The sequence below is a fragment of the Sabethes cyaneus genome, chromosome 1, assembly GCF_943734655.1.
Source record: "Sabethes cyaneus chromosome 1, idSabCyanKW18_F2, whole genome shotgun sequence".
NCBI lineage: Eukaryota > Metazoa > Arthropoda > Insecta > Diptera > Culicidae > Sabethes > Sabethes cyaneus.
Window position 1 is genome coordinate 167,325,945 of NC_071353.1, and position 127,894 is coordinate 167,453,838.

At 41.2% G+C, this 127,894-nt stretch overlaps 3 protein-coding genes across 4 annotated transcripts; 2 read left to right on the forward strand and 1 right to left on the reverse strand.

Moving 5' to 3' along the window:
• Positions 1–690: 690 nt before the first annotated feature.
• Positions 691–2,429, forward strand: LOC128744495 (probable E3 ubiquitin-protein ligase HERC3). The gene is made up of 3 exons (XM_053841547.1): positions 691–813; positions 868–1,336; positions 1,397–2,429. Exons 1-3 carry the CDS (start codon positions 717–719, stop codon positions 2,109–2,111), a joined length of 1,281 nt encoding a protein of 426 aa, XP_053697522.1. The 5' UTR covers positions 691–716; the 3' UTR covers positions 2,112–2,429.
• Positions 2,430–13,317: 10,888 nt separating this feature from the next.
• Positions 13,318–26,970, reverse strand: LOC128737624 (uncharacterized). The gene is made up of 5 exons (XM_053832303.1): positions 26,384–26,970; positions 15,791–16,266; positions 15,315–15,728; positions 14,036–14,981; positions 13,318–13,973 (listed from the first exon to the last, which is right to left on the reverse strand). Exons 1-5 carry the CDS (start codon positions 26,522–26,524, stop codon positions 13,647–13,649), a joined length of 2,304 nt encoding a protein of 767 aa, XP_053688278.1. The 5' UTR covers positions 26,525–26,970; the 3' UTR covers positions 13,318–13,646.
• A 6,481-nt stretch (positions 26,971–33,451) lies between these two features.
• LOC128732566 (protein-tyrosine sulfotransferase) lies at positions 33,452–121,253 on the forward strand. Of its 2 annotated transcripts, none has more exons than XM_053825841.1 (6): positions 33,452–34,376; positions 91,522–92,576; positions 107,138–107,378; positions 107,439–107,755; positions 107,837–108,035; positions 120,266–121,253. In XM_053825841.1, exons 2-6 carry the CDS (start codon positions 92,257–92,259, stop codon positions 120,407–120,409), a joined length of 1,221 nt encoding a protein of 406 aa, XP_053681816.1. In that variant the 5' UTR covers positions 33,452–34,376; positions 91,522–92,256; the 3' UTR covers positions 120,410–121,253. The 2 variants fall into 2 exon arrangements, with proteins under 2 accessions (XP_053681816.1, XP_053681815.1); XM_053825840.1 differs by having other exon boundaries at positions 33,452–34,010.
• Positions 121,254–127,894: the final 6,641 nt, after the last annotated feature.

Consider the following 127,894-nt stretch of genomic DNA (forward strand, 5'->3'; position numbering starts at 1 on the left):
AGCGTTCAAAATCTTTCATAATGTTCGTGACGGTAACTAATAGCAAATTCATAAATTAACCTGGCTCAGGTCGATTAGCACTCAGTTTTAATCGAAGTGCTGTCAAAGCGTTCATAAATTAACCGAGATTGCATTTCGGTTAAACTGACAGCATACGGTTTGAAGCGCAGGTTAAAACTGTCCGGCATTACGGTTTACGGGTCGATCTGTCAAACTGCCCGTATCGTTCGTAAATTTCGGATTAGAGTTAGCACGAACCCAGGTTAATTTATGAATTCGCTATAAGTAGAATTTAAAATATGGAATAACATCCTGCGGTAAGACGTAGTCCTACGTTCAAAACGGACACAAACAGATAGCGCTTTCTGTTTTCTTCCACGCACGGGAGTTGGATTCTGCAGCACACGCTAGCTGGAGCTGCCCGCGGCACCAAGCGCACCACCCACGCTGCCGCACCGATATCGCACGCTTTGGCATATCGCATATGAGAGGCATATTTTTAACAAAATTTGTTTAATTCTCTTATCCTTGCTTCGCTTGCATCACTTGTATTGAATAAACTTTTAGAAAATATGCTAGCGTGTGCGAGAGGTGCGCGATCGGAGATGCGCGATTCTTTCTGCTTTGACATTTCTCACAGTAGAGGCCGACAATATCCCCAATATTCATAATTATTGTGATTATGATTCACTCACTCAACTTCAACGAATGGAATCATGGCACCGTCTCCGTCTGATTGCAACGAAGCCGTGAAAAATATCTTTGTTTACGGAAACAATCCGTTTAATTCAAATAGAAATGAAATCCTGACTGGTAAGTGGAACACATTTTGCTGAAATCTTGCAATGTAGCTGCTTATTTTTGCAGAAATGAAGCTGCCCAACGCAGACAGCCCAGCATTCCAGTTGGAAATGACTGGCACTCACGCAGTATGGACAGACGGAGGTCATCTTTACGCGAAAAGTTCTCGAATAAACGAGACATATAAAGCTGGTTTTGAAGGGCGGATCGCCCAAATTTCTGCCAATACGAAGCATTGCTTGGTGCTGACGGAGAATGGCGACTTGTTTAGGTATCACTTCAACAGTAAACAGACGGATTGTTTGGAGTTGACAGAAGAGTCTGCTGATAGCGAATGCGAAAAAATTACTCATATTGCCTGTGGAAACGATATTTCGGTTGCCATCACAAACCGAAACGCCGTGTTTAACATACCGCAACCGCAGCCGATTTTCTCCTTTCCTCGACACGTTCGGATCGCTCAGGTTGTTGTGGGATTCGCGCATTGTCTGGTGCTGACTTCAAACGGAGAGGTTTACAGTTGGGGTTCTGGGGCGTAGGTTTTTATCTGTATATTACGATTTTCTTTAATGTACTGATTGTATTCGTATTTCAGACGCGGTCAGTTGGGTAATGGTATAATTACTCCGCGTCAGAAGCTACCGCAGCTAGTTGAAGCACTGGCCGGTGTGAAGATTGTACACATCGCCGCGGGTGCCTGGCATTCGGCGGCTGTATCTTCGTTTGGCGATCTGTACACTTGGGGTTGCAACGATAGGGGTCAGCTGGGGATAATGGATACGGTGAAACGGTACGGAAGCCAACATGGCCGAATCGATAGCACATTGACGCCATATTTTCGGCCATGTTGGGATTCAGTACCGTATGACTTTAACGAAGCCGCTTTCCCGTTACCTCAGTTGATCGAACTTAACGACGAGGTATTTTTGCAAAAGGTTTTCTGTGGCATTTACCATACGCTGGCAATTGATCTAAAAAATGAAATGTATTTCTCCGGTGTTAATCTACTACCAATGTATGACTACGTTCAAGCGGCGGACATGTATCCAGAAGACTTGGTTGGTTTTAAAAAGTTGAAAATCGACCCGGTGCCCGGTAGAAAACTAACAGTGAAAAGCGCGGCCTACAGTATTATTTTCATGGAACCAACCGCAGAGGACGAAGCCGAACCTTCTAAAATAGTAGTCAAGCGAAGACGGGCAAAAGTCCAAAGTCACACTTTCAGTTCATTTCAACTCGTTGTAATACTTCTACTTGCACTACTTACAGCTTATGCATTGCACAATTCATTTGAATGGCCGTACCCGTGATCACATTTTATGTCCATACACATACACTGCAAAATTGGAATTTGAGGAAATATATTCGCGACTACGAAGTTGCTGATGTTAAATAATTTGTTTGGTTTTTGTGCGAGAAATTTTTTGTTGCTCTTGTTTTCACGCAAATTTTGACCAAAACCAAACTTAAAACTCTTTTCTAACGTTTTAACGGTACTATTCTACTATGTACTATGTACTTGTACTATTCTTTTTGCACTGATATACACCCTCACACTAAGATTACAGAGTAATTAAACTTCAATAAAACGCATCTGTAATATAAACAGAAACAAGGTATACATTAATTATTTTTTTAAAATTCTGCCTTTAGCGTCTCTTAATCTTCAGTATCCTCTTTCAAAACCTCCTACTTCTAGCCCCTCGTCACTATCGTCTGATATAAACTGATCATTGTTTACTTTGCTCTGAACCATCCCTTCTGCTTTGTCAACCATGATTGAAGAGTCTTCTAAGCTTTCGAACAGTTCCGTATTGCTTGCTGACTGTACCGGTGTATCCTTCTGAGTAAATGACGATTCACTAGATTCCTCCATCATCAACGACCCACCACTTCTTTGAGACAGCTTCGCGGGGGACGAGTGTATAACTGGTGTAAACTCATGCTCCTCCGCATCTGCGTGAAGCCTGGCCTGTTCTGTTGAAGCTACGGGGTTCCTCTCTAGCTGTAACTCCGCTACTCGTCGAGCTGCTATATTTCTCGTCACGTAACGCGGCTTTTGTAATTGCTCCGCATTACTTTGAACAGCGCTAATCTGCTCTTCACTGTAGTTCCGCCAATCTTTTCTTATTTGATCCATGTGTCGTTTAATAAGACGATCGGATTTTTTTAGTTGCACTTGATAGTTTCTCTCTCCAAGTATCTTGGTTATGACTGCTGGTGTCCAATCTTGCTTATTGGGATTTGTGTAATCGCGAACAATAACATTTTCTCCAACTTCGAACGTTACGGATCTTGAACCTTGGTAGTATGACGCTTGCAATTCTTGTTTTTGCTTGATATTATCAGTGGCTGTTTTTTCGTTTTGTGTTGACAGTACTTCTCGCGGACTCATCAATTCCAACGAACTTCGAATGTCTCTGCCTAGCATCATATGAGCAGGTGTTAATCCAGTAGAACAGTGCACAGATTTCCTATAACCCATTACGAAGTTGACAATTATGCTGTGAATACTTCGGTTCTGGTCGCGCAAGCATTTCAAAAGGGAAGCTTTGAACGTCTTAACCATATTCTCCGCTTCGCCGTTAGTGGCAGGGTGACCCGGGCTCGTAAGCTTTTGTCTGATACCGTTTGCCGCGAGAAAGTTTTGTACTTCGCTTGATACGAATTGCGTACCGTTATCACTAACCAGCTCGTCGAAGATTCCAAATCTAGCAATAGGTACATTCTGTTAATTTTTCTAGTACAAACTGTGCTGTGCAGGATTTAGTAGCGAAAACTTCTACTCATTTGGATAATGCATCCACTATTATTAAAAAATTCCAACCTCTAACGGGACCCGCAAAGTCTATATGAATTCGGCTCCAAATTTTATCCGGAGGTTTCCACGGCATTAGCTGTGCTCTCGGGGGTGAGCTACTTTCCAACAAACAAGATGAACAATTTCGCGAAAATCGTTCGATATCACTATCGATACCAGGCCACCAAACACTGGACCTAGCTATACTTTTGCTTTTAACGATTCCGAGATGAGATTGGTGAATGTTAGCCAGAATCACCGATCTCAACTTAGCGGTACCAACACTCTATAACCGCGCATAACCACCCCTTTTTCTAAAGAAAGTTCTTGTACCACCTTACTATATGGGTTATCCTTTGGCAGACATATATTGTCACTGTTGCTCTTTAACACCTGGATAACCATTCGCAGCTGCGTATCTTTCAACGATTCCTCGGCTAGCGTGGATACATCTACCAACGCCAACTCGGTTGTATTGATGAAGTTCAAAAATGAATCTTCTTCTTTCCAGATCTTCCACGATTCCACTGGAAATCGAGATGGAAAGTCAGCGATGTTGGACTGAGAACGTACATGGCCAATATCATAGCTGAACCCCGATAAAAAATGTGCCCATCTTTGCATTCTGCTAGCAGCGCCGGAATACCTTTTTTAGGATTAAAAATACTCAGCAGCGGTTTATGATCCGTACGAATACAAAAGTGATTACCGGCTAAATATAAAAAAACTTATTAATTCCATATATAATAGCTAATGCTTCTCGATCTATAACACTGTGGTTGATTTCAGATGGATGAAGGACTCTAGACGCAAAAGCTACCGGTCTTTCAATATTTCCTTCTCTCTGACATGAGACTGCCGACACACCTCGATTAGAAGCATCACACGTTAGATAAAGTTCTGCATCTGGATTAAAATGCGCTAGTGTAACATCCTTACAGATTTCCTTTTTGATTCGCTGGAACGCCATTTTACAGTTTATATCCCAATGGAATTTTGCCCCCTTGCGGAGCAAACCGTACAGTGGACCCATAATATCAGCGAGCCCGGCAACAAATTTGGCGTAATAGTTGACTAAACCTGCAAAAGCTCTCACTTCAGTCAAATTTGTAGGTTCTGGTGCATCTCTGATTGCACTAATTCTTTCGTCGGTCTTTTTGAGACCATCTTTTGTAATTACATATCCCAAAAATGTTAATTGGTCCTTAAAAAACTGGCATTTTTCCTTGTTTAGCTTCAGTCCCGCCTTTTCCAGAATACGAAATACTTGCTCTAGGCGTTCTTGATGGACTGAATAGCTGCGCTGTCCGTGGAACTCGGATAAAAAGAGATAAAGTTCGAGGAAAAACTAATTGACGCGGTACTTTTAGTATACACATACACTTTAGTATACACATTCTCATACACATGAGAATGAGACAGAATGAGATCAAAAAAGAAAATGTCATACAATGCAGTGTTACCAAAAATGAATATGTAAATCTTCAATCGGGAGGGTGACACACAGGTAGTCATTATTATCCCGCACTCCTCCTAAATGACTACTCCAATTACAAAAGTCCAATTCTCTCCACAAACTTCCTTAACAAACACGGTCCTAACGGCTTCGTCAGAGCGTCTGCAATCATTTCACTTGAAGGACAATAAATAAGTTCCACCACCTTTCGTTCACAAAGCTCTCGAATGAAATGACTTCGTGTCGATGTGCTTCACTCTTCCACTAACTCGCTCGGCCTTGGCGAAACTTGGTTGTCTTCGAAAATCTTTGTAGCTCCAATCTGCGGTTCGTCCAAGTCTTGTAGCAATCGTCTAAGCCAGACCACTTCCTGACACGTCAAAGTCAAAGCATTGTACTCTGCTTCGAGTGTCGATAACGCCACGGTGTCCTGTGCTTTGCTGGTCCAGCATACTGGTTCCTGGCCGTAGAAGAATATGAATCCAGTCGTTGATTTTCTTGTCCGCTGATCGCCTACATAATCTGAGTCAGAATAGCCTATTAATTCCCAACTATCACTTGGACAAAACTTAAGCCTGTAGTCCTTGGTTGTATTTGCGTACTGCAAAATTCTTTTCGCAGCTGCCCAGTCGCTTTTATTCGGCTCCTGTACTTTTCTGCCAAGCAACCCTACACTCACCGATAAATCCGGTCTAGCGTTCACCGCCAAATACAAAAGCGCTCCAACTAGGCTACGGTATAAAGTATTATCCTCGAAAGGTTGACTTCCGTTGTTCACCGATGTATAGCTAGGATCCATGGGAGTCTTCACGGGGTGTGCATTCCCCATTCCAAACTTCTTGACCAGATCATTAATATAAGCAGTTAAACGCATGGTATAGTAACCATCTTCTTTCTGAATATCATAGCCTAGAAAATGACGCACCAAACCGAGAGACGTAATATCAAAGCGTTCACGAAGGCTTTCAAAGACTTCATCCAATTCGTTCTCCTCCGTACATCCAAGCAAAAGATCATCTACATATACAACCAGATACACAGTTGGACCTTTACCTTTACGAACGTAAACACAGGGATCAGAGTTGGATTGTACAAAACCTTGCTTTAGAAGCACCGCGTGCAGTGCCTTATTCCAGCACCGGGTCGACTGTTTCAAACCGTAAATGCTTTTCTGTAATTTGCACACTTTCTTTTCTTGACCGGGTACCTCAAAGCCTGGCGGTTGCCGCATGTACAGCTCTTCTTCGGTGGTACCGTTGAGGTACGCTGTTTTTACGTCGTACTGCTTCAACACTAGCTTCTTCTTTCCAGCAACAGCTAACATTACCCGCAATGTTGTTTGGCGAGTCACTGGCGCGAACACTTCTAAATAATCTATGCCAAGGGTCTGTGAGTAGCCCTGAGCCGGGCCTTGTGCTTCACTACCCTACCACTTTCATCTTTCTTTAGTTTAAATACCCACTTTGCACCAACAATCTTCTTTCCGATTGGTAGATCCACAAGGTTCCAGGTTTGATTTAGCTTATGAGCATCCATTTCTTCGCACATCGCTCTTTTCCACTCGGCTACAGACATCACACGGTTCTTCACTGTGAGTGACCTGCCCGACTATATAGTCATCGAATCTTCTCGGTAGTACACTACGCGTATTTCGCTCGCTTCTTCTCAATGGCTCTTCGAAACCATAGAAATCACTTTCATCCGCGTCTGCGTACACAGAGTTTTCATCGATTGCATCCGACATTTCAGAATCATTTGTCGAATTTTCTTCCCGGCTTACGATTTCTATCACTTCACTTTCACTGTCGACATGATGCTCATCTTTCAGCTCCTCCTGCGACTCAGAACCATTACTCAGCTCAATGAACCTCGCGTCACGGCTTATAATCACACTACCCGTATCTTTATCCAAGAAACGATAACGTATGGCTACGTTTTATTTCAATAATACGCATATTCGCAGTGAATCAGGTAAAACAGTAGTTTTGATGTATGGAACTTTTAACCAGTAAGTTTTTCAGCACAAGTGTTGTTCAGTTACCAACGCTTGTGTTAAACACTTGTTCAATAGGCATGTTTATTTATGACTTCAAATTGTTTCTTGGGGAGCCTGGACTAACTCCCTAGCCGAACAAGGAGAAACCGCCACCGCCAATGGAGATATCCGTTTGTTGTACGATATTTCTCGCCGCCTTAGTGGTGTCAGGATGAATACAAAGATGCCGCTAAAGGACAGGACAGAACAGCTGAAGCGATGGACTGAACATTTTGAACAACTCTTCCGAGTTTCAAATGTCAGAGATCAACAAAACCAGCAGCGTATGACGCCAACAGTTCGTTGAATTAATCGCGTCAACTTGGAGGTGCCATCACTGGATGAAACTGTAGCAGCCATCAAGAGTATGAAGTCCAATAGAGCGCCAGGGATAGACTGTATTTCAGCCGGAATGCTCAAAGCTGACCCATTTTTGTCAGTCCAGATGATACATCAGCTTTTCAGCAATAACAATGGGAAACCGCAACTTTTCCGGTGGACTGGAAGCAGGGCATATTGGTCAAAGTCCCTTAAAGAGGAGACCTACCTGAATGCGGTAACTGGCTTGGAGTCACGCTGCTCTGTATTACTCTCAAAGTACTCTGTGAGGTAATCTTCAACCGGATCTAGGAGAAGATCGACGCTACTCTCCTGCGGCAGCAAGCTGGATTCCGTGCCGGCCGATCATGTGTAGACCTTATCACAGCGCTCCGCGTTATACTGGAGCAGATCAACGAATTCCAGGACTCCCTTCTACCGGTATTCGTTGACTTCGAAAAGGTGTTCGACCGACTCAACCACGAAAACATCTGGGGCGCACTTAGTAGAAGGAGCCCGTTAGTCGTTAGTCGAAATCAACCGTAGAGCAGCGGAAGAGGCTTTTAAGGTTTTAAATAGCAAGCGACTAGATTGAGGATTACCATTAACATGGCTGAAACGAAGTAACTGGCTGCTGATAGGGAGGGATATGAAGCAGTGGAGGATTTCATATAGGCCCCTGACATGTGACAGCGATGGAAGCCGCGAAATAAAGCGAATTGCAGATGCAGCTCGCGCTCGGGCTTTTTACGGATTACGAAGCCAGCTGAAGTCTCGTAGTTTGCAAATTCGTTCAAAACTAATATTCTTTAGAACACTAATTTCCCTGGTGGTTCTTTATGGACATGAATCATGGACACTAAAGAAAGCTGATCGACGAGTACTTGGGGTCTCTTATCTTAAAAACCACAAAATGGCTCTAAAATTAGTTTCTCCTTTCTCTGACCAATTCAGAAATTGCTCAGCAGTACCTCAGGGTAGCATTCTAGGACCTTTACTGTTTTCGCTGCTCAATTCCTCCAATTTTCCCCAGCGCAGCCCAAAGGAAAAGAATGTATCATGACATGGAAACTGAAGGCGAAGTCAGGTGCGGTGACCAAAAACCCAGCTCTCAAATGTAAATTTGATAGAATAAAATCATGGACGCAGCAAGCGTACGTCACCAATTGTGCGGGGTTTCAAAAAAAGTTAGAGAAATCCTCTAACTAGCCTTTTAGTTGTCGTCGTACAATACTATTGTTCTGCCTAGGAGAATCTCTGTGCTACGGAATCGAGGACAATGAAAATGCCAACAACTGTGTAAGACAAAAGTCTGCTAAGCGCTTTATTGGCCTTGTCTTTGTTGAGTGCTACCCTGTACCAACATCATCGGTTGCTAGAGTGATACTCACTAGCAACATTGTTTGTTACCTTAGTAACCTAGTTTGTTAATAATTGCTAATAAAGAGAAAAAAATCATTTGTTACCAGTTGCTCGAACATGCAAGAAGCAGTTTTCAATTCCTCCGAAACCGGAACAGATAAAGGAAATACGAAGATTTTGAAGCGAAGCCGTTTTTTAGAAAATCTTGAAGATGGAATTAACAAGAATAGCGAAGTTGAACGACGGTAATTATCCTGCGTTGTCCTTCTCGGTCCAAGCATTGCTGCGGCGGGAACATTTGTGGAAGTATGTTGAGCCAGGGACTACACCGGAACCGGCAGCAGAGAAGAGGTCTGTGGATTTACTTAACATTGTCCTTACAGATGTGGCTGGTCCTATGACTTTGACGCCTGGAGGTTGTAAATACTACATGACAATGATTGATGATCATAGTCGTTAAACGGTGGTGTATTTCCTCAAAGAGAAGTCCGACGTAGCAAACAAAATCCGTGAATATGTACGATTCACTCAGAATCAGTTTGGTAAAAAGTTAAAGGTTTTCCGGTCAGATAGAGGAGGAAAGTTTACATTCAATGCTCTTCGTCAGTTCTACAAAGAGGAAGGTATCAAAGCCGAATGCACTGCTGGATATGCTCCGGAGCAGAACGGAGTCGCTGAGCGGAAAAACAGGTCCTTGAATGAGATGGCTCGACGTTTTTGAGCGAAAGCAGTTAACACAGCGGTTTATATACAGAATCGGCTACCTTCAACAGCGATAAATGGCACACCATTCGAAATATGGTTTAGGACAAAGCCAGATCTTAAGCATATGATGATGTTTGGCTGCGGTGCTTACGTTTGGACGCCTACTCAGAAGCGGAAGAAATTCGACGTGAAAGCGGTTAAAATGACATTCGTCGGTTACTCCTCTGAGAGTAAGGCCACTGACGAACTGACATGACACTTCCTTTCCTTTAAAAACCATCCTTTAAAAGAAAAGAAAATCCTTTAAAAACCATCGTCCTGCATATTTTGCTTGCACACTAGCGCCCTCTGTTATGCATGTTGCGGAGTGCTTGCATTTGCAGGGTTTTATGCTGCAGGGTTTTGTACATTTAAATGGTTTTATACTGAAAACTCAAAGCAACACTTGCGCCACCGCGGTGTGGCCATGTTACGATACATGCTTTTTTGAAAAATGAGTGGTTTTTGATTGGACGATGGAATTATCGCGAGTGTCTCGTCTGTTTGTCTGTGGTAAGGCTTAAGGTCCAGACACAACACTGAAACAAGAATCATGGTAATTGTTACCATATTAGAGGGTAAAATTAAGAGGACACACCAGTGAATTTTTGCAGAAAAGATTTCTGTTTAGCTTAAGCAGTGTTCTGGTCAAAATTACTATGCGTTACTTTCGGCGTTCCCCGATACATAACAAAAATAACAGAATCGTAGTCAAAATTACTAGACATGACCATGAAAGGTGGTAAAATTATCTGAGAACATATTACTTACACAAGAATCATGGTAAATTTGAATAGCTTTTTCATGGTACTTACAAAAAGCATGCGTTTTCTGCAAAATTGTGCGAGATACCATGGTTTTTGTTTCAGAGAATGCATACAGATTTTACTGGAAAAACTGTCAAATTGCCGCAACGTAGTAAAATCCGTATGCATTGTGTCTGGACCTTTACAGGTTTTTAAATACTAAAACCGGGCAGATTGTAATAAGCAGAGATGTTAAGTTTTCAATAGTGCTGACAGTAAGGAATGGAAGGTGGCTATGCAAGAAGAAATGGAATCTCACCGAGAGAATGAGACGTGGCAGCTTACAAATCTTCTTCCTGGACGGAAGGCCATCGGATGCAGATAGGTATTTAAAAGGAATGAAGACGATTCTGGCATTGGTGTAGCTAGAGGGGGTGCTTGGGTACCAGGCCCCCTCTAGAATCCTGCGGGCCCCCTCCAGAAAGTTTCCTCATTGGAATTGGAAACCGGGAAAAAACTCAGCGCTGTGTAGATATTTTCTTGTTCACTAGGCGTCGCAAAAGCGTAGTTGTCGTCGTCGCCAGTAGCTTAGTAGCCACCCCAGTTCATGCTGTTTCAAGCATTCGTCTCCATTCAACTACATCTTGGGCCACTCGTCGCAAATTTCCCAGTCACAGAAGTCGCAAATCACTTTTGACCTGGTCGAGCCATCTTGTACGTTGAGCCTCCCTGTTCCTGATGCTGATGCAGTTGTTAAAGAGAATTGTTTTCGTCGCACTGTATCCTACTGACTTTCGCCAGATGACGATAACAGTCTCTCCAAATAGTGCTTGGAGCTCATGATTCATACGTCTCCGCCACTCTCTGCTATCAGTTTGTCCTCCGCCAAACATCATCCGCAGTACCTTCGAACATAGTACCGCTCGAACATAGCGTATGCCTAGTGTTTTGCAAAGGGCTAAGGAAGCCTAATTTCTCGCTTAAATGCGCAACTAGATCCCTTTACTAGTGTTGTTGTCCGTGTGCACCAGCAACCCCAAATACACGAACTTATCTGCCACTTCTAGTTCGTCGCCATCAACAGTTACCGTCCGCCAGAGGCACGCGTTTGTTTCCTTTGAGTATTTGGTCTTGACCGCATTTATGTTTAGAACACTCGTCCTAAATTCCGATTTCGTTGAATAGCATGCAAAATAAGCCGTCACCTTGTCCCAAATTTCGCCGCATCTTAAAGTAACTCGAAAGTATCCCGAGATGCACACGAAACACGACACTCTCTCCAATGTAGCTCTGCTCAGTTGCGTCTGTTTATTCGGAAAACCGTGTTCGTGCATTATCTGCCATAGCTGGTCTCGATCGACTGTATCGTATGTTACTTTGAAAACAATAAAGATGTGATGCGCGGACAGATCGTACTCCCGACATTTCTGGTAATTGCGCGGACCCTCATCAAGCTCGCCTGGTATTTCCCCACTAAACCTTGCGCTATCGGTGACGGTGACATAATCAAAAAATTTTTGGAAGGCACCCCCTAGGCCCCCTCCACGGAAATTTCCTAGCTACGCCAATGGATTCTGGAATGTGGATTCTGGATTTTAACGATCAACTGCCGATAACTGTCTGTACGTTAGGCGATCGAACGGGCTGATGATGTTCGTGCTTATTTACGTGGATGACATTGTTGTTGACAGCAAAACTGTTAAGGAATATGAATTGTTCGTCACAGCTCTGAAAGGTAAATTTAAAATATCAGAATTAGGAAGCTTACAGCATTTCCTTGGAATCCATGTTCGATTGGAAAAGGGAATATATGTACTTAATCAAGAAAGTTATATTAATAATATTCTGGAGCGTCCAGATATTGCTATAGCGACATCTATCCTCGGACGCCGAGTATCAAACCCAACAACTGCAGACTGGATCGAAGCGGAGTTCCAGATAAGCTAGTCGATCTCATCGAGGCTCAGTACGAGGCGTTCCCGTGCAAGGTTTTGCACAATGGCGTTTTGTCCGAACCTATAAGGGTTACTACTGATACTGGTGTGAGACAGGGCTGCACTTTTTCACCGTTGCTCTTTCTCATCGTTATAGATGAGATATTAGTAGACCAAATCGTAGCGGTTAAATGACCTCGACCCAGCCGACGACATTGTCTTGCTCGCACAACGCCGAAACGATATGCAGAGCAAGTTGGATAACCTCTCCGAGAGCTCCCAGGCAGCAGGTCTCACAGTCAATGTAGCAAAAACTAAGGCTATGGTAGTGAACACTAACAATCCCACCCAAACGTTAAATCCGTACTGCTGTACGCCTGCGAAACGTGGTGTGTCTCGGCGGGGACAACGCAAAAACTGCAGGTATTTAGTAACCGATGCCTGAGATGCCGGATCATTCGTGCCTGGTAGTCTGACAACTGGATATCCAATGGAGGTGGACCGGTCACGCCTTGAGGAAACGAGCGAACGAGATCTGCAAAGAAGCACTCGACTGCAGTTGGTAAGGACAGCGTAGAACACGCAAACCCAGAGGCTCATGGCGACGCAGCTTAGGCGAAGGCATCCGGCCTGTAGACGAGAACCTATCCTGGCGATAGGTAAAGGCCATGGCGGATAACCGTCCGCAGTGGAGATCTCTGATTTCATCCCTTTGTTCGGTCGAACCGGCAGACATACGATAGACCCACAAGTAAGTAAGTTAAGCAGATTTCTAATTTTATTTCGTCTGCTATTTATGACGTCAAAAAAAATCCCACTGCGATCTGGAATATCTCCGGGCTATTGTCAACACAAAAATAGGCAAAATAGGGCAAATTTGGCAAAATAAACTGACATTTAGCTTTGGTAAATTTCATGGCCTACTCAGCTTGCGCCTCTCATTTTTTCTATCAGGAAAGGGACACACAAAATGATGCGACAATGCGTCGGTCCGTCCGCGTCATTCTGACCGTGTTCCTACGGGTTAACTGTTAAATTAGCACTGCAAAACACTATAAATACTGTAAAATGCCTTCGAATATGTTTTCTTGTCAGCTATTTGAATGCTCAGATTTGTCAACTAGTTAAAACTCTGCAAATTTATTCAGACAATTTTAGCATTCTCATCTTGTGATTTAGTAGGTAGTACGGTAGAATTCAATTCAACTTCGTTTCCCCTCATTCCAAGCGACAACGTTTATTCTGGTACCTACCATTCGGATGTATCAAGATAGGTATGCGCAATTTAAATCGAGCCCAAGATTTTCAACGTGGTTATCAAAAGTTACAGCTACTTCGAGCGGAGCGGGACGCGCAACCAGCAAATCACGGGGAAACATTTTTTCAAAGCGCCAAATACACGGTTAACTATCGATTCGAACGAAAGCGAAGCGGTGGCGAAATCCGTTGCTCACATGCTACGCAGCATCTCTTCCGCCGGGGATGCCGCCGCTGAGGAGGACGAAGCAACACCGGCACCGGCCGGTGGTCCTGGTGGTAGCAGCAGCAGTTCTTCACTGCTGCTGTTCACATCGGCCGCCGCTGCTGCAGCCGCTGTTGGTTCTTCTTCGCCAAGCCCGCTTTCTTCGCTATCGTCGGGTGGTGCCTCGTCGTGGCCGCCCATCGTCAGCGGATCGGCGGCCCCGGTCAGACAACTACTGTTTGAACACATTTCGAAAAACTTACGCGTTACCTCTTCCATCGAGGTGTCCTCGGTTAGGTCGGCCGGAAAGTTGTTCTGAAATTAGAAGAACTAAATTCGATTTTTGATTCGATCAAACGTTAAGGGAAAATAATGACCTTCACGGCGTGGTTTTCTTCGCGCAGTAACCGCCATTCGTCCAGAATGTTGTTGTACTGATCGTACCGCCTCTGATCGCCGTTGATTTCGTAGATGTGAATCAGCCCCCGGTAGTCGTATTCCAGCCCGGAGTACGATTCGCCGAACAGTCGCAGACTGATGTCGATACTTTTTAAGTACAGTTCTTCCGCTTCCTGGTATTTTTGCATGTGATAGTTGTACAGCGAGGCCAGATGTCCGATGGAAAGACCCACCTCGTAATCGTACGGCCCGAGAATGTGCGTTTTGATTTTTATTGCACGTTTATGCATCTGTTCGGCGTCATCAAACTTGGACATCGACTGGTACAGTCGACCCAAGTTACCGTAATGTTTTGCGGTTTGGACGTTGATTTCTCCGAAAGCTTCCAGCGATAGGTGCAGCGCTGACCGATGAAGCTCTTCCGATTGATCCAGCAAACTTTTACAACGATGGTAATCGATCGTGGAAGCCATCGTATCCAGTGCGATCTCCTCCAGGATCAAGGCCTTAACGCGTTTGGCCGAAGCCAGCATCAGATGATTACATGGCACCAGTTCCTTCATGATGTCGATCGCCCGCTCGACGTTGGCCGTAGCCGAATCGAACTTCCCCGAACTGTACTCGAGCACGTACAGACAGTACGCAAGGTCTTCGTGTGCCACGGCAACGTGCAGATTGCGCGAGCCGAAGATACGGCACAGAATTTCGTGCGCTTCCGTATAGACGGCAACACTGTTCGCGATCGAATCGACGTTCAGCAGGAAGAAGCCATAGTCGAGCAGTGCGTCGGCGTACTTTTGATGGTTCGTTCCGAAGCTGGTCAGTGCCCTACAGACGGCTTGCTTGATCAGCATGCTCGCCGACTGGAACTGCCGCTTGACGACGCATGATTTGGCCATCTGCCGCAGCACGTCTACGACGATTCTGGGTAAGAAAAATGGACAAGAGATGGTTTGGTTGCATTGTAAAAGAGTAACCATAGTAACAGCTAATAAGGAAAGTTGGACGAATCATAAAATATTTGTTGTATGACAGAATTAACTTCTGACAGATAAGAGTAAAGCATGGGAGCGAAAACAACTGTTGTGCGTGTGTTCGCATCATAGGAGGCGGTGTGCAACTGATATGAAGTTTCGCACAACATGGCAGCGTCCAAAGTCAATAGTCAATAATAACAATACAAGATACTGATCCGTGTTAATACGTTGTGAAACAACGGATGCCGCACGGTACCAGCCAGCAAGATAAGATACTCACTTATCCGGCGTGTGACGGTTGATGTGCTTCAGCGCCCGGATACTCCATCGATAGCTAAGATCGTACTCGCTACGGTAGAAGTGCAGCACCGAAATCTGCTGGTACATGTTGGCTAGCAAACTGTTTGGTACGTCGCTGAGGCTATCGTTATCACTGCCGGTTGATGCCTTCCAACCGGGATCACTGGGATTATAATCACTGCTAAAACTACTACTAGTACTGCTATATTTGTTTCTGCTACTGCTGCTGCTGCTGCTGCTTCTACTACCGCTGGCACAACTGTGTCCGGCGGATCTTCGAAGCCTTAACTGCTGCTGGTGCTGCTGTGTGAGTTTATCGATAATATTTAGTGCTTGGGCACAGCTGATACTCGCTTCTTTGAAGCAGCAGAATGCCGTTTGAGCGTAAAGCAATCTGAAAAAAGCAGAAAACCCTTTCAAAAACCATCCTAAAATGCTTATTTGTAAGTACTTTACTTTTGAAGGCAATTCAGCTCGATCAGATACCGCGCGTAGCTGGTCCTGAGCAGCTGAATCATGCTTAGGGTGATGTTGAACACGTGCAACGATTCCTCCAGCCAGCCGGACTCGGACAGGAACGACCCCAGCCGGACGCCGTTGTTGATTTGTGCCATCAAAGACGCGGCGAAACGCCACACATCCGGCGTGACGCCATCGTCGCCGTCTGCCGCCCCCCGGTGCCCGTGCAGATAGTGCTCAACGATGGCGTCCTTCACCAGGGGGGCATTGACATGCTGCAGATAGTAGACGCTGGTTGCGCGGCAAAAATTGGTGCGCAGTTCGGTGACGATCGGCCGCCGGGCCGTCATCAGCGTCTGAACACACTTGAACATGATCTGTTTGAGCGAGGCTTGCTTGATCAGCCGGTGGAAGGTTTCCAGATCCGTTAGCTGAACCAGCAGGATATCCTTCAGGGCGTCAAAGTTGCACATCTGCAGAGGAACAGAAAAGTATACATGTTTCAGTACTGGTTGCTATTTTTAGGTGCAAGGTATTTGGCATACCGGTGTAAATCCGGTATATTAACACTAAGCTCAACCTTAATTTAATGGACAAACTCAGTGACATTTTTAAGTGGTGGTTTGAGACGATTAATCCGCGCGTAATCTTACTATAGAGAGCTTGCATTTGAATGCTGATAAGTGTGATATCCGCTGAGTGAGATTTAATAAACGACGAGCCACGTCGCCAGGCGAAAATATGCTAATTAATACTTTGGTCTCGGCGGTGGGGGACAAAAACGTCCTAACTGAGCTGAGCAGTTGAACTTTGATTTGGAACATTTCGGCGGCGCAAATGGCGCACAACGTTTTACACGGTACAATGGGAAGCGCGTGACTCTGAGCAGGCGATTAGCACCTGCCCATTTTAAGGTCGTCGGATCGTCGCTTCGCTTAATAATTTGTCGCGAATTAAACTTAGGATCTGCTGACGTGTAACGGGGTGTGATCGTAGTATGCTTGATTATTAATTTTTGAATCTGAATTGATGTAATCTTATAGCAAGTAATCATAGCAATCTTTGCCACTTTGGGTTGTCAATCTTTTAGTACAAGGCAAATATGTTCTATTTTTTAAATAAAGCTATTCTTTCCAATCGGGTGACGAGTATCTGGTAAGCCTTAAAAGTTCCGGTAATACGGATATGATATTAAAGAAGCTACCCTGCGGATAACGTAGTTGCTTCCAAAACATAAGGAACAAGTTCCGACGAAGTGGTGGACGTGGAGTTAGAGCAGGCTTCAACAGTGAGTTGCGAATCTTCTAGTTTCCTGGTAGTGAGTTCAGATTAAAGATGACTTTCTCGATCTAACGACGCTGCTGTTAAGGGGCAACCTGCTACGTCCGGCGACGGCAGATGTGATGTCGCAACGGGAGCAATCGACTGATACGGCGTCGCCGAACATCCAGCAACAAAAGCAAAGCAAAGCCGTGGTGTTACCCTCCGTTTTTGGAACTTGACCTTCCGTTTTTATTCGAGACTTCGCAGCCAGTTGTTAGAGTACAGGACAATTGTGGGGCTAGTGCTACAATTCTATTGGCTCTAACAGCCTCTCCCAGACGACGAGGCGCCCCACAGGAAATCTACTCCGACAATGGAAATTAACAGGATTCACTCTGAATTGGGCAGTACCTTCACGAATACCCAAACGCAGTGGCGGTTTAATCCTCCTGCTGCTTCGCATATAGGAGGCTGCTGGGAGAGAATGGTTCGAGCTGTAAAATCTGCGCTGGGGTGTGTTCCGGTGTTGGTAGAGGCGGAAAGTATGATTAATTCCAGGCCGTTGACATTCATTCCGCTTGAATTGAAACTCTCAAAGATTTTCTGCTGTTACACTCTAGTGGCGTTCGAGATCCAGTGAAACTACCAACAAACGAGGGTATAGCGTTGAGGAGTAGCTGGAACATGGTGATGCATACCCTGGATAACTGGGCGGCGCTGGGTGGTTGAATACTTGCCAACTATCGTTAGACGTACGAAGTGATTCCGAGACGTCAAACCGGTAACAGTGGGAGATCTCGTTCTTGTGGTGGACGAGAACATTCGTAACCGAAGGTTGCGTGGACGTGTGGTCCATACAGTATCTGAAAGGATGGGGTAACGCGGGTAACTTCTTCGACATCGAGAGTCTGGGGGTTGCGGCTGCAGCAACCGTCAAAGCAGTAGAGGAACAACGTGCTTATAAGATCCTAGCCGAAACTACGCGGCGACTGGAGAACGGAAGGTTTGAAACAGGGCTGCTCTGGAATCACGATTATATCGATTATATTCGATGCTGTTGAAAGCTCCAGATCTCTTGACACCGTTACTATACGCATTGTTCCAGTATCGGGAACGACAAGTTGCAGTCTCCGCAGACGTCAAGGAGATGTTCCTGCAAATCATGGTTAGAGTACAGGATCGCAGCGCACTACTGTTCCCGTACAGGGATTCCCCCGAGTTACCGATGAGTATCATGGTCTCCGACGTAGCAATCTTCGGCGCGGCCTGCTTACCAATACAGTCTCAATACATTAAGAAATTGAACGCTTCGGAACACGAGTTGGAGTTTCCGCGAGGAGCAGCGGCAATGATGAAGAAGCACTACGTGGATGACTATGTGGACAGTTCCGATACTGCGGAAGAAGCAATTGAGGTAGCCAAGGAAGCGGGGTTCCATATTCGCAACTGGATGTCCAGTGACCGATTCGTGTTGGACAGCTTGGGTGAGGCGAATCTGAAACAATCGAAGGCCATGCTATTGGACAAAGAAACCGCATTCGAACGAATACTGGGAATGGCTTGGCGGCAAGACTGCAGTTTTCTGAGAGAGTACAAAACCTAATGGACGGTACTACGATTCCTACAAAGCGAGAGATGCTTCGACTAGTCATGAGTATTTTTGATCCTTTGAGATTGGTGGAATCGTCTGTTATTCACGGTAAAATCCTCATTCAAGATGTCTGGCGCTCGAATATGGAATGGGATAGCAGAATTCCAATGAATATCGCGACGCGTTGGATGGAGTGGACAGCGGCACTCAAGCAGATAGAAGACCTACATTTTCCTCGTAGTTACTTTACCAACTACCATCCGGATAGTTTCAAATCGCTGGAACTTCACGTGCTTGTGGACGCGAGTGAGCAAGTTTATGCAGCGGTTGCATATTTCCGTATCGTAGACAACGGACAGGTCAGGGTCGCTCTAGTTTCGTCAAAGACGAAGGTGGCACCGTTACGAGGATTATCGATACCACGAACGGAATTGATGGCAGCATTACTAGGAGCTCGATTGCGGAAGACTATTGAGGAGAGTCATTCGTTAAATATACGCAAAACCTATTTCTGGAGCGATTCATTGGCTGTTAGTTCCTGGATCAAATCAGACGTTCGAAGATATCGGCAGTTTATAGCTTTCAGAGTGAACGACCAAGGACGAGGCAACCAAATGGGGGAAAGGGGCCCGTTTGACTCGAAGTGCGTATGTCCAGGAAACGCTGCATATGGTGCCGTGTTTATAAAGCAATGCCGGTAGCTCCAAAAATGGGCTTGCTTCCGTCGGCCCTCGATTAAGAGTCGTTCGCTACAGCACTTGTAAAAACCGAAAATATGGTGAACTCTCGACCGCTCACCTTCGTTCCTACAGCCAATCGTGCATCTCTGACTCCCAACGACTTCCTACTTCTGAGTTCAAACGGAGTACGAGAACCGGAGAAGTTCCCTACGGATTCTGGAATGGCCCTGCAGAGTAGCTGGAACCTAGTAAAACACACTTTGGATAACATTTGGCGTCGTTGGGTGAGGGAGTATCTACCAACGATAGCTCGGCGGACGAAATGGTTCCAGAACGTAGCACAAATAAAAGCAGGAGATCTAGTTCTCTGACGAAAACGTGCGGAATAGGTGGTTACGAGGACGGGTTGTCCGAGCATTTCCGGGAAAGGCTGGAGTGATTCGTCAGGCGGAAGTGCGGACTTCTGGTAAGTTATTAAAGAGACCTGCTACAAAGTTGGCACTGCTAGACGTCGTAAGCTCTGGTGGCGCCAACTCGGAAATTGTGGCGACACGGGGGGAGGATGTTCGCCACAACAGTCCCTTGTAGTGTTAGCAACAAACGGTAACCCATGCGACACACTAATCCCGGCAGTCGATCCAAACGTTTCAACTGTCAAGAGAGATGACGGGCGAAATTGAGTGACAGAAGCAAGATGATAAGACATGTGCAGGTAAAGGTAAAATTAATTTAATTATAAAACTAAACTAAAATATTTACATTATGTACTTACAATAATAACTTACAGACTAGTAATCGACGCTCTGTTGTAGCTAAACAAATAATTGTTAGTACGGGAGACTGAATTGTAAGTAGGAGATAAAAAACTATTTATATGCGATTTAAATACATTGATTTTCTAACTTTGAGTTAATTACCACCCAAACCTGGGTCTGTGATATTGCTGAAGGAACTCCCTTAAAATTGGGAGCAACAAAAGTGATATACATGAACGAAGAGTAAACAAACCGTAGTAATTGAGCTTGGGAAGTGAAGAACATTTTGCGATTAAAATCATACTTAAATTTCTATTTTGGAATTATTCTTACGTTAAAGGTAAACTATATTTACATTCTTAAATCGAGATTAAAACTTACATGCTACTTATCGGCTAACAAGTTAAAACTTAAGTCTAAAAAGAATCTTGTTGTGTGGCAGATAAAAACTTGTACGGAGACAGAAATGTGAGTTATATTATGAATCTAGAAGTGAACTTAGCCTAAAATAAATATTTTTTGTAGCTTTAAGCTGATCATACACAAATAACGTCGACTGATCATCGCTAGAAGCTTTGGATCAACAACACCGAAATTCTCGGTTTATCTGGTGCCAATGGTAAGTTGATTGTAGTATTGTAGCCTAGGGCTGCCATTCTCCTAACATTTTCTCCAATTACACGATCTATTCAACGCGGTGAGAAGCAGAACATAGGACAAGGACGATGCGCCACAACCGTACCAAAAAAGCGGGGCTTAGAATAGGTTCAACACTGTCCATGCCTCCATGGCCGAAAAAATTATTGATGATTGCCAATTGTAGATTACGTTCGAAATTGGGACACAACGAATCGAACGCTTTTGGAAACGCTTCTTATGTACCACAGGGGAGTAACCTTGGACCGATATTTTTTCCATACTTATCAACGATCAATGAACTTCACTATACCCACAACCAGTGGCGACTCGTCGGCATGTTCAACCTGTTCATAGGACAAGCAACAAAATTCAGCCCGAAAAAATTGTTTTCGTCACTCTTTGATGATTTCGCTTGCACCGACGCATACGCAATACGAATTTTGTTTAGTTACGCAGCTGGTGAGCAAACCGTTCAACACGACGTTTGAACGTTGCTTTAGAAATTAGCACCAGGAACAATGTGCTGGTACAAAGGGGATTTGAAAAAAGAGCGCGGTTGGCATGCATTATTCGCAAAATTTTCATGAAAGTCAAACTGATCGTAGACAACGTTACTGTACCCATAGTTTGTCCTATTGAGTGGCAACAGAAGTGCATCATGTGTTCGGAGAATGCGTGCTGGAACGTTTATATTTATGCTTGCAAGTAATGATGGACAGTCGCTACGGTTTGTGAGAACGTCAAAGATAAACACTCGTCTTAGGCGCCTAGCGAAGAGTGTTTCCAAGCCAACCAGTAAACAGCGCGAGGTATATGGAGGCAACTCGTTCTAATTTGAGGGCGTGCGAGACGTGATAAGGTGCCCATACTGGCGCTGCATGCTCAAGTATACTCCGTACCAATGAGCAATACAGTGACTTAAGAGCATATACGTCTGTAATAAATGCTGCATGGCGGCGAACGGCACCCAGAACAGAAAAGGCTTTAGAAGCAGTTAATGCTACATGCTCATTAAATCGCAGTTTGTTATCTAAAATCACACCTAAGTCACGTATAGAATTCACCCGCTCAAGGACGGTCGAACCAATCTTGTATGGGAACTCAGTAGTAGTTAGGCAGCGAGTAAAAGATATTACCTTACATTTTTTGATGTCCATACCGTTTTCGTCACACCACAACAAGAGTTGATCGATGTCACTTTGCAAGGCGACGCAATCTTGGGCGGATGATATCACCCGAAAGATTTTGAGATCGTCAGCGAAGAATGATTTTCCGGATGATATCCGATATGTGAGGTCGTTTACGTACAGAATAAAAATAAACGGGTGCAGTACACTCCCTTGAGGAACTCCTGAGGTGACGTTGAATGTTGTTGAGGTTTCATGGTCAACCTGTACAAAAGCTTTTCGTCCGGTGAGATATGATTGCAGCCACTCAACTATCCAACTCGGGAAACCAAGACGGGCAAGTTTGTCGATTACGAACGTGTGCGGAACAAGGTCGACAGCCTTCGAAAAATCTACTTGACGACGGGATTCAACTGCAGGGAACAACGTGTTGGTATAAGCCATAAGGTTTGTAGTTGTAGAACGACGTCCGACGAAACCATGCTGAAACTCGCTGATTAAAGGTTTTGCTGCATTGCTTAGGAAACGATGGACGACTGTTTTGAAGACTTTAGCAAGGCAACAAAGTATCGATATTCCACGATAGTTAACGAGTTGAATGCTGCCTGATTTGTGGATTGGGACCATTTTAGCAATCTTCCAAATGGACGGGAACGTACAGTCAGCAAGAGAACGGTTTAAAATCAGAGATAACGGGGCAGCCAGTTCTTGCGCACGGTTCTTGATGATAAATGGCGTCAATCCATCCACTCCAGGACCTTTTGATACATCTAAATCGTTCAGCACTTCAAGTACATCCCTATCCGAGAAACGAAAGCTCGGGATGTCCACATCGTATGATGGCTTGGATGCGGGCAAACTGGGCGCGGAACACGCTTTTAAAGAAGTGCAGAGCAAGCAGGTTGGCAGCTTCTTTGGCTGAACTGGAAACACGTCCTTTGTATTCCACGTTACTCGGTGTGCGTTTTGACGACCTGTGGGTCCTTATGAAAGCCCAAAATGACGACGGATTCGATTTCAGGTTCGATTGCACCCTGTCCACGTACGGTGAATTGTAGTCACTTTCGATGATTCGTAGACGATTACTATTTTCTACAGATCTGGTGCTAAAGAATCGATTTCGGGCTTTTCGAACCTTATTGCGTAAATTTCGGAGCTAAGGAGTCCACCAAGGCTTGCGGCTAACGGAGGACGTGTTAATTCTGCACCGTGGTACAACCCCATCGAATATGTCATACAACGCGTCGTAGAAGGGGCCTTTACGGTCTCATCTACAGAAGAACAACTCAATCGTTGCGTCCAGTCGATTGTCGAAATTTTATTGCATAACAAGCTGAGATCGCATCTTCTGAAGCCGAGGGCAACGTCATCTATCTCGGCGTTATTGCTATAATTTGGCACCATGAACTGTGCGTCGAGTCGTAGGACAAACAGTTTGAGATGCTCGTCGATCTTTAACAGTGGCAGAGGTGGGCCGAACAGTTTGACGTAGTCCGGAACGTTAACATATGCTAAATCAAGAATTCTGCGGTTGACGTTACTCAGCGCATTGATCTGCCCAAGACCAGCTGCGGAAACCGATTCTATCAGCACTACTTCTTGCTCTGTTGACACATTCGTGGGTAAGTATCCGTTGATATCGTCGTCAAAGTGCCAGCGAAGGTTGGGGAAGTTGTAGTCACCTAAAGCTACAAGAATATCACAAGCCGACAGTTAGTTACATACGTTTTGGATGGCGTAGCATGAGCGTTGTAAATTGCAGGACTAGATAGCGGTCTGAGGTAAATGCCAACGACATAGATTAAACGGTGCGCCCTGAAGAATGGAATCAGTACAAACGCAGAATACAGTAAAATTCATCACGCCACGAGAGCGAGCACCGTCCTATGCAGCAGGTTCATTCGCGAAAAATTGATGGTGGCTTGGTTCAACAATAAAAGGGTTCTGGAGATCTCTACACAAACAATACATTCTGCTACCTACACACTCGCGAACGCACAGCCTCGTAGTGTCTTTCTGCACAGCTCACTCTCGAGGCCAGCAGCTCGTATGCGGTCAGTAGCCCTTGAGGCACTCTAGATCGTATGGAAACCCTCCCTTACACACGCGGTTGAGAGTGCGAACCCTCCCGAGCAATCGGTATCAGCTGCTCGGCTTGCAATGATAAACGAGAGTAGCAACCGAGGCTGCCACTTAATAACACACGCGCAAAAACTCGTCACAGTGCATGAAAAAATAACAGCAAAAGTCCAAAAGAGCTGCTTAAGTTGGCGTGTTTGTTAGAACGAGAACCCGTGTGTGAGAAAATTAGACCACACGAGTGCACCGTCGAATTCAGGCAAGAAGACGTTTTACTGTCTGAAGTCTGATATTTGACATAATCGTTCTTACTGAAACATGGCTCGCTGAGAAAATCTACTCTGCGTAGTTGTTTGAAGGCCCATTCATTAGATTACACACTATTGCAGCTTTTCATAGCTCTTCATCGAAGCGCTAACGTTGACTCGAACCACTACACTAGTGATGGTTAAGATGCACCCAAAACTCTCCGTTGTGAACAACATTCGGTACCGATGCCAGCCTCGGTTAGATCTCGCGCGGATAAAGCAGTCAGACGTTGCCGCAAACTACGCACACTCACTCGAAGCTGCGCTACCGGAAGAGGACGAGCTGGACTCAGGCCATCTCGAGGTCGAATGACTACTAAGATTCAGACCCACGACCCTCACTTAACTAAGCAGACTCGGTAACCTTATGGCCACAGAGCCCTTCATCGAGAAGAGCAAACTTCATCGATCTGCAGTTCCCGTTACCAAGCTTCCACCATTCTATATCCTTATTTTGTTGCCTGGCTGCATGCCGAAAGTTTCTTTATCGGTCCAGCATCAGTGTTGCGAAGGCCACACTCGTATGATCTAATTTTTCTAACGAGCAGATTGGCATGAGCATCTCTTTCGGACGCCCGAGCCGTGCCATTGGCTTCGTGAGTGGGCTGTGCAGAATCACGCCACGAACGAAACCGTGCGCGCGCGGTTGGGCAGGTACTAGACTGTATCCACACAGCACCAGCGGTTGTTTGTCGTACGCTTTTGTCAGTGGAGTAACCGTTGGATGCTATGCTTCTCACACTCGCTTCCATGAGAGTTGGCATTGTTTGCTTCTCGCTCGATTTGCCACTTTGTCCAGCACATTTAGCATGAATGCGCTCCCAAAGTCTTTCTGCGGTGTGTCACCGATGCGGGATTACTTGTGATTTTAATGTTCACCCATTTGTACAACAAGAACGTCACTTTTGGAAACATCATCAACTGCATTGATCTCTAGCGCCGCTCGGTCACAGTGAGTCAGCAGTAAACCCAAATGGAGAACTTTCCTTATCTGGCTAAAGGTTTGCTGGCATTCAGCGCTCCAAATCATCTTCGCAGCTACTCAAACTGAAATATTTGACCCCTATTTCGTAACACTCGCACCGTATTTCACTTTGCTTGCAGGGGTTTTTTCGGGAATTTGATACTGCGTTTAGCACATTGGAACCAAAAGTTGATTAGCATATGAGAATAAAATTTGCTAATTTGTGCTCGTTCGTTTAAATGACGTTTCGCTCGAGAACTGTTATCTCTCCTCGCACATGATTTCGAGTGCGGCAAAGACTGTATGGTAGCTTTATTATCAGTCTTTTGAATACTGAATGATATGAAAAAGCTTGGCTACAAATCGAAAATGGTTTTCAACCTTGCGAATATTTTTGATAATATTCTGTAAATAAAAACTCACAGTGGGTTTGTTTACATATTCAAATGCGTTGTTTTGAAAAATAAACAGAAAATATTTACAGAATCGGCGGAGCAACAAATAGTACATACTGCAATCTAAAATTATGCCAAAAATTGCTATTTATATATTCCGCTACCAATCGATTTCGCATACATCAATGTTTGAGGGGACTTGTTGTATTGTATGCCTCACTATTTGACTTGTGCAAAGCACACATTAGCAAATACAAACTGTAAAACCACCGAGCGAGCGGATAGCTCGACTATCGGCCGTCTCTGACGTATGGCTTCTTGTTCGCCCAAAGCTCAAGAAAGGAAGATATGCAACAAACACAGCCACCGCAGCACCGCAGAGTGCCAACAGAACAGGCTCCGGTCGGATTCGCGAATCGAGAAGGCAGGCAGGCAGGCAGACACTCTCAGTCTCACCAACACCGCTCGCTCGCTTCGCTATCTGCAGCTATATTGGTAGGTATAGATAGCTAGCTAGCTAGCTAATCGGTCGTGTGTGGCAAATTTTCCTTGCGATTCCGAACTGCCCACTATTATTCGTCATCCATCCTTCTCCGCCCAGCCAGCGGCAGGGAAAAATTGCTACTCTACCTTCGTTGCCTACAGGTATACCATCTCCTGGCTATCATGAAGGAAAACCGTAACCTTTGGGATGCCCTTGGAGGGCGACATATAAATTCGATTTTTAATCCCACCGACAAACAAAAAACTTCAAAGACAAACACAGCTGGTGGAAACAAACGCTCTCACCTGATCGTATACGGTGGCCAAGACGGCAGTCGGAAGCAGTCGCAATTCCGCAACCCGATCCAGACTGGCAACGTTATGGTTCAGGTTCTTGACGTACGCCAGCAGGCACAGGTTGTACAGCGATGGGGGTTTTCTGCCCATCGTTCCGTCCCGTAGTAGCTGGTCAACAACAAAAATTGCTGCTTTTCTCGACACTTCCGTGTGACTTGTTCTTCACTCGAGCAATGACGGACAAGAGAGCTCGGCAACGAGCAGATGCGGAGAATCTCGGCCGATAGGGAAAAGAAACTTTCGCTTTTGCGACAATCACCAACCAGCACCACACTAACTTCTTCACTGCTGCTAATCCGGAAGCACAGAAATCGAAAACTTTTTTTTTCTTCTTTCGTTTAGCCTCGGAATCACTTGCACTGGTAAAGGTAAAACTTGCAGGAGGGGCACCAATAAGGAAAAGTTTCTTCTTCTGGTTGGAATAACTCTTGTCTGATTTGACTGTGATTTTGTTGCGCCGTGGAACTACATATTAAAATACGCGACGACCATCAATCACCAGCACCCACCGCGACGACAAGAAGGAATCGAGCAGGACTGGCAAAAGGCAAACTGAACTGACTGACAGACTGACGGCTGACTGATGGACGGACGATGTGAATTTTATGGCAAATCTGCATGCGGGGTGTGAATTGTACACTGTAAATTACAACATACTAATCTCGGGTACATTTTCATTCACTATCCAAACAAACCTGAGGTTCGAATTGAAGAGAATTTTTGGGTTTTTCAGTCTAATTAACTATTGTCAATTGCAAGTAAAATTGTAACATCCAAAGTGCGATATCGCTCATAAAAGTGCTATTTTGCATTAAATCGTTTCGGTATCTTCGGCGCACTTTTTCGTTATCTTCCAAGCAATAAGTGCGCCGAAGAGACCGAAACGATTTAAGCTAAAATAGCATTTTTATGGGCGATTGCGCACTTTGGATGGTACAATTTTTCTTGCAATTGACAATAATTAATTGAATTTTTCAAACTAACTTTCCTTGAACTTTCAATTTGTTAATATCGCTACTGCAAATCTTAATGATATTGGGATACCTGAGAAAATTTTTCGTTTTTCACCTGTTATATATCTACCCAGGTAACCAATAAGCATTTCCAATGCAATTTAAATGCAAGCCAATAAGCATTTAAGTTGCCTCAAATGCTACTTAAATGCTATTTTGGCAAAATATGCGGCTCCTTTACTGCTAGCCCTCTTATAGTGCTGACAATGCTTATTTGCAGCTAGTTACCGACAAGAAGATTTTAAATAGAATTTTGGATGCCAATTTACAACAGTTATGCAGTCAAAAGGCTGATAAGCAGCCACCTGCAGTATGAAACGCCAGGGATGCTAATAAACGATTGATTTACTGCTTATACTAATGCTTATTGGTTACCTGGGTAGTCGGGCGAGCCGAGAAATCAGTTGAACGGAAGCGAAGAGGAAATCGGTTTTGTACCGTTATAACGATCGAGTAAAAAACGTAAAAAACAGTGCCAGCCGGGAGGTCATCGCCGAGTTGCTGCACAGAATGCATGTCCCTGGATACAAGTGCAAAATTCTGAAGAGTTACTTCCAAAACTGAATGCTTGGTTACGAGTCCGCAGTGGGGCGTAAGAAGGCCCAACGCTTTGGCACGGGATGTACAATGGGATATTGACGTTAAAACTGCCAAGAGAAGTGCTTATTGTCGGCTTTGCCGATGATGTTGTGTTATCGGTGATAGGCGAAACACTGGAAGAAGTGAAAATGCTAGTGACAGATGCAATAAGATCAATAGAAAACTGGATGCAGAGAGCAAAGCTGCAAATAGCCCACCACAAAACGGAGTTCCTGCTGATCAGTAGCTGTAAAGCCGTACAGCGTAGCACAGAGTACAGAGAGCACGTAATTGCCTCAACGCGTATGGTTAAGCATCTTAGAGTAATGACGGATGATAGGCTTAACTTTAACGGCCACGTCGACTATGCCTGTGAGAAGGCAGCGAAGACTATCAACAGTATAATCAATATATATAGAAGGCCAGTGTCGCTGGTGTTTCATGGATATTTTGGTGGCAAACATGTTGCTGGTTCGTGTCTTGGATACGGGAACTACATTGTCAAATTGCCCAATAGAAAATTTTCCTGCCGACGAAATACCCCAAAACGACCAAATCGGGTGATTTATCCTACGTGATTTACGGTAAAGCAGAAGGATTTTTTATTGGGTTGCCTTTTTAGTTTGACAATCAGATTCCAGTTTCGAATCGATCACTCACACATATGCGCATACAGTGTAAATACGTAATTTTCAAATGTGTGATGTTTACCACGAGCACTGCAGCGACACTGGCATTCTATATATATTGATTCAACTCTATCAACGCGTTAGCCAGAATAATGCCGAATAGGGGCCTAGTAGCAGCAAACGACGACTACTGGCCAGCGTATCATCTTCGGTACTAAGATATGGAGCACCAGCCTGGATAGCAGCGCTGCGAAGAATACGGGATCATGTAAGGCAATACACTCAACCCCCGCTAATATAAAAAACACCTCGTTCAGATCAGACGAATTCATTTTTAATCTGAATATTTGGTAACTCTATTCATTTTCAGACACGCGCAAGGCGCGCACCCTATGAATTTGTTGTTTTGATTTGACGAAAACAAACGTTTTAAAAACAGGTCGATTATGCGCGAATTCTGAACATCCAGATTGTAGAAGGGGAAATTGGCTCGACATTTTCAACTAAAATGGTCTATTTAGAGTTCTGGAGAGAGATAAGTTGCATATAAACTATATTGCCGAAACTGCTGAGCAAGAGGAAACGTCCCAGATAACATAAAATTGTAATAGAAAGTTCACATTAAATCGTTTTCAGGTCAATTTCAAGTCGGAATTGTATAATGATTAGAGTATGTCAAATCGCAGTGAACAATAAGTTGTTTTGCAGTCGTGCGTGTCTTCATATACAATTTATGACTGTGAATTATAAAGCAGTATAGACGATTGCAATATTTGATTATATCTCAATCATATATCATAATCATATGGCAGCAAGATTGGGCCAGGGCCGAGAACAGTAGATGGACGTATAGGCTCATACCGGTTCTATCGACCTTCCCTCGAAGTAATACTTAAACCTCTAACGGGCAACATCGTAAAAACGATGCGATCGAACAAATGATTACTTTATCATAAAAGTACACTCAAAAGACGCTCGAGTGCTGATTTTCATGCGAAAATATTTATCTGGAGGACCGCTAGGTATGAAATAGTCCGATTTCTTTTTTTAGTTTTTCATGCCTAACGCTCTACCCAAATATTTTTTCAGTTCAAATATATTACAAAATTGGAAAAAACATGTAAATTACTTGTAAGAAAAATTTGAGATCGAACATTTTGTACTAGATGTCCTTTTTCCTTGCCTTTTTCTTTAAACGTAAAAAAGGAAATATTCGCACCATAATTTTTTATCGGAATTTTTCGAAATTCTTGTTTTTGAAAGATGATAACTTTTGAACGCATGGTCAGAATGTTGTGACAGGGCTTGAAAAGGGGTCGCAAGTTGAATGTGACTGCCGTGAATGTGAACTTTCCGCATTCAAACTCCGCTTTTTGAACGATCATTTGACTGTTTTTTGAATCCAGTCAATCCGCCGCTTGCGCTGCTGCCGTCTTACAATTCATGCGGCATCTCAGCAAAAGCAAACAGTCGATCTCCCGTTTTGCTTTACGCTTTGAGAATATAAACTGCAACTGACTGGAAGCATACGGTGACGTATTTTTTCGTTTCTCTTTTTGTCTCCAAATCGGCTGCTCACAGTAATAGTTTGTCACCCGGACGTCGGTCGGACGCAAGCAAAATATTCGTTTGTATTGGACGGAGTCCGACCGACTTCTTCCATGCACATGTAGTGGTTGTTCTTTTGTAGAATTGAATCATACGATTGTGCGGTTGCTTTTCGTTAGCGTGGTGATTGCCAGTCATTTGACTGTTTTGCAGTCATTCGCTGCTCCAAACGGTAAAGGCAACTTGATCGAAACGAAAATGTCAAAAAGTTTTAGAACGCGTTCATTCTGCTGCGTGCCATCGGCGTTTGACTGAGCATGAGCAAACTGCCAGTTGTGTTATGCATAGCGTTCGTATTCCACCTCTAAACGGACGGTGTGAACTTGAATGCGCGTTGGTGTGACTGCGGTAGAAAAAAAGGATCGGTCGAAGCCCTGGTTGTGATATTAGTATCAACATGTCTAAAAATCTGTTCTGAACATATTGCATATTCGTATGTGGTTCTGGAGCTCCAAAATCGAAGGCCGTCTACAGACGGTCTTACCCGTTAGAGGGTGAACGGTAGCTCCGGGGGAGTTTAGGTCAGGCACCCGTGAGGTTTTTAGTGGGTTAGAGTCTCACACTGTGCCACGCGATGTAAACATACATCATTAGTGTGCCTGGCATAGAGTAGTGTGCCTGGCATGGCTCCTCACGTAAAAAAACACACAGGATTCTGTATCTACGGTGGTGTGACATCCTCAGCATAGCACTATTTCGAAAGGATCTTGGCGTTAAAGTCGAATTTTCGGGTAGTCTATTTTTCCTAGCAGACTGTCCGTGATAAACAGAGGGCTTTAGATGTATCCCTCCGCGAGAAAAGAGTAATCAAATTGGATCGGTTGACATCGGTTTTCATAACTCGGTAAGTTCAAGCAGAACGAGAACAAGGCGTAAAGATAAAAGGGAAGAAAATTTGTTAATGGAGGATCATTGCAGCAATGAATGGATCCGGTGGATCACGCAGCTTGGACAAAAGGAAGTGGTAAACAACTTCTTGAGCGCTGCTTCAATGATCCTTCTTTACCTAATTTTCCGCTCTTTTCCCTTCACGCCTTGTCCCGTCCTGTATGGACACTATCAACAGTTTTGTTTCATTACTTTCTTCTACCGTCTTGACCTCATTAAACGGTCAAGAAAAAGCATGAGGTCCCAACGAACATTTTATTTAAACAGTAGATTATTCAACCGTTATACAGCTAATGTTCAGAAATCAAGCGCTTAATAAGCAATTATACAGCAAAAGTATTTGTTGGAGTTGGTCTATATTGGAAACACTTTTTGGTGCCGTAAACCGTAGGAAGTTTTCAAACGGAAACGCCAAAATAAAATGAAGGGGGTTAATCCCAGCGTAGTGGTTAGCATTCATGCCGAGAACCCGGGCTCAAATCCCAACCCCGCAGAAGTCACGAATGACCTAAGCTGTTAAAATGACTATAATCAAACAAAAAATGAAGAAGGACGTGACCGGCGCAGTTATTGATCCTTCATATGTCGAATCACTGAATTTTGCACAGAATGACCGGTCACTCCCAACCCCATTCGTTTGATTCATTGTGCAATTTTACTGATTCGGATTAATCACTTTGTGCAACCATTGATATATGCAAGCAGTCTAATCTAAGCTAAGCTAACGAAACGCCAAAACAAAATGAAGAAGAATGAAAAAGCCACGTGTCATGTCCTGTCCTAATCTTCTAACTATTCGTATGCGGGGTTTCTTGATAGAGAAAGATAGAAAAATAGCTGAAGCAATTGACAGTAGACCAAATTAAGAATTGCCTTAGAATCCTCTAACGATGGAGCAGCTAAATGACCTCGACCTAGGCGACGACATTGTCTTGCTCGCACAACACCGAAACGATATGCAAGGCAAATTAGATGACCTCTCTGAGAGCTCCCATCCAGCTGGTCTCACTCACAGTCAATATAGCAAAAACTAAGTCTATGGTAGTGAACACTGACAATTCCACCATGTCCGATGGTGGTACCAAGACTGATATAGCCACACGAATCAGGAAGGCCAGAGGTGCCTTTGCAGGTCTGCGAAACATTTGGCGCTCAAACCTCTATACGTTCGAAAACCCGAATCTTTAATTCAAACGTTTGATCCGTACTGCTGTATGCCTGCGAAACGTGGTGTCTCATCGGAGACAACGCAAAAACTGCAGGTATTCATTAACCGGTATCTGCGCTATATCATTCGTGCCTGGTAGCCTTAGCCTGACAACTGGATATCCAATGAGGAACTCCATCGTCGGTGTCATCAACGGCCGATAGCCACAGAAATTCGTGAACGTGGGTGGAATTGGATCGGTCACACCTTCAGAAAAGAAGCGAACGAGGCCGGCAGAGAAGCACTCGACTGGAATCCACAAGGACAGCGTAGAAGAGGGTGACCCATTGGCTCATGGCGATGGCGACGCAGCTTAGCCAACGACATCCGGGCTGTAGACGAGAACATGTCCTGGCGACAGGTAAAGGCGGGTAACCGTCAGCAGTGGAGATCTCAGATTTCATCCCATTGTTCCGCCGAACAGGCGGACATGGACACGTTGTTGGTTTTTATTGAGCAGGCTATTTCATAAACATAGTTGCAATAAGCGTGTAAGTAAATAAGATCCGCAGTGATATAAAAATGAGTCGCATTTTATGGGACCGTAACAAAAAGGAATATAATGTTCCCAACCCTGATGCCAATCAAACGCTTCAGCTGTGCACCCAGATTTATATAGTTATATTGTTTCAAAAACAATTTTCATAAATGTTTGTGAAGGAGTCATAAATTTACATATTGGTATGAACAAATTTATTAAACTTAACGCCCAAATAGATGGTTAAGGCCCATGGTTAAACTGTCAAAATAACGCTGACGGAAGCGTTGACGCAGCATTCTGTTTGGCCCTTTATACAAATTTTACTCCATTTACATCATCGGGGATCAAAACTTAATCTATTAAATAGGAATTTTCATCTATCCTCAATGGAATTCGAATAGTTCAAAAAAGGCCGGCAGCTCTGATCTTCGAATATTTTTCTGACCACTTTGACAGTTTTGTTGTGCAAACGAAGTTCTCCTTTTCTCTCCTTATTTTTGTTGCACGCTCGCGTAATCACACGTATACCCATACACATATACGCATAGCTCCGTTATGTTTGGTTTGCTCGGGTGGCAGTGGCAGATGGCAGTAGCAAAATAAAAAAAAAATTTGGTCAATCGCATAGGCGAAACGAATATTACCGAACGATTCATTATTCGTTACGTACTGTCATTTTTCGTTTAATACCGTTCGTTCTCTCTCGCTCTTTCTGCTGCGTGCGTGTTTGAATTCGAAGCGAATCCATCTTCGTATTATAGTTGTGTGTGCGCGCATTCGCGCTGTCGCTCAGCAGCAGTTTCAGTTCGTGTTTGCATTGTATAAAGACGAGGTTGGTTCTTTTCTCGTCTTCTGTCGTTGTCTGGTAACATATTGGAGATTGTGGACTCCGCCTGCGGTTGTGGTTTGCTTGCGATTTTTGCTCCGGCTCGGTCTGTAATCTACTATAGTGACCCGTTCGATACGTGCTTGTACATTATCTTCCCAGTGAGCTCGGCGTTTGAGACTGTCGTAAGAAGAGTGTTTAACAATCGTTTTGTGTATCAATTTCGGTGTGAACACTGTGAAGATTGCCGAAATGTAACCCACACCCTACCTGGTGCGATTGGTTTCGGGTTCGTGGAAAACGGATTTCATCAGTGCCATTGACGGGAATCGGGAAGTGCAGATTGTAAGTGTTCTCGCCTCAGTGTGATTTGATATGAAAAATTAACTGCGGAAAAGGCCACGTATAGGGTAAGGGTGTTTGTAGGGTGGTGCAGCAGTGAGCCGTACGTCAGATTGTTTTATTTCCCAGTGGTTACTGAGATCGCTAATTTTTCGTTAACGGCGTGTAGTTTTGTGTGAGAATTAATGTGAAAAAAAGCGACTTCTGGACTGCTGCTCAGCTGTCGAAGTTGCGAAGGTGGTGAGGCTGCGGCTGCCACTGGCTGAAGGTGATTGGCGTTGGGTGGAGCTTTTATGGCCTTTTGAACTGGGCCCTCATTTGGGCGACGAAGCATGCCAGGGATAAAAAAGCAATACGGCATATAAATAGGTGATTTGCATACTTATAAAATATATACGTGTTTACTACTTTGTGTGCCGAAAGGCGGCAGCTGGAACCGAAGTGCGATAGGATTGGAATATGAGATTCCTTTACTGATAAGAAGCGCGCCATCCGGTTGCCTGCGGGCAACTCAGTTGGTCTTCATTTTATTTGACTAAATCCCATACACACAGAAGTATGAAAAGGCAAGGATGAAAGTGAACCGGGAAGGCTCCTATGATGAAGTAGGTGAGCCTACTTGTGCTTCATAAGTTTTATATCAAGAGAGATGGAGACTGTTAACAAAGCATCCTTTTACTACCACCCATCCACCCATTCTCGGTCGCCTGTATACGAAAATCCTTCCCTTTGTTTCGGTGGTGTCATCAGGGTCGTGACTTGAACGTTTTCTTTTTTTTTTTTTGTTCCTTGGCCAAATTCGTCCGCCGTCACGTTGTAGATGTTCGCTCACGTTCTCGTTTTAATCAAAGCAATCTATCGATCTAACATGTTGACAAATGGTTTACAATTACGCAATGAAAAAAAAATTCAAGCACTATCGACACTATCGACAAAGTAGGCTTTCTTTCAACGTAACCTGTCTAGTGGCAATGAAGATCCTTTAGAAAATTGGCTATTTTTGTAAGACAGTCTCATTCGTCAAGAGTGAAATTCAAAGCACTCGCTTAACATCGGAAACTAGCAGGACGAGGATTGCCATCGACGATAAAGTTTATCTGCAAACTTTTGTGATTCATTCAAAGTCAAATTTGTTTTGTGAAAACATAAGTGTATGTGCTAGACGACGAAACATTTATCGTATGCCGAAAAAGATGCATCATTCTATGGCCAGTCACCGAGCACAAAACTGACTCAATAATAACAATAACAACCCCCCTTAACCCTTTATAAGGCAGTGGCAACTATATTGCCACCAACAAAATTTTTTTATTTTGCTTCTATAATTATACTGATGTCATTATAGACGCAAAACAAATATTTTTCGTTGGTGGTAAATTAATTGCCACGGCCTTATAAAGGGTTAAGTCTCGACAATATTATGAAAGACAATGTTTGCGAATCTCGTTTTGATAAGTTGTATACTAAAAAAGTTTTGCATTCCATAACCAGCTTCACCTATAAAATAAAGGGTTCCCCAAAGACCAGAATTTGTTTCGGTAGTGACCGTCAATTTACAATGTACAGACAATGTACAAAACTTCTAAAAGAAGGATGATTGCAATAGCTGTTATCCATGGTTAATACGTAAAGACTTGAATGAATAAACCCCTTATCCAAGGCGTTATGCAAACCGTGCCGAGGGATGAATAGTGTGGGGGGATTAATAAATACCTAACCACAAACGAAGCTTATGGAGTACCAAGGCACCCTCCATGATACCTGTGTCACTACTACATTGAGCAGGTCACTGATGCAACAAGATCCGGAAACCCTGATAAATTGACAACTTCTGAGACCAAGAAGGAGCAAATATGTGGTTTAACAAGACGTTCTGGGCTGGTGGACTCTGGCAGGACATTCGGTAAGGCAGAAGCTTTTTGTAGTGGGTCTCCAAAACGTGCGGATCTTGGCATTATTCTGGAGGTTCCAGGCCCGAAAGGTTCTTTTACAGTGGCCACGCTGGGTGGCTCAGAAAATTCCAGTAATGTCTGGGGTAAGGGCGAGACCACACGAAGACATGGTGTAACAAGAAAGTCGTCATATGTTTGAATCTTAACTGTTAGAGTCAATAAAACCGTAGGACTAACCCCGCAATTGTCCTGTACGCCAACAGCTGGCTACGAAGTTTGTCGAATAAAAACAAAATGTCATGTTTGGTAAACGGAACACAAAATTGGGAAACGGAATTTAGAACGTAGTCTTTTCTCTGCTTTGCTTTAGGGATAAGAACTTATCTCAGACAGATATTCATAAATGTGCCTGAAATTTTTGGAGCGTCTTAGTAGAATACGAAACCTAAAATTAAGAAAGAAGAAAGCTTATCCAATTTAGTTCTACTACGTATATTTTATTCACGACAGATACGTATTTCGCCTACGACTTGCAGGCTTTCTCAGTGTCTGTTTTCGAACTAAATTGGCCAAAGCAATTTTACAGTTTTTATAGGAGCTTATGGGTACGCAATCTAAAAACGCGAGTACCTAAAAACATCCAGAGAACTAGCAGAAGACGACATAATGGTCTCTTTCGATGTTACGGCCTTATTCCCAAGCGTCCCCGTGGAAGAATCGATAAGCCTCTTGGAAGACTGGCTATTGAAACAGCATGAGGATAACGCATGGAGAAAAAAGGTGGGAGGATATGTGAAGCTGACACGTTTGTGTATGAAGGAGAACTACTTTACATTCAGAGACAATTATTACAAACAACTGAAAAGTGCACCGATGGGCAATCCTTTATCACCGTTTCTGTGCGAACTATTCATGGCTAACCGTGAAAATAAGCTGGAACAAAACCAGGTTCTTCCAACAAGATGGTGGCGCTACGTCGACGACATTTTTTCGCATCATCAAAAAAGGAGAACTGAAAACCATTCTAGCAGCCATGAACGGCACACACAGAAACACACTTCACATATGAAATAGAAAAAGACGGAAAACTTCCTTTCTTGAATTTCGTAATAAGACAAATTGAAAGCACAGAAACAGAAATTGAAATTTACAGGAAACCAACAAACACCAAACGAGTTATACCTAGCTCATCTAATCACTCCCACCAATACAAAATGGCAGCTTTCCATCACGTGATACACAGGATGGAAACATTACCGTTAAGTGAGCTAGGAAATCAAAAAGAACTAGCACACATTCTTGAAATTGCAAAACTAAACGGATATAAAGAAACGACAATCCAGAACATTATTTCCAAAACAAGAAGAGACGCATACAAAAAATCACTCGCAACACTTGCACCAATCACACCAGAACTTAAGAGAGTGGCAGTAGAATACGACGGAAACATTACACGCCCTCTCCGTCGGAAAATGAGGAAATTTGGAATTGATCTAGTCTACACGAGCCGAAACAATCAGCTCAAAAATAAGTTGGGATCAACTAAAGACCCGATAGAAGAACACAGGAAATCCGGGGTTTATGAAATCAGTTGCCCACATTGCGAGAAGGTTTACATCGGTCGGACGAGAAGGAATCTGGAAACACGTACTAAAGAACACTTGGCAGAGGTAACAAAAGCATCAAGAGATGCCGAGAAGGGCCTAACACACCATTTTAGATCAAAAGTGGCTGAGCATATCTTCAACGACAACCATCCGCTGACCATTGACAACGCAAAAGTAGTAAACAACTGCTCTGCGTGGAAGATGGATGTAACGGAAAGTTTAGAGATTTACAAGAGGTGCTCCTCCAATTTACTAAACAAAGACCCTGGAAACGGCAACTCCTGGCTTTTTAAATATGTGCCAAAACACAGACATACAGGAACACACACAGACGAAACAACTTCTGGTTAAAAAACTTCGCTCTCTCTCTCTCTCTCTTCTCAGATCCCGGTTTCACATTATTCGCTCCCATTAGCTTTTTAAGGTTTCCCTTAATTTAATTATTTTTTTAGATCTCAGACTCTTTCAATAGAATTAGTTCACCAATAGAATGTAGTTTACAATATTATTAGTTTATCTACACCAACTGTGTATACCTGCACAGGTAGTCTTAAGCAAACATTGTATCCCTTTTTTTGTATGGGCTTATCACTTTGACCACAACATTATTGATCTATTGTAATGTTGCCCGGGTGTATGCTGCATTCTGCACTGCATTTCTGTGCTTTATCGTTATTGAGTAAACGATAAGCTTATATTTTTTTTTATGCGTGCTTATGTGTTGAGGGTTTTACCCATGCTTCGATGCATGTCCTACTATACCAAACCTGTTTCGCCTCGTTATAGTTAGCACTGGTGAGTCCTCCTGAGGTTCAAAACCATTACCTCATTAGGTGCTCATACCAGTATATTAACCATAAGAAGCGTCTTCGGGATAATGTAGAACTCAGCATGAAGGAAGGGTGATGAGGGGCCAGAGAATAAACCCATGCTAAAGTCACTTTGACATCGAATGGCCTGATTCTACTAAGATTCGAATCCACGACCATTCGCTTGTCAAAGCAGACTCGGTAACCTTGCTACAGAGCCCCCCTTGTATCCCTTTACCTACACTAATTTTGGTATACCCGCACATAGCTCACGGAACCTTAAGGTCCTATAAAAACCGTAAAATTGCTTTGGCCAATTAAGTTCGAAAACAGACTCTAAGGAAGCCTGCAAGTCGCAGGCGAAATACGTATCTGTCAAGCATAAATATACATAGTAGAATTAAATTGGATAAGTTTTCTTTTTATTTAATTTCCAGGTTTCGTATTCTACTAAGACGTTCCAAAAATCGGTCAGTCGATAACTAAAATAGATGAACGATTAATAAAACGCCTCAGTTTAATGTTCGCAGTAATCTCTTCCTGCGAAGAATTCGCTGAAGAAAAATTTAAAAGTTATTCCAATGAAACTTCACAGTCATACGTGTCTTTGTACGGATGGTATCGAATGCCGACAACTTTGCATAAGGTTCATATTCATGGATGAAATAATTAATAAAGCTATGGTTCCAATTGGTCGGATGTGTGAGGAAGCGCAGGAGCAAATGAATAAAGAAATACGGCGTCTAAGAAAGGACAATTCCCGAAAAGGTTCTTGAATGACGAATTTATTGGATGGAGTTTAACGAGTTGCTAATTTCGTCAGATCCGATCATTTCTGGGCTCCGCAAAGAAACGGAACGAAACAGTGATTTATCGGAAGATGTTAAAACACGTTTGAAGCTGGTAGAGGATGATAGCGATTAACAATATAGCAAATTTTTCTTAACAAATTCATCGTTCCGATAAACATAAAAAATTATTCTTTTTTTCTCATCTTAAATATCTGGAATCGAACGAAATCTTTTTCTGAATCATGTGTCGCTTCCATATTAGGTCATTGCTTTTGTTATCTTTCAATATCTTTCAATTTGCTTCAAAATTCCAAGGATAGCAAGAAACACTGTTGGCTAAAAAGCAGTTTTAATTTGTTTTAAAACATACGTGAATATGAAATAATCGTTCACAGTTATGTATTGGAAACATGAGCATGAGCTTGCACAATTTATTATAGTTTTAGTAATTCAGTTTGTTGCAAACCACTCAGAATATAAAAAATGTATATACAGCCAAACAAAGTATGATTTACAGCAATAAGTTTTTTAAGCAACCCTAGACGTTCATATGATAATTTTAGAACATTTTAGATACAAAAATCAGATTCAGCGACCCAACATTATCCTTAGATGACATTTTCAGCATCTTCGGACAACTTTTATTTTCGTCCAGCTTTTGTATGGATCCACTGTGCAACGTAGCTATACTGTATAGATGGGAAATTTCATGACAAACAACTTTGCCGAAGAAAGTATGGACGTATGTTCAAATCTCGCTGAGATATTTACGATTTTATGACGGCGAAATAAAACGCATTTCTGTAATTTTCAAACTTTAGCAGGACTACTGGGGATTCTTGGTCTTTCAAGTTTTTTCCAGGTAGTAGACATTTTGTGAGATGACCGGTAAGATCACCTTCAAAGAGATCCATAGATCTTTTGATCCTAAGAGTACTCTTACTCAGCTTCTAATTGTATAAACTGATGCAATGGAAGCATATAAAGTAAAACATCCAATACCTTCGATGGTGAGCTTCTTATTGTACCTGGTATTGAAAGAGTGGCTAGCCTTTGAAGTCTTTCTAGCTTTTTTTGTGGAGCCTTCTCCTTTGTTTTTGCCCACAGGACTAACGAAGCATAGGTCCTGGGTCTTACAATAGCCGAAAAGATCCAATGGATCGACTTTAGTCTCCATTTTTTACCAAAAGTCCTTTTACATATAGCCATAGAGCATTTATAGCTTTATTTACTGCTTGCTCTAAATGTGTGTTCCAATTGAGTTTTCTGTCACGAAATACTGCAAGTGTCTGAAAGCGTTCAAAAGTGTTCCTTTCAATGTTATATTATCTATACCTATAAAGAAGGATTTCTGTCTGTCTGTCCGTATGTTCCTTATAGAATCGAAAACTACTGAACCAATCGGCATGAAAATATGCATGTAGAGGTTTTTTGGGGCCAGGAAAGGTTTTAGTGATGGTTAGAAACCCCTCTCCCCACTAAGAGGGGGGGCTCCCATACAAATGAAACACAAATTTCTGCATAACTCGACAACTAATCAAGCAAATAGAACAAAATTTGGCATGTGGGTGTTTTCGGTGACAAGAATTTATTCTACGGTAAATTGAGACCCCTCCTCTCTTTATAAGGGGAATTATAACTCCTCTCCTCTTTAAAAGGGGGGGCTTCCATACAAATTTCCTCATAACTCGAGAACTAATCAAGCAAATGGAACCAAATTTGGCACGTGGGTGTTTTTGGAGACAAAATTTTTTTCTATGATGAATTGGGACCTCTACCCACTTTAGGAGGGGGGGCTCCTATACAAATGAAACTCAAATTTCCTCATAACTCGAGAACTAATCAAGCAAATAGAACCAAATTTGGCATGTGGAGGTTTCTCGAGGCAAAAATATTTTCTATGGTGAATTAGGACCCCTCCCAACTTTAAGAGGGGGTGCTTCTACACAAATCAAATACAAATTTCCTCATAATTCGAGAACTAATCAAGCAAATGGAACCATATTTGGCATGTGGGTGTTTTTGTAGGCAAGAATATTTTCTATGGCACATTTTCTATGGATTTCCCCACTTTAAGAGGGGGGGGGGGCTCCTATACAAATGAAAAACAAATTTCCTCATAACTCGAGAACTAATCAAGCAAATGGAACTAAATTTGACATGTAAGTGGTTTTGGACGCAAGATTTTTTCTATGGTGAATTGAGACCCCTCTCTTCTTTAGAAAGCGAGTTATGGCCCATCTCCCCTTTAAGAGGGCGGGCTTCCATACAAATGAAATGCAAATTTCCTCTTATCTCGAGAACTAATCAATCAAATGGAACCAAATTTGGCATGTGGGAGTTTTAGATGGCAGAAATTTTTTCTATGGTGAATTACGACCCCTTCCCTTTTTAAGAGGGGAGCTCCCATACAAATGAAATTCAAATGTCCTTATAACTTGACAACTAATCAAGCAAATGGAACCAAATTTGGCAGGTGGAGTCTTGGAGTTTTGGAGTCTTGAATTTATTTTACGACAGTTAGAGACCTCTCACCCCTGTGGTAGGGGGATATGGACTCTCATACAAATAAAACAGAAATTTTTGCGAAACTCAAAAACTAATCGAACTTGAGAAATTCGAGACTCTTCCATAAAACATTAGTCAATACAAGACCACAAAAACTATCTATAGTAACACTAGATCATTCAGGACGAGACAGTCGCGAGTGTTGCCGGTGACCCGCCGTCGGAAGCGCCGCCCACTGGGGGGCTTGCAAAACTCGAGATTGTGACAAAGATCATCCGAGATTCATGATTTATGTACAACACAGGTAAATTTGTGGCAATACGATGTTTGTCGGGTCAGCTAGTTCAATATAAATTGTTTCCGTCTCGTAAATGGTATGATGTTGAGGTGCTGCCTATAATTTAGAGCAATTTGCATTCGATCAGCGATGGTAGAATCAAATGTTCTACATACAGTTCTGACTATATCATCGGTGAAGCCAATTATTTCGAAGCCAGCAGCTATCAAACTTTGGAGAAGATCATGAACTGTTAAAGACCGCAATAGATGTGTTATAACACCTTCTTGTGGGCACCTTTTTATTACTCTTTACGCTGATAGTTGAGCTTTCAAGGTTTGCTGATATTTCTCTTTTGGATATCATTCCACTGATCCAGTAGATGATGGATATATCGAAATCACGTTTTGTCATAGCCGTTTTCAAATGCCCCTTCTATGTCAAGGAAGGCAGCTAGTGCAATTTCTTTCGCTTCAAAAGACTTTTCTAGTTTCTTGATATGCGAACTGATATTTGGCTAAATATGATGACTTTATATGTTCATCAATAATTTTTTCCCTTGTTTTTAACAGAACAGACGATTAGATTACCGGCCTGAAGGATTTTGGTGAAGTTTTATCCTTCTTATTAGCCTTCGGGATGAGCGTGACCCGTATATTGTCGCTATGCTGCTGGTACGTGGCCTAGTGTCAGGCTTAATAGAAAAAGCCCTTGTATCCTACCTTTATAAGCCCATGGCTCCTGGATCAGTGCTATATCCAGTTTGCTTTCTATGAATCTTCTGCAAAGTACCGCTATCGTTCCATTTGCATAGTGAAGATTCGCTTGAACAAATTTAATCATTTTACTTTTGGACAGTTTCCTTTAGGTTGTTTTACGATCAAGCTGTTTAGTCCTGGGCCGTTGACACCACTAGGTCCTGGGATTTGACTGATCATATCAGCATCGCCAGTTTCCTCATGGGTCTTATCGATGCCAAGGTCGCTCCCGAGCGCTGATCCTCCACTTGGTTGGATACTTTCCTTAATGAATTTTATGTTAAAAATATTTTCCATACTGAAGATGTTACTCTGGTGGGGAGAAAAATCAACTGTCCTTTACCAGCTTGGAACAGTTTACTGTTACCTTGCAGGCGCCGTACGACCTTAAGAAACTTAATTAGACCTCCTCAAGCATTCATTCTTAGGCACGAGTCGCGTTACACCGTGGATTGGGTTCCTCTTCCGCAATTGGCCCAGAATGTAGCATGCACCAGAACACAAGAATTTTTACGAGATTCGCCTCGAAAGAGACTTGACATGCAACTCCGGACGGTTCCGTGACAATTTTGTCAGAGAGTCATCCGGCGATGTATGTCGTCAGCCAATCTCAACACTCCTCCTTTATCTTGGCTTGTGAGGGGGCTCCGTAGCCGCAAGGTTATCAAGTCTGCTTTGACAAGCGAGTGGTCGTGGGTTCGAATCTTAGTAGAATCAAGCCATTCGATGTCGTGACTTTAGCATGGGTTTATTCTCAGGCCCCTCCATTTACCCTTCCTTCATGCTGAATTCTATATTTACCCTCTGAAGCCTCTCGACAATGCAAATGTCCCTCCTATAGTTAAGTGTACCCGGCTATAATATGGGATAGTACTGGCAGCGAGGAATAAAAGTGGGTAAAGTAGATCAAGCTTTGAAGGAAGGGTAAGCCCCAATACACACAAGCACGCATAAAATTTAATAAAGCATATCGCTCATTCAATAGCGATTATAGGAAAAAAGAAATGCAGTGCAGGTCATACAGCAAACACCCGGGCGATATCACAATAGATCAACTACACTGGTCGCAGTGATGAGTCCACACATGGAGAAAAAAAAATCTTGGCTTGTGACAGGCAGCTTGGGTCCCGATCCAATTTCCCCATCATTTGTTCGCTCTTTTTAGGGAGCTACACGGGTAGTTCATCAACAAAGGTCTAGCGGATTTTGACATTCCATACCCGGTAAACGAACCTTCACGTTCAGTATGGAATGAGGGGGGAGCTAACGTTCGCAGTTCGCAGGCCGTATAATCATCGCATAACCTACCAAAGCAGTTTATGACGTCGAGTATTAAAGTTACTTAAAAGTCGCTGAGTTTCAATAAGAGAGATCTCAGCACGTTTACCGGTCTCATGACAGGACATTGTCCGAGCAAATATCTTCGATCTTCGAAATATTGGTTTCGTACAAGATGATGTTTGTCGCTTTTGCAACGCCGTGAGCGAAACCGCGGAACACATGCTCTGCAATTGCGCAAGTTTTTTTTCCGTTTTTACTTTCAAAGAAAATTTTTTCTATGAGCAACTTACATGCTTTGTTTCAATTTTGTAATATACCTGAATTGAAAAAAAACCTTGGCATAAAATAAAAAATCGCAAAAGAGAAATTAGACAATTTCTTACCTGGGCGCTCCTCCCGATAATTAGTTATGCATGAAAATCAAAACTTGAGCTTCTTTTGTGTGTACTTTCATGAAAATAAAAATAATCATTAGCTTTAACGCATCGCATTTTTACGATGTTGCCTGTTAGAGGGCTAAGAGGGCAGACGATCTCGTCTAAAAATGAAAATGATCGGCTAACTGCTCGATTCGTTTGTGTTCCAGCTAATAAGACCTTGGCTCTACGCGAAGACTGGCCTTTTCTCTCTCGAGTACAGCGCAAATACTTAGAAATAAAAAGCTGAATGATTTAAAAAATTGCCAGGCTTGAAGGGTTGTGGTAAAACCATGAATGGTTGTGGTAAAATCATTCAAGCCACTTTGAATAATAATCAGAATCGATGTATTGCTGCGGGCTCGATCGCATAGTTAACGTAGGACTATGTTAGGAAGGTTTTTGTTTTGGCACTTTCTTTCAGTCTTGCTGGGATGATCCCCGTCGTCCGTAAGACGTAATCCTACGTCAAAAGATCATCACACCGGGGCGCATTTACTAGAGCATCTCGTAGTGAATGAATCATCAGAACAATACATGCAAAAATAGGTGAACGCATTGAAACTTATGCTTACATCAGCGATATCGAAACAGCTATAAATCTGTGTAACAACTTTCAGCATTTCCTCGAGTAAACGATGCCAGAACGAGACTTTCGCCGATGCTGCTAAAGGGGGTATAGAAGTTTTACGACTTTGAAAAATCGATTTTTTTCTATTATTGATTACTAGCTGACCCGGCAAACCCGGTACTGCCACAAATTAAATTGTGCTGTTGTAAATCGTAACTCTCCGGTGACCTTTGTCACACGATCTCGAGTTTTGCAAGTTTCTGAGTTTGTAAGTTACACAAATTTTCAATTTTTTCTCACAGTAAAGTAGAAAACAACTCCCACTATTATTTCGTCGGATAAAATGAAGCTAATAGTATTTAAATATTCGCCGTGATTGTATATTACTAGTTGAGCCCGAATCTTACGATCCGGAAAATATAAATGTCTGTTCAGAATTCAGAAAACTGCGGATACATTCCGTTGGTCAGTGTTTGTGAAAATGTTTAATCTTTTTAAAAATCGAACTAAAGTTGACAATCTTAATAATGCTTATTTTGTGAATGATTTTTAATGACACTTAAATCTTTGAATAATTTTTTATTTGTATGTTTGCGAATACGCGATGTGGTAGACACCAGTACGTAAAAGGCAGGGAATATTGGGACCCGCACCTCATCTTTCGATTTTATGCCGTACATATGAACGTCCGATTGCTATAGATCGAATTTAAATTTCAGTTTTCTGCCAATGTGTTTTTTTAAATTAAGGGATATTACATGCATTGCGTATAATAGACGGCGCCTAAAACTAGGCGGGTGAAATCGGCAACGTTGCAAAATCGAGCAAGAACTAAAGTATGCCCACGCGAGCGAGTATAAGCAGCATCCAGCGCTGACGCAACTAACGCAAGCGTACGATAAGCAACCACCGATGCTGCGTGCATTCATCCTGCTACCTACTTACTAGCGAGCGCACAGCCTCGAAATGTCTTTCTGCACAGCTCGCTCACAAACCCTACAGCTTGTGAGAAGCCAACAGCCCATGCGGGCTAGCGGCATACTAGGATATATGGATACTTCTTATTTTCAGTGTTGGGCACCGTTAACTCGCTAATTCGCTAACCGACCAATCGAGAAACGCTAGTTATACTTTATAAGTTATACTCAGACTAGCCGAATTGTTGTTGAAATACCGCTGTTTATTTTAAAATTAATAAACTGTAAAGCATTTTATCCATTATAATAGGTTTTGATCTTAGTTAAATAGAGGTTTTCCGTCAGATCATACCCCTCCTTTTCTTGTTTTTTCTCGAAAGTACTCCCAATACGAGTGACAATGGTGCAAAAATATATTTTTTTCGTTGACTAGAATTTACTACGATTTTTTAAACAATGCAAATTGCAAGAATGTTGAATTTCTTTTCACCAAATTACTAAATAGTATCGGTTAGCGAATTAGCGGTGCCCAACACTGCTTATTTTGCATTTTTATCTTATTTATTCACCTTACGTCATCCCTTACACACGCGGATAAGACTGCGAGCCCTCGCCAGTGATCGGCGTCAGCTGCTTGGATTGCAACGCCGAGCGAGAGCGGCGACTGTGGCCGATAGCATGAAAAAATAAGAGCGAGAGTCCGTAGGAGATACTCTAGCCAGCGTGTTCGTTAGAACTAAAACGCGCGTGTGAGAAAATTAGACCACACGAGTGCGCTCTTGCAACACTGGAAATCAGTATGGGGGTAAGACCGGTATCTAATTTTGGCAGCAGTCAGTTTAAAACTGCGCAATGAAAAGCATTACTAGCTCTCACCATTCCGCTATTTCTCCTCACTCTAAAAATTTCATTACTTTGTTCTACCGGCCCTTCGTCAATTGTAAAAGAACTACAGTTTCAAAAACTATTCTTTTTCCTTTTTCTCAAGCTGTTATTTGTTTACAAAACTCAAAAGTTATAAAAGTCTTTGCTAAGCTTCTACCAACAAAAAAATTTTTTTTTTCAATACGGTGTGTAGTTTCTGAGAGAAAGGTACATAAAGCTTGAAAATCGTGTTTTTACAGGAGCGGTGTTTGATTCGAGCGAGGTTGTTCCACGCCGCAGTGGAATGCTTATGTGTTGGATCGTTTTTCGGTCACTTCCCGTGGTCCCGATCATTACAAAATTAGTATCAAAATAAACGAAAAAGACTGCAAAATCAAAATCTGAAATAAAACATTTGACTTTTTCAAACATTTTGGTCGCTTATATCTCTTAAATCGCTTAAAAAGAAATGAGCACCGGGAAGCAAGACAGAAGTTTGACGGAAAACGTCATGCTAAAGTTCGTTTACGTTAGGTTTTTCGATTCGCACTCAGTTGGACGCATGGTAACACTCAGGGCACAGCAACACGGCAGTTTAATTGAATCTAAATTAAAGGTACATTATAAGAATGAATTCACAAAACGGGTTCACTATGTGCTGTCAACATGTTGACCCGCATTTTTGTCAATGTTGGACTATATCATCGGCGTGGGTAAATGGCTTCGGCGGCGTGGGGAAAAGGACCTAGGCGGCACGCCGGTTCTAAATCATCGGCGGCGGCGGCGCGTGCAAAAGTGTCAGCGGCGGCGCACACTTCTAATCGCGACAAGCAATCGAGCTGAGCAGGCGAGTCGAGCAGTCGAATCAAGCAGTTGGGTCGAGCAATCGAGTCGAACAGTCAAGTCGAGCAGTTTAGACGAGCATCAAGCAAAAAATCAATCAAGCAGTCTGGTCGAGCAGTTAAGTCGAGTCGAGCAGTCGAGTCGAGCAGTTGAATCGAGTGGTCGAGTCGAGCAGTTGAATCGAGTGGTCGAGTCGAGCAGTTTAATCGAGTGGTCGAGTCGAGTAGTCCAGTCGAGCAGTTGGATCGAGTAGTCCAGTCGAGCACTAGAGTCGAGCAGTCGAATCGAATGGTTTAGTCAAGCAGTCGGGTCAAGCGGTTAAATCGAACAGTTGTGTCGAGCAGTTCATTCGAGCAGTCGACACGAGCAGTGGAGTCGAGAATTCCAGTCGAACAGTTTATTCGAGCAGTAGAGTCAAGTAGTCCAATTGAGTAGCTGAGTTGAGCAGTTGAGACGAGTAGTCGAGTCGAATAATCCAATCGAGCAATTGAGTCGAGCAGTTGAATCGAGCAGTCAAGTCGAGCTGTCGATTCAAACAGATGTCAAGCAGTTGATCGAGTAGTCTAGTCGAGCACTCGAATCGAATGGTTTAGTCGAGCAGTCGGGCCAACGGTTCAGTCGAGCAGTTCAGTGAAGTAGTCGAGCAGTTAAGTAGAGCTGTCGAATGAAACAGTTAAGCAGTTGAGTCGAGCAGTCGGCTTGAGTGGCTAAGTCGAACTGTTGAATCACGCTGTCAAATCGAGTAATCTTGTCGAGCAGTTGAATTGAACAATCGAGTTGAGCAGCTGAGTCGAGCAGCCGATTCGAATAGTCCAATCGAGTAGTTGAGTCAAGCAGTTCATTCGAGTTGAGCATTCGAGCAGTTGAGTCGAGTAGTCCAGTCGAGCAGTTGAGTCGAGCAGTCTAGTCGTGCAGATAAATCATGCTGTCCAGTCAAGCAGTCCAGTCGAGCAATCGAGCAGTTCAATCGTGCAGTTAAGTCGAACAGTCGGGTCGAGTAGTAAGTCAAGCAAATGTGTCAAGCAGTCAAATCGAGTAGTTAAGTCGAGTAGTCCACTGGAGTAGTTAAATGGAACTATTCAGTCAAGTAGTTGAGTCGAGCAGTCGAATTGAACAGTTCAGTCGAGCAGTTCAGTTAAGCAGTCCAGTCGAGCAATCAAATCGAGCAGTCTAATCGCCCAGTCCAGTGGAGCACTCTAGCAGTTGGGCAATCGAGCAGTCCAGCAGTCGACCAGTGAGGTGATTGAGAATACAACCCATTGCTACGAAAGTATGACGTCCTGTCAGGGACCTGTTTTTAGTTACCGATAAGCCTCTTATTACGTCCTGTCAGGGACCTGGTTTTTGGCACAGACATAAGCCTCTTATATAAATGGATTACTTATATACTGCCTCGCGAAAAAATTGAATTCTTATTAAAATATTTAAGGCGAAATGAGTCATCATTGATTCTGCGAATTTCAAAAACAGCATTCTTGTTTGAAACAAAAATTCCGTTCTTGAAAATATGTTCTCTGTGTTCAGATTGTTTTGGGCCCAAAAACTGCTTCCGAAATTGAGTTTTCCGGCGAAAAGTTAAAGACTGCTCATTTCCCGTTAAAACAAGTATCTTTTGGTGAAAAAAACACTAAAGCGGAATCAAGAAATATTCACTTTTACATTGATGAAACTAGTGTAAAACTCCATTTATTTGACCAAGACATCAAGAAATAACCATGTGCCGTAAACAAATACCAGGTCAACGCGCATTCAAGTTCACACCGTTCGTTAGTGGTGGAATACGAACGCTATGCATAACACAACTGGTAGTTTGCCCAGTCAAACGCCGATTGCACGCAGCAGAATGAACGCGTTCTAGAGTTTTTTGACATTTTCGTTTCGATCAAGTTGCCTTTACCGTTTGGAGCAGCGAATGACTGCAAAACAGTCAAATGACTGGCAATCACCACGCTAACGAAAAGCAACCGCACAATCGTATGATTCAATACTACAAAAAAAACAACCACTACATGTGCATGGAAGAAGTCGGTCGGACTCCGTCGAATACAAACGAATATTTTGCTTGCGTCGGACCGACGTCCGGGTGATAAACTATTAATGTGAGCAGCCAATTTGGAGACAAAAAGAGAAACGAAAAAATACGTCACTATGCTTCCAGTCAGTTTGCAGTTTATATTCTCAAAACGGGAGATCGACTGTTTGCTTTTGCTGAGATGCCGCATGAATTGTAAGACGGCAGCAGCGCAAGCGGCAGATTGACTGGATTCAAAAAACAGTCAAATGATCGTTCAAAAAGCGGAGTTTGAATGCGGAAAGTTCGCATTCACGGCAGTCACATTCAACTTGCGATCCCTTTTCAAGCCCTGATCCCAACGGAATCCGAAGATATGGACTTTTACATCTCTTCATTTCGAGAAAATTATGGTAAAATGTCCTTCTTTTGTCAAAAACTTCTGGAAATAGATGCATTCCGTAAACAAGCACTACATCATTGGAATTTCTTTTGTCATATATTTCATAAGAAAGCAAAGTTCTGTAAATTATGCGTAACGTTTATTATGCCTATCGTACATTACGTCCAACGTTCATTATGCCTAATGTCGCACACCCAGACAAAATGATTTATGGAACAAGTTTGTAAATGTGTTTTGCCCTGAACATTTTGTACTATTCGAATTGTAAAATGTAGTAGAGACGTGGAGATCCTGTCAGGCACGCCCAATCCCGTGGGATGTGGAAGATAGTCGGTACCAACTTATTAAGGCTCGACCAATGGAACAAATTTCACCTTATTCTTTCTTCCCCGTGGTATTTTAGAACGGTTCCAAGATAGGTCTTTAGAGCAAATTAAGCGCAGCGCGACTTGAGCGTTCGCGGTAGTCGACAGAAGCTATAAACCATAGAGTCGCACGCGCCAACGCTTAACCCTCGAGACTGAACTAACAACTAGTACGTAGTATTTGTAATGGCAAACCACCGCCAAACCACAAAAACCGACGTGCGACCGGTACCAAGCGCCCCGCTGCTATCCCTACAGCCCGCATAGTTAGTGAATTTAAACATGCAACTAAGGAGTATCGTCGGCTTAACGCTTCTCTGTACACAACTGTTGTCCGCGTACAAACTGATCTGCGAAGGAAATGAAAATGCATTACTATCCCGGCCATCGTTCATCTTGATGGGTCAGATTCGAGCTCCATCGTAGATTCCTGTGAAATGTGTGCTTCTTTCTCCGCTGTGTTTGCGAATGCGTTCGCTTCTGCAGAGGCAGAAGCTGAATTAGCTGCGATGAACGATGAACGAAGGACTAGTCGACCTCGATATCGTTGAAATTACTTCATTGATGGTTGTCGAAGCAGCACGTAAATTGAAACGATCTTTCTTCGCTGGTGCCAAGGTTCCTCAAGGAAGTAAAATGGAGCCTTTGCTCTTCATCCAATTCTTTAGCCGCACTACTTGTACTTGAATCCGGGTGCATACTTGTTTACGCTGACGATCTCAAACTGTATCCTAACGTGCGCTCTATCGAGGATTGTAATTGGCTGCAAGACTTACATGATGTCCTTGTGAACCGGTGCAAGTTAAACTACTTGACTGTAAGTATAGCAAGATGTAAGGTAATCAGTAATCACGTTTCATCGTATTCAGAGTCCGATTATGTTCGACTAACACATTGGCGGAAATACTCTACGGATGGTTGATCACGTTAACGACCTCGGCATCTTTCATTTGTGTAAAGATACAGACTAGCCCTGGGATCTGATCCCCGCCTCTTAGCCATCATATGATAGGAAAAAAGTAAATTAAAGCTGATATAATTGCGTATGGAAGGGAATTACTTTACATTCAGAGGTAATTTCTACAAACAACTTACGGGATCACCAATGGGCAACCCGCTGTTACCACTCTCCTGCACGAACTATTTTGTGGCATGAAGCACAGAATAATTGTGCAAAATTTTTAGTCTATTAGAAAATGGTCGACTCGAATCGTTCAACGAATTCGCCTGAAATGCCTCCGGTGAAGGTCTCTCACCATTTAGATATGTTATGTTTATTTATTCCTAAAAAAGGTAACAGAAATGAACATTAATCTCTTTTCTTGACGATGCACAATTGTTAACAATGTGTTTATTGATAAAAATGTGACTTCGATCATAAAAAAACCTCAATAACTTTTAGTACATGTTGTTACTGGTTAGAAATGATCTTTTGGCTTCTACCGTCCGTCCGGGCAGATGATGATATCTGTGCAGACACACGTTATAAACGTATGCTTTCCGCAACCGGAACGGGGAACAGGTAATTCCACAAATTTACGCGGATTAACACTGCTCTCTTTTCTTCGCCCCGTGCGTCGTCGTTCGTGTTAAGGGTATGGGGATAATATAGTAATGATTTTCAATTTAAAATAAAAATCAAACTATAATAAAACCGAACGTAAAACCCCTGTCATTAGCAGCGTGGTTCTTCATTTGGTTCTGCGCAAATAATATTGGCGTTTAAAGCATGAAATTTCTTTATTAGACCTATAGACGGGGCCGCACTGGCTGGTTGGCTAGCTGGCTGACTGCAAAAGTGCCCGAATGAATGATTTCTGTGAGCTGTTTTGTCTGAGCTGACATTAAAAAAACGCCTTAACGCCCTTTTATTTGCGCTCACTATTAACTGGTTAAATGATTATTGCATGAGGACTAATTATTAAGTGAAGAATTTATTAGTTGTGCTGCTGATTACTGTTAATGATGGGAACAGAGCAGTGATTATATTTAGACTTATTCTTAAAGGGAAATTGCCCTGTACATAGAGAATTAGTTTTAATGTTACAACTATTTTATTGACTTAGTTTAAGCGGAGCACCATCAATTAGTCTATCGATTAATTCATTTTTTTAATTCACTAATTGGATTTAGAATAATCAACGTGAATATAATAATGGCAAGTTTCTTTAGTCATAAAATAGCTGTGTAAAATCGCTTACAACGAAGAGGGCAATTAGAGTTCCCTAAAGCGTGATTTTAAGAGGTTTATTTTAAAATAAAATACAAACTTACAAAAAGTGTATGAAATATTTATTGTAATCAATAAATTGGTCTCTTCTATTTTTATTTACCTGTTGGTTCCATGCCCGCCGGGCTGGCGGAACAAAGGGTTGAACAAATCGGAAATTTTCACTGCCGACTATTTTACCTGTCATCTGGTCAGGACCCAGGTGTCATTGGCCGAGTTGCGTCGCCACGAGTCGCTAGGTCTTCTCCGCTGAGACACGCATTTCACAGGCATTATCACCACTGCATCACATCTGTCAGCCCATGGACATGACCACTGAACTGCTGACAGTGTTTGTCTTTCTCAGTTTTCCACCCTTCAAAATAATTCATTTATGGATTGCAGTACTCAATGATTGTTCGACTGACCTGGGAGTCAATTTTCTTCTGAGATCTCAAAGTTTAGTTGCCTTCAACCAAAATCTGGTTGAAGAAAATTAAATAAAATGCAAAGAACAACACAAGTTCATTTCATCTGTACTAGAAACAGCAAAAAATGAGCAGTATATCAATTCAGGGTATTCATAAATCGAATATGAGATTTCTAAGCACACTGCTCAGGGTAACAAGTGGCACATAACTCGATGATTGTGCGGTTGTGAGTCTATCTTATAGCTTATTATTCTTAGGTGGTAATTATTGCCGTTGAAACTGAATAAACAGCAACACCACAGTGCAACACAAAAGCATAATTTTATGAGCTTTTTAACACTTTTAAGGAGTCCAATACGAATTGAAATCGACAACAAGTTATTAACGTTATATCAATACAATTTTCATTCATACACATTTGCTGTTGATTTATTAGCTGGAACTTCTGTTTAAGTTTCACATGCAAGATATATTCTTCATTTGACGATATTGGGAAGTGCCAATTTGGTGCTTAAACCATTTGTAAGCCTACATCGGCTCTTCTGGACACGCATCCGATATAAAAAAGGTATAAAATTGTTTTGTGTTTGTTTCATTGGTTTGATAAATGAGGTGAACAGATTTTTTATTACTGACACTTTAGGCTTGAGTTTAGATTTATCAATCACTTGTACCTACAAAATTTTTTTACTATGTTGGTTATTTTCTGATCTTGCAAGGCCACAACAATGGTTAATTGCAAGAATGCCACTCATTGTTACATGTGGCGATTTCAATTAAGGTAACTGCATGAATACTTGTTTGTTTATCACACGACGCGCACGGCAACGACGCTGCAGAAGATAGAGCGTGGTATCGACCAATGACCGTTAGTTGCCACTGACATGTAGCTTGCGATACATTGCGGATTTTATAAGGAAGACTAGTTTTTGGCGTTACTAATTTCAAGTGAATTTTCTTGTCATCAAAATATATCGGTGACTAGCTGACCCGACAAACTTCGTATTGCCACAAATTAACCTGTGTTGTACATAAATCATGAATCTCGGATGATCTTTGTCACAATCTCGAGTTTTGCAAGCTCCCCAGTGGGCGGCGCTTCCAACGGCGGGTCACCGGCAACACTCGCGACCGTCTCGTCCTGAATGATCTAGTGTTACTATAGATAGTTTTTGTGGTCTTGTATTGACTAATGTTTTATGGAAGTCTCGAATTTCTCGAGTTCGATTAGTTTTTAAGTTTCGCAAAAATTTCTGTTTTATTTGTATGAGAGTCCATACCACAGGGGGGAGAGGTCTCTAACTATCGTAAAATAAATTCAAGACTCCAAAATCTCCCACATGCCAAATTTGGTTCCATTTGCTTGATTAGTTCTCAAGTTATAAGGAAATTTGAATTTCATTTGTATGGGAGCTCCTCTCTTAAAAGGGGAAGGGGTCGTAATTCACCATAGAAAAAATTTCTGCCATCTAAAACTCCCACATGCCAAATTTCGTTCCATTTGATTGATTAGTTCTCGAGATAAGAGGAAATTTGCATTTCATTTGTATGGAAGCCCACTCTCTTAAAGGGGAGATGGGACATAACACGCTTTCTAAAGAAGAGAGGGGTCTCAATTCACCATAGAAAAAAATCTTGCGTCCAAAGCCACTTACATGTCAAATTTGGTTCCATTTGCTTGATTAGTTCTCGAGTTATGAGGAAATTTGTATTTCATTTGTGTAGAAGCACCCCCTCTTAAAGTTGGGAGGGGTCCTAATTCACCATAGAAAATATTTTTGCCTCCAGAAACCTGCACATGCCAAATTTGGTTCTATTTGCTTGATTAGTTCTCGAGTTATGAGGAAATTTGTATTTCGTTTGTATAGGAGCCCCCCCTCTTAAAGTGGGGAGGAGTCCTTATTTACCATAGAAAATATTCTTGCCCTCGAAAACTTTCACATGCCAAATTTTGTTCCATTTGCTTGATTAGTTCTTCAGTTATGAGGAAATTTGTATTTCATGTGTATAGGATCCCCCCCTCCTAAAACGGGGAGGGGTCCCAATTCATCATAGAAAAAATTTTTGTCTCCAAAAACACCCACATGCCAAATTTGGTTCCATTTGCTTAATTACTTCTCGAGTTATGAGGAAAATTGTGTTTCTTTGGTACAGGAGCCCCCCCTCTTAAAGTGGGGAGGGGTCCTAATTTATTATAGAAAATATTCTTGCCCTCGAAAACCTTTACATGCCAAATTTGGTTCTATTTGCTTGATTAGTTCTCGAGTTATGAGGAAATTTGTATGGAAGCCCCCCCTTTTAAAGAGGAGAGAAGTTATAATTCCCCTTATAAAGAGGGGAGGGGTCTCAATTTACCATAGAATAAATTCTTGTCACCGAAAACACCCACATGCCAAATTTTGTTCTATTTGCTTGATTAGTTGTTGAGTTATGCAGAAATTTGTGTTTCATTTGTATGGGAGCCCCCCCCCCCCTTAGTGAGGGGAGGGGTTTCTAACCATCACTAAAACCTTTCCTGGCCCCAAAAAACCTCTACATGCATATTTTCATGCCGATTGGTTCAGTAGTTTTCGATTCTATAAGGAACATACGGACAGACAGACAGACAGACAAAAATCCTTCTTTATAGGTATAGATGGAAACAAGCACAATAAAAAAAAGACGGTTCGAATGCTTAAAACGAACGATGAAAAACGTTTGTTGTCTTGAAAGCCAACTGAATGACGAAAAAATTCACAAAAAAGTAATGAAGAGACAACATAAAAACAACGAAAGGGCAACAAATGTCTATAAAAAGATGACAAAAACGAAGAAAACACAACGAAACAACACGAGATGACAAGAAGATGACGAACAAGAAAAACAACAACAACAAAAATGACAATAAACCGTCGAAAAAACGATGATGAAATGAAGCCAAAACAGCAGCAAAAAAACATGACTAAACTACGCCAACGCAAACAAAAAATACGATAAAAAGACGTTTAAAAGCATCAAAATAAAAAAGACGGTGAAAACGAGCGAATTCGATAAAAAACGACGAAAATACGTTGAAATTGTAAAAAAGAATATGAAAAGACGACAGAAATATGACAGAGAGATGCCAAAAATATGACGCATACAAATAGAAATACAAATACAAATAGACCGTTTCAAAAAGCATTAATATATATGTATGACCGCCTTTCAAGGTCAAGACTAGAAACATGAGATTAGTTTAAATAGAAGAAAACAAAGAGTTGACAAAGAGAAGCCGAAAATGTATCGAAAAGACAATAAGATATCGAAATCACTATAAATAGACGTTCAAAAGTCGATGAACAAACGATGAAAAGACGGTAAAACAGGGACAAAACACAATATGACAAAAAACAATTATAAAGCTACAGAAAGGTGACAAAACACGCGATAAAGATGGCGAAGAGACGGCGAATATACGACAGAAAGACGACGAAAGAACGGCGAAAAGACAGTAAAAAGTCGACTTTTTGTTGTCTTGGCGGCAGACAGGATGACGTTAAAATTGCAGAAATAGACAAAAAGATACCTAATAAAAAATAAAGAAAAGATGCCAAAAACAAAGCTCGACAAAACGACAGGTGACGAAGACAACGAAGCGACCCCAAACCAGCGACAAAAACCTTGACAAAACATGCAAAAAAACGATGAAAAAATGACGACTATACGACGGAAAGCCGGTGATGAAAAATGCAAAAACAGAGTCACAAAATGACAAACAGACGACGGAAATGTGACATAAAGATGGCAAAACGAGCATAAAAAGGCGAAAAAAATACAGACAGATAGATGGCAAATAAACGCCGAAACGCGTAGAAAATACAACAAAACGAAAAATAACGAAAAAGACAACATACGAACGACGAAAAGACAGCCGCGAGACGACAAAAAGATGGCGAAGACGCGGCGGAAAAAAACGATGACAAATAAACGAAAAAGTGATGAAAATAAAAGACGAAAGCCTACAAAAATACAATGAAAGTACATCGAAACAAAGTATGAAGGTCTATGCCTAGGGGCATGAACAAGGGTCTCACGTAGGACTATGAATGCAGGTTCAATTCGACAAAGCTTGACATTGGTGCTTGGGAGGCACTTTTCAGCTCATTTACTTACTTACTTAGGTGGCTTGCCGTCCTAAGACAGAGCCTGTTGAACAAAATTTCTCCATGTAACTCGGTTGAGGGCTACCGCTCTCCAATTCCTCGGACACCGAGTACTCTCCGCCAGATCTCGCTCCACCTGGTCTAACCATCTTGCTCGCTGCGCTCCTGGTCGTCTTGTTCCTACCGGATTTGAGGCGAACACCATCTTTGCAGGGCAGTTGTCCGGCATTCTTGCAACATGCCCTGCCCATCGCATCCGTCCAGCTTTAGCCACCTTCTGGATACTGGGTTCGCCATAGAGCTGTGCGAGTTCATGGTTCATCCTCCGCCTCCATACTCCGTTCTCCTGTACGCCGCCGAAGATCGTTCTTAGCACTCGTCGTTCGAAAACTCCGAGCACTCGCAGGTCCTCCTCGAGCATTGTCCATGTTTCATGCCCGTAGAGAACAACCGGTCTAATAAGCGTCTTGTACAGGGTGCACTTTGTACGGGGACTTAGTCTGCTCGACCGCAATTGCTTGTGGAGCCCATAGTATGCACGACTTCCGCTGATAATACGCCTCCGAATCTCACGGCTGGTATCATTGTCCGCCGTTACCAGTGAGCCAAGGTAGACAAATTCATCGACTACCTCAAACTCATCGCCGTCGATCAATATACTACTGCCCAAGCGGTGTCGTTCGGCCTCGGTTCCGCTGGCCAGCATGTACTTTGTTTTAGACGTATTTACCTTTAACCCGTATTTACCTTTCAGCTCATTTAAGAATCACATTTCACTCGCTTAGCATGGATTCTATCCTGTCTATTGCAACAAATTCGACCGAACTTACAACACTATTTGTTCGCACAACGAAAACCGGCGGAAAAGCTGATGCTGACTACAATGATCTCAATAATGATCGCAGCATTTGATCGAATGGATCTCGGAACTCGGTTGACTAAACTAGTAAAAATTGAAGTGTGCAAATCCTTGATCGCCTAGTTCAGGTCGAATTTGACAAATCGATCGCTTTGCATAACGGTCGGAGGTTCTCGCTCTGAAGTATTTATGAATGTTTGCGGCGTCCCCCAGGGGAGTAATATCGAATCCCTTTTGTTTTCGTTCTTAATCTACAAATTTTCTGTTATACTGTCACCTGAATGTCGCATTTTTACACGTCAAAATATATAACATTGCCAATAGTATACTACTGATTGCAACTACTTGCAATTCAGTGTAGATCATACGTAAATTTTGTACTCCTGGATTTTTTTTACACTTAGCATCAACAAACGCAATGTGGTAACCTTGCAGACAGAAACCGATCAAGCTTGCTTCTTCAATTTCTAGATACATGCTTGAGCGAGTTAATCACATTAGAGATTAAGGAGTAACACCTGACTGCGAGACGACTTTCAAACTTCAATACAACGCTATTCTGACGATAACCAACAGACAACGAAGGATTTCGCGACCCGCTATCCTTGCGAACGCTGTATTGCTCGTTAGTCCACCAATTCTCAAGTTTAGTAGTATGATATTCTGCCATTCGATGTCTTCAGTATTGAAACGGAACGTATCAAAATGGGTAGAATCGCATTTCCGGATAAGCTGGCCAGCTCACCGTGGTCAAATTTTGAAAAAAAGCGGACATTAGCAATTGAGTAAAAATGCGTGATTTTTCAAGGGTGGTGTCTTCGGAGAAGTTTAATAATAAAATATAGCGCGTCTTTCTGCACTGTTAGGGTGACCGTGAATTCACCTATTAGGGTGATACGAACTTCTGTTTTTTTAAATAATCTCAAAGAAAAAATTTTTCTTCAAAAAGTTGCAGAACATACTAGCAACTTTGCTGAAAACATTAACTATCTATCTCTTACCGGTTGCGAAATATTATGATGTGTTAAAAAGGAGCGCTTAAAAATAAATTATGCTCAATAACTTTGCATACGATTGTTTTACTTCTTTCGAGTGTTCTACAAAGTTATTCAGTATGCTAAAATACACATTTTCACTGAAGACTGTTTGTCGCTAGGACGCATATTTAATGAGCTATAAAAAAAATTATCAAAAAATAACACATTTTTCAATTGATTTTTCTGAGTTTCATTTGGAGATCTCCTGATGGAATTTTTTTTATAGATAAAATATAGTACTTTCACCTAATGGTTGTCTGGTTTGTGCGAAGCTGCCCAAAAACTGAAAAAAAATTTTTTTGGATATTGAAAATTTTTTTTCATTTTATTTTATAACTTACTAGCTGACTCGACAAACTTCGTATTGCCACAAATTAACCTGTGTTGTACATAAATCATGAATCTCGGATGATCTTTGTCACTATCTCGAGTTTTGCAAGCCCCCCAGTGGGCGGCGCTTCCGACGGCGGGTCACCGGCAACACTCGCGACCGGCTCGTCCTGAATGATCTAGTGTTACTATAGATAGTTTTTGTGGTCTTGTTATTGATTAATGTTTTATGGAAGAGTCTCGAATTTCTCGAGTTGGATTAGTTTTTGAGTTTCGCAAAAATTTCTGTTTTATTTGTATGAGAGTCCATATCCCCCAACCACAGGGGTGAGAGGTCTCTAACTATCGTAAAATAAATTCAAGACTCAAAAATCTCCTACATGCTAAATTTGGTTCCATTTGCTTGATTAGTACTCAAATTATAAGGAAATTTGTATTTCATTTGTATGGGAGCCCACCCTCTTAAAAGGGAAAGGGGTCATAATACACCACAGAAAAAAAATTCTGCCATCTAAAACTCTCACATGCCAAATTTGGTTCCATTTGCTTGATTAGTTCTAAAGTTATGAGCAAATTTGTATTTCATTTGAATGGGAGCCCCCCCCCTCCTAAAAAGGTAAGAAGTCCTAATTCATAATGGGAAAAATGGTTGCCTCCAAAACCACTTACATGTCAAATATGGTTCCATTTGCTTGATTAGTTCTCGAATTATGAGGAAATTTGTATTTCATTTGTGTAGAAGCCCCCCCTCTTGAAGTGTGGAAGGATCCTAATTCACCGTAGAAAATATTTTTGCCTCCAAAAACCTCCACATGCCGAATTTGGTTCTATTTGCTTGATTAGTTCTCGAGTTATGGGGAAATTTGTATTTCATTTGTATTGGAGCCCCCCCTCCTAATGTGGGAAGAGGTCCTAATTCATCACAGAAAAAATTCTTGCCTCCAAAAACACCTACACGCCAAATTTGGTTCCATTTGCTGGATTAGTTCTCGAGTTATGAGGAAATTTGTATTTCGTTTGTATAGGACCCCCCTCCTAAAGTGGGGAGGGGTCCCAATTCATCATTGAAAAAAAAATTGTCTCCAAAAACACACATATGCCAAATTTGGTTCAATTCGCTTGATTAGTTCTCGAGTTATGAGGAAATTTGTATTTCATTTGTACAGGAGCCCCTCCTCTTAAAGTGGGGAGGGGTCCTAATTCACCATAGAAAATTTTCTTGCTCTCGAAAACCTTCACATGCCAAATTTGGTTGCATTTGCTTGATTAGTTCTCGAGTTATGAGGAAATTTGTATGGAAGCCCCCCCTCTTAAAGGGGAGAGGAGTTATAATTCCTCTTATAAAGAGGAGAGGGGTCTCAATTCACCATAGAATAAATTCTTGTCACCAAAAAAAACACCCACATGCCAAATGTTGTTCTATTTGCTTGATTAGTTCTCGAGTTAGGAGGTAATTTGTGTTTCATTTGTATGGGAGCCCCCCCTCTTAGTGGGGGGAGGGGTCTCTAACCATCACTAAAACCTTTCCTGGCCCCAAAAACCTCTACATGCAAATTTTCACGCCGATTGGTTCAGTAGTTGTTGATTCTATAAGGAACACAGGACAGACAGACAGAAATCCTTCTTTATAGGTATAGAAGATTAAATATGCGTCCCAGCGACAAACAGTCTTCAGTGAAAATGTGTATTTTAGCATACTAAATAACTTTGTACGACACTCGAAAGCAGTAAAAAAATCGTGTGCAAAGTTATTGAGCATAATTGATTTCTGGCGCTCCTTTTTAACACATCATTATATTTCACAACCGGTAAGAGATAGATAGTTAATATATTCAGCAAAGTTGCTTATTTTAGTATGTTCTGCAACTTTTTGAAGAAATTTTTTTCGAAATTATTTAAAAAAAAGCTAGGGTAAGATTCGGGTGATACGTCTAATAGGTGTGGTAATAGGTGTAATAGGTGTGATACGCCTAATAGTGCAGAAAGATGTGCTATATTTTATTACGCGTTGTTGTCTTTTTCGTTGCTGTTTTTTTTCACCTTTATGTTCGCATCGTTTTTGGCACCTTTTCTCGCTGTCCTTGAATTCTTAAATTATTTTTCTTTTCTCGTTTTTCGTCGTGTTTTATATTTTGTTGGGGATTTGTGTTTTTATCGTGTTTTTGTCGGTGTTTCGGCTTCTTTTCAGCGTCTTCATCATATTTTCCGGCTTCAGTCGTCTTTTCGAGCTTCTTTTTTGCATTTTTCGTTGAAGTGTTCGGCGGCTTCCTGGCGTATTAAGTCATATTTTTTTTGTCGCTGTTGTGGTTTCTTTTTGTCATCGTATTGCTTTTTTCGACGCCTTTCGTCGTCTTGTCACCTTTTTATTGTCTTTATTTTCATGTTCGTCGTCTTTTTGTCATCTCTCTGTTGTTGTTTTGTCGATTTTTTATTGCTAATTTAGTGTTTTTCCTTGTCTTTTTACGTTTTTTGTCATGTTTTTTCAACTTTTGTCGTCGTTTCGTCATTTTAATGTTGTCTATTGTCGTCATTCTGTTGCTTGTCAAGACAACAAAAATGTTACATTTTTACTATCTTTTCATCGTTTTTTGTTTGTCGTTTTAAGCACGTTTCGTGGCCCTTTTGACGCTTTTTAAAACTCTTTTTGTCATATTTTTGTTCTTTTTTCGCTGTTTTTTTTGTGTCTTTTGGTCTATTTCTGCAATTTTATCGTCATCCTGTTTGCTATCAAGACAACAAAAAGGTGTCTTTTTGCCGTTCTTTCGTCGTCTTTCTGTCGAGCTTGGGTCATTCGTGACTTCTGCGGTGTTGGGTTCCTTTTCGATATCTTTTCGCCTTCTTTTTGTCAGCTCTTTGTTTTCTTCTATTCGTATGGGTCATCTTTTTGGCATCTCTCTGCCATATTTCTGTCTTCTTTTCATTCTCTTTTAGTTACCAGTTCAACGTATTTTCGTCGTCTGTTCGTCACTTTTTTGAAGTCTGCTTTTGGCTGTTTTGTTGCTTTTTCATCGGATTCGGCCGTTTTCATCGTCTTTTTTATTATGACACTTTTAAACGTCTCTTTGTCGTGTTTTTTCTTTGCCTTGGCGTAGTTTAGTCATGTTTTTTTTCGTTGCTGTTTTGGCTTCTTTTCGACATCGTATTGTTTTTTCGACGTCTTTTCGTCATTTCGTCGTCGTCTTCTGTCGTCTCTCAGTCATATTTTTGTTGTTTGTTGTTGTTGTCATGCAGTTTTTGTCGACTTTTTTTTGTTACTGTTTCGGCATCTTTTCATCGTATTTTGTTCATTCGTTTTTATCATCTTTATCGACTATTTGGTCCTTTTTATGTGGTCTCTTCATCACTTTTTGTGAATTTTTCGTCATTCTGTTGGTTGTCAAGAGAACAAAAACGCTACCTTTTTTCATCGTTCTTTCATTGTCGTTTTAAGCATGTTTCGTCGCCTTGTTGACTCTCTTTATACCTCTTTTTATCACGTTTTTATTCTTTTTGTCGCTGTTTTGGTGTCTCTATATCGCATTTTCATACTGTTTCCGTCGTATGGTTGTCGTTTTTCGTTGTCTTTTCGTCAATTTTTCATCCTAGTTTCGCCCATTTTCTAATCACTTTTTCATTTTTTATCGCTTTTTGGTAGTCTAAGGATGTCTCTTCGTTGTTTGTTTTTTTTTGTATTTAGAATTTCGTTTCGTTGCCGTTTTTTCTTTTTTTACGAAGGCCTAAATGCTCAACAGTTTTCGATTGTTGCGTAAAAAGACTAAAGCTAATAATGCAAATAGAACAAGAATTTTGTAACTTTCAACCATTTCGGTAAAGTTTATGAAAATTCATAGTAACGAGCACGTGATCCGTACGTCCGTGGAAAATTCCCACATCCGTAGAGCTACGGATAAATCCTGGCATGGCCCTTAATATTTAATGTAAAAAAAATCATGGTGGTGTACCTCAGAAGTTCGAAGTTTTGCAATAAATAATTTAATTGCGTAAAAATAGATCCACAATACTACGATTATTTGATTTTTCAGGCCAAAACATACCGTGCTTAGAAAGTCAGTACCTCAGTGCACAGTGGTTCAAAAGAGTGAAAAGAGGCACTTTTTACCTACCGTCTTTTGCTTTCATTTTAGCAAAATAGTAACGTTGGAACTTTTGTTTCGTAGGAATACTTACCATAATCTGAAACAGTCAAAAGTTACTCATGGCTTACTGTTGTAAAAATAAAGAAATAACTTTTCTGTGTTGGAAAACACAGACCTAGTTTCTTCGGCAAAGTTGTAGAAAATATGAAGGCAAACAAATTATTTTTGACATTTTGTTATCAAGAGTTATAAGTGTTGTATCTTGTCCGCGATTGATTGTGTCTGGTGATTGTGGCTCTTACGTTGACACGAAGAATTTAATTTGTTTGGCAAACAAATTTGTTGAAAGAATGATGAGTTTATCTCAGTCGAGTGTAGAGGAATAGCGTATTTTCTTCGGAAGTTTTTTAAAAATTATTTTTTCATGCATAGCTTTGGTTGGTTGCATTTTACAAGAACATATTGTTTTAGGCAATTATTGGTGCACTCAAAACACACGTTTTTGCTGAAGGTCTCAAATCTCTATGACCTTTCCTTACAAAGTTATTGCTTCTGCAAAAATGTATGTATTTAATGCTTCAATAACTGCCTAGAACAATGTGTTCTTATAAAATGCAACGAACAAAAGTTAAGTATGAAAAACTAATTTTTAAAAGCTTTCTAAGAAAATGTTCTGTGGCTTTACATCCGATAGAGTTAGAAATGTCATTTTATTCCCCAAAGTTGAATAACGGCAAATATTTTCTACGACTTTACCGAAGAAGTCATGTCTCTGTCTACTAATACAAAACAGTGGACGTGTATGAAGCTTACGGCGAACGTAAAACACATACCTAAAACATATGCTTACCGTACTCCCATGTGGGTGGTTGGGGACAAGTGGCACCTAAGCACGTTTGTAGTACTTGACTTAAGTTTCAAAGTGAAGCACTAATTTGCTATAACCACTAGGCTTGTGAAGTTAAGGAAAAATAAAGCTTGAATATGCAATAACTTAACAAATAAATGTCCAGGAAATTTGCAGTCTTCTTTAAAAATGTGTATTTTGAGTGCTACGATAATTGGCTAGAACAATATGTTTTTGTAGAAGGCAATTAACAAAAGTTAATTATGAAAAACTAATTTTAAAGAACATTATAAGAAGATGCTTTATAGTCCTGCAACGGATAGAGATACAAATTCTATTTCTTCAGCAAACCTGCCTATTTTTACGTTTTCTACAACTTTGTTGAAGGAACCATGATTTTAACAACTAACACAAGCGGATTACTCAGCTTGGGCAGAAAAGAACGCTACACAAACTTTATAAGCGTTACTTCAATGACCCTCCCTTCCCTAATTTTTCTCTCTTTCTCCTTCACGTCTTGCCCCACTAAGTTTGAATACCGTAAATACCTTTATTTAATAACTTTCTTCTACCGTCCCTTCCCACTATGGGCCAGAAATTAAAATTTCGGGACAAAAATATTTGCGGTTAAACAGCATATCTCAGCTCAATGTAGTCTTCGGCAACTTTTTGAATAAAAAATTGATGCATATTCCGAAGGGGTCGTCCAATATTTAAGCGTTACTTACACAACAATTTAAGTAATAACTTTTTGAGTAAACTTTTATTCACCTTTTTGGTTTCAAAATATTAAAGATAAACCAATTTTAAGTAATTTTTCTGAAGATATGAAAGTTCTACCTTTTACCCATTTTCAGCAATAGACCTTTGTTTATGAACGACCCCTCAAATCATATTTCTTCTTGTAACATGTTTATTTCAACAGGCAGCTCAATGTGATGTTCTAGAAAATATTTTGCACATTTATGAGGAATATTTTTGCTGAAGACTGTTTTGCTTTTTCTGCATTAATTAATAAGATATAACTGTTTTTAGGGTAAAAACCGTTCGATGAAAAATGTGTATTTTTTCAAGGGTGGTGTCTTCGGAGAAGTGGAATAATGAAATATAGCGTATCTTCCTGCACAATTAGGGTGACCATGAATTCACCTATTAGGGTGATACAAACTGTTGTTTTCTTAAATAATTTAAAAAAAAAGTTTTTTTTCTCCAAAAGTTGTAGAAAATACTAAAATAAGCAACTTTGCTGAATAAAGTAACTATCTATCTCTTACCGATAACGAAATATAATGAAGTTGTTAAAAAAGTGCAATTAAAATCAATTACACTCAATAACTTTGCACACGATTATTTTATTACTTTCAAATAATCTACAAAGTTATTTAGTATGTTGAAATACATATTTTCTGTGAAGATTGTTTCACGCTAGGACACATATTTATTAAGTTATAAAATGTATGAAAAAAATCCACTCTATTCCCAAGTATTCCCAGCCATGGTATTCCCAGGTATTCTCTGAAATACACATTTGGGCAGATAGCTTTAATAATTCCCTACAAATTGGTATGCAAACTAATTGCAGATACTTGCAGATGGCTAAGATATTCGGATTTTTCATCAGACGTTTTTTAACCTAAAATCAGTTATATCTTATGAATTAATGCATATAAAGCAAAACAGTCTTCAGCAAAAATATTCCTCTTTTATGTGCAAAATATTTTCTAGAACATCACATTGAGCTGTCTGTTGAAATAAACATGTTACAAGAAGAAATGTGACTTGAGGGGTCGTTTATAAACAAAGGTCTATTGCTGAAAATGGGTTAAAGGTAGAAGTTTCATATCTTCACAAAAATTACTTGAAATTGGTTTATCTTTAATATTTTGAAATCAAAAAGGTGGAAAAAAATTTACTCAAAAAGTTATTACTAAAATTGTTGTTTAAGTAACGCTTAAATATTGGACGACCCCTTCAAAATAAGCATCAATTTTTTATTCAAAAAGTTGCCGAAGACCACATTGAGCTGAGACATGCTGTTCAACCGCAAATATTTTTGTCCCGAAATTTTAATTTCTGGTCCATAGTGCCTTCGAGCAGTAAGTGGCAAACTAAATCTTGATGTCGCTGCCATCGCTGCTATGTAACTCCAGCACTAAGAAATATTGATAAAGATACATGGATATTTTTTGACGCGTTTGGCAAACTATTTCTGGAGAGCGCCACCGACAGATTTTACACACAAAAAATCGATTACTTCCTTCGAGCCTGGTAATCTGTTCTCTGTGATAAAAATATAGACAATTTACTACAAAACCGCGTTTAAGCAAGTGCTAAAAAGTGAAATTTTACATTCGGGAATTTTGGCCGCTGCTTTATATGGAGCCCTTCCTATGTGCACTGTGCAGCTGTGGAGTGGAAGGGGAAGGTTGAGTGGAACGACTTGGTTATTTGCCCCATATTTTATTTGGTTATCTACAAGAGAGACGCCAATAGCCAATAAATTTATGGGAAGTTCATGGACGGTTAGTTTACAACGGATCAAATCTTCACGCTGCGGTAAATCCTCCAAAAGTGCGGCGAGCTCCGAGTCCTCATGCATCACCTGTTAATTGATTTTAAAGCCACATATGATAGTGTAAACCGACAAGAGCTATGGAAAATCTTAGATGGAAACAGCTTACTAGACTTATCATGGCTACGATGGATGGGATCCAATCATTGAAGCACTCAAAACACACGTTTTTGCAGAAGGTCGCAAATCTCGATAACCTTTCATCACAAAGTTATCGCATATTTAATCTTTATTCTTCCGTAAAAAATTAAGTAATGAAACAAAAGTGTTTCTAGTGTCCAAACAGAGTGAGACCAAATAATGATGGAACTGAAGTTAATGGGTGCCAGCTTGGGTCGCTGAGCGGATCCCTCAGCTTAACCCATTAAGCCCCACACTTTTCCCAGCAGGGATAGAAAGTTGAAACTTTCAGGAAAATTCTCTTTTAGGTCAACTAAGAAAAAGCCGCTGACATGTATTTTTAATTTTGACCCTGTGTCCTGCAACGCTACGTTGCGAAAACGCAACGCTGGGCATTAAGGGTATACCGTTTTTGCATACCTTCATTATTATGCATATTAATGCTTCATACTTTTTTACCGTTAAATCAAATTTGGGATTTTTTTTGAGATTTTGAGTATTAATAAAGATTAAATGAACTACTTAGAGTATTACATGTTATGTTTTATGATAGATATCGAAACATTTGGGTTGGAGACCATCTTTGCACTAGACGCATAGTATGCAGTTTGAATGCTAAATGCATGTCGTCGCAGATGATTAAATGTCTACCAACACGTTCCGGAAAGGTTGTAACAATAAATTTGGGTCCATGAAACTGTCGTTGCCATCACTCAATTCTTCCAGATATTCCGGAGGCAAAGGTACTTTAACAATTTTATTACGCTCTTATCACAACGGCTTCTCCATCTGCCATCAGTGTTTGAAGTTGCGAATTCTATGTTATGTAAACTTTTATAATGTTTCCGGGATATTTTAAATAAGCGAAAGATAAGATTTACATTCATTTGTTTACTAAAAAGCAACGATATCAAATGAAACACCGCAGCGAACGAACGAAAACAAACGTTCCCATTGCGAATTTTGAATATCGTTACTTCCTAGCGTTGCGTTTTCGCAACGCAAAGCTTCGAACCTATCTTAAAATTACAAAAATAATCAAAATTATGAAACAAAGTTTTTTTTGGCAAGCAACCGATTCCTACTAACACTGATTGATAGGTCAGGTGTTAATAGAGGTAAAATCGAGTTTTATGACCATTTTTCCTCAACTGCCTGAAAAATAGCAAAACCTGTTGTTTTGTCACAGCTGTAATTATGTTACATGTAACATCTGGCCTTTAAGCAAAAACAGGTCGATTAGATTTTTTTCCAATCTTTCTTTGTTTCTCAGGGTTCAAGTTGATATCTTCAACCGGGCCTTCTCTAGAAACGAATGAAAGTGCGTTGCGTTTTCGCAACGCTGGGAGGAAATGGGTTAAGTAAAGAAGAACGCTACACACACCTACTTTATAAGCGTTGCTTCAATGACGCTCCCTAATTTTCCGCTCTCTCCCCTTCACGTCTTGCCCCAATCTGTTTGGATACTGTAAACACTTTTGTTTCATCACTTTCCTCTACCGTCCAAGCCGTCGAATGTAAAAAAAACCGTTAAAAAAAATTAAATAAACGCTTGACCCCATTATAAAGGTCAAGATAAAAGCACGAGGTTGGTCTAGTTTAATTTGCCCATGGACAAAAAGCTTCATTACGCACTTCGAGCCAGTACCATTCGTAAAAAACTTATCCTGGCTAAAATGGAGCCTTTTGCAACGAACGAGGCACGAAAGCAAACGATACTAAACGTCCACACAAACAAACACATGGGATAAAGTTCGATATTAAGCACTTTTCTTGTAAAGCCAGCACTCGCAACGAAGACGGGCCGGCCGGCCCGTGTGAATTTTTTTATTTTTATTTTTTTGTAATTTTTTGAAGCTTATATATTATTCTCAGTGGAAGCAGATCACTCATAGTGAATCTAGTGACAAAACACCGTTCCATATCTGCAGTGGCAGTATAATTGTTTTTTCGATTGATTAAATAATTAATTAATTCAATTATACTAAAACTGCTTCAAAAGAATCGCCTCTATTTAAAAACTGTAATTCAATCAGTGAAAGCACTATTGTGTCGATCTGATTTGCTTTCCACTCATCATTCGGGTGGCTGCGAATCGCCCTTCGACACGAACCATGAACTTCCGGTGTGTTCAATATTGTTTTTGCTTGTCTCCGTGTGGCAACTGAACCTTTTCTTCGTTCGCCCTAGTGACGCCACCGATGACGCCCGCCCGGTTTCCAACTAGTGTCATCCGTTGCAGAAAACACTGGCACTCCGTGGCACTGTCAGTAGTGCAGCCACCCCTCGCGGGCATATGAGGGGACGGAAAATCCCGACTAGTCGTTCGTAGAAAGAAACTCTGTACAACACAACAAAGAAGCATCGCATCGCATCTCCATCTCCAGAGAGATCGTCCCTCATTCCGGTATAATTTTTCCGGTTTCCGTGGAGCACTCTTCAGCTTCACACCGCACCGCGCACCGCCAACGGCAGGCATTAAGAGCAACATCCCGAGAGTGGCAGTAGCAGCACTAGTTGTAGTAGCGTCAGGGGGTTGGTTGGGTGGTTGGAAATGGAGACTTCCTTTCTTTTTCGCATGCTCTGACCCTGGGTGACGGGACACCCATAACCATAAGTAGGCGGGGGTGGTGTCATGTCATCAGTTCGTATCGACACCAGGGCTATCGCCTGTCGTTTGATACGCGACGCGCTTCGGATGAATGCGGCTGGCCTATCAAAACAATGACTCCGGGAGAAAAGCGAAATTTGGTGTTAATCGGATTTGACGGACCGTCGGACGACAATCGATGCCAATGTGCGCGCGTGTGTGTTTGCGTTTGTGTATTTATGCGAGGGTGGAAACGGCGCTGGACCGGACGTCACTGATGCTTTGGCCAAACTTGCCCACGGTTATTAATGACTATGTTAATCCGCTGTAGGATTTTAATGAGCGTTATGCTTGATATGCTGCGCGTTGTCCGCTCGGAACTGAAGCAGCAGCGGTCGGTCGTCGGTGGATGAGAACAGCGGGGACGGCGCGGTTTGGTGGGTAGATTTAATTGCACGACTAAACGAGAGCTGTTGTTTATTTTTCGAGCCGTAAATTTTGAGGCCAAATACCGCCAAAGTACTAGCGTAAACGAAAATTCAGCAGACGACAGCCGCCACGCCAGTGCACGGTTCAGGGAGGGCAGCGCAGCGCGCGGTGTGGTCTAACGGAACTGGCGGACGGCGGAGAACGAGGGCAGTTGCACATAATGCTTATGCTGAACTATTGACTGAATATGTATTGATATTTTCCCCCCATCTCAAATCATCTATTTCGAGAGTTTTTCAAAGAGATGCAGAAGAAATTAATCGCTGGTGCTATGCAAGACCTGAGCTCAGATGAGATGAGATGAGAAGGGCATTGTGTTGGCGTCATCTTGAATTAAAAATTTACCCTGCAAAACCGAGAACCGGGCGGCCGGCCGCCTCCACCGGCACCGGTTCATACATATTAATGCGGAGCTGACGGGGTCTACATAGAGAACCGTAATATTTTCCGCCCGCCTGGATTTTGGTGCCAAAAAAATGATAATGATGATTATGATGGTCACGGGAAGCGAATGCATAATTTATAATTCTAGCGAACGGCAGAAGAAGCCGCGGCCGCCCTTCGAGACGACACTTGGACACTTGCTCTGACTGACGGTCGGTGGTGAGTGTATCCGAACGGAACCTCTGTCAAATACACTGCTGGAAAACGAAATTGCAGAACCGTTGGGAACAATTTAGACACTCGTGACTGAAGAAGAAGAAGACTGTTTTGTTCTTCGTTGCAATTTGCTGGCGGGCTGGCAAAGCGAACTTTTGAATGCAAAAATGTGACTCCCGGTGGTGCTCCTGCAGGCTGTTGTGATAGGCCAGCCGGTTCGAAAGTTCAGCTCTGATTAATGTTTTCATAATCAGAAATAAAAACAATTCTGAGTTGTGTTTTGTGTAGTGCATTCCAACGTAGCTTTTCAGATGAGAAATGAAACAAACAATTTAGAGGCCGTAGAATTTCACCTGAGGAAACGGTGGATTATTTTCATGTCATTGGCTCTGTTTACTTTTTTCGTCACCGTCGCACCGGGGGCAGGTTGTTGGCCGTCAGTCGCAGTAGCAAGACGCAACAAACAGTGAACAAAGACACAACACACACTCGTAGTCTAATTTTAAAATATCACTTCTAACCGTCTGTCCGTCCGTCCGTCTGTTTGTCTGCTTCGGTCCAGAGCAATTCTGGTTTGCTGTCTGTTTGTGGTGTGAAGAGTGTGAAGTAATCACTCACGAAGTCGGTACTTGTTCTTGCCTCTTTTTTTTAACTCGTTCAAATAATTGCTTTCTAGATCTTCTGCTAACATAAATTTAAGAGAAATGAAGAATCTTTCGAATTGAGTACGTTCCTCTTATGAATCCCACAGTCAGCAAGCGAACCACTGCACTGGCGTACTTAGGATAGTGGAAATTACACGCACGATGTTCCTAGGCAGCCGACCTCACGACTCGAATGTATGATAGCTCGCTCATAAATAACGCTTCAATACAAGTCTTGGTTTGTAAGTGCGTCATTGTTAAGTGTGCCCAGGTGAACTCAAAACGACCCTCAAAAACAACTGCTGTCGGAAAAATGCAACGAGCGAGGCACGAAAGCAAACGATGCTAAATCAGCATCACCGTAAGACTAACCTGGATATTCGAAACTTTTCTTGGAAAGCCAGTAATTATGAAAATTAAGATCAAAAATTTACTTATTTGTTATTTGTATTTGTATTTTGGTCGATTCATCTGACAATTTTGATATTATCTACATGAATATGAACTTAAATCTAGAACAAAACTATTGCAGCATCCTAGACCTTGTCAGTCTTCTACTAAAGGCGCGTGAAGAAACGTCTCCAAAGTCAAATAATGCTTCGACCAGCGTGAAGGTGCGGATGCATGACCTCAGTGGTTCATAAAACCCGTACATAGTCCGATGGAATCTGGTTGTCAGTAAATTTGACGAGCGAAGCTGTCTACGTGAAGCACGAAAATCAATACGGAACAGCAGAGCCGGGGCATCTATTTCATTATTAAGCAGCTTAGCCACAAAAGTTGCTTGTTGAATCCTTCGACGACTCTCTAATGTCTCCACATCCAAAAGCTGGCATCGGTCTACGTAGCGGGGAAGATTGTGAGGTAGACGCCAGGGTAGATGTCTCAGGGCGATACGAACAAATCATCGTTGAACGCGTTCTATTCTGGCTTTCCAACACAGACTATGAGGATTCCAGATGACACAGGCATTGTCAAGTATTGGCCGTACCAACACCAGTGTACCAACGCAGTACAATACCTTCAAGCAATGGGGATCTGTGAAGTCTCGGGAAATGTTTGTGATGAACCTAAGTTGTTGCGAAGCTCTAGAGATAACAGCAGTATAATGTTGATTGAACATGAGCCTATTACACCAATCAGCAAAGGTGCCTGCAATCGGTAGCAGTCAGCGATAGATTTCCCAACGAGGTAGATCTTCAGATCGTCGGCATATACCAGTGTGCATCCGGAACCAAGCAGAATGGCAATGTTGTTTAAGTACAAGACGAATAGCAAAGGTCCCAGGTTACTGCCTTGCGGAACACCACAAGTATTACTGAATGCACGTGAAACTGTGGAATCCAGCTTGACCCGTAAAGTACGGTCTGTTAGATATGAGCTCAACCATGAAGTCAATCTATCAGATATACCGAGTTTAGAGAGCTTGTGCAAGAGTATTCGATGATCTACTGTGTCAAAAGCGGCCTTAATATCTGTGTATACAGCGTCAATTTGAGTTCCAGCTTCTATCTGTGAGATGCAGGTACTAGTGAAATCCATCAAGTTCGACTGACAGCTGGAACTTCAACGGGGCATGCCAGTATAGGCAAGAATGAATCCAATGGAGGATGGGGAAGATCAACAGGAAGTAGCGTAGAAATGACCCGACGCACGGCGTTCTCTTGTTAAGGAAGGCAGTAAACGAGGTCCAGTGTTCGTCCGAGATTATTACGTAGTGAATTAACTTGTTTCAAGTTCAGGAATTCAAATCCATCGACCTCAGCAGCACTAGCAGCAGGAAGCGGGAGAGAATTGTATTGTACTCCATCCTCTCCATCAAACCAAGAAATTTGCGGTTGGTTATAATCACCACAAATGAGAATTCTCTCTTCTGAAGACCCCTTGTCACGTAATTCACGGATTGGGAGAATATGCTCGTCGATAAACTTGACAACTTTACTTCTGTCAGGTGGGATGTAAACTGCAGCAAGAAAAAACTTCATTCCTTTGATGACAGCAGAAAGACAGACTGAGGGTTCGAGGGCTTCCATAATACCAACTTCAATGCGTCCCGCGTAACCTTCAGGTGATAATCGACGAGGACGAACTGGTTGAGAAGCAATCGACGGATGAGGAAAAGTCAACTTCAAAACAGCATCATAGTTGCCCGAGATTGATTGTTGGGAGATCCCGTCACCACCCTCGACCGAAGGGCCAGGATGACTTTGTTGGCAGCTGGCAGGAACTATCAGACGATTGTCGAATATGTAGAAAAGACCAACCACGTAACAAACTTGAATTTATTATAACTGACCTTAAAAATCAGGCACAATGAAATGAGCCAATATAGTCCCTTAATTGATAAGCGTTTCCTCTTACCAACGCTAATATGCAGAGATATAGCGCCCTCACGCTTTCCCCTTCTTTTGGTTGGTTGATTTTAAAAAGGTTTTGGTTTTGGTTGATTTTAAAAAGCAGGCAGCTTAAAAAACTAAACTTTGACTTCTAAAATAGCAGCCAAGAGCAAGCAAATTGACTGACAGGTTACACGAGCAATCATTCAGCACTGCAATTCAGGAATTAATAGTTTTAATTAAAAGGTGGAAATCTGAGAAAGACAAACACTGTCAGCAGTTCGGTAGTCATGTCCATGGGCTGATAAATAAAAGAATACTACCAGAGAGAAAAACTGTATCCGCTGAATGCGGTTTATATTCGCCTTCATGCAGGGCTGTCAATTTTCGCGAGTACTGCTGAGAAGATATTTCAAAAACACCTTAGGTCCTATTTCCGAAGCAAATTTGATTTAAAAAACACAAAGTAACAGGAAATTGCGTATGTTTAGTATACAGAAACGTTAATGGTTTATCCAGAAATGGCGCTACAAAATCAGGTTGCTGTTAATGCAGAACGAGGGGCATCATAATTAATATAAAACACGTGTGCAATGACGCGGTAAGACAATATTGTAACGTAACGTAGTTAAATATGCAGCAATACCAAGCCCTCGCAACATTTAATTTATGGTCAAATTTTTCTTTAATGGTTCGAAAATACAACTCCTTTTGGTTTGTTTTCCCAAGCACATGACGACAGAGCTGCTAGTGAAACTATCCTACAAATGAAATGGTTACTCTACACTACAACAACCATAAGGTTTTATGGTTTCACTTCCAGATGCAGGATTGCTTAATTATATCAACTGTATCTTTCCAGATTCAAATATCTTTTATTGTTATTACTATTATTCTTTATTTAGCAGGTTTTCAGCCTGCGGCTGGTTCGCCTCTCACTATCTTTTATGTGTCGCCAGAATATGACAGAACTTTCTGCTCCCTCATAAGCAGGGAATCATTGTTCATATCCAGAAATAAACGACAAAAGTGAAGAGCGATAAACTAGTTATTCTCTGCCTATAAAACACACATACTATACATAGCAACCAAAATTAATCACGACAACAAAATAAAGGGACCAAACAATTGTCGTCTCACGGGGATGAGTAGAATAACTTTCGGTGAGAATATATTTTAATACACTCTCGCTCTCTCACAAGCGCTTGCTTTCTCGCTATCGCAAACAAAAACATTTACCTGCCGCGCTACAGTTGTGAAAAACAATAAACGCGAGGCAACAACCGCCAATGTTTTACTGACTAGAATTAGTGACTGTAAATTGTTATCTATGTTACGCGCGGGTAGGGTCGCTACATCTCCCCCCGCTTAAAGAGCTGCAAGCCATCTCAGAAGGAGATGACGAGCAGCTGCTAACTGTTAGGTGCATTTGCGCGGCTTGCGAGCATTATAGCGCCGTAACTACAAAAGATACTCACACTTAAAAAAAAGTGCCGAAGTCGGCTAAATTTTGCCGAGATTTGGACAGCCGAGCGTTCGGTAAAATTTTTTATGATGCCAAATGTTTATAAAGATCCGTAAACGTCGATTTGAAAAACCGAAATTTTCACCGAACGCTCGGCTGTCCAACTCTCAGTAAAATTTTGCCGTCTTCGGCACTTTTTTTAAGTGTGCTAGATTGTAGATAACAACTGGTTCTACAAATGTCCCATATGAAGCTTTATCAAATTTTGTTCGGCTGAGACGGTACTGTCAAAGGGATCGAACCATCCCTGCCTAAGACACTACATTGCTAAAACAAATGCAAAATTGCGCTCGGCAAAGTTCCACTTTTCATTCTTTTGGGCCACCAGAAGATTGGATCCTCTGGTATCGTCTTTTGGTCTTTTTTCTATCGATTCGTTGTCATTATTTATCGTCTTTTGTGACATTTTTGGTCGCCTTTTGTAGTATTTTTTGGCATAAATTGTCGTTGGTTCGCTGTCTTTTTATCACCACATCATTGCCGTTTCCTGCACCTATTTATAGTCTTTTTTGTCGCTTCGTTGGTGTTTTTTCAGCGTCCTTTCATCGTCATTTTTTCTTCCTTTGTTTTCTTCTGTTCGTATTTAGAGTCTTTTTGTCATCTCTCTGTCGTATTTTTGAACGTCTTTTCTTGGTCATTTAGCATCTTTTCTTCATTTCTAAACGTGTTGCTGGAATTTTTTGTCGCCTTTTCCGTTTTTATTGTTCTTTCCATTGCTGTTTTTTGTCGTAATTTTTGTTTTCTGTCGTCTTTTCATCGTCTTTTGCCGTCGTTTCGCCATTTTTTGCTGCCTTTTTGTCTTTTTCCGCCATTTTTCTTTGTCCTGTCTTTTGTCAAGACAACAAAAATGTTATTTTATTGCTTTTCAATTTTTGTTGATGCTGTTTTGTTTTTTTCATCGTACTTTCATATTGTTTCCGACGCAAATTTGTCGTCGTTTCGTGAACTTTTCAACACTTTTTCGTCCCATTATCCTGGTCCTTTCGCCGCCACTCCGTCGTACATTTGTCGTCTTTTTTCTTTTTTTATCGTCCACTTGACATCACTTTTTCGTCATCTTTTCATTGTCATTTCGCTGCCTCTTCGCCATATATTTGCGGTCTTTTCGTCGTTTTTCATAATCCTTTGTTTATCTTTTCAGTGTCTTTCAGTCATCTTTTTTTTATTCATTTATTTTCTACTATTCGTATACGAAGTCTTGGTGTTATCTATCATATCCTATTTCATATTTTTGACGTCTTTTTACTATTATTTACCATCTTTTCACCGTCTGTACGTCGTTTTGTTTGACGTGTTTTTGTCGTTTTTTACTGCTTTTGTTGTTTTTTGCTTTTGTTTTGGCGTATTTTCTTCCTAATTTTTGGCTTTTTCTTTTTTTTATCGTCCTTTGGCGTTGTTTTAGTCATTTCTACCATTTTCCGTCCTCCAGTGTGTCCAGTGTTGTGAAGCCAATGAAAATGTTTTTATCGCCTTTTCGTTTTTTGTTATTTTTGCTTTGTCTTTTCAACGTACTTTCATCGAATGTTTATCGCATTCGTCAACTTGTCTTGTCATCACTTTTTCGTCATCTTTTCATTGTCATTTCGCTGCCTCTTCGCCGCCTTTTGCCGTCTATTTGCTGTCTTTTCGTTGTGGTTTCGTCATCCTATCGTGTGCTTTTCTGCGTCTTTTAGTTCTTTTTTGTTCTTTTTTCTTCTCTTCGTATTCGGAGTCTTTTCGTAATCACTCAGTCGTATTTTTATCATCTTTTCCCGGTCTTCGTGCCAACGTTTCATCGCCTGTTCGTCAATTTTTAACGTCTACTTTTGGATTTTCTTTGATTTTTTCAGTGGTGCTTTGTCGTCTTTTTGATATGGTTTTAGTGTCTTGTTTTCATTGGCGTTTTGTCGCATCATTGATCGTCTCCGGTCATCGTCTTGCCGTTTTTTTGTTCTCGTCTTTTCGTCACTTTTTTACATTTTTAGTCTATTCGTCCTTTTGTCGTCGTTTTTAATCGCTAGTTTGGCGACTTTTCATCCTATTTTCTAGTTTTTTGCGTCGTCTGTTTGCTGCATTTTTTCACCGTCTTCATCCAGTCATCCCTTTTCGTCATTTTTTCACTGCCTCTACCCCGTTTTTTTGTCGTCCATTTGCAGTGTGTTCGTCATTCTTTCGTCGACTTTTCGTCATCCTATTTTTGTCTTTGGTGTCCTTTTTTGGTCCTTTATTTAAAGTTCCCATTGTATTTTCGTCGCCTGTTCGTCGTTTTTTGACGTGTTTTTGGAATCTTTTAATATCTTCGTCGTAATTTTTGTTTTTTTTTATCTTTTCATCGTCTTATGTTAATATTTGTTTTCTTCACTCATATTTACCTTTAGCACGCCTAATTGGTGTTACAAATGGTTATCTTAATTAACGCCTATAGCGTGTACATACTTTACTTTTACCAGCCGAGAGCCGAGGTGGCGCTTACTGTAACAAAAATTCCTCTCCATTCTACTCGGGCTACTCGTCGCTAATTCGCTGAGCGACTCGATAAATTTTTAATTAAATATGCGGTGCGCAGAATTAGAAACCAGGAGGAATGACAAATTGAAACATTCTCATATAAGAAGTTACAAGTAAAAATATTTTGCTACATTCGTTAATTCAGGTAACGATTTGAGGAGGAAGTTGGGAGCTTTAACCGAAATGCGGGGTTCGCAGAATTGGGACCCATCCGTAGAATTAGGTGCGCTTACGGTAAATATTATCAGAGAAGAAAATAAATATTGGTGGTTCCCTATAATTCCTAGTCCTGCGATTAAAAATCTCAAGGCGCCCAGAAGCTGTCAACTACCCGTAGTCTCCCTCTGAAGTGACTTGCTGTTCTGTAAGCGGGGGGAGATGAAGAGACCGCGTATAACATCATTAATCCGTATATTATCATTGACACAGGTATCAAAAATCATATGTGATCGTCTGTACGACAAACGTAAGTCGAAGACTATATATGTAATTTTAATAATATTGAAAATTAATTGCCACCCGTAGCTGAGACCCTCCACCGTTCGTTCTTTTGCTGTGCATTGCGCACTAAGTGGTCGACTAGTCGCAGTGGCCTTTTACCCAATGCCCTTCTGGCGTACAAAAAAAAAGTGGTCGACTACTTACCGTAAGCTAGAAATTGGGGAGGGGGGGGGGGGGGGGCGGTTATAACGACTCTACCCTTCATTTAACGACTTCAGTAACCAGTCTGGACTCATGGACCCAGAGGATTGCATTCCGGTCATTTCATGGCAAGTCGAAAGTAGCCGCTTTTGGTCGGGAAATAGAACGAATAGAGGAAATAATAAAACATTTCCTAGAATGCGTGGCCCAGTTTTCTCAAGGGTGCGCGTAAAGAAACTGAAATTAAACAAAACCTTAATTACATTGCTTCTTCCTCGTGCCTTAAGGCTTGTTAGTCCAGTGCGATAGGCGATTTCTCCATCTGCGAATATCAAATCTAATTTTAAGTCCAACTAGGATTGGGCGATACCGTATCGATACCCGCGATATCGATACTCGAAGGCCGATATTTCGATATATTTCATCGATACTTACGACGTCGATATTATGCTAAATCGATAATTTCATCCCGATACTGTTCTGATAAAGCGGGATATGCAGCTGAAAAAATATAGACTAAAACTAGGTCAGGAAATGCTCAAAAAAAACAAAATTTTTAGGATTTTTTCTCGCACTGTTTTCTTTTCGGGTAGCTTCTAAGCTTAATTCTCAAATTTACTTTATTAGAAATGACCTCGACACAGCCGTTTTTATGTTAGACGACTTGAAACGAGCCGAACTGTGTCGATTTCGGTACAAGTGCCGAACTGCAAGATTTGTTAAATTCGTTATAATCTTATCGATCTGGCAACCGTGCTGTGCAATGTGCTGAGTGTCCGACCCCTTGGAATTGACTCTTATGCAAAACCTTGAACAATGTCACTTACGTGTTTAACGCTTATTGAACAGTAAGTGCGTACGATATGCGATTTTCAGCAATTCAAAACTGACCAGAGAGCACATAGAGTAGTATTGGGCGTTGAAGGCATAAAGATTTTCCAGTTTTTTACGCGCCATAATAGCGGTGAAAGTGGCAGAGGTGGGACAGAGGTCGAGCAGAGCTAGAACCGGAAAGGAGCAACTCCCGGCGGAACTCTGCAGGAATGGCCAAGAACCGCCAGCAACGACACATCACTGGATGGTTTCAGGGGTTTGGGAGAGAGCTGCCGGATGAGTGGATTGAGGGTGTGGTTTGTCCCATCTACAGAAAGGGGGATCGGATAGATTGCTGCAATTACCGCAGCATAACGCTGGTCAAAGTCACCAACAGATTTTGTTACGTCATCTATCCCCGGTGGCTGGAGAGTTCGTAGGGTAGTACCAGGTTGGCTTTTGAAGGCCCGTGCTAATACGGATCAAATTTTTACTCTTCGGCATGTCATCTAGATGTGTCGGGAGTACAACCCATCATATTTTTGTGGATTCCGGGGCAGCATACGATTCAGTCGGGCGTGAACAGCTGTGGTGCGGTTTTCCGTACAAAGCGACGTGTCCGAAATAGAGTTGTACTGGAGCGAGTGATGTGTTGCGTGCGTGTTTTGGGGGCCCTCTCTTTGCTCAACATGTTTTTTATTGATTAATTTTTATGAATCCCTTTTTTTGAGTAGCATTTCCTAATCCCAGAATGCCGCCTTAAATAGTATCGATAAATCTAATATCGATGCTTCACGAGCGATATATCGACGGTATCGATAAAGCGGCGGATTTGATATTGATATTCAATTATCGATACTTTCGGGAATTTTGCCCAATCCTAAGTCCAACTTCAAGTCCGATATCAAGTCATGTCGAATTTCAAGTCCAATGTAAAATCAATTCACACTAACTTAAAACTGATGAGTCGGAAAAATATGGTCTGTCACAAGGAAATTTTTTTCTTCTGGTTTGTCAATTTCTAATCTTTTAATGATTAAATTTTCATAACATTTTTTGTTGTTCCTAAGGCCGAAGAATACTGTTTTCTTGAATATTTACCGAGTTCAATGAGCAAACAGTTCCTTATAAAAATCTGAGGGATTGTGCACAAGACACGACCGCATAGGTGACTATAAGTTGAAAATTTTGCGCAGCTTTTCTGTGGCTTACAAAAAAACACTGATAATAAAGCATTTACAACCTGCAGATGTTTTGGAAGTCGCAGAAAATGTCGCCCGTGACCAGAAAACTTATTTCCGTCATTTGTTGGTCGTCCGCAATGGCGAAAAATTCAACTTTTCCCTCGTTTCCTGTGTTATTATGGTATTAACTGGGCAAGAAAATATAATAAACTCTTCAATCGTTCTGTGGCCCTTAAAAGGACCGATTGTTTGATTGTCATAACCCCAGCTTGCAATAAACTTGCACTAACGCTCCTAATGTAATTCTCTTTTCGGTAAATTGGAATACCGATAACCGCAAACCCGGCACGGCTTGTTGTAACGGACCAACCGGAAAGCCTCAGCAGCTATGCAATCAACAAAGCCGTTCGTGTATGGTCCTGAATCACGATGAAATACTACCTCTCCAAGTGGCCAGCTGCAAGTGACGTGGGATGATTCTGGTCGTTTTGTTGTCGCGAGCAGCATATTTCCTGCCAATTCCAGAACTTCAGCAGCCAGATATTTTATCACGGCAGCGAAACGAGTGCTCCAGTTCCAACACACGCTCAGCATACTTTCGTTTCCTCAGCAGTCGATGAACACGACCAACCGGGAACTGCAGAGGTGCACGAGTCGAGCGTGACTTTCGTTTGCCATTGGTGCTTCTTCCTTTATCGCGTCCAGACAATAAGATGTTGGTAGTAGCTCAGCTATCGTTTGAATAATGCTGTTCGCCGGATTACCTCGTGTTTTGAACTAGAGCAAGCGACAAGAATCGGTCCCGCCTATTTTTCGTGGTCCTTCATTCTATCATGTAATTGACTGAATTATAAGCCGAAGCGTGTAAACGCGTTTCTACTTTGATGACGTCAAACAACCAATCACGAAACGAGAATTCTGGTAAAACATAGGTTCATTATTTTCAATTGTTCAATAGTTCAACAAAACAATTAAATTTTTTCAAATGACCTAAATTCAAACAGAATCTGGCCTCCAGTAAGTACCTAAAATCTGTCCGGTTTATTAAGCTGCTGCCTTTTCAACGTTTAGTTTAATATTGCTCCAACACACAGCACTTTCGTTTGCCCGTTAGGAGTCCTGTTTCAATTAATTTTAATTTTCTTCACCGCATATACCGCACACACGCACACACCTAACCTACACACATTTCTGGCGATAATGGCAGCAGAATAATCTTCCTCTGTCATTTACCATAAACTATCGAATTGTGAAAATAATTCCACTTCGTTCCGTTCCACCGCGCCTGCAAGGATCATTGTGCATTGCATTGCATTGCATTGGTTCAAAAGTTTCGTTTGAATTCTGCCAACAATGATATGGCTTGCCGGAGGTTCTGCGTGATTATGGCAGTGATGCGGCCAGCCACCATTATTGGTAACAGTTTTCCGAACTTCGCTAGAAGTGAACAAACTCCGACGAGTGGTGATGGGATGCTTTGATCAGCATCGGAGCGTCAGCCGCCGAGAACGTACTTTCAGAGTGCGCTCACATACAAGTGCACATCCACATACGCAGCAAACATACCGCACGGCAGACAATAGTAGGTACCTAGTATGATTCAGTTGTTCAGTTCAGTTCAGTTGTTTTCCCCGGCAGGCAGGCTTCTAGTCCTGCCGAGCGCCCGCACGTCCGCCCCCATGGGGGGTTGGAAAAGCCTTTTCTGTTGCGCTTGGCGCTTCGCTTGGGGTGATGCTGCTGCTGCAGTAGCAGCAACTGGTGTGTATGTGTGTAAATGGGCGGAAACACAAACAGCGAGAAGAAATTGATAATGTTGGCAATTTAATAATGATTCCTCGAACAAAGAACGTTCCTTCCTCTACTACCTACGATGGTACGGCGGTGCGGTGGGCTTCCGCACGGTGTGTAAGAGGATAATCCCTCCAACAAGCCCAGACCGAGCCCAGCCAGCGGATGCATTTGTGGCAGCATCATTAGAGCATATTGACACTGAAAACATGTAGAAAGTAGCTGCTAAATACCAGTGATTAGTTCGGTTCACTAGCGTGCCCGGACCTTGGTAGAAAGCAGGGCACCGAATTTTTACAATAAGCAGTGCAGTAGACCCGTTTAGCTAATTAAGTAGGTATATTGCAATTAAACAGCGAGCATCAGCGATTGACCATGATACTTTGCGGATTCTGGGAAATGATCCCAAAACAAGCATAAGCCAAGTTGCGTTACACCTCCCCGTTGCACACTGGAAGGTGTGGAGCGTTATGAACCGAGTAAAAATGCAGACCTGCTGCCCGCGGATAAACCTAGGCGGCTGGAGTTTTGCAGAATTATGCAAGCAAAAGTGGAGGCGAATCTTCAATTTATGAAAAACATTGTTATTGTTGTTCTTGTTTTTCATACGTGTCAGATCGTGTCCGGTTGCACGCGGTGATCTAGTGACCTGTGCGTGATGTATGAATTCGTTTTTCTTCTTATTAGACCATTGCATATTATTTTTAAAAGTTTTTGTTCCCTTTTTAAATTGGGCTTTAAAAATTATGGGGCAGAAAAATTGTCTAAAATCAATTATCTGTGCGTTTTATACTCTAAAGAACTCAAAAAATGAGTGTACGGAGTGTTGCACGTTTCTATCAGAAAGCAAAAGTGAATGCTCAAACAATGTAATTTCCGAAAATCGGCAAACAATGTTTTCTTTCGATTTTGACTCTATTTTAGAAGGTTTTTGCATGGAAAATAATAAGGTGCATATGAAAAGCAAGAATAGATTCGATTTGCACGATTGAATATAAGTAAAAAAGCATAAAAATCTTAATTTTTTTTTTGCGATTAAAAATATTTCATTGTCCTACCCTCTCCCATTAGTTGTCCAACATCGGAAGAACAAAACCTTTATACACCATTTTAGTATTAAATGAAAGGTCTTGAGAGTTTTGTTGAAAACCAATAAGCAGTTGAAAGTTATGCTTCAAAATGTGTCTTGACTAGGTTTCTCCGAGATGGCCGAATCGATTTTTGTACTATTAGTCTTGTTTGAAAGGTAATCCAGTCTTACTGGTTAAAAGTTACTGAAAATCTTATTTAAGAAAACTGTTTTGATTTGAAACAAAGGCAGTTCCATAAAAATACGTATCCAAATTCAAAGTGCTTCAATTGTTCTGAGTTTTGTGCACTTACGGTCAGTTTTTCAAAAACAATTGGAAATGAGAAATGGCACAAATTACATTGGCGTACTGCTATAGGATGGGAAAGCCCAGAGGAAGACCCCAGAGATGAATAATGAACAAGAACATAGTTATATAGTTTAACTTTTTAATTTTATTTTACAACGTATTGGTTCACTTCCTTAGCATGGTTTCAGTTGCTCAATTTGCAGCGCTACCTCTTCGATGTCATCGTTCAGGCGTCGTTTTGCCAACGATTCCAACGGTGGTGTGCTTTTAGTGCGGTACAGTTTCAGCTGGTAGGTTTTCTTTAGCGCATTCATGACCTCCTTGGCGTAGGTTAAGCCGTACAGCGTGGAGCTCACCTTGTTGCTTACCAGCTTCGTGATCTCATCCACTGCTTCCAGGTCTTCGTCTAACCGTTTCTGAAGCTTGCGTATGCGAACCTCCTCCTGTTCCGCTGTGGAACCTTTAACCGCGTTGTAGTACGGTTCCTCCATTGGGGAACGTACTAGCGTATGTAGTAGCTGCATACGTTCCAAGCGACCTTCGATTTGACATTTCCAAGTATGAAACGCTACCTGATTGCCTTCGAAGATGTTTATCTTTTCCGAACCAGACCTTGGTGGTGGTGTGGATTGGAAGGTAGCCTTAATGTAGTTTGCCGACATCTCTCTAAGCTTGCGGGTTTTAGTTTTCTTTGATAACAAAAACACTTGATAGTAAATTTCTTGCTTTGGAGCGTTGTAATCTGTCCACTAGAAACTGATATGATTGAGGCACGTAGCTAGTATATAAGTAAATAGGTAATAGGTAAAGGTAAAGGAATAGGTAAACACAACTGGGCTTCTACCTACTCACGTAGTCATTTCTGCCTGTCATTTCTGTTTGCGGATAAACCTAATCGGGAAGCAAAAGTGGAGGTGAACTGTATATTTTTGAAAAACATTGTTGTTTTTCATACGTGTCAGACCATGTCCGGCGCACGCAACGATCTAGTGTGGTATGCGTGATGCATGAATTCGTGCAGTTTCCAGATACTAACTCAACACCCAAAACGTTACGTTTAAAATTAAGTTGCAATGAAACTAAAAGATACAGCCGTTTCACGCCAAAGAAAGAATTGTAGAAGGGTACTAGAGTTTAAAATTGCTAAGTAAAAACAATCAGTTTTATTACACCTTTTTAAGACACATTTGATAAAAACTCTGTAACTCTGTACTCTGTAATGACTGAGAGTCGGCCATATGCGTAGATAGATTTTTTTCGTCAAATGTGATCCTCTATCACCCCCAGATATATCTGCACTAAGCTACCTAACAGCCTGTGTATTTAGTTTGACAATCTCAATTTCTAGCAAAATCATTTTGGTTGTTTCCTGTGACAGGAAAACCGATTGATAATAACTTTCTTTCTGCTACATATTTACTGCCGCTACCCTCCCAACGATCCCATTTATATAGAAAACTCCATAGAAAATGGGATTGTTATGCGAGTAGCGGCAGTTGAGTTTTGATAAATTTTTGTTTGCTATCTGAACAAAATCCCAAAATATGGCAATATGACTTCGCATAAAAAAGGACTTCGGTATTGTACTCTAATATTCTTCATAATAGCAGCTATCAATCTGATTGGAGATCATCGTGGAGAAAACACAGGGAAAGGAACCTATTCTCAGCAGTATAGTCGTATCACTGATTGTTTTACCTTATTATAAATGATGGGTTGACTAAGTGGGGGATATCAGCATACCAATCTTCTTGCTACCTTTAGTTCTGCAAGCTGTTACCACTGAAAGGTACTATTATTGCGCTAAACTTTTGATTTTTCGCTTTAAAAGTTGGAGCGATGGAACTAATTTTGATCAGACCGAACATATTTTCACCTCAAGGTGCTTTTTAAGCAGTCCTGAAATCAGAATTTTTAATTCATCATGTTTTCTGTCAGAAACACAGTAAATTGTGTTTGTGAAAATTAAAACTATGGTTAAGAGATTCATGATGATGTCCTTATCAAAAGATTTTGAAAATATGAATGTGTGTGTGTGTGTGCGTGTGTGACGCTTGACTTTAGTCGTCTGTTTCTCGGAGATGGCTGACCGCTGACCGAAAGGTGTTATCACCTTGTAGATCACTATTGAATTGTTTTGCGGTCCGACGTTTCGTGTTAAAGTTATAAGTAAAATAAGAAAATTACATGACACGTTTTTCTCCGGAACCGCTCAGCCGGTTGCTGCAACATTTTTAGAGGAGTTTTGTCGAAAACAGAAATTCAGTTCATAAGTTATGCTTAAAAATGTGTTTTTACCAAGTGTCAATTAGTCGAACGTTTCTCCGAGATGGCCGAACCGATTTATGCACTATTAATCTTGTTTGAATGGTAATATAGCCTCATAGGTCACTATTGATTTGTTTTTAGATTGGACGTTTAATTTGGAAGTTATGAGTAATCGTATGTAACACAATTAAATTTACAATAATGTATTACGATTTTAACCAGATGAATCAGATTTCAATTATTTTAGTATCAAACGAGAGGTCTTATCGCTCTGAACATATGTGCCAAATTTGACGAGAAATGATCTTACCGGTCAAAAGTTATTTGATAAAAATTTGATGAAATTGCTTAAGAAAACTTTACTGACATGAATCAAAGAGAATGCACAGCGGGGCCAAACGAGCGTAAAAAATCATGATTTTTCAAGGGGTGTGTCTTTAGAGAAGTTGATTATGCGCATCTTTTTACATTATTAGAGTGACCGAGAATCCACCTATTAGGGTGACACAAATTTTTCATATTTTTGGTGCATCCAAAATATAAAGTGTCTTAACAAAAGTTGTAGAACATAGTAGAGTAAGCCACTTTGCTGAATATAGAAACTAGATTCGACTCATGCACCTTCCAGCATTGGACAAAAGGTAGGAGTCAAAATGACTACTTGTCAAGCTTAGCTAACAATAACCCCCCCCCCCTTTCCTTTCCGCTCTTCCCCTCCTTCAACAAAATTTTCATTTCTTTCCCCTACCGTCCCTTCATCAATTGTAGAACCATCGTTTCAAAAAATATTAATATATATGTATGACCGCATTTCAAGGTCAAGACTAAAAACTTGAGATTAGTCTCTGTTTTATTTGTATGAGAGTCCTTATCCCTCTACCACAGGGGTGGGAGGTCTCTAACTATCATAATATAAATTCAAGACTCCAAAATCTCCCACATGCCAAATTTGGTTCCATTTGCTTGATTAGTTCTCAAGTTATAAGGAAATTTGAATTTCATTTGAATGAGAGCCCCCCTGCTAAACAGGGAAGGGGTCGTAATTCACCATAGAAAAAATTTCTGCCATGTAAAACTCCCACATGCCAAATTTGATTCCACTTGCTTGATTAGTTCTCGAGATAAGAGGAAAGTTGCATTTCATTTGTATGGAAGCCCACCCTCTTAAAGGGGAGATAAGTCATAACTTGCTTTCTAAAGAGGAGAGGGGTCTCAATTCACCATAGCAAAAAATCTTGCCTCCAAAACCACTTACATGTCAAATTTGGATCCATTTGCTTGATTAGTTCTCGAGTTATGAAGAAATTTGTTTTTCATTTGTATAGGAGCTCCCCCCCCCCCTTCTAAAGTGGGGAGGGGTCCTAATTCACCATAGAAAATATTCTTGCTCTCGGAAACCTTCACATGCCAAATTTGGTTCCATTTGCTTGATTAGTTCTCGAGTTATGAGGAAATTTGTATTTCATGTGTATGGAAGCCCCCCCCCCCTCTTAAAAAGGAGAGGGGTCATTATTTCCCTCCTAAAGAGGGGAGGGGTTCAATTCACCATAGAAAAAAATGCCTACAAAAACACCCACATGCTAAATTTGGTTCCATTTGCTTGATTAGTTCTCGAGTTATAAGGAAATTTGTATTTCATTTGTATGGGAGCCCCCCTTCTTAAAAGGTAAGGGGTCTCAATTCATCATAGAAAAAATTCATGCCTCCAAAAACACCCACATGCCAAATATGGTTCCATTTGATTAATTAGTTTTCGAGTTATGAGGAAATTTGTATTTCATTTGTATAGGAGCCCCCCTCATAAAGTGGGAAGGGGTCTCAAATCACCGTAGAAAAAATTCTTGTCTCCAGAAACACCCACATATAAGATTTTGTTCCATTTGCTTGATTAATTCTCGAGTTATGCAGAAATTTGTGTTTCATTTGTATGGGAGCCCCCCCTCTTAGTGGGGGGAGGAGTCTCTAACCATCATAAGAACCTTCCCTGGCCCCAAAAACCCCTATATGCAAATTTTCACGCCGATCGGTTCAGTAGTTTTCGATTCTATAAGGAACATACGGACAGGCAGACAGAAATCCTTTTTTATAGGTATAGATTGCAAAAACCCCGATTTTTCAAAACTGCGTAATCGCTCGAAATAGTGTGGTTTTAGTTTTATGATCTTGATGCATTCAGCTCACGTTTTCGTTATGCCAAAGGCATCAAAACCCGTTAACGTGAAATTGCACTTCTATCTCGCTCTGCATGCACCACATTGATCCCCTCGAACAGACTGACGGATAGGTCAAAAACCGGGTGAAAAATATCAGCAAGACTGTGATATTCACAAAAAAAAACTCGCAAGTACAGCTGTGTACGGTTATTGGAAGTCCCAATAAAAAATTAAAATATTGTGAATTTCCCACCCTTTCGAACGCGATGAATTATAACCGTCGCGGACGAAATCGTTGCGAGTACAAATTTTATTTATTTTGTCTAGTAAACCAACAGTTTATTTGATAGCCAAACAAGATATATTCGTTTACCTCGCTCACAGTCGTTTTTGCTCGCAACGATATCAAGCTGCCAAAAAATTGTGCAGCGCGTTTTGTTACAAACGGTAAGGACAATATCGTGACCGATATAGGCCGCAAATATTGCGGCGCTTATGAAAAATCCTCCTGCAGCGGCGATGATAACGCACTCAGGAGATAACCGCGAGATAAACGCACTATTAAAATTTAGGTTTTATAGTTTGCAGTTCTACAAAATAACAGTTTCGTAGTATGGTTTTGATGACAAACAATTGATTTACTAAATTTTCATGTATATAATTACTGAAATTAGTTCTGCGGTGATCTTTTGGTGGTTTGATTCAACAATCAAGATAACCGCTATGTGAGGATTTTTCTTACAAGCTGCAATATCAAAATATAGATAATATCGGTCAGCTCAATATCAGCCTCAAATATCGATATTTTAAAGGCGGAAAATCGATAATATCAAATATCGATATAATATCAACAACTCTAGTGTGATGTTCCTGTGTGTGCCATTCATGGCTGCTAGTATGGTTTCCAGTTCTCCCTTTTTGACTATGCTGAAAACATCGTCAACGTATCGCCTCCATCTTTTTGGGAGCATCTTGTTTTGTTCCAGCTTCCTTCCAATATTAGCCATGAGCAGCTCACACAGGAACAGTGATATTGGATTACCCATCGGTGCACCTTTCAACTGTTTGTAATAGTTGTTTCTGAATGTAAAGCAGTTCTCCTGCGTACACAGGCGTGTCAGCTTTAAACCTCCCACCTTTTTTCTCCATGCGTTGTCCTGGGCTGGTACCGAATGGCCGAAACACAAATGGCCGAATCACGAATGACCGAATTTTTTCGGAATGTCTAAATAACTATTCAATAAAAACATGAATTGGAAGCGGGGCAGCCCCCGCAGGAATCACTACTATTAAGGTGCATGCATTTTCCTACACTGAGAAAACTTTTCGTATAGTTTCTATGTGTCCCACACATAGATTTTTGCAATGTGCCTATTCAATGAACTTTATATGCCACACAGTTATAATTTATGGGTACGCGAAACTTTTGCACATACTATTCATATGCGTGTATTTTCTATGTGTATAATTGCACATACTATTCATATCGGTATAATTTCTATGTGTATTTCTAGGCGGATTGTGTTTATATGCGGCACATGATAATCATCTAGAATTTCATATGGAAATTTACTATTAGTTATGTGCAGAATATTTTGAGTGTAGGTTTACTGACTAGTAGGGATTATCCCTTAGTTAAGTCCGAACGAGCGGCAGCGAGTAAGGACAGCGTGTACCCAATGTTTGTGCAGGTTGAAGGCCGTCAATATTTTCGGCCAAATATGAAGTTCGGCCATTCGTGTTTCGGCCTTTTGTGATTCGGCCATTCGTGATTCGGCCATTAGGTATATTATGTCATTTGTTATTTCGGCCATTTGTGTTTCGGTCATTCGTAGGTAATCCGTTCTGCTCATGTTGTTTCAATAGCCAGTCTTCCAAGAGAATCGATTCTTTCACGGGGACGCTTGGGAATAAGGCCGTAACATCGAAAGAGACCATTGTATCGTTTTCTGCTAGTTCTCCCGATGTTTTAAGGTGCTTGACGAATGCTCGTGTGCTGCTGATAGAACGGCTCGGGAATTTTATTGGCATTCTTTGGAACTGTTAAAGTTATTAAATATTAAAGTAGCATATCGGAAAAGTGTTTGTTTAGCGAAAAAAAGGAAAAATAGGCTGAATTCAGAAGAAAGCAGGCTTAAAGTTTGATTTCACACACCTACAAATTGACTGGATAGGTAGATCTACACGAAAAGGCACGACACTTGAAGTCGCGAATGACAACAAGCTGCATCAACAAGATTCGTTGCTAAGGCTGCAGCCGGCCAGCCGTGCTTCGTGGTTCCTTTGATTCTTTTCGGAAATTCCACAAGGGACTTCTTCATTCTTCAAGTGTTTACTGCAATATGGATCACACGTATTGCAGTTGAAATTGTTACCAAAATTCAAGATAAATATTTCCGACACATATTTTGACATTAGACGGTAATAATCAGGGAAATATGATTCATTTAAATGAATCATATTTGAAATGATTCATTTATGTCGTCGGTTATTATCCAAACTTTCAGTTTATCTAAACAGGAAAAAAACCATCCTAAAGTCGGGAAGAGTCACTCAGACGCTCAGAAATATGATACAAATAAAAACTAATGTTTGATTTTCCTTAGTCTAGCCAATCCAGCAGCTGGCCATAATTACCATCAGGTGCCGCAGAAAATGTCAGAAAAAAACCATGAGTGTGAACTGCAACAGAAAAACGGCGACATTTTCTCAGTTTTCGAAACTGGTGTAATTTTTAATTAAAAGATTTCAAGCAAAATTATAGTTAGTATAGTTATGAAAGCAAATTATTACTGTGAAAGCCTGATGAATAATTTTTCTCAATCAAAACCATGGCATTCGCCGTCGACTCCGAGTGGTACCAGTGATTTTTGTCGCAGGCTGTCCGTCACCACCATCCATTGCAGCAGCAGAGTCTTGTTAATTAAATTCCAGTCACATCGCTTTCGGTCTAACATTGTTGATTCGATTGTGGAACGGAATGGAACCTGCTTCCCATTTAGCGCTCCGTTATTCGTTTTTTTTTTCCTCTATGCTATGCTGCTGCTGCAGCAGCACTCAAAAACAACAAAGAATATAATCTAACCTTATTTTCGCCAGCGCATAAGAACTCGAAAGTTTTCATAAATTTGTGGCATCACCCAATGTATGTATGAACGTTTTGAATTTATTCCTATACTACGTCGTCGTCCACCCTTTTCCGACATAGAAGAATACTCCTAGTTGGTCGATTTCCGGTGGCGAGCACCCCATGCTGCTCTTATTACCCTGTAGAGTGGTTCAACGGGTTCGGAAAATTCCTTCCGTCAACCAGGCGTGGGCAAACTTTTTGAACCGCTCTACCACAGTTTCATCACAGGAGTCGGTCCATACCGACTACGTCGGTACGTACCAAGAAGGAATGAAACTCCCACCGGAAAACGGCCGCTACATGAGTGGCGGCGGAAAGAACGAACGGAAGAAGACAAGATTCGCCAGAGAGAAAAGCGCGTGAACTCGTGCTGTGTGTGTCTTGTGATGCTTGTGTGGGGTGGTGTGGGGAGGGAAATTTTTTTCTTCTTTGCTCACTCAGCCCCAGTCCGTGTTCCGTTCGGCAAAAGGCGGCAGCAGGAGCACAACAAACGTCGGGAAATGAATGTGTGACAACTGAATGTGATCATGTTTTTCCTTCTTTTCTGTTTCTCCTTTCACCCGACCAGGCACAAGCGAGCGCAGACAGGCAGGCAGGCAGCCAGCGAACGGACGCGAACCGGACGGAGAGAAGAGCATCTTGTTCTTTTGTGGAGGCCATTTGGGGAGCAGTTTGAAAACGGCATCATCGGCTAGAAGATAGAGGAACAAAAAATTCAGTTCATATTTTAACGTTCGTTCGGAGTTCCAGTGGATTTCAGTTCCAGTTATATCAACAAGCGCGCGATTCGTCAGGGGCGCGTGTCGGTGAGCTGAACTGAACCGAGCAGAGAAGATAGATCGGCATCTATTGCGCTAATTAGTTTGCCACGAGCTGCGGTTCTGCCATTCTGATTTGGGCCATCCGTTGAACGCATTTACGTCCGCTGACCGGCTGAGGCGCAGTTGGGCTGGAAGTGCCATCGTGGTTGCATCGGGGCGGAATTTGTACATACTGGCTGGCTGAAACGACCAAATGGAGCGCTCTTCGATGAAGCGACAGACCGACTATTCAACGACTAGCTTCTATCCAAATACCAACACCATTATTAGTACAAATATTAGCGGTCATTAATAGTCATTAATAAATCACATAAACTAAGCGAATTTATTGACCGGCTCAGATACGAACTTGCAGCAAAGTTCCCATACAAAGTAAGAAACCGCTTGGTTAAAGCGGAACAAGAGGAGGAGGAGGAGGAGGTGTACGAAACGTGCCGCGGGAGTGCCGCGCGCTCGTGTGCGTGTGTGCCGGGAGACTGGAGATGCGCCTACTGATGCGACAGCGGAAGTTTCTGCTCGGGTTGCTTCTGGCCGGCATTGTTCTGCTGGTGCTGTTCCTCAAGGGTACCGACCTGGGCGGGCGATGCCTGCACGGTGCCTACTACGGTGGTCAGTCGGCTGCGGGCGGCCGCGGCGGCGGCAGCAGCGGCGAGATGGTGCGTGCCGACGAGGAAGGACACGGCGGCGGCGGCGGCAAAAGTTACCACTATCATCGCAACATGCCGCTGATATTCATCGGCGGTGTGCCACGTTCCGGAACGACCCTCATGCGGGCCATGCTGGACGCCCATCCAGAAGTGAGGTAAGTGCCCGCTGGGAATTTTTGCCATTTACGTACCTCGTATCTGCACATTTTTATAGCGCAAAAATAGGAAAGTTCTGGTTTCGAGAATCGCTTATCAGCACTTTGCCGGTTAATAACCGAAGTCGGGGTAAACCTCGAGTGTAAAGCAGTTGTTTTTTCCCTTCTGCTTTCACCTCAACGAAGTTTGCAACATAACGGAAATCGGTTTGGTGATTTCCAGAAAGTCAAAAAATTCCACTCAATCGTTTATGACGTTTCTCAGTCTGCCGCTAGAGTGTTGCCATGGCATCCTGGCAAAAATCAGCAGCTGCTACGTCTACCAAACAACCAGCAGCACACATGTCAAAAAAGACTCGGAATCATTTCAGCACCAGGTAGGGTAGATGATCCATTAGTTGCGCCAATAAGCACAATATAACTTCATTTTGCTTGTTTATTGAGATATATGCTTCAATTAATGCTTGTGGGATATAAATTTATCAAATACAAGGTATTTGTCACAAGGCAAGACAATTGCTTTCGTTGTTCGAGAAGCTTTATAGAGAAAAAATTAATTTTCCGATTCAATTATATTGTACCAACAGTTGCGCTAATGTTTCCTTAATTAAGTTTGATGTTCCTTTAATTGTGGTATTCCATATACATTGCTAGGTTGCTAAGTGAAAAAACATCGTAGCAAAACTATAGATGAGCGCCTATAGTTGTGCGCTCCAACTGCGCGTTGGATTTTGGAAAATTGGCATTTTAGCAAATAATGCTTTAATTTTAAATGGTGTAGTCTAACTACCAATACTTCTAAAACTTATTTTATATAATGAATGTAATTGTTTTATCTAAAATGCTACGGTGACGACAATATGCATTAATAATGAATAGTAGCACAACTATTGGTACTACCACAACTACTGGATCAACTACCCTACTTACTGCTTTGTGATGTAATTTTTTCAACATTTCTCCGCTCTTTTTTACGAAATTAACGTGGCTGTTAACGAGTTTCCGATTCAGAAAACACCTCTGCCGCCATGCGCCATTATACGGTGTGGTTATCGTTTATCAGCGAATCTATCGTAGAACCTTGTTTGTGCGCGCATTGTGTGCCGTAAATGATTATATCGTTCCCCCTTGTTTCATGTTGTTCCAATGGCGATTCCATGACCATTTCACTGGTGGCCTCATATCAGAAAACCCGCCATGGTCGTTAGAAATATTGAGCAAAACTGTGATTGCTGCATTGTGATACTAATTTGATTCACTTCAGTTCTAAGCGTTACAAATTAGATACGTACTTGTAACGTTGGTGGTTCTAACCTCTTTAAACCCTACTACCGATTACAATTGGTGGATAAAACCCGGTTACAACAATGCCATGATTTTTGTTTGTCATTAATCACCGGAAAATTGAACCACCTGCAATGGTAGGTTAATGATATTTTTACTGCTTAATATCTGCTTGTTTGAAATCATACCGCTTTATGTTCGCTTTAGAACCGAACCCTAATTACTTCAAACCCCAGCAGCAGTAATGGAGATGTGGTTTACACAGAACAGGAAGGAATTTTTCTTTCTGACTTAATGTGTTTCATAATCAGTCTACCGTTGTCGGTGATTTGCGCAATCTGGGGCCGACAGACAGGTGTTGACAAAAAAAAATGTAAGAATAATTACTTGTCTACGATGGCGCTCGTGTTCATTGGTTGGTGGATCCAGCACTTGCTTTTTGAATTCAATTTCGACATATTACTTAACGTGGGTCGTTCACCGATGGGGTATTAAACCGTTCTGAGCCGGGCAAATCACTGTTTCATTCCATATTAGGTACTTAAGTTTGTGACTCGAGTCAGTAACCTTCTTCATCATATATCTGTGATATGCCTAAAAACTTCCCGGCAAACCGTCTGGTTTGCGTGCTCAAAGGCTTTTACACAAAGTTTTTTTAGAAAGGGAGGATGTGTCTGATGCGAAGAATGAGTTACAAGACTCAGCTATCTCGTAGAATATTACCGATGTGTACTAATTTCGTGGAAGATTGCTTTAAACCGCTTGAACCTTCAAGCAAAAAGTGGTTCGGTGTAAACGCTTCTTGGTCCGTTGCTTCCAGTGGGCGAGAATCAACAATTCCTTCACCCTCAAGAATAATGATTTCCAACACTCCGCCGTGACATACATGTATATCACGGATTATCCAATGTCGCCGTCATTGCGACTTTTACAGACTTTTCCATTCGTTCCCACGGCCCGCCCATGTGGGTGTGGCCCACTGGCACGTTGGAGTGTCACTGAGTTGAGTTCATTACTTAGATCTTTCGTATTTCGTAACTCCTCAGACAACTGTCGGCTTGCTTCGACAAACTTGAGCCCGTTATCAGAAAAGATTGCCTGCGGTGCACTGCGTTTTGTTATAAATTTTCCAATTCCCACGCATTCTACTCCACCTAGGGAATTGATTTGCATTTATTACATTCTCGAAGGTTTGATGAACAGCCACAGCCCGCAATTCTTCTGTTGCTGCATCCTCCCGACGCCATCGGTCGATTCATCTTCAGTCTACTCTTTCTACCGTAAACGCACACATAGTCAATTTTTAGAAAATTTCGCCAAAAATCATAGTCATCAAGAAAGCTTCTAATCAAAACATGCTCATTAATTATGATTTTTAATGCAATCGTTAAATAATGGACCACTTTAGTTGAGTGATCGGAATTAGGAGCTGATCGCAATTCTGTGCGTTCATGGTGGCTGTGAAGAATTGTAGACTAACGGTATCGATGTTCGGTCTTTTTTTACATGCAGAATCTGTGAACTGGTATCAAGCACAATCGGCACAAATTCTTCGCAGATTCGCAATATCTGATATTTGAAGTGGTCGGCGACTCACTCATGTCGACCTCTGCTAGTACTAGCGCTCCGTTGTTGACTGCTTGCCGAGGCTTTTCCGATGTCCTCTCCCACGCACAGATTAGAAACCTTTTATTAGCTCCGACTCGAAACTACCCATGTCATCATTTGAGTTTTATTGCACTCTTATAGTTATACTAGCTGACCCGACAAACTACGTATTGCCACAAATTAACCTGTGTTATACATAAATCATGAATCTCGGATGATCTTTGTCACACTCTCGAGTTTTGCAAGTTTTTGAGGAGTTCAACCTTAGATGATTCATTTTGGCAGTTTTACGTAACTATGAAAGCATCCCAGGTAACCAATAAGCATCACTAATGCTATTCAAATGTAGACCAATAAGCATTTAAGTCGCCTTAAATGCTACTTAAATGCTATTTTGGCAAAATATACAGCTACTTTACTGATAACCTTCTTATAGTGCTGACAATGCTAATTTACAGCCGGCACGAAGAATTTGAATACAATTTTGGATGCCAATTTACAACACCTATGCAGTCAAAAAGCTAATATACAACAACGTGCATTATAAAATGCCAGATACGCTGATTTGCTGCTTATGTTAATGCTTATTAGTTACAAGGAATGGGTAGTTTAATATACAAATTTGCAATTTTCCCTCACAGCAAAGTAGAAAACAACTCCCCTGTCCGCTCATTGCATAGCCAGAAAGTGAATAGTAATATTCGCCATGATTGTACAACATTTGGCCGAATATCATTTTGCGAAAATCCTTAAGCGGAATGTACCATTTCACGAAAAAATTTTTTGTGGAAAGTACCATTTCGCGATCCTCTCCTTACTCATTGTCGCTCGTTCCAGGAAACCCAGGTGGACAACAGTGATTTCTGCGGGGAGTTGCCCCCCCCCCCCCTGTGAGCGGCGCTTCCGACGGCGGGTCACCGGCAACACTCGCGGCTGACTCGTCCTGAATGATCTAGTGTTACTATAGATAGTTTTTGTGGTCTTGTTATTGACTAATGTTTTATGGAAGAGTCTCGAATTTCTCGAGTTTGATTAGTTTTTGAGTTTCGCAAAAAATTCCTTTTTTATTTGTATGAGAGCCCATATCCCCCTAGCACAGGGGTGAAAGGTCTCTAACTATTATAAAATATATTCGCCAAATTTAGTTCCATTTGCTTGATTAGTTCTCAAGTTATAAGGAAATTTGAATTGCATTTGTATGGGAGCCCCCCCTCCTAAACAGCGGAGGGTTTTTAATTCATCATAGAAAAAATTTCTGCCCCCTAAAAGCCCCACATGCCAAATTTGGTTCCATTTGCTTGATTAGTTCTCGAAATAAGAGGAAATTTGCATTTCATTTGTATGGAAGCCCACCCTCTTAAAGTGAGGAGGGGTCCTAATTTACCATAGAAAATATTCTTGCCTCCAAAAACCTCCACATGCCAAATTTGGTTCCAATCGCTTGATTAGTTCTCGAGTTATGAGGAAATTTGTATTTCATCTATATAGGAGCCCCCCTCCTAAAGTGGGGAGGGGTCCCAATTCTTCATAGAAAAAATTTTTGTCTCCAAAAACACCCACATGCCAAATTTGGTTCCATTTGCTTGATTAGTTTTCGAGTCATGAGGAAATTTGTTTTTCATTTGTACAGCAGCCCCCCCCCCTCTTAAAGTGGGGAGGGGTCCTAATTTACCATAGAAAATATTCTTGTCCTCGCAAATCTTCACATGCCAAATTTGATTCCTTTTGCTTGATTAGTTCTCGAGAAATGCAGAAATTTGTGTTTCATTTGAATGGGAGCCCCCCCTCTTAGTGGGGGGAGGGGTCTCTAACCATCACTAAAACCTTTCCTGGCCCCAAAAACCTCGACATACAAATTTTCACGCCGATTGGTTCAGTAGTTTTTGATTCTATAAGGAAAATCCCGACAGAAATCCTTTTTGCCTTTCTACTATATAAATATATAGTATAAAGGTATAGAAATCACTTGGAAAACCGGAAATGGAAAGAAGGTCCTGCGGACCGAATGTCATATACCATTCGACTCAGTTTTGAAAACTGAGCATTTTCTGTGTGTGTGTATGTATGTGTGTGTGTGTGTGTGTGTGTGTGTGTGTGTGTATGTGACGCTTTTAATCTCACTCACTTTTCTCGGAGATGGCTGGACCGATTTTAATGTTCTTAGTGTCAAATGAAAGGTCTAGGTGTCCCATTGGTCGCTATTGAATTTCATACTTATCGGACTTTTAGTTCAAAAGTTATGTATAAAAATACGAAAAATATGGGACTTCATTATCTCATAGGTCCCTTAACCGATTTGAACAAAATTGATTGCATATGAAAGAGGAGCCTTACAAACCCTTAACTTCCAAATTTCATGATGATTGGACTTGTAGTTTGAAAGTTACATAAAGAAATGTGAAAAAATAGTATTAAAAACATATTTTTGTAACATATAAGCATTAATTCAATGAAGAACATCACACATTTTATTATTATTTGAAAATTACTGCTGAGATCTATCAAACAAAACCCAGTTATTGAAAATCGGACGGTTCATTCAAAAGTTATTTAAACTTTAACATTTAAGCACCGTATATTAAACCGTTAAAACGTATGAAATCAAAACAAATGTTGATAGTATTCAATGTATGTGATATATGAGTGTATGTATGTATGTGTGTATAAATGTATGTATGTATGTGTGTATGTATGTATGTATGTATGTATGTATGTATGTATGCATGTATGTATGTATGTATGTATGTATGTATGTATGTATGTATGTATGTATGTATGTATGTATGTATGTGTGTGTGTATGTGGTGACAATTCGCAATTTTTAAATTTGCATTTAAATTCAAGAAAAGTAAGAAACATGTCAATTGTCTGAAGTTTTTGAAGCCTCTTAGTGGAATACGAACTTTGAAATTAAAGAAAAGAAAAAACTTTTACCGACTAAATTTCACTATTTAATATTTATTCGCAGATACGCAGATACAGATACGTATACGCTTTGAAATAAGACACTGATGAAGCCTGCACGTCGTAGGCGAACTACGTATCTGTTGCAAATAAATATTAAATAGTGGGATTCAATCGAAAAGTTTTTTCTTTTCTTTGATTTCAGATTTTAATTGTCATTTTGTTCACTTGCTGTTACTCACAATTGTACAAGAAAAGCAAAAAGCGAAGAAAAGAAGTTAAATTAAGCATGTAGGTATAGTGGTATATAGGATTAAAAATACAAGTGAGTTGATTTTTCCAAATAAATTTATACAAATTTCAAACAAATTTTGCGCATCAATAGATGCTCTTTTTAATCAATAGATACTAGAGCTTAGAAATGTTATATGAAAAATAGGAAGTAAACGTTGCACGGTAGTAATTTTGTAAGATTTGTTTTCGTTAGTGACATTTTAAAGGACAGATGTCTTATGTCATGTATCATGTTTTAATAAATAAATCAAAAATGACAAGCACTGGAAATCATATCGATCATATTTCCCATTCTCAAGCATGCTTGTGACGCAGCTTTTGCACTATTTTTCGACCTCATCTTGTTTTCCTAACCCTCTAACATTGAAAAAAGGTTGCGATCAAGCTAATGATTATCTTTGCATGAAAGTACATTCAAAAGAAGCTTAAGTTTTGATTTTCATGCAAAAATAATTATCTGAATGAGCGCCAGCTAAGAAAAAGTTCAATTTCTCTTTTTCATATCTAATGTTCTATTCAGTTATTTTTTCTAATTCAGATAGGGTAGACGCACCATTAGTGGTGGTAGTACCAGTAGTGGTGGAAACTCGAATTATTTCATTATTTTTGCAGATTTTGGTACAAGTTGCATAAGTATCGAGATACCAGTAACAGTATTGTATGATAAGTATCAAACTTGTACCAAAATCTGCAAGAATAATGGAATAATTCGAGTTTCCACCACTACTGGTACTACCTCCACTATTGGTGCGTCTACCCTATATTGCAAAATTGAAGCGAAGCAAACTAATAGTTAAATTTTTAGATTAATCATTTTGTTGTCGATATCCTTTTTCTTCAAAAGCGAAGTATAATAATAATTTTTCTGAACTCTTGTTTTTCAAAGATGCTAGCTTTTGTACGCATGGTATTAATATCAAAATATCAAAAAATCTGCTGTGAACACATATTTTATGTAGTCAATTCAAAACAAGTTTCATATGTGGCTCTGAAGCCCGAAAGTTAACGCCGACCGATTATAAAACTAAATAAGGTGTTACAAGTATTTACGCACCCAAGGAAAGAAAATTTAATTATTCTACGCAATACGTTGAGAATTTTACTGGCAAATAAGGATTTTGAGGAATACGGAACGGATATTTAAAAATATAGTCAAGTTAATTATAAATAGATGTTCCTGAGAAATTAAATAATGATTATTGTGGCAGTAGAAAGGCTAGGTCACGCCGCTAGGTGGATTAATTCGGGTTTTTATATATAAGAAGGTAAAACGTGGCCTTACATTCAACAGATACTCACCAAGTGCACACAATCTTGAAGAGGGTTTGATGCTATCCTCTTCCTGAAAGTTGGGAATCTGGGACAAATTTTTATGGCGAAGGGTAATCTCTGTGGCTTGTTGCCCAGAGGATGCAACAGTTTGGAACAATTGCCAGCGCTAGTCCGTAGCAGTTTCGACATTCATTTTAAATCGACACCATTCAGAAAAGAAATTACTAATAGGTGTACCAGTCGAAAACGGACGGGTGTCCTAGCGCATTCGCCCCATACAATTGACTTTTATCTTAGAGAAAACATAAGTTTCCTGATCTTTCGGCAATTGTAGATGATTCGACTCGGGGGGTTAACCTAAGTAGAACTTTGGTTACATATAATTGTTGTGTTTTCGGTATTGTGGGAAAACTGCCATTTCTACATGACCTAGCCTGTCAAGCGAATTTTTCTTTACACACTTTATTGTGTCTTTCAGGCCCCGCAGTATCCCCTGTTTGGGAAATTTTCAGAGACGATGCTATTGAATTTTCCCAGTGAGATTGGTCTAATTCTTTTTTTTTCTACTCCACTTAACACATAAGACTCTTCTTTTGAGCCTCTCTTTTCAATATAACAGTCGCGGTTGACATCGGTGATGGCTTGGACATATTTGCATCCTTGCTTTCTATTGGTCCATGATCTTACCTATGAATCGAATCTTTTAATTTAACTATGGTCGTACCGAACCATGTATTTTATATAAGGTACCCCGGGGCAAGTGGGGCCTACAAATTACATAGTCAGGGTTCATTCCACACCTGTAATTATTTTAAAATTCTTGCAGCACACAAACTCTTCAGTGGTATCACTTCGTAGGTTTAATTACAAAAAAGGTTTATTGATCTACATGCAATGAATCTAAGGAGAATTTTCGATATCATGGTGATATATCCTACTTGCCTCATTTATCGGGGCAAGTGGGACCTATATTCAAATCTGATTAAGAAACACAAAATAACAGAAAATTGTGTATGTTAATATACAGTTTGTTGCGGGAACTAGAATCGTTTCGGACCACTCGTAGTCAAACTCTTAATTTTATCAGAGTTAGCTTCAAGCTATAATATATTAATCTTTAATTTTATGTATAACTTTTTTATGCATGTACTTACAATAAATGTCTTCAACGTGTTTTGTATATTCTGTGTTCCACAACAAGATTTATGTGTTTTAACTGTATTTAGAAATTATATATTTTAATCTGTTTCTAACATTAATTATATTACTTACAATTTTAACGAAATAATGTGATCAAGCCTAATTCTGTGTTCTATTATATTAATACACGTCTGACTGTCTGATCTGTAATTGTCGTTTTGGTCATCGTTATCTGTTACCTGTCACAGTGAAGTTTTAATTCTTATTTAACTGTGATGCCAACTTATCCCAACGGTTTAGGGGATTTTGTTCGAAGGCGACACATCTACTTTAAAGCCTTGAAAAAAGCAACCAAAGGCTATTTTTCTATTCATGGTTCATCCAAATACGCCGTAACAAAATTATATTACTATTTAAGCACGACGGACGACTTCATAATGAATTTGAATCACAGTTCATAAGCAATTACGCAGTAATGCGGGATTGTAAGCAATGTACTTGAATATGTAGCCGTATCCAATTCTTGCGAGTCGTAATTTATGATTAACCATTCTTTAATAGTATGCACAATGCGATAAAGCTGATAATGAAACTATTATTCTAACATATAGTTACGCTAGGACATCTATAACGCTTTCTGTTTGCACTTCCAGTTGCAGATTAGCTTAATTATATCAACTTTGCCATCCCAGATTCACATAACATCGGTTCGGTCTCGCCAGAATGGGCCCAAACTGCCCAAATTAAAAGTTCAATTTGGGTATTTGAAAAGCCAATTATAATCAAACCATAATTTCAATGTTTGCGTTGAAGTTGTATCTTTTATCTCTAGAAAAGTTCAGTTGGAAAAATCAGGTTGAAGCGACGTTCCCACTTACCCCGTATTCCCATTTGCCCCGGGGTACCTTACCTAAATCTACCGAATCACTTCATTTATCAACTATGGTCGTACCGAACCATTTAATTCATCTGTGGTCGCATCAAACCAAATATTTCACTAACAATGAATGTACCGAATTGAATCATTTTATTCGTCAATGGTCGTGCTGAACCATTTTGATTAAATGATTAAATGATTCCGAATCATATTATTCACCAATGGTCGTACCGAACCATTTTATCTATCTATGGTCGTACCGAACCATATACATCACCAATAATGATCGTACCGAATCATTTCCGTTTATAACAGTTTTGATTAAATGCCATTCAGAAATATTTTAGTTACTAATTGTCGTACCGAACCATATTCTGGCATGCAGAATCGTAATTGAATACGCAGCAATGGTGTGTAGCCCTTATACAGGTATTTGGTCGTCCAGATGGGAAGTCATCGAATGCAAATCAAACACCACTGTCAAGACCACTATTAATTGTTGCATATGGACATATTGGAAAGAAGACGAAAAATTGAAAGGTTTCTGTTCATTGGGAAAATTTTAGTAGGCGAAGTGGACTGCCACGCGATCCTGGCTCAAATCAACATCAGTGCCATCCCAAGTAACAAATTGAATTTTAAGATGCACTTGAAGAGGTTTTCAGCATTTGCTCCTTAAAACCGAATATAAAACTTGCAATTCTACAAATCTGCGATAAAACAGCCATAAATCCCTTATAAATCTGGGGAGGCCCACACGAAAGAAGGTTCTCAAGAATATTTCCAAAGGTCCTTTTAAAACTCGTAATTCTTATCGATATGTATTTATAGTGACTTCCAAGAGTCGGTTGAAACTAAAAGAAAACCACCACAAGTGTTGATGATTTTATGGTTGTCGTCTCAAAGAACACTTGCAACACATCATACACTTTTCATTGTCTTAATTTTTTCAAATTGATTAAAAGCTATGCGAGAAAAAGCATTCACTGATATTGCTTTTCCAAAATGGATATAAATGAAAATTGAAAATAAAAGCAGCTGCTTTGTTGTCAATCAATGAGAAATTTTTCATGCCACGCTCAGTTTGTTGATCTTTTGTGACATGAAAGTTAGAAAATTTTAACGCGCCGGTTATTTTCGCTAGATTATTAAAAAATTTAATTAATAAAAAAAAATCAATAATTTCATGAAGAAGTTGATAGCTACCAAATTTTTAACAAATTGCAGCAAAAAGTCTTTTAAGCGTCCGAACATTTATTTAAAAATATAAGATCACTTATGGTATTGCGTAACAACATATTTATAAACGCCCGTATGCAATTGGCTAGAATTTCAAAAGTAATCAAAACAGTCCTGTTCGCCATTTTTTCAATGGTTTTATCTAAATCAACCTGAAAGCCCTTATTAGACTAACATTTCTTGCACAAGACAAAGAAAAATTTTCCAAGCGGTCGACAAGTTCATCTATACTTATTGTATTCTTGAAGAAGACAAGTTGTGCTTGAACAAGAATTGTTTGAATTACTTAAGGGGACCAAGTTTTTTGCAAGATAATCATTCTAGTATAAACAAAGAAAACGTCAATGAAAGATGTTTTTTGTGCTGGAGGTTCACCAACTTATATTGAGTTTAATATTTTTTAAGTACAGCAGTCATTATGATTACCAATATAAATTGATTTTAAAAAATTAAAGAGGGCTGCACGGCAGTTCCATGCGTAAAGTTTAATCTGTAAAATTTTACTTTGTAGTTACAACCGTCTTTAAAAAAATATGCTTCAACTGCTTCAACCCCTTCGAACATTTTACCAACACCGGCTAATGACCTCTATATTCAGTTTAAAAAATACAAACAACTCTACAAACCGGCACCGACACCGCCTCCGCCAAAATACCAAAATTGTTTTTTGATTTCGCTGATTTTTCATATGAAATCTTGCTAAAGTTTCGATTAAAAGATTCATATTTGATCAATTTTCTCCTGGTTCAGATGCCCATTTTGACAGATCAATTGTTTACGCTCGAATGTTCTTTCTTCAGAGTATGATTTCTCTTAGAAGAATATACGGTTTTAAGACGGTTTTATGGTAGTATTGTGAAAACAAATCAATCTTGCAGAAGAATGTCATAAAATTTTGTCAAAACTATTGCTAGGTTTTAAGGAGCGTCGTTTTTGAGCAGAAATCAAGTATCCTTTAAAACCGCTTATAAGGTGAATTACACTTATTGATATTTCAGTTTTATGCGTGTTTTTTCAAGTCTCCTTCAATCATACTTCAGAAATGTTAATCGAATAAGATAACATTCACTTGAGGAAAAACATTATAAAACCTGATAGATTTTGCAATGCTCTGATAAAACTACTATAAGAAATGCATAAGACCAATTTGCTATTGAATTGTTACTTGGGATCCCAAGTTTTCTACGAAATTGAGAGTTTTTTCGACCGAACCTCAGAGTCAGCATGAACCCATTCGTGTTATGTGTTGTTTGTTTAATAGTGTATACAACTATTTTGATTATCATGTTTCATGTAGTTAATCCAAGCAACAACTGCTGTACTCATAAGCCTTTAGTTAAGTTAGTTAGAGTTTTTATTCATGTAGACAACAGCATCAGATGAATTATGGAACGAAATTCCAAAGAAACCAGTTCCGAAATGATCAATCGGAACTAAACTGCCCATATCAGTTCGAAATGTTTTGATACGGGCCATCCTAAGTACGAGAGCCGATTCCAAATGGCAAATTTGATTTTACGGGACTGATTCATTTCGAAGACCGTGCTCGAAAAAAATGCATCGGACAAAAGTGAACACCAAAAATTCATTTTAAGTCAGATATTTTTGAAACTCTCAGGGAATAAATAAACACATATTAGTTATGTTTTTGCAAAGTTGGTTTATTCAATCTTCCCTCCTAGGCTAAATTCCCGCAGCTTGGACCTAACACTACCCGTCAAATCCTGTGCAACACTTGTGCCATCTTTCTTACACACTTTTATCCAATCTTTTTTCAAATCCTGTTTTCCGAAGCTTACCCTTCATAATCGGCCAGAATTTTTCTATTGAACAAGGTTCTGACAAGTTTGGTAGATTTGCCTCCTTCGGCACAAAAAAAAACATTGTTGGTTTCGTACCCCTCCATCACCGCTTTCGCGTGATGGCACGATGCCAGATCCGGCCAAATCAAAGTGTCACCTTCATGGAACCGGACAAAGGGGGGCAGGCACTTCTGGAGGCATTATTCTTTGTATATTAGGTCGTTGAAGGTGCCGGTCGTTATGGACGGCTGACTAAACTTGCTGCACCCACAGATTGTTCGCCACACCGAGTACTTCTCGGCAAATTTGTCGACCTTCTTCTTCCGGAACTTCTCCGGAACATTCAGGCGGGACTTTTCGACCAAATGTAATGTACGTCTAGTCGTCCATTACGATGCATTTCGGCTGCACCAACACCAACTCGCGGTACAGTTTCCTGCCGCGGGATTTGGCCACCGTATTCTTACCTTTAACGGGGCCGTTCGCTTTCGCCTCCTTGGCCGCTTGGGCCTCCTTGAACGATTTTACCACACGGGACACGGTCGAATGGTCGATTCCCAACTGTTTCGCTGGCCATCCCGATAAGCACTTGACAGATTGTGACGAAATTTTGCACATGTAAACAATACACTCTAAACAAGTTTTACCCAAAGCTTCATCAAGTTTTACCCATGCAATAAAAAGTTATACAAAAAAGAAAGTGTTGCTTTTTTTCGTAAAGTCGAGTAAAAGTAAACAGGCCTTATTTTCAATTTTAAGACTACTGATAACCGCATGGCTGATATTCTTTCTAAAAAGCGGTTCTGCACTTTATACAATTTGTATTTGAATTCAAAATCTGACTTCATGCATACATAAATAAAAGCTAAAAACATATGTTGCTATGAGTTATTTATGAGACTGTTTTAATTCCCTCCATGTCAGATATAAATACTTCTACGTGGACGTATGTATCATACCATTCATACCATATCTGCAATTATTAGTCAAACAAAAACAGAACAGCCAATGTTTATTACAAAACAAATGGACAACTTTCGATATTCAAAAAAAAAAGCAATTAAATGCATTCGAGACCGGATCGAATGGTCATCAGACACAAGAAGGGGAAAAAAAAGAAAACCAACACCCACCCAGCTGCATACTAATGAAAAGCGAAACAAAATGTGACACACCATAAATAAAAGTTTTCGTTACCCCCCCGGTTTTGCGGCAACAAAACGACAAACAAATTAATGCCTGCATATGTTGGGGAGCATTCAAAACCGGAAACGGCACGATGGTCAGGCACGTGGAACATTTTTTGCCATTATTATTGTGCTCTCATAACCGACAATCATTAAATTTGTGATAGTCAGAATGGCGAGGGGTAGGACACAGCAGAACGAGCCCCAATGATGATTGTTAATTACCCCTGTTTTGCTTGTTCTGGTACGCCAAACCTGCGAACGCGTGCACGTGGACTTCGTATAATCAAAGCAACCCATTAGTTGAATCGCCAATTGACGCACAGAGAGTGAGCAAAATTTTTCACCACAAATTAACCAAATAAATTTGTCACACACATGTCCTGTTCGCCCGTTCTAAACATACCCTAATTAGAGCGGTCTGTTTACGGATTTAACATTCGGCCCCGGTCGGGCAGGCTGTTCCAATAAACTGCAGCCCGCAACCATATGCCAATCGCGCACCAAACCAACCAGCGACAATGGCAAATATTTATTACCTCTCTTATTCGTGGAATAGGTTGACGGCGTGACAGCCATTCTGCTGCTAGTGCTGGCTGGCAGGCTGATAAATAATTCAAGAAAATGGGAAATTCCCCCCTCCCCGTATCTGCTCATTCGGCTTAAACGACTTCAAAAGTCGTTTTTCTTTGCCGTTCCACAGTTGCTTTCCTGTGTCTTACTACGATTGCACTTGGCATGCTGTAGCACCATACCCGCAGCAGCCACGCAGCGCTGCATTTGTTATTACCAGATGCTAATTCTAATTCTTCTCTTAATGGGTCTCACCATACGACGACGACGACGACGCTTATCGCACCCGCTGTGGCCTTCATCATCATCATCATCATCATCATCATCACCGCCATTGCTGGTGCAATTTGCTTTGCATCGTGTGTCGTAAAATGATGGCAGATGTGGCCAGGAGACACGCGTCATTCCCCGCATCCTGCAGCTTCGATCGCACTGGATGAAGTCGGAGAAGGAATCGGTCCGACTGATGGAGGCCGGAATTACCAAGGAAGTGCTCAACGGTGCCATCGCCCAGTTCTGTCTGGAGATCATTGCCAAACATGGCGATCCCGCTCCGCGGTTGTGCAACAAAGACCCGCTTACGCTCAAGATGGGCACCTACGTCATTGAGCTGTTTCCGCAGGTTCATAAAAATTCGTTTGTTAACTGGAATAAAGTCTAATTGTTCTTCCTTCGATTGCAGGCAAAGTTCCTATTCATGGTCCGGGACGGACGAGCAACGGTGCATTCCATTATCTCGCGGAAAGTTACCATCACAGGGTTCGATCTGAGCAACTACCGACAGTGCATGACCAAGTGGAACCAAGCCATTCAAACGATGCACGAACAGTGCAAGGAAATCGGTAAAGATCGTTGCATGATCGTGTACTACGAGCAGCTTGTGCTGCATCCGGAAGAGTGGATGCGAAAAATTCTCCACTACCTGGACATTCCCTGGAACAGTTCCGTGCTACACCACGAGGAGTACATCAACAAGGAGAATGGCGTCGCACTGTCCAAGTGAGATCATCGAACAATTTCGTTTGGAACCACCGCGTAAAGGTGCTAATTTGACTAACTCGTTCCGTTCTTTTTTTTTAGGGTGGAACGATCGTCCGATCAGGTGATCAAACCGGTTAATTTGGAAGCACTGTCGAAGTGGGTCGGCCACATACCGGACGATGTGGTGCGGGATATGGCCGACATTGCGCCGATGCTGTCGGTGCTGGGGTACGATCCGTACGCGAACCCACCGGACTACGGCAAACCGGACTCGTATGTGCAGGAGAATACTTACAAGGTAAGACATGTGACGTGTGTCACTGTGGCCTGTGTTAAATATTTAAGCGATAGCGGTTTAATGGGCAATTTCAATTGTACTATTTTTACGATGTTTACAAGGGCGAACGAGACTTTTTATGTACCTTTGCAGTTATCTCTTCGGTGACAATAATTATTGAAAAATGTGAGAAAAAGCTATTAGGAGGGATTTTAACAAATTCTTGGTGGATTCACAATTGGCAAATTACATCTGCCGTTTACCCACGGATAGTGACTATTGCCGGCGATGACTTACTTACTTCTTACTTCTATCAGCTGAGAGCCGGGGTGGGTCTCGCCGTATCAAGAATTCCTCCTCTGAACTCAAAGACGAAATTGTCAGGAATAACCATCAGGTTGCAAAACTCGCCGACAAGGTCAATGCTGCAACTCCGATGCGGATACCTGACCGCGATCGTCCTTCAAAACGTCGCCGAGGTGACTCGGTGACTCCGAATAAACCGGCCACCGGAACGAGGCCCGTCGAGAACCGAGATAAGTTTGTGGTCAGTTCCCCACCCAATTTATTCTGGGTGTACTTGTCGCGTTTCCACCCCACCGTGACCACTGACGTCGTCGAAGGGCTAGTTCGGGATGGCCTACAGATTCGGGATGCCATACGAGTTGTTCCCTTAGTAAAAAAGGGCACTGACCTCCAATCGCTTAATTTCGTGCCCTTTAAGGTATTCCTTCGTTCGCGTTGGTATTCCTTTAAAATACAAAACGGCGGCCTTGAACCCCGACTGTTGGCCACAAGGAATCGCTTTTAGGGAATTCGACGACGCTCGTTCGAATCCAGCGGTATGGCTTCCCCCTATCCCCACCGCTCCGCCTGCAACTCCAGCCGTTAGACCACCCGGTAACCCTGCTATCAACACCTTATCCGTGACTCCGATGGCGCTGGACTCTCCAGCCCCTCTAGAGCCGTCGACTTCAGAAGCCTAGTTGCTGAAATTCAGACGACACCGGAATGCATCGAGCACAGCATCATGGAAGCCCCTAACCCCCCCGCCGCAGTCGAGACATTCCCGCCAGCGTCCATCAGTCGTTCCGGTCCTGTGTGTGGGTGCGGGAGCCAGGGCTTCCAGACACCTACCCGCGGAAGGATATCACGCTGAACCGCTATTTCTCTGCTGATGCAGTTTACGTTTCCAGTTCTTCAGCAACCGGTTCACCGATCCTCGAAGTTCAGCCAACTGATTTCTGCCGGTCCGACGCTTCTGCCAGTTTCAGTTAACCACTCAATTCAACTCACACCGGGATGCACTGTTGTAGGTACCATGGACGTCCCCGACCTCCCTGCGGCTGTCGAGCCGGCTGTTCCAGCCAGCGACCAGCAGCCGTCCCGGTCCTGCGTGCGGGAGCAGCGGACGGGGCGTCCAAAACCCTCTGCCATGCAAGTTCGTAATTATTGATTCCCGCCCCACTGGTGATTCGTACTCTGCTTCCAGTCCTTCGCTTCGCAACCAGGAACCGTACAACCGCACAGAACTCCAACATATTCAATGTACTACCAAAATCTGGGAGGCATGAACACGAGTGCTGTCGGCTATCTGCTCGCCTGCGCCGACAGCCCGTACGAGATAATTGTATTGACCGAAACCTGGCTTGACAATTGTACGTGCTCTCGGCAGATATTTGGGCCTAATTATGAGGTGTTTCGCTGTCGCCGTCGCCGTCGAGCAAGTGTGGGTGACGGTAAAGCTTGCAGACCGGAGGCTGTTCTTGTGTGCACTGTATCTGCCTCCTGATCGCATCCGCGACCCCGTTATTTTGAATGCTCATATGAATTCAGTTACTGCAATAGCTTCAATGGCGTCTCCAGTAGACGAGATAAACGTTATGGGCGATTTCAACCTGCCTGGGTTAAAGTGGCGCGGACGAGGCAATGGTTTCATGTACGTTGACTCTAGCTCGTCGTCTCTATCTCCACTCACTAACGAGTTACTCGACTGCTACAGCACTGCCACCATGCAACAAGTCAACAACATTGCTAACGAAAACGGTCGCTTTCTCGATGTATGCTTTGCTAGTGTGCAAGTTCTGGCTCCAGAAATAGCGATGGATTCTTCCTCGCTTGTTAAGGACGTTCCACATCATCCACCCTTGCTGGTTACTATCCGTCAACAAATATGTCTTGACGTGACTAGTGCACCACCGATCGTTTACTATGATTTCGCCCGTGCGGACTTCAGGGAAATCCAAAGAACCCTGACTAGCATCAATTGGGATGCAGTTTTGGACAAGGATGATGTTAATTCTGCCGCAATGACATTCTCCAATATCCTGAACTATGCTATCGATCGATCTGTCCCAAAAAGAATCATGCCCGCTCTGAAGCAGATACCCTAGGTAAACGCTATGTTACGACGTCTGAAATCCGAGAGAAAGACCGCTCTCAAGTAATCACTACTTGTCGATCAACACGCGTTACAAACGATTGAGTCGCTCCTGTTTCCGGAACTACCTGAGCAACATCGAACGTAGACTGAAAAGGAATCCCAAATCCTTTTGGAAACACATCAACGAACAGCGGAAGGACAACGGGCTTCCTTCAGTAATGTTCCTGGTTTGTGAAACTGCCAGTAACACTGAACATATTTCCCAACTATGCGCGCGGAAATTCTCCAGTGTATTGACTGACGAAAGGTTGACAACAGAAGAAATTTCCGCAGCCATCCAGTGCGCCCCCGTACTTAGCAATTGTTTAACTCACCTTTCCATCGACGACGCGATGGTCATATCAGCTGCCGCGAAGCTAAAATCCTCTTGTTCTTCTGAACCGGATGGTTCCGGATGAACCAGATTCCGTCTCTTCTGCTGAAACAGTGTATCAACGCCTTGGCTGCTCCGATGAGCCACCTTTTCAGTTTATCAATCAGTACAGATGTCTTCCCAACAATATGGAAATCGGCATGCATGTTTCCTGTATGGAATTCCTTAGGAGAAATGTGAATAACTATCGGGGCATCTCTGCACTAAACTCAATATCAAAACTGTTCGAGCTTGTTGTGTTTGCACCTGTATTTGCATTGTTTAAGCAATATGTCGTAGACGATCAACACGGCTTTATGCCCCAGCGGTCCACGACAACCAATCTTCTAACGCTTACGTCCGACGTGATAAAAAGTTTTGACGACCGGTCGCCGACTGACGTTATTTACACGGACCTTTCCGCTGCTTTCGACAAATTGAACCATCGAATCGCCATCGCCAAACTGGACAAACTCGGAATCGGAGGCTCGTTGCTACGATGGTTTAATTCCTACCTCTCCGACCGCCACCTAGAAGTTAGCATCGACGAGTTCACCTCCAGACCTTTCACTGCTAACTCTGGAATTTCACAAGGTAACCATCTCGGACCTTTGGTTTTCCTCGTCTACTTCAACGATGTCAACTTCCTGCTTAAATGCCCGCGACTCTCTTTTGCCGACGATCTGAAGCTGTATGCTAAAGTCGATAGTCCGTACGACGCCGCGTTCCTGCAAGAGCACAGAGAAAATAGAAAAAGAAGACAAAATATTGTTTTTTCAGCCATGTTTTCTTCTTCTTTTTCGAATTTTCTCAAAAAGCACAAAAGTTATAAAAGTCTTTGCCAAGCTCCTATCAACAAAACAAAAAAAGTTTGTTCCAATACGTTGTGTAGTTTCCGAGAAAAAGGTACATAAAGTTTGAAAATCGTGGTGTTTCAGGAGCGGCGTTTTATTCCGTCAAGGTTGCTCCACGCCGAACCGGAACGGTTATGTGTATGATCATTTTTCGGCCACTTCCCGTGGTCGGATCATTAAAGAGCTACTCCTGAGTTACTAAGTTACTTGGCCATTCTCTTGAGTTTCTCTACTAAACCCTTGCCTCGCAAAGGCATAAACTGCTATTGCTCCTACTACGGCTGCGGCAGGTCTGCAAGCCCTGAAGCTGGTATACAAGGCACACTCTGTTTCCGAATCCCAGGACGTTGATGTCACGTATGTGTGGTTAAACTTGTATGCAAAACGTATTTTTCGAGAATTTCATTCGTTCTTGATATTAAGGAGGCAGTTACGGCCGGCTTCCGTCTAATCAATGTGATGTGAGTAAAGCGCCTATTCTATTTGTTCGTGTTCGCCGTGGCCAGGCCGTAAGTGGCGGTTAGCTGCAGTCTTATCTCAACTATCGCGATTTCTGTCGTTGAAAAGGCGTTGAGTATGAAATCAGTTGTTTCATCCAATCTTCGCCCCAATAAATGATACACTTGGCGCATTAGGGACACCCACCCTTAGCGATTAAGTTCTGAGGCTAGGGGGGAACCGTGAGGTCTTCAGCTTCCCTTTTTGTCCCGTTTTTCTTCTTTTCTGTGCAGTTTATCCAGATTTTCTTCCTCGTTTCTCGTTTTCTTTATGCTTTATGCGTTGTTTTCTTTCATTTTTTTCTGTTCTCTTCCGGTCTTCATCTTTCGCTGTAAGGTGTCCTCGTTTTCCCTCTTTTCCTCATTCGTTTTCTTTATTTGCGCCTTTTTTTCTCGTTTTATGTCCCGTTTTCCCAAAGCCGGCATTACAACCCGCGAGGTCCAGTGCAGATTAAGCAGCGAGGCTTTTTGTATGACACAAGGGCGTTGACTTAAAAGGCCACTGTGACAGTTTTAATGATCATCTTTTGGGGCAGGCTCCGATTTCTCTATCACAGTTTACGGACTGCTCATACCCACTGATGGAGTTGAGCTAGATAGTAGTAATCTTGTGCCCCAATTCGGACGGACTCGGAAACTACAGTAACCTTTTGGAATTTGGACTGTAGGATTGAAACTTCCGAAGAAGTTATTCTTAGATAAAGCAAGAGTCCCGTAATTGCAGAGCAGATGCGGAGAACTTTTAAGGTCAGAGTTACAAAAGTGACAGGTTTCGGTATCATCTGATATTCTTTAAAAGATAAAAAGCGGACAGAGTGCACTACGAGTGAAGTTGTGTAGTTTTTAGCTACTGCAGGGTTTGGGAAGATAAACTGTGGAACTGTTTATCTCCCGATGATTGCATTGCTTGTATCTAGCTCATTGTAGTGTGATCGATTCCGTTTTGAAAGAGAGCCGTAATAATTAAAAGGAAGAACGTGTAATCAAAAGCTACTTCAATATCGAGGAAAGCACAAAGTACCATCTCCTGATGTTTGAGTGGTTTTTCTTAACGACACTCCGCAGTGCAGTACGGATTCCGTAGATTCGCCGGGTTGGTATATATGTTGATTTCCATGCAACGGAGAGCTCTTTAAAATCTCGTTGCAGATATACTAATTATCTGTGATTTTTCCCACCAACTTAAGAAGCGTTGATGTCAGACTTATTGGTCTGAAAGTCTTATGCATGGTTTTCTCCTCTTTGTTTCCCTTACGTTTAAAGTCGACCTCTGCTTTCTGACAATTGTCCCAAATATGGTCCGGAATATGTCCCAAAGCGAATCAGGTTCGAAAAAGGTTGATGAGCTCGGATGGACGTCGTCCATTTTCTGTAAAAAAAATTGGTTAGAATACCATCCGGACCTGGAGATTTCATTGGTTCAAAAGAGCTAAGTTCCCATTTGATCGCTGAGCTGAGCCGAGTCGTTTGACACATTATGTAACGACCTATTCCAAAGCAGCGAGGCCTCATTTCATCGACTTATTCCTAACACTTTGCACTCTGCATGCGCTCTACGTTGCTCTAAACATACTTATCAGCATTGGCGGAACTAGCGCTCATTTCTAGGGGGGGCTATAGCCCCCGGCATTTTTTCGACCATTTTATTTCCTTGACATATTAAAATTAAATGTACATTGATGCATGGGAACTTTAAGTTGTGATGCATATAAAAATTACTCTCAAGTTTTTATTATGTAAAGTTATCTAACTATAGTTTTTTCTTAAATTTAAAAATTCAGCTTAATTTTTCTAGGGGGGGCTTAGCCCCCTAGCCCCCCCCCCCCCTAGTTACGCCAATGCTTATCAGCTTCTTGGCAGGCATGCAAATCGTGTAAACTCAATCTGTACTTACTTTAAAACCGCAAGCAAATTTTCAGGTCACCTCTTCGCACTCGAAGAATGCAGTGACAACGAATCTTGTCAAAACCTTCAAAACTGACTGATAGTGTGTTTCAATTTCAAACGAACGTCTAGTCTACAATTGAAGTAAGCTTTGGCTTTCACTTTTTCGGAGAATAAAACTACAACATGTCAAAACAAGACGCGACACGGTGCTCCAAATAGCGTTATTATCAAACAAAATTCTCCATAAAATCCGAGTATACCAGTCGATTTGTATTACTTTCCACCATCTTCAGTCAAAATTTTAAAAAAATCGTAGGCACAGTTTTGGAGAAACGGCCATTTAATGTCAAAAAGGCATAAATCTCGTAGAAAAAGACAAAATACATATACAATTGTGCTTATTTTATCACACAATGATTTGCAATAATCATACTGCTGTTATTATCATAAAAAGAACATAGTAGGCCTTGTTCTGCACTACAACAAAAGTTAATGTAAGATTTATTTTTTTGAGATAGAGTAAGGTGGGCAAAAGTCCGATTCAATGATTTATCAGTTGACTACATTGATATGGACTTGACATACTTTGACAGCTTAAAGTCCATCGTATACATTTACTATTTACGAATCATAATTGCTGAGTTAAATGGAAATGTTCAATTAGTGCGGTTTGGATGTTTTATTTCGCAATACAGGAAACGCAATATAAACATAGTTGAAGCAGCATTTCACATTATTCAAGCATCTCTTTTGAAAATGCGGTGAGAAAAATTTACAAAATATATTTCTATTTTACATAATTTAATCAAATCCTGCCAAGCACAAAAGTGCAATTCAATTAGTGTATTAGCAAGTGCACTAATTTCATAAATTCAATGTTCGAACTTTTGCCTCGCGGTCAACGCACTTTTTCCATGCTAATTTGGCAAAAGTGCGATTCGGCACCTGATCAGAAAAATGATGAATTTTAATACTATTACTCCAGATGATTTATAGCTGAATGGAAAGATGTTGAGTTGTTACATCAATATTAAATATAGAATTTCATGAAAATTGAAGACAACTTCAAATGTCGCACTTATGCCCCACCTTACTCTAATGGATATTCACGAAGAAAATCGTAGGAAAGTTTTACGAAAAATAAAAATGCCCATTAGCGTGGCAAAGTTCGTTTGAATCCAATTCATAATTACAACGCATTATTTACTTGTCCATGTATCGCACTTTTGCTCCGCCCGTGAATCGCATTTTTGCCCTACAAGACTTTTTAAGGGGTTTGATCAAATTATGGAAATAGAAATATATTTTGAGAATTTCTCGCATTTTTAAAGTAGGTGTTTGAGTGATGTGAAACGCTGCTGCAACAAGCAATAGCCTCCATATCAACAGGAGCCGTATTTGCCATATAACGAAATATTAAATCAAATCCGCTCCAAAGTAACATTTACACTTAATTCAGCAATTATGCTTCATAAACAACAAATTTTTACGATAAATTCAAGATATCTCAGTATTCGACCATTCATACCAATGCACTATGGTCCAGAAAGCCAAATTAGGTGGAAAAAATTGTTTACTCAGTAGTCGTTGATTTTAGACTATTTACGTCTTAGCAACAAAATCTTGATTTAGGATGCCGCTTTTTTTGGCATGAGCAATTTTAAGGTGACCCTTAAATTAACCAAGATCCAGAAATTATCTTCAAAACGAAACAAGATAGAGCGATATTTACTTCAACAATTTTATAGCTTGAAGTATTTTGAGTAATATTGCAGAAGTCGAAATCCTTTTATCTCGAACCGTTTTCATATTAGAGCGATTTTCCTGAGTCAAGTTAGGGTGACCCTGCTATTTTGCGATTTTTCTCCATAACTTTTTTATCTTGCATTTCTCGCAAAACACTTCCTCAGATGACTTTTGAGGCTCAATAAGACGCAACTTTTGGTGAAAAAAAAAATTGGCTATCTACTTTACTTCTACGCTTATATTAATTTTTATGATAAAACTAGGCCGTTTTCAAATGTTAGTATCTCAGAAAGGTGCAAGCAGAATTAAAATCGGTTCATTGCGTTTGAAAGATCGTGATTTTTTGTATATAATATCAAAAAATTGGAGAGTGGATTTTTGTCTATCTCAAATAAATCAACTTTGAATATGTGTGGTTTTAACATATTTAAGTATATAAAAGTAAACGAGTTGCGCCATAACTCCGGAAGGCCTTGACTGTTCTTGATTAAACTTAGCGTACATGTTTCTTGACATAGATAAATCAGCACAGGGGGTTGACAAAAGCGGGTCGCTAAAAAGGGGAGGGGAGGTACAAATAAGTAAAAGTGGCTGTAATTATCTTGCATTTAAACCGTTATAAGTTGTGTGAGTGGTCCAAATCTAAAAGAGAATGTATAAACTTAACCTCATGTTTGTTGACTTAAACTTCATAATGAGGTAAGACATTAAAAACGGTAGACTATCCAATAAACAGAGGGAATGATAGACAAAGTAATGAAATCATATGTGTTTCATAGTGTCATGGAGTGGAACTACCGAATGAGAAGTTTAAATAGTTTTCTGCCCGCGACGGGGATTTTCGTGATTCGCACCTCCCCTTTCATCAGAGGCCACCAATTTTTTGTCTTTCAGTCACTTGTACATCTGTTTTCGATAAGATTGAAAATCTCAGGCTTGCCAGTGTGAAAAGCATAATATTCAAAGCTTACTCCACTGACGCAAGCCTACGCCAAACAACTGCTGGCACTGTGTGCATACATTCTGCTACCTACACACTCGCGATTGTACAGCCTCATAGCAACTTTCTACACATCCCGCCCGCGAATCCAAAGCTCACGAGCTGTCCATAGGTCGTGAGCACGAGCGACACACTTGGATGTATGGATACGGATTTTACTTTTCTTCTTCATTTTACACCCTCGCTTACACACGCGGGTAAGTGTGCGGGCCAATGCGAGCGATGATAGGTATCAACTGCTGGGTTGCAATGACGAGCGTAAGCAACGAACGTGGCTGATAACTAAATAGCAAAGCATTGCAAAATCTAGGTGTACACGAATCCGGGCTTCACAACACTACGTTTCAGTTTGCAAATTCTCATAATACAAAAAACAAAGCTTTTTTCCTCATTTAGACATATCTACCCCTCCCCTTGATTAGCACTCCTTGGTCAGCGGCCCTTTTGTCTATAGCAACTTGTACGTCTCTCCGAAGATAATGAAAGAGACACAAAGCCTTCCTTATATTGTTCTACTTCCGTAGTTGTGACCGTCCCATCTTTCAACACGCTCTTCACCTTATCTCCCAGCCAGTTGTACAACTTCTAACAGACCAAATGCAAGATATTATTATTAATATTATTATTATTATATATTTGAGAGGTTTTCAGCTTGTGGGTGGTTCGCCCCTTAATGCAAGATGATCGCAGCCACTTTTACTTAATTGGACCTCCCCCCCCCCCTTTTTACCGACCACCCCCTTTTTGTCAACCCCCTGTTCGGATTCACTTGTATCAAGAAACATGTACGCCAAGTTTGCTAAAGAACAGTCAAGGCGTTCCGTAGTTATGGCGCAACTCGTTTACTTTTATATACTTAAATATGTTAAAACCACACATATTCAAAGTTGATTTATTTGAGATAGACAAAAATCCACTCTCCAATTTTTTGATATTATATACAAAAAATCGCGATCTTTCAAACGCAATGAACCGATTTTAATTCTGCTTGCACCTTTCTGAGATACTAACATTTGAAAACGGCCTAGTTTTTTCATAAAAATTAATATAAGTGTAGAAGTAAAGTAGATAGCCAATTTCTTTTTTCACCAAAATTTGCGTCTTATTGAGCCTCAAAAGTCATCTGAGGAAGTGTTTTGCGAGAAATGCAAGATAAAAAAGTTATGGAGAAAAATCGCAAAATAGCAGGGTCACCCTAACTTGACTCAGGAAAATCGCTCTAATATGGAAACGGTTCGAGATAGAAGGATTTCGTCTTCTGCAATATTACTCAAAATACTTCAAGCTATAAAATTGCTGAAGTAAATATCGCTCTATCTTGTTTCGTTTTGAAGATAATTTCTGGATCTTGGTTAATTTAAGGGTCACCCTAAAATAGCTCATGCCAAAAAAAGCGGCATCCTAAATCAAGATTTTGTTGCTAAGACGTAAATAGTCTAAAATCAACGACTACCGAGTAAACAATTTTTTCCACTTAATTTGGCTTTCTGGACCACAGTGCAATGTTGTCAAATTACGTGCAATCTGCACTGATAAATTGAATTACCCTTTTGCCCCTCTTTACTCTACACATATTCACAAATATGCAGTTAATTAAAGCAAAATTCATTAATATACGAGAACAAATTGGAAAACTCCTTTTAATACTACAATATTTTATGTCTAAAGCTTGCCACTCACTAAAGAAGGCTACAAGTCCTAGCCAAAATGGTTTGTAGCCTTCAAGCGACTTTACATAATAATTTATTATTATTATACAAAACTCATTAAGTCATTCATATTTCCGTTATGTTGCATGCAGCATATCTCAAAAATATTAAAATACTTCTACCGATATTTCCTACTCTTGTGCGCACTAAACAAGCGTATTTGTATAGCTATTGCGTCAATTTTCGTATGATTTTTTCTCTTTTCCTATTAAAAGGGCATATCTCCAAAACCGTGCCTGCGCTTTTTTAAAATTTCATTCATATATAGTGGTAAGTGCTACAAATCGGCTGGTGTACTCATATTTCATGGAGACTTTTTTTTGATAATAACGGTCTGGGGAGCACCGTGTAAGCACAATTCTATATGTATTTTGTCTTTTTCTACGAGATTTATGCCTTTTTAACTTTAAATGGCCGTTTCTCCAAAACTGTGCCTGCGATTTTTTTTTTAAATTTTGACTGAAGATGGTGGAAAGGGGCCATCCAGATACCACGTGGACAGAAAAATACCAATTTTCAACCCCCCCGTCCCCCTCCGTGGACAAGCGTGGACATTGACTCAACCCCCACCCCCCTCCCTGTTTGTCCACGTGGACTTTTTTTTCTTATGTAAAATTTAACAAAATATAAATGCATGGTGCTAAATTTTGTTTTCAACTTTAATTATGCAGTATTTATTAAAAACGATTACGTGAAAGGAAGCTCTAGTCTAAAGGCCCCGATACAATGCATAAGGATTTTGAGTCGCTGTGGAAATTTGAGTTTTTCCATGGATGTTCTGTTAAATTTCTGCAGAGTGTTAAAATGCAATGCAAAGTGTTAGGTCCATAATTCTTCTGTTCATAGTGATCTTGTCTAATGATAATTATTATCGTCTGCAAGAAAGTCCGTTTCAGGTTGACTTTCGCTTGACGATTCTTCTCCGTCAAAAGCATCCCTGTCTAACCAGAGCTCCTCAGCTTGGCCGTCTACTTCAACATAACACAGGACTTTATCGACGCGATATGGTTCGTAAAATTTTCTGAAGGCGAATCCTTCCGTAATAATCGGTTCATGTGTTTACGTCAATATAAGCCTCATCAGAAGATAAAACTTTATCTGAGTTTATAAACAATCACTGATCAATGGTTAATCCTAATAAGTATAATTAATTCAATATTTCTGTTTCTAATTTCTGTTTTGAAACTTGTCCACGTGGACATTTTCCATACCCCCTCCCCCCCTTCCGTGGACAAGCGTGGACATTCTCATACCCCCCACCCCCCTCTAAACTGTCCACGTGGTATATGGACGGCCCCAAAGTAATACAAATCGACTGGTATACTCAGATTTTATGGAGAATTTTTTTTTTGATAATAACGCTATTTGGAGCACCGTGCGCGAATAAAAGAAAAAAATACATAAAACAACATCGAAACAAACAAAGCAGGCCGTATTGAAAACTAGCGTCTGATGTGAGTAAAGTATTACGTAACCTTGATTTGAGATTGAAAAGTCCTCCATTTTTTACAAATTTAATTATCAACTCAAATGTATGTGGAGTAAGCAGGTACATGCAAGAATATAAGATATTCCTTCAAAATTTCACCTCTTCGACATGGCGGAACGTATCGGCCGAGGATGCTGGGAAACTGCAGCTACTGTTCTTCTGTTCAACACGCAAAGATCGCTTTTAGGATCGAATCTTCCGACGGAAGACCTCGTTAAACCACCCCAATCATTGAACTTGCACTTTTCTTTTTTTTTCTGTGTACTTCCGACAGGTCCGCGCGAACCCGCAGATGTGGGAGCACAAAGTGAAGGAGCTACTTAATCGCGACGATAATTCCCCACCGAAGGTGAACCAAAACAATAACAACGAGGACGAGGATGACTACAATGGCAATAATCGGGAACGTAAAACGTGATATTAGAGAATTTAGTAGACGGATGGATGGATGATGGGCGAACGCGGGGAAAAAGGAAGATCCTTATTTTTGTTTCTGTTTTGGTTTTATAAAAAACAAAGAGATGTTCAACGCGGATTCCTTCCTGCAAGGAAGGAACGGCGGCGGCGGCTGCAAAGCAAGAAGAGTAGTAAAATACGTCCTCCACAGCACGGGGGCGTTTGTTTTTAGTGAATTCGACCGAGTCGCGTCATTTTAACCCGGCACAACTATTACGTATCGTATTAGTTATACATATAATAGATATCTCGACCGCACGATGCCAGTTAATGAGCTAATACAGTATGATAGTGCAGCGGTGGAAGAAGCTAATCGAAAGCGAAGGCATCAGACTTAAATCATCGCAGCAGCGAAAACGGAGCCAGTGTGCAATTTCTGCGATCAACACTTATCAGAGAATAAGAGAGCTTTGAATCACTTTTTTTTACTGTGTCACATATGTGTGTGTATCTCGCTATAGGAAATAGTTGATAGCAAAAAAACAATGAATTCGCGTGATAAGCGCCACCGTCAGCAGCGTGGGTGGCATAAGCTTAAGTGTAGGGTCTGTTGTTGCATTAAACATTAACTTATAGGATAGGATACCAATCGATCGGGCTTTTCTAGGCACAGGATGCGCAGAAGTCCGCCACCACCACCGTTGCCACACAATCGCAGGGAGCAGCAGAAAATCAATATCACCTGCTTGCACTTTCGAACTGAACGAGGTAAAAAAAAACTTGACCTAAGAAAAAAGGTCATTATTTTAAACTTTTACACAGCCACACCCATCACACACGTACACAACAAACACGCGCACACAAAATAACACACAAATACAACTTAGAAAATATCAATCCGAGATACAAAACTGACTGTAAATAGTATGTATGTATTTAAACAAAGGAAACACTTACGACCCCCATTTGGGGGTGGGGGTAGGATTAGAGTCCTGAATGTGTAAAGAAAACAAAAAACCAAACATATTATTACAAGGTAAAAACGAGGCACGTTTTCGCTTCTTCAATGTTGAAACAATCATCAAATTGTGTTTTGGTGGATCTTTATTTTTCCGCTGTTTGAAAGAAAGCTCCATATGCTCCGGTTTTTCACTTTTCTTCCACTCCGCAATGGCCAGGAACCCAGTGAAGTTCAATTGATTTTTCCCACAGTTACGTCAGTGAGATTCTTAAACATCTGCGTCGAAACTCTTTGAATATTGCCTTGCCGCGCGTAAGTCTGCTTGCTGAGAATCCGAATGTTGTATTCGATCAATTTATTCATCACATCTCTTGCCGTTTCAATGCCAACCGCGTGAAGGTCGCCCGGGTGCTGGTGTTTACTGCCGTCAGCTGGAGTTGGAGGAATCCTATTCGTTGGGTAGTTACTGCACCGATTTTCAAGCTGAAATCACTTCAGAAAGCCTCTGAAAAAGCCCTTTGTGCGGCTAACTCAAAATCTAGAACCTTCATCGCCTGCCGCATTCAATTAGAATAACTCAACATTCTGAATGCCGTTCATCTGGTTTGGGTTCCTGGCCATTCATGGTATAAACGGAAATGAATGGGCTGATGAATTAGCAAGATCTGATAAGTTAGTTTTCGGTCCAGAACCTGCTTTACCAATTGCGGCATGTCGAGTAAAGCAAAAGATTCGATCTTGGTTTTCATCTGAACATGAATGTTATCAATCATGAAACTTGTCCAAATTTCCTTGTCCACCCCCCTCCGTTCTCATCAGGTAAATGATGATACGAGCAAGGTGGGCAAGCCACAAATCTTTCACACGTTTCTGAGGAACGTGCTGCTCGAACCAAAGATGCTGATACCTGATACCCAGCACTATTCTACTGATTTCTTGTGGCGCAAACCGTTTTCGTTCACTTCTGAATTCGACTTCGATTTGCGGTTTGCTACAATCGTTGGTTACCTTGAATGACCGCACTCCTTGGCCCTTGGATCGTCATAGTTGCGGCCAACCAATCGTTTATCGTCGAATGCCGTGTTCAATGGGGTTATAGTAATTATTGTCTCCGGATTCTTTGCAGTATCAAAATATTTTTTACTTTCTAACCGAACTCAAATTATTGTCACTTAAGGTGACAGCCGCACACGCAGACACTAACAATTGAAACAGAGTTTTATTCGTGTAAGCAAGCTTTTACAGCTTCATTTTTCGATTCTTCAGATAGGATTTCATCCATCCAACAGTAGTTGGTGATCAACACGGTCGAAGGCTGCCTTAAGATCAGTATATATATATATAGTATATAGCAGAATTGTGTCTATTTGGTATACGTCTTCACTAGTCTTGATGCATAGCGCTGAGAATTCAACAAGATTAGTATTGGGTGACTGCAACAAAAAGTACGTCTCCTGCTGAAATTTCCAAAAGTTTAGATCCAGCGCACGACGATGTAATCCCACGAACCCATTTTTATCCATGGGGAATAACGTGGATTCTTTCACCTTTCAGGAAACTTCGCCTGCAATAGTGACGCATACAACCGAGGAATACTATTTACCATATTCAGCCGTCAGCTTCAGCCGCTACAGAACATTTCAATTTTCGAATGGCAGATAAAATGCGTTCCATAGTCAAGCTGTGGGTTCTTAAATCAATAGCGTCGCTAGGCACAAATCACAATGCCAAATTTAGGTTTCATTTAATTTCATTGCATTCATCTGATAGTGTCTTAATTAAGGTCACATCAACTCTTATAAAGCAACAGTTCTTGACAATCTTTGAACAAAAATTCGAGTAGGCTCTCCAAATTCGTACAGTCTTTCAACCCGAGTGAATATCCGGATGTGCATGCTGTCACTGGTTCGTGGTATCCAAACGTAGCATCGGCGAATCAATGTCGTTGTTCAAAATTTTAGCTACAAGCGTTGCTCGCTGAATTTTTCTCCACCATTCCAGTGTGTGTTCAAACCTAGCAGAAGACAGCGTTCACGATAAGGAGCAAGATTCTCTGGGTCTCTCCAAGGCCAATCTCTGAGGACAATACGGATAAATCATCTTTAGATGCGTCCAATTCTTAGAATCCAGGTGAGCTATTGTGGTTGCCACAGGCGTTTCCAAGCAAAGGATCTTAAAAGATCTTAAATTTGGATTCATCTATAAAACAATATCTTACTGGATGACATTTGGCTCAGATGGACGTCGTTTTGTATGAAGAAAGCCAAACAAAGAACTAAATGTAAGAAATCTGAAAGCAACGGTTAAACACGACAGTGGTAAGTGGGTGGATCTATGCCAGTGATGGCCAAAGCGCGGCCCTTTGTAATGATTCGTGCGGCCCGCGGGCTAATTTGAGGGATGGCAGACTTATGAATAATTTTTTTTTATGACACAGGGGTCACTTAGTTCAGTCGTCGTGCATATTGTAGATCTGATTGCTCTTCGGTTTAAATCTGGTGGTGATTGCTAAAAATCGGCTTTTGCTGCCATCTATTTTACATTTTGGTATGCGAAAGAAAGGCCAGAGGTCATTGCGGGCCGCGGACTCATGGGGCGACCTGATTTGGCCCGCGCCACGCTTATGCCTGGGCACCACTGATCTATGCTATAGGTGTTGGCAATTTAATCTTCATCGAGGGTATAATGGCTCAAAATGTATATTTGGACACTTTAAAGCAAAATTTGAAGCCAAGTGCCAACAAAATGGAATTTAGTCAAAGGTTCAAGTTTTATCAAAACAATGACCCAAAGCACAAAGCACTTAACGCACGCACATGGTTACTTTACAACTGCTCATGCTCAAAGGTTATTGGTATACTTCACCGCAAGCTCTAGAAATCAACCCGAATGGAAACCTTTGGGAATATCTCGATAAAAAAAGTTTGAAACCATCACATTTCTAACAAAAAACGATCTTAGAAAGCACTTGATGGACGAATGGGACCAAATTCCCGTCGAATACACGAAAAAACTCGTGGACAGCATTCCAAAATGACTAAAGTTAGTTGCAATGACCAAGGGATACCATACTAAATACTAATTCTTGAAATTAGGCCACATCCGCAAAATCAAAACTGTTAATTCGAGTCCTCTACGAATATGAATTTGGGTGGATTTTTGCATGCGCCAATTTATAATTTTTTGTTTTTCAGATAAATACAAACCATTTTTCTGAAACCAGATATTACTGTTGCAGTTGAAAACCGTAATAATCGACGTGCGACATTCGGTTTTATTCTTGTTCTGTGCGTCACAACTACGTCGCACGTGGTGCGCTGTGATCGCACATTGATGCGCTGTACAGCGCCTGTTCAGAAATATTTGCATGATTCCCATTATTTTCTTTCCCCTTTCATTTAACCTTTACGTCCCCGACATCAAAAATGAAGGTACTTTCAGTTACACTTTTGGCTCTATCTCATCTGATTTTCAATCGATTTTTATGCAACTAGTCTTAAAAGAACCAGTCTTAAGAGTGAATACGACCGCTGCCCAAAACATGATATCAAGATCGACATCGGGGATTTCAATGCTCAGGTCGGCCAGGAGGAGGAATACAAACCGGTGATTGGAAGGTTCAGTGCACACCAGCGAACCAATGAAATGGGCCCAAGACTTATCGACTTTACCACCTCCAAGAATATGGCCGTACGTAGTACCTTTTTCCAGCACAGAATCCATCACAAGTACACCTGGAGGTCACCAAATCAGACAGAATCACAGATCGACCACGTTTTGATCGACAGTCGGCACTTCTCAGACATTATCGATGTCAGATCATATCGAAGCGCTAACGTTGACTCGGACCACTACTTAGTGATGGTTAATATGCGCCTAAGACTCTCCATTGTGAACAACATTCGGTACCGACGCCAGCTTCGGTTAGACCTCGCGCGGCGGAAGCAGCCAGACGTCGCCGCAAACTACGCGCATTCACTCGAAGCTGCACTGCCGGAAGAGGACGAGCTGGACGAAGCCCCTCTCGAGGACTGTTGGAACACTATCAAAACAGCCATCAGCAGTGTAGCGGAGAGCTCCATCGGGCATGTGGCCCGGAATCAGCGGAACGATTGGTTTGACGATGAATGTAGGAGAGTGATGGATGAGGAGAACGCTGCTCGGGCGGCCAAGATGCGCAGTGCCACACGTCAGAACGTGGAAAGACACAAACAGAAGAAGATGCAGCGAAACCAAATCTTTCGGGAGAAAAAGCGCAACCTGGAAGAGCAGGAATATGCAGAGTTGGAGCGGCTGCATCGTTCTCAGGAAACGCGGAAGTTCTACCAGAAACTGAACGGATCCCGCAAAGGCTTTGTGCCGCGAGCCGAAATGCGTCGGGATAAGACTGGCAGTATTCTGACGGACGATGATCGTGAGGTGACCGATACATGGAAGCAGCACTTCGACGAACACCTGAATGGCGCTCAGGTGGAGAACCATGGCGGCGGGGAAAGCGATTTCGACGGGTACACTTTGTATGGGGACTTAGTTTGCTCGACCGCAATAAATTATTGTAGGTAGCTTTTGCTCACCTTTAGCTTACCGCTAGATGGACACTAAAGCCTCACAGATTACACGTCATAATTTCTTGCCGTTCCGTTGTTGTTGACGGTTGATAACGGTTAATCTGAGCCGGTCTTTTTAGGTGGACCAAGATTGCAAGGCAGTTTGACAGTCGGTCACAGACGTTCGTCGAGTGTGTTTGACAGAACATGTCTATGCTGGAGCCATCTGTGAAATTTTTTAGCTTTTTCAAGGATCCATTGCTTGTGAAGCCCATAGTAAGCACGACTTCCGCTGATAATACGCCTCTGAATCTCACGGCTGGTATCATTGTCCGGCGTTACCAGTGAGCCAAGGTAGACATATTCGTCGACTACCTCAAATTCATCGCCGTCGATCAATATACTACCGCCCAAGCGGCGTCGTTCGGCCTCGGTTCCGCTGGCCAGCATGTACTTTGTTTTAGACGTATTTACCTTTAGCCCAATCTTTTCTGCTTCGCGCTTTAGTCTGGTGTACTGTTCAGCCACCGCCACAGATGTTCTGCCGATAATATTCATGTCATCGGCAAAGCAGACGAATTGACTAGATTTGTTGAATATCGTGCCCCGGGGGCAGGGCTGTCATCCGCTCACACTATGCGCCCAATGTTATGCCTTGTCGCACAGAGCGATTCGGCAGCACGCCTCTACAGCTTATATGCACACAGCGTACGAGCGAAACCGGAGTGGGAGCGAACGATAGCACTCGGTGAAAATCGCCCAGTGAGTGATCATCCAAACAGCACTTGGTGCTGCCGTTTGTCACACTCCGTGCGGAATTAACGCAAAACATTTTTTTTAGTTTTTACAAATTTTCTGCCCTTTTAAAAGAGAAAATACACGCTGCACTAAACAACTAATATAGTCTATGTTAAGTTAGTACGGATCAGGTGGCGCAACAGTAAAAATGTTTTTTTCAATCACACCGCTTCAACTGATCCAGCGCAGGGTGTACAATCCATCCGCGCAGAGTGCGGCTCTTGGTGTGGTAAAGCACGCAGCAAATTTATCACACTGCGTTTGCGACTGCCTTTTTTTCGTGTGCGTAAAACACGAAAGAGCGTGTTTAGCAAAAGAGACACTGAAGGGAATTCTTGTGCGAACACACACCGCATGGCAAGTGTTGTGTTGTTTAACCCTCTAACGGGCAACATCGTAAAAACGATGCGATCAAGCTAATGACTATTTAATCATGAAAGTACACACAAAAAAACCATAAGTTCTGATTTTCATGCAAAAATAATTATCTGGAGGAGCGCCAGATAAGAAAAACTCCAATTTCTCTTTTTCATTTTTCATGTCTAACGCTCTGCCCAGATATTTTTTCAATTCAAATATATTTCAAAATTAAAATAATGCATAAAATTTACTCATAGAAAAACTTTTTAGGTCAATCATTTTGTTCTAGATGTCCTTTTCCTTCAAAAGTAAAAAAGGGAATATTCGCGTATTAATTATTTTCGGAATTTTTCGAAATTTTTGTTTTTGAAAGATGATAACTTTTGAGTGCATGGTCAGAATGCTATGATTTTAGTATCAAAATGTCAAGAAATCTGTTCTGAATACATTTTGTATAATGCCAATTAAAAACAAATTTCGTATGCGGCTCTGGAGCTCCAAAAGCGAAGGCCGTCTACAGACGGTCTTACCCGTTAGAGGGTTAAGAATGTGTGTCTTTTGGTCTGCGCTGCGGTTTATGCCATCTCTGTCCGCGGGTGTGATATCCGCACGGTTCATAACACCTTGTAGCGCTATGTTGAACAGCATACATGAAAGACCATCACCTTGACGAAGCCCTCTGTGTGATTCGAATGAACTTGACAATCAACCCGAAATCCGAACACAGCACTGTGTACCATCCATCGTAGATTTAATCAGTTTGATGAGCTTCCTGGGGAATGCGAATGCTAACCACTACGCCGGGATTGATCCCCCGTCATACAATTCGCCGATATTACTA

Coding starts and splice junctions, on each gene's coding strand:
- LOC128744495 (XM_053841547.1), top strand. CDS start 717: ATGGCACCGTCTCCGTCTGATTGCAACGAAGCCGTGAAAAATATCTTT. Junction 814..867: donor TAGAAATGAAATCCTGACTG/GTAAGTGGAACA, acceptor TTATTTTTGCAG/AAATGAAGCTGCCCAACGCA. Junction 1,337..1,396: donor TACAGTTGGGGTTCTGGGGC/GTAGGTTTTTAT, acceptor TTCGTATTTCAG/ACGCGGTCAGTTGGGTAATG.
- LOC128737624 (XM_053832303.1), bottom strand. CDS start 26,524: ATGGGCAGAAAACCCCCATCGCTGTACAACCTGTGCCTGCTGGCGTAC. Junction 16,267..26,383: donor TGGCCACCGTATACGATCAG/GTGAGAGCGTTT, acceptor GTTCCTCTGCAG/ATGTGCAACTTTGACGCCCT. Junction 15,729..15,790: donor GAGCTGAATTGCCTTCAAAA/GTAAAGTACTTA, acceptor TGCTTTTTTCAG/ATTGCTTTACGCTCAAACGG.
- LOC128732566 (XM_053825841.1), top strand. CDS start 92,257: ATGCGCCTACTGATGCGACAGCGGAAGTTTCTGCTCGGGTTGCTTCTG. Junction 107,379..107,438: donor TCATTGAGCTGTTTCCGCAG/GTTCATAAAAAT, acceptor CTTCGATTGCAG/GCAAAGTTCCTATTCATGGT. Junction 108,036..120,265: donor TGCAGGAGAATACTTACAAG/GTAAGACATGTG, acceptor TACTTCCGACAG/GTCCGCGCGAACCCGCAGAT.